Source organism: Pelodiscus sinensis, chromosome Z, assembly GCF_052426305.1.
Source record: "Pelodiscus sinensis isolate ZL-2025 chromosome Z, ASM5242630v1, whole genome shotgun sequence".
Taxonomy (NCBI): Eukaryota; Metazoa; Chordata; order Testudines; family Trionychidae; genus Pelodiscus; species Pelodiscus sinensis.
The window spans coordinates 11,639,633-11,751,955 of NC_143085.1; the positions used below are offsets into that span (position 1 = coordinate 11,639,633).

The following is a 112,323-nucleotide window of genomic DNA, read 5'->3' on the forward strand; positions in this document are numbered from 1 at the left end:
GCTGAAGTTCTCAAAAATGATGTAAAGACTCCTAGTTACAGAGACTTCCCCATCTACACTAGTTTAAACTTGCAAAAGATCCTTGCCCTAGGCTGCAAAGGAAGGTAACCCCCTCACAGGGTCTCTGCCAACTAGTCCAGGAGAAAATTCTTCCACAGGCCAAATATGTTGATAATTAGACCCTAAGCTTGTGGGCAAGACCTACCAGCCAGAGCCCTGGGAAACAATTCCCTCTAGTAACTCAGAGACCTGCCATTGGGGATATTGGCTATTACTCCTCGGACTGGTAGAAAGCCTCACTTAATTATGAGCCAACATGTGTCGATGGCCAGTTTATCTCCATTTGTTCTTGTGTCCACACTGGCATTCCCACCCACATACAGAATGCATTTTGTTCTGTGCACCGCGGTGTGTGCAGCTGTGTCCCACCCGTACAAACACACTCTGTAGGTGTTTGAGCTGTAGGTGCTCTGCTAATTAGCTGGGTGGCTTTGGAATCTCTTCTGGGCAGCCGCCCAAGTGCACAGCTTACAGGGAATGCTGGCCCCTCCGTTGGATGTCTTTATGGACAGCAATCCTATCTCCTCTCAGCCTTCGTTTGACTAGGCCACACAAGTCTAGATGGTCTAGACAGTATTTGGTCCTGCCATGAGGGCAGGGGACTGGACACGATGACCTCTCAAGGTCCCTTCCCAGTCCTAGTATTCTATGATTCTATGATTCTAAGTCAAGCTCTTTGAGCCTCATCAAAGGAGACAGGAGCCTGAGGAAGGAAGAGAGCAGGCAGCAGTATTGGGGGCCTACAGGGGAGCAGTGTTTCTGGATGTGACAATGAGGGAGGGAATTTAAAGAGTTTAAAGAGAAGCTAGATAATTTCATGGAGGTTAGGTTCATAAAAGGCTATTAGCCAGGGGACAGAAATGGTGTCCCTGGCCTCTGTTTGTCAGAGGCTGGAGAAGGATGGCAGGGGACAAATCACTTGATCATTGTCTTCGGTCCACCCTCTCTGGGGCACCTGGCGCTGGCCACTGTGGGCAGGCAGGACACTGAGCTAGATGGACCTTTGGTCTGACCCAGTATGGCCCTTCTTATGTTCTTATGGAATGCATTCGGCTATAGCTGCTGCACACTGTCTCCTTCATGCCTGGACAAGCCTCCTACTGATCTCAGTGGCAGGCCTGGGGCACAGGGAATCCTGACGGTATATTCTGGCCCATGTGCCATAAGTATCCTTGGAATCCCTCCCTCGCTACCAAAAGCACCTAGCCCTCCTGCTTTAGATGCAGCATGTCGCCATATCTCTAGCTACATGGAGCACTATGCCCAGAGCCTCCAAGGTAGTTTGGCACCTACTGCCCAATGAAATCACTGGTCGTTTGTCACGTAAGCATCTTTGAGGCTCTGTCCCTTAATTAAGAGAGAGAGCACAATCTGCCTTGGGGCGCATTGGCTATAAGTTAGTATAAAGTTGGTGGTATGGCCTGCAAATGGTGCCCCCTCTGAGTATCTGACTCCTGGCACTGCTAACCTGCTTTCTGTGGTAGATTATGCCTTGAGGAGCCCCAGCAGTGTCACAATAGCAGGATGCAAACCAAGGTGATCCAGTCGTGTTCCAGACAGCATCCTATAATATAAGAACTAGGGTTTACAGTATGAAATTGAATGGGCAGCAGGTTTAAAACAAATAAAAGGAAATTCTTCTTCATACAGCGCATAGTCAATCTGTGGAACTCCTTGCCTGAGGAGGTTGTGAAGGCTAGGACTCTAACAGGGTTTAAAAGAGAAATAGATAAATTCATGGAGGTTAAATCCATTAATGGCTATTACCCAGGATGGGTAAGGAATGGTGTCCCTAGCCTCTGTTTGTCAGAGGATGGAGATGGATGGCAGAAGAGAGATCACTTGATCATTACCTGTTCGATTCACTCCCTCTGGGACACCTGGCATTGGCCACTGTTGGCAGACAGGGTACTGGGCTGGATGGACCTTTGGTCTGACTCAGTATGGCCATTCTTATGTTCTTATGCCCTTAGAGAGGCTTCACCAGGTCTTTCTGGCCTGAGTGTGCACAGAGGCTTTGGCGCCATGTCTGCGAATGGCTCATTTCAGATCCCCAGCCTCACTAGTCCCACATGGAAACCCTTCAGAAAATCCACAGACAGTGATTACAATGTTTCCCACAACAAAGACATAAGAACAGCCATCCAGAGGCAGATCAAAGGTCCATCTGGTCCAAGATCCTGTCTTCCAACAGTGTCCAATGCCAGATGGTTCAGAGGGAATGAACAGAACAGGATAGTTACAGAGTCATCATCCCATCATCCAGTCAGAGGTGTAGGCACACCCAGTGCATACCGCTGGCCTTACCACTCCATTGCCTGTTGACACAGTGTGGTGTATTGAGAACTCTGTTAAAAGTGTGATCTATCACTTTAAATTCTCGGTGGATTTCCTGGTGCTGTTTGTAGGCAAGGGGCTCTACAGGGAAGCATACGATCTGGCTTAGCACTAGCAACAGTTAGTTTGCAGCCAGCTTGCCTAGAGTAAAAAGGTGAGTGTCGCCTGTTTTTTCTGTTGGTGGTGGGTTTTTTTGTTTTTTCTTACAACACAGAATGCTTGACTGGCTCTGTTTTGTCGTTCTTGTGCTGCATGCTAAGAAACAAAGTAGTGTTCTACTGCAGCCTTCCAATGAGAGTGCTTATGTTTTTGTCTAACTTCTATGCACAGTGAACCGAATTTACAGAATATGTCCACAAGGTGGCACTGTATCACAGCACTAATAGAAGGAAAGGACTTGAAATAGCAAGGGGCCAAGTATCCTCAATTCCATTTGTCTGCAACTTGAATCCAAGTGTGTCAAGCCTTCTAGCATAGTGTGCAGCAGGCCATCCTGAAGGACTCTGGTTACCTTGATAGGGATTCATTGAAAATGCACTAACGTGCAAGTAATGCTGATGTCAGTTTCTGAAGCGAGGGTGCAGCCTAGTGGGTAGAGATGTGAGCATAAAGATTACTTGGTTCTAAGCATAGAGTTGGTGTTGGATTGGTGAACGACTTTGGGCAAGTCACTTGACCTCTCTGTATAAGTTTTCCCAGCTGCAAAACAGAGCATTGGGCCCCATCCTACAAACACTTCTGCATGTGCTTAACTTCAAATATGTGTGTGCTTTCAGTGGGAAACATTGCTCCATAGCAGCGTCAAGCAACATAGGTTGAGATCAAGGCCCATTGTTCCAGATTATAAGAGACACTTCCTGCCCTGAAGAGCTTGCATATTGAATACCCAGGAGTAGGAGGAGAAACAGCATAGTGAAATGAATTGCGCAGGCATGCAACACAGCTGTGGCCTACCTGTGCCTTGACTCCAGGTCTTCTGAATGCTAAACTAGTTTTTGAGCCATGGCCTCCTAGTGTCTCTTGAAAGCAAAGATATGAGAATTTCAAACAAGCCTTTGGCTGCATCTAGACTGGCCAGTTTTTCCTCAAAAGCAGCTGATTTTGTGGAAAAACTTGCCAGCTGTCTACACTGGCCGCTTGAATTTCCGCAAGAGCACTGACTTCCTAATGTCTGAATCAGTGCTTCTTGTGGAAATACTATGCTGCTCCCGTTTGGGCAAAATCCTTTTGCGCAAAGCTTTTGCGCAAAAGGGCCAGTGTAGACAGCTCAGATTTGTTTTCCACAAAAACGCCCTGATGGCGAAAATGGCGATCGGAGTTTTTTTGCACAAAAGTGCATCTAGATTGGCATGGACGCTTTTCTGCAAAAAGTGCTTTTGAGGAAAAGTGTCTGTGCCAATCTAGATGCTCTTTTCCGAAAATGCTTTTAACGGAAAACTTTTCTGTTAAAAGCATTTGCGGAAAATCATGCCAGTCTAGATGTAGCCTTTACTGTTACAACATTCCACTGCTAGAAATGAAAAGGCACCAAAGTGCAGGATTCTGCCCCCCAAAAAAGTGACATGATAAACTCGCGCCATCCTCTGGTCCAGGTGAGAGTTTGCAATGTAGTTTTTAAGAAAAACTTTTTACATTTGTTCTGCTTTGTTTGGAAGGGGAATGTTTGTGGAAGGTAGAAAATAATCAGTTTTTGGACTTAAGATAAAAAATTGCTGGAGTAGATTGGGTTGACTTCTTATAATTAATGGCACACCTTGTAATAGGATTCTCCAGCCTTTGGCACTTCCTAGAAACACCTTGTTACATAAGATATTGCCCACCATGGAGCAGCAGAGTTTTGATTTATGGGGTTCCTTCATCCAGAAAAGATCTTCTGGGGTTTTCTGCCCAATAAAATGTATCAAGGGGGGAAAGAGAGGGAATAAATAAAGAAAAATCGTTCCGGGGGAGGGATGCAAACTAGGCCCTCCAATGAAATCAGCATAGTTCAAAGAGAAAAAACATAGCAGATTGCTTTTCCTGTCATTCAGCTCTGAGAGGTCTGTCCTCGACTGCCTCCTTCTGTGATCTTTCACTTCCAAGATCTGACACCCATGAAAAGTGTCAGAGCTGCTAACAGCATGAAATCTACAGCGGTCATGGCTGTTTATTATTTGTATTATACTACTGCCTCGAGGTGCCAGTGAAGATTAAGGTTTCCATTGTGCTAGGCGCTGCACAATAAACATGACAAGAATGTCATAGATTTCAAGTCCAGAAGGCCATCTAGTCTGACCTCCTAGCAAATCTGACTTTATATTCTTTCCACCAAGCCCAAAACTTCTGTTTGAGCTACACCATCTAGTTTAGAAAACACTCAGTCTTGACATAAAGACTGAGAGTGATGGAGAATCCACTTTTACATTTCTGCCTTGGAAACCTTACAACTAAAACAGTCACGAAAGACAAAGGAAATACTATGATCTCCATTTTACAGATGGAAACGGTGACAGAAAAAGGCTAAGCAGCATGCCCAGGGTCACATAGGAAGTCTGTGGCAGAAATAAATATGGATGCCAGGTATTCCAAGTCTAGTGCCTTAAATACAAGACCATTCATCCTCGCTCTATTTGCACTGATGCAGGGAGACTCTCCTAACAAGAACAGTATAAAACAATAGATTATCCTACAGAGCCTAGAGTTATTGCACTATAGTGCTCTCAGCACCTTTAATGCCTGCCATCCTTACTGAGCCCTAAATCTACATCACAGTTACATGCTGTGGTGTAGTGTGGGGGCCTTGCTGGATGCTGGGCCTGGGAAGTGGGCTGTGGGTGACCTCCACTGGCAGCTATTTGTAGCACAGCCCAGCAGGACAATGGATGAGTCACTAGGCAAGGGTCTCCCAACCTGTCGGACCAGTTGTCTCCCAGGGGGAGAAACAAAGGGAGGAAGGCAGGGTCCAACCCCTGGCTAGGGGCAGAGCTGGAGGAGAGTTTCAGTTTCTGTCTGGAATCATGGAGGCAGCCTAAGCAAGGGACTGGGATTTAGGGGCCCAGTCTCCCCCATCTCAAGGGGGGCTGAGGCATCCTAGGCTTGCCCTGTAACCAGATTACATCTGTGCTGTGCTGCATCCTTGGAGAAGCAATAAACTCCCTCAATCCTACTGGCTGATGGAGTCTGTTCGTGCCACTATGAGGGTACGTCTACACTACAGCGCTAATTCAAACTTAGTTCGAATTAGTTAATTCGAACTAAGCTAATTCGAACTAACGCATCCAGACTAAAAAACTAGTTCGAATTAGCACTTTGCTAATTCGAACTAGCATGTCCACACAGAGTGGACCCTGAACCGAGGTTAAGGATGGCCGGAAGCAGTGCCGGCAGGGCATCAGATGAGGACTTAGAGCGTGGAGATGCTGTCTCAGGCTAGCTGAGGGCTGTGCTTAAAGGGACCCGACCCCCACCCCGGACAGACAGTTCTAAGGGGTGCCCCGCTTGCAAAGCAGTCCTGGCTTGGATTGCCCAGAGTACCCACACTGGGCACATCACAGCACTCGGCCATCAGACCGGCTGCACTTGCTGCAGGCTGCCATCTGGGGAGAGGGGGCAATTGGGGGATTGCAGGAGAGCTTCCACCCCAAAAGCCCGCAGAGCCAGCACAGTCCTCCCCGTCGGGGGCTCGTACCCCATTCCTCCCTCACCTCCTTCCACTTACCCTTCCCTAGCCCCCCTTCCTGATGTACAAAATAAAGATAACATTTCTTCCAACATTGACTCTGTCTTTATTGAACAAAACTGGGGGAGACTGGGAAAAGGAGGTGGGAGAGGGCAAGAGAGAGGGTGAGAGAGGAGAGGGCAACTACAATGATGAGGGGTTTGGAACAGGTCCCATATGAAGAGAGGCTAAACAGACTGGGACTTTTCATCTTAGAAAAGAGGAGATGGATGGGGGATATGATAGAGGTCTATAAAAGCATGAGTGGGGTGGAGAGGGTGCATACAGAAAAGTTCTTCATTAGTTCCCATAATAGAAGGACTAGAAGACACCAAAGGAAAGGAATGGGTAGCAGGCTTCAAACTAGTAACAGAAAGTTGTTCTTCACAAAGCAAAGAGTCAACCTGTGGAACTCCTTGCTGCAGGAGGTTGTGAAGGCTACAACTAGAACAGAGTTTAAAGAGAAGTGAGATAAAGTGATGGAGGTTGGGTCCATGGAGTGCTATTAGCCAGGGGGTAGGAGTGGTGTCCCTGCCCAAAGTTTGTGGAAGGCTGGAGAGGGATGGCACGAGACAAATGGCTTGGTCACTGTCTTCGGTCTATCCCCTCCAGGGTCGCTAGGGTTGGCCGCTGTCAGCAGACAGGCTACTGGGCTAGATGGACCTGTGGTCTGACCCAGTACGGCCATTGTAAGCTCAGGGCTCAGGGTCGGAGGTCTCAGTGGACCACCGTGATTTTCATGCACACCTGCTCCTGGGTGGCCAGGCTGGCAGCTCTCCTGCCCTAGACGGCCACTTTCCTGTGCCTAGTGCGGAGGTCGTGGATAAGGTCCACGATGTCCGCACTAGACCAGGCGGATGCCCGCCTCTTGCGGTCCCGGGCAAGCTCCCGGGAGCCACCAGCCTGGTCCCAGGAAGAGGGGGAGGGCTGGGGGGGCATCGGGTGGCTGGCTCGAGTCGTGCCAGGTGCAGGGTCTGCTGGCTGGGCTAGCCTCCCACTAGTTCAAATTAAGTGGCTACACACCCCTTAATTCGAACTAGTAAGTTCGAACTAGGTGTTAGTCCTCGTAGAATGAGGTTTACCTAGTTCGAATTAAGCGCTCCGCTGGTTCAAATTAAGTTCGAACTAGCGGAGTGCTAGTGTAACACCTATCAAAGTTAATTCGAACTAACGTCTGTTAGTTCGAATTAATTTTGTAGTGTAGACATACCCTGAGGGTGCAGGAGTAAGGGGAACCCCAACGCGCCGTCACACATGCACGCAGCCCCACCAAAATGTAACACCTTTGAGGGTGGAACAGAAAGTGCAACAGACTTGCCAGGCACCTGGTTGAGGTGGAGGGGCAGATCCATGTTCCCAGAAGGGGAGGGGCCCTGAGACAGGAGGGGTGAGGTGGGGCAGCCACAGCACTACCCAGAGCATGCCAGGGCCTCCCATGACAGCCCTCCAAGCTGCCTGGCATGCACCACTAGTGATTTCAAGGATCTGGGGCTCTGGCCACTGGTGGCCAGGAGTCTTGGGTCCTTTTGAATCACCAGGCCCCGAGCAGCTGCCCCTTTTGTCCCTCCTCCTCCCACCAGCAGGCCTGGGGTAGAGGACATCAGAGCATGCAAACTGCTATTGTTAACTAGCCTGCATTTGGAGCACACCACCTGTGGATTCACTCTATCTCCTCATCACACACATTTAGGCTATGTCTATATTGCCCTCTCTTGTGGAAAAATATATGCAAATGAGGCAAAGCATGGAATATCACTGCGCCTCATTTGCATAATTAATGAGACTCCATTTTTGCACAAGAGGCTTTTGCATAAAAAGTAGCCTTCTACACAGCTCCTTTCTGCACAAAAAACCCCTCTCGCACAAGAGCTGTTTTTCCTGGAAAAAAGAGGAAGAATGGCTCTTGCACAAGAGGGGGGTTTTGCGCAAAAATGGAGCCTCATTAATTATGCAAATGAGGCACAGCAATATTCCATGTTTCACCTCATTTGCATATTTTTTGCACAAGAGGGAGCAGTGTAGACATAGCTTTAGAGTATCTGCAGGATCCATGCACCAAGCCACACAAGGTGAGTATGCACAACAGATGGAGATGGTGTTGTTATAGGCTGGATTTAACCACTGCCCTTCCTTTATGATAGTTGCAAGAAGCCATTAAGCTCCTTCATGGAAACAGGAAGCTGAAACAATAAACGTATCCACCCAAATGTAAGCCCATGTGAGCAGAGGGCATTGTTTTGTGCAGACTTTGTCAATAAAGAGTCAGATCTGGGGATTTCACTACAGGATGACTTGTGCAACACATCACTATGGCTGGTACCACAGTCCTTAGCAGGCAGTGAGTAACAGAGGGGCGTTACAGCAGGAGACAGAGAAGGCATCAAGGAAGTCTCAGGTATAGCCACAGAACCACTAGCAGTGTGACAGTGAGAAAAAGCTAATGGAAAGTGATTTAGGGTGGAGTGCTGGCTAAAAGAGGACTGGAACTGTGAACAAAGAAACAATCAGCTGTTTTCTGAGTTCTCTGGTGTTCAAGGAAACAGAAGTTTGTACTTTCTCTAAATAAACAGGATTGTATCAAAGAAATAAATGACTCATCATTTACTTCCTCCCCATAGGCCCTGGATTTTGGCTAACTGGTGGCTCAAAGGATAAATGTACAAAAAGTCTTTGAGCTACAAAAGTAAAGTGTGGAGTATAGACCAGGACTTTAATTGTTGTAAATAGGCCTAGTTCCACTGAACTTCAATGTCTTCAGCAGACCGACCCAAATGTACACCAACTGATGATCTGAGTGTATGGCTCTAACCAGATGGGGGAATGAAGGAAACAGTGGAGGGAGCAGAAAGATAAGGATGAAACTAGACCAGAGGTGAGAGGAACCAGCAAGCTAGAGACGAGCCAAATTAGAAAAGTGTGCTGGGGAAGGCACGATTAACATATGTAATATGATAGATATATGGGGGAATCCAGATGCTGAGAAAAACTGAAGAAGGGAAGGAGAAGTCCTGTGGCACTTTAGAGACTAACAAAAATGTATATTATCTTGAGCTTTCGTGGGCAAAACCCACTTCCTCAGATAAGTTAAAGAAGAGAAAGTGGAGGAAAGTACCAGTGCATTATAAAGCAGCCAGTGCTTCAAACAAATCCTCCCCTTGAACTCAAACACACCGAATTCTGACAATCCTCACATACTAAGTGGCCATCCCATCACCATGGAGCGGTGGGATGACCAGCAGTGGCCTTAGAACTTCCACATGCAGAAGGCCACCTTCCTAGAACTGTGCAAGAGCTCATCCCTGCCCTCTGGCCATGGGACACCCACATGCGACCCACCATCCCCCTCCAGAAGCGTGTCACCATTGCACTGTGTAAGCTCGCCACGCCGGACAACTACCATTCCTTCGGGAACCAGTTCAGCATGGGGAGATCGACTGTCAGTGCCATACTCATGCAGGTTTGACTCTCTCATGTTATTGTCCCCAGAGGGTGGTGAACTGCTGGAATGGGGATCCCTAGGGAAGGGGGGCAGGTGGAAACTCCCTTCCCAGAAGGTCATTCTGCCTTCACAAAGCCCTGATGAGGGATCGGGTAAGCTAAGGTTGGGCCTGGTGTGTGGGAAGTGGGGTTGGGCTCCATGACTTCCTAAGGGCTTTGGCAACCCTGTGATTTCCTGTTTGTCTCCTTCTACAGGGCCAGCAATGCTATCCTGCTGCATAAGCTCAACTTCCACAGACCCCAACATCACTGGCTTTGCTGCCATGGGCTTCCCCAGCTGTGAGGTGGGGGAGGTCATTGATGGCACCTACATCCCCATCTGGGCCCCCAGCCACTGTGCCTCTGATTATTTCAACTGGAAGGGATACGTTTCTATGGTCCTACCAGTGCTCATCGACCACTGAGGCCGCTTCATGAATATTAACACTGGGTGGTCGGTGAAGGTGCACGACTCCCGCATATTCCACAACTCCAGCCTCTACAACTCACAGCAGCACATTTTTCCTCAGCTGCACCGTCAGGGTCGGGGACATAGATATGGCCATGTGCATCGTGGGGGAAGCAACCTACCCTCTGCTCCTCCGGCTCATGAAGCCCTACACGGGACACTTTGACCAAAGCAAGGAACATTTCAATGGCAGGCTCAGCAAGGCCTGGATGGTTGTGAAAGGTGCCTTCAGCAGTCGCAACAGGAGGTTCCACTGTCTCCTCACCCGGCTGGACCTCAGCGAGCAAAACGTCCCCCAAGCGGTAGCAGCCTGCTGTGTCCTCCACAATATTTGTGAAAATAAGGGGAAGACATTTCTGCCACAGTGGGAGCTAGAGGTCGAGCAGCTTGCAAAGATCTTAGAGCAGATGTGCACCACTGCCATCTGGCAGGCCCATCAGGGGGCTATGCATATCCGAGATGTACCGAGGGAGAGTTTCAGCCAAGGCCACCTGTGAGATTCTCCCCCTGACCTCCCCACAAGGAGCCTCTGCAGTGCTCCGGTGTGCCTTTCCTCCCCCACCCTTCTCTTTCCCTTCTATTCCTTCTTCCCTTCTCCCCCCAGCCCCTCCCCTGCTGATAAAATAAACAAGTCTTTTTGTTTTGAAACAATAAACTCTCTGTAGTTTTTAATTGAGGTAAATGTAACAGAGGAGGGATTGGGGAAAGAAACTGGGTGGGGGAAGAAGGGAAGAGGAAAGGGGAGGAGAGGCTCAGGAATGCGGCTGGGATTGGAGCCTGCCTCAAGCAATCCCACAGCCTTGTGTGCAAGGCCATGGACAAGGTTGGGGGAGAAGCCAGAGGGGCAGGGGCAGGGCAGAGTGCAGGGGGGACTTGGGAAGGAGCGGATGTGGGGGAGCCTCCTGGGCCACTCAGTCATGGTGACCAAGTGATGGGCGGTGGCGCTGTATGCAGTGCACATGCTATGTGCCTCCTGGGACAGCTCCTGCCAGGTGGTCCAGCACAACTCTCAGTCAGCACGGTGCTCCTCCAGGTCCACATCCAGCCTCTGGTCCTGCTGCTCCAGAAACTTCTGTAGGGAACAGAGGCAGGCTAGATGTTCCCACTTGAGGTCCTTGTGGGGTTGGCAGTACTGGGAGACTGGTGTAGGAGATGGGGCTTGGGCCCCACTCACGGCTTGTCCAGCTGTGAAGAACAAAAAAGCCAGTCATCCCAGGAGACACTGTGCATGAAGCCTCATCGCTGAGCTGATACCAAACGGTCTCAGGTTAGACGAAGGTGATGTACTTCTTGCAAGGCCACCTGAGGCCTGAAGAATGGGCACTTTCCAGCAGGGGCACAGATGTCCCAGGGGGAGCTTCATGTCCCTTACGCCCCAGGGACAAGCAAGCATGGGAAGGTGCCAGCCAGGCCAGGAGCCTGCAGGAGGAAGGGGGGCGAATGGGGCAGCTTGGCTTCCCTCTGAGCCACGCACATGATGATTCTGGCAGCGGCAGCGTCTCACAGAGAGAGGACTTCTATCCCTGCCTGCTGGAGGAGGGTGTTGGGGGAGGCGTGTGTGAGTGAAAGACACCACATGCCGGGGCGGGTGCTACTGGGTTCCTCTCCACTTCCATCCCTCCCCGCGGCTCCCCTGGCAGCGGCTCAGTGTCCTTTGCCTTGTCACTCTTGCCTGGGAGTAGATGCTGCCCCGAGAGTGCCAGCATGCCCGTGTGTCGGGTGCAGCGCTGCTGTTTGTCTGTCTATGATTCCAGCCTCCTTAGTGTCACCTCCCTCTCTCCCCCAGCATGCATCTAGGAAATCTACTTCTGAAAGAAGCCTGCAATCTAGATGTAGCCTCAGTGCTTAAATTCCTGACGTGGGCCAGCTGACTCGTGGCCCACTAGTCCTCAGCTCACACTTTCACTGCTGTGTAGACATTCCCCCATCCCTCGTTCACCTTAATGGAGAGAGCACACTTTCAAAAGTGTAGCTATAAGTTTATTGACCAGTCTACGATGGCAACAGACACCAATGAGCGTTCCTGCACTGGCCCAAGCTAAGCCTGCCGTGATATTGATCTCCAAGGTAAAGCATGTTGGGATCAGTCGATGAACAGCACTATGGAAGAGCAAGGTACTAGTACACTTTTATAGCTCCTTTAAGTTAACTCCCTCTGATCTGCCCCTTGTTCCAGTTTGTTCAGCCCCCGGCCCCCATGCTTGCTTGGGTTCTGTGCTCCTCTTTCCATTGCTTTGGTGGGCTCTACCCACCATTCCTGGTCTAGCAAGTCAGCCTGGCACTTGCCACCGTACAGCCTGGACTGTCTGCTAGGAGCCCACAGATGCTGCTGAACAGTGTGGGAGGTTTGGCCCGATCCAATGATGGGCTCTGAAGAGGCAAGGCGAAAGGGTCTCACGAACCATCCAACTCCTCCTCTACAACTGACATTAAAGCCATCTACGATTTCCGTGGAAATGGGACAGCATAGCACAGTCACCTTCCTTCCCCCTGGTTAAACTATAGCTGGCACAACAGTGGTGTCTGGCAGGTGTCCTCCTGAACGTCTAGCACTTAGCGGCTGGTGCCAGGACTGCTTGTTGTTAGAAGGTATAAAAATAACTCAGCCCTCCTCCCCTCTGTGAGTTCTTATCTCCTGGATCTTTCTTTCTCCTGGATGTCACACCCGCAGCTCCTTTCACCTGTGTGCTAGGCCCCCGTATCCCCATTGTTTGCTGTGTGAAAACCTGGGCCTGCAGCAGCTGTTCTCAGCCGCCTCCTGTGTATGCAGCTTGCATACAGGGGCATGGGGAGGGCCCGTTATTGCCTGAGACAAGAGATGTCATTTCCACCCAGCCCAGCAGTGGAGTGGTGCACGGTGCTGCTGGAGGAGGCAGATTGGTGAGAGACCAACTCTCCCATTCCCAGGTGGGCAGGAGAGGAGGGGATAATTCAGCAAAGTTCTGCGGAAGGCAGATTCCTTTGAAAACCTGGCAGTCACAAGAGGCGTGTGTGGGATGCTGGCTCATCCTTCCCAGCATCCTTTGCCTTCTCCCAAAGAACTTTGTGTATCAGTTTGTTCTACCCGTCATCTCACCCATGTTTTCACTGGCATTTCTACTGGTAATTTTCATTGGCTGCCAGTAATGACCAAGGATCTGGTGCCATGCTGCATAACTAGTGAGTGGGGTGTGCCATTATCTGGTGAGCCTGTTGTCTAGATTCATGAATAATTAGCAAGGCCAGTTTTCCTCAGTACCTTTCCATTGCTCGGCGTGTCCTCCTACTCTAAGATCACGGAAGACATTCATGTGTCCATGCTTCTCCTGGTAAGTGATTTGATGAAATATACAGGGCCATATGCTCAGCTGGTGTAAACTGACATCACACCACTGGATACAGTGAGTCCTTTGATAGGGAGGCTGGCACACTCTTGGGGGAATTCAGAGGATGTTACGGTCACACATTTCAACCAGTTCTATCCAATATATTGTATAGCTTTGCTGCAACATGTAACTAGTTAATTAGCACCTGGCCTAGAGGTTAGAATGGGAGTCCTGGGTTCCATTCCTGACTTTGCCACTGACCTCTTGTGTCGTCACCCCGCTCACCCTCTCCCTGTCGTTTATTGTAGACGGTGAGTTCTTTGAGACTGGGATAGTCTCTCCCTATCTATATGTGCAGCAGCAGTACAATAAGGCTCTGATCTGAGGTGAGGGCCTCACAGTGCTACACGCTGTTTTACAATCTGTGTAGCTAGCTCATGTATATGCATATTTATCTCTTTGTTCTATGTATCGCTCACTGAGCTGCCCACTGAAATGCAGCTACCTCTGGGGTGGATTGTGGTTGCTCTGCAGGATAGGTCAGCAGAAAAGCTTCCAGATCAGTACACCCAGGGGACGGATGATCCCTTTATCTGGCAACCAGGAGCTACCCCCCACCTGCCAGTATTGCTCTGCACTGGGCAAGCTCTGCACAGCAGCATGAAAGCTTGGGGCCTGGCTCCCACCTACCGCCATGACAAGGCATGCTGCCTCAGCACCCCTGCACATGCAGCCGGGGTGGGGGAGCAGAGGGTGGAATGGGGACCAATCCTGCAGGTCATTCTTCCCAGCTGTGCTGAGCTCAGCTACTCCCTGCCTCCCAGCAGACTAGCTGTACAGGCCACTTTCCATTCCCTGCCCCAGCCTCCACAGAACTGAACGTGCAGGCACATATGTGCCACATGTGCCAAAATCTGGCTGTGGTTTTGTGACCAGGAAGCAGCTCTCTTTGCAAGAAGTTTCTGATCAGTGTCCAGTACAAACCCTGCAGGCTCAAGTACATGCATGCAGCTCGGTGGTTAAGGCCGATTGGAGTGGCTGGATCTGCAATAGAGTGCAACGAACTGCACCTCGGATTGCTGGCACAGGGAGGACTAAGGAAGTTGCTCCAAGCACCTGTGATACATCCAAGGGAGTGGTGGGACCCAAGCCAAGCTAAGACCACGTGCACACTGAAATGCAATAGGGTCCCTTCAACACAGACTCAGATCCTCCATCCCTGAGGGGTCCTGGGACCTTAGATTTGAGCCTTGTGTTAACTAACACAATTGGTATGTTGCCTCAAGGAGGGTTAGTTCCAGCCTGGGCTTGCATTGCTGTGTAGGCATGTCCCATGAGTCAGGACTCCTGGGTCCTATTCTTTCCCACTGACTTCCTGTAACCCCCACTCTGCCTCCATTTCCACCCCTTGAAAAAGGGGTAGTGAGACCTGCCCACTGTGACTTAATCAGTGGTTGAGAAGTTCATCCAAACATAACAGATGTGGAAAGCCTGGATTGAATATTATTACTATGATTAATGCTGAATTTGGAAATGAAAATGGGTCCGGACTGTGTTAAAAGAAAGGCTGATTATTCCCAACTGCCAGCAGTGGCATTGGAGCCGCTGGTCTGGGATGCAGAGACAAGGTGTGGTGAGGTAATTTATTGGACCAAAGTCTGTTGGGAAGGGAGACACGCTCACACAGAAACTGGTTCAATAAAAGATATTGCCACACACAGCTTGACTCACTAATTATCCCTAAGACACATATAAACACTGGATCTGAACTGGCCACATCCCGAGGTACTGAAAACCAGAGGCTCTTCATTCTCGTCATTTACTTTTTCATATTGGGGGCAAATTTCTGTCGTTTGAGCTGCTGAGCAGAGCTAAGCTGCATACTCTGCAGGTATGGAATTCTCACTCTGTGGCCCCCTTGTGGACTGGAATCATATAATTCCCTTGCATCAGATGCCAGGTTCTTCTCTCTGGTATCTGCTGTGTCTTCTGGATGGCTGGTTCCATACCTGGGTACAGGATTCCAAAGGGACTTAATATAGCAGAAAGGAATGGTGAAGCCCTACAAGTCTGGTTTGCCGAGATGCTGAGCTCCCATTTCTCCAGTTAAAAGCAGTGGGAACTCCGGATGCCATGCACCTTGGAAAAATCAGGCCCTGTGTGTTCATGTAGAGGGATGAGGAAGCAGTAGCAAATGGAGGACCAAAGGACACATTGGAGGATACGCAGAAGGTACCACTAAGGAAGGAAGGCACTTAGGGGCATTTGGGTACCATCATCTTTTTTCTCCAGGGGACATTTCAAAGTTTTGGTGGATTAAACCATAAAGGGTTCAGTTGAAATCTTTGAGTCCTAATCCTCTCTCAGTTTTGAAAGGCTTTTGTTTTTAAAAGGATTTTTTCTAATTATTAGCTTAGAAATATAGGCACCATTGCAAATGCCGAAAGGGGAAAGGCCAGAAAAAGCAAGAGTTGTCTTAACAATCCTAAGACTTCTTAAAAAAAATGAGCACTTTTTATTTTCCTTTTGGTGCTTGAGCCTTTAGAGGGTCACGTTTCCTAGCTTTCCCCCAGCTAGGAGGACTAGAAACATCTTTTAAAAATGAAAGCTGAGATTCTCATGTATTCACCTGCCTCCAGGAGCCTGCGATGTAAGTACAGCATCAAATATCATGAGACTCCCAATAAAATCATGAGAGTAGGCAACACTCTATCTGGAACACCCAAGCCCATTTTGGATGATCTCAGAGATGTGTATTGTCAGATCTGACACCTCATTTTAGTGGGTGGGAAAGTTAGATCTTTAACAAACAACTTCCTTTCTCCTAAGTGTGTAGGCAACTGTAAAGTACCTATGAAAATGATCATGAAGCCGGAAGGTTTTCATGGACTTTTAGCATAAATAATCATTCATCTGAGAGTCTGGCCCAAGAAGAATCCTATTCAGAATAGAGATACGATAGTGTAAATGTATAAATGGTTAACCGATGCTACCATCCTGTGTTGCTCCTCCTGCAAACCAGCTCCCACAGAGTCCCTGCCTGCCCCGCATGTAAACATTTCAGTGGTTACGTGTGTACCAAAAATAATCACATTTTAACATCCCAAATGCAGAATCCATCCTTCGCTTTATTTGGCAGCTAGACATGTTTCTGTCAGCCAGTCAAGAATCAGAAACAACTCTATTATGACTGATAATCAACCACAAATGAACTTTTTGCTCCACTGGGTGAGAATTATTCAGCAAATAAACTTCTGAGAATATCAGAAATCAGGGTCAGTCATGAATGATTCACGCTGAAAAAGATGGGTTAAAACTACAGTGATGGATCACCAAAATCTATAAATTGTCTAGCTCTAGTGAGTAGGCTAAAGTACCTTTCCAAATGACACAGCTCACAGAGAACCAGCATTGCTCAGCTGACTCACTCCTTCATTCTTACCCAAGAGCTGGTACCGTCAGGGCATGCAGCCTCATTCAGGAACATTAAAGCAGTCACTGAGAATCGAAGACTCAAGAGAAGCCTTGTATCTTTGTCTATAAACTGGTTAGAATTTCATTAGATTCCACTTACAAAAACTCAATAATACAATTTATTAGTGGCTACATTGGATTCCATGAGTCCCCTGCTCCATGAGCTGCTCTACAGTCATTTCATGCCCAGCTGGGTTTTCAGGGCCTGCAGCCCAGACATTTGGATGTTGCTTCCTCCGCACACAATGATGACAATGGAGTCCAGGTCTGGGTTCAAATGCCCTTCCCGTTGCAGCTGTTGAACACGACCTGTGTAGAGTAAAGCCAGAGGGGCTCCACAGGCAGGCTGGACCAGCATCCGCTCGTCATCTGGACAATGCCAACAGGAAGGAGCAAGAAAGTAGAGATACTTCATCCTCAAAAGCACAAACCTCCATTGCATGAGCTAAAAGAGGAATTTAGCTATGCCCAGCAGTAGGCTGTTATCACAGAGGGAAGCCACAGGAACAGGGGTGGGGAACCTCTGGCCCGGGAGGCCGGATGCAGCTCCCCACTTGCCTGGGATCCAGCCCCTGAGGCTCAGCATTGGGGAGCCTGCACTGGTGCACCAGCCCCTCTGCCACCCACCCGCAGGACCAGAGCACACAAAACCTACTTGTCTGGGCGCCCCCCTAGGCACTGGAGTGCAAGGGGAATGTGGGGAGGGTCTTTCTCCTTCTCAGTCAGGGGCTTCTCGCATTTCTCACATTGCTTCTCACATGTGTGTGGCCCCCGACTGATTTTTCTGTGGGTCAGCAGCTCCCGCCCCAGAAAAGGTTCCCCACCCTGTACTACAGGGAGGAAGGATATACACACTAACTGGAGACTAGCCCTTGTGCTTTCAGCCTAAGCTGGTATCTGAAAATCCAACACACTTGATGTTTCCACTAATGTTCAAATTTCCTACAATTAAATGACACTCCAAGCCAGCTGAGGAAGCCCTTTTCTACACCTAATTTCCTTGGGCAGGTGGCACAAGTCCTTTATTGGCTGTAGCACAATTTGGACCCATCTTCTCGGGTGAAACCAAACATATGTTATTAGCTATGTAGCACTTTAAAGACTAACAAGATGGTTTATTAGATGATGAGCTTTCGTGGGCCAGACCCACTTCCTCAGATCAAATAGTGGAAGAAAATAGTCACAACCATATATACCAGTGTCCTTTCTGGTTGAAATGGCAAGAAACTGTTTTTTCTTTGTGATCTTCTCTGATATCTGTTTTGTGGGCATTAATCCTTTGGCGAAGTGTCTGAGACGTTTGTCCAATGTACATAGAAAAAACATTTTCTTGCCATTTCAACCAGAAAGGACACAGTCTCAACGACTTAACTACCTGCATTCTGCTACAAAGACCTTTTACATCTGCACTTGAAAGGGAATCCTCTGAACTGTCATTCATGCTAAAATTCGACACTCTCCGGGGGGGATTGAACAAAGACCCCAACTACTTTGCCCATTACAAAGATAACTTCCCCAATTATCACCTCTAATACCATTAGTTCACAGACATCTACCTTCCCCACCTCTAATATCATTAACTCACAGACATTTACCTTCCTCCCCCCCCCCCCTGCATTCCCCTTCTGTTCTGAAATGTGATTTGTCCTTTTCATATGTGTTCATTTTTTTTATTGTATCCTTTGGTATATATGGTTGTGACTATTTTCTTCCACTATTTGATCTGAGGAAGTGGGTCTGGCCCACGAAAGCTCATCATCTAATAAACCATCTTGTTAGTCTTTAAAGTGCTACATAGTCCTGCATTTTGCTTCAGCTACACCAGACTAATACGGCTACATTTCTATTATTCTATATGTTATTACATTTGGGACACAGCTGGGTCTGAACTGCATCGCACGATTGTAACTGTAACATAGGCGGGTCTGTCAGTGTCTCCCATCCCTGGATCTGATTTTTTCATTCCATTGACAGAAATGCTAACTAAACCCACGTTTCCTGTTCCGCTGGGAATTGGCAGAATCAAAGGTCAACAACTTCCTTATGAAAAAGAGAGATCTACAGAGGCCGTTGGAATAGCTCAGAGCATGAAGCAACTCCAGCAGGCATTAGGTGGTGCTGTTGGCTCATCTGTCAGCCAGAGAGCAGAATCAGTACCCAGCCACTGTAGGAAAGGCTCATTCACTTACCCAGGAACTGTTCCATGGCTTGGACTGCTTCCACATCCTCCACCAGCTGGGAGATCACTTGGCATTCACGGGCACATTCCAGTGCCCGGACACACACCGTCTTGGCTCCTAAGCATTTGGCCACACTGGGAAATGGAGACAGTGAGAGCATGCCCAGAGCTGGGAGAATTCAGACCTGGATCTCTGCAACTAGGACAAGCAGTTTCTAGGCTGGCAGCCCTTTGGGGAATGACATTGACCAGACATAGCACAGGACAGCCGTGAAGCCAGGTCACAAGTCGGGAGTTTGGTCTCCATGGCCCATCTGGCCTTTTGTCCCTCTGCTGGGTGGCTAACAGTGTTGCTGGGTTTTGTGATGTGGAGCCCACAGGATTGAGGCCTGCCAATTCATCACACAAAAAGACCATTCAAGAGTCATCAGATACAGACAGGGCTTGCTGCCATTACTGACTCAGGAAGGATTTGAATCAGGTGCAGACACAGCGTATGAGCATTAACACCCGCCTATAAAAAGCATTTCAATGTGGTCATCTTCAGAGCTTGCAAAGAGTTGCACCTTAGACAGGACTGTATCAACCTGATGGCAACAAATCGGGGCATTTTCCCAGCATTTCATCCAGAGCAAAGGGATGGCCTCTGAGGTCCAAGGCTGGGATTCTCAAAGGGGGCTGCAGAGATGGGCATTTGGCTGTCGAAGGAATTTCCACTATTCCACTCACTGCAGCCCCTCATGAGTGTTAATGGATCTGCTTTCATACCAGCTCTGAGCATTTAACCTCATTGTACAGGTGGAGAACTGAGGCACAGAGCAGCTAAGAGACATGCCCATGGTCACACAATGTCTTCAGCAAAGGGGGTGGAACAAACTTCTCCTCAGCCTGGGTAAGTCTAGACTACATGCCTCTGCTGACGCGGATCGGTCGACAGGGGGAGCCTTTGTTGACCACTCCTGCAAACCTCTTTTCACGAGGCATAAGGGAGCGATTGACAAAGGCTTCCCTTGTTGACCGATCCGCGTCTTGACTCGCACGCTGTGCCGATGATCAGCTGAGCCGGCACAGTGCGGCGGCCATTTTTATTTTAATGAAGCCAGGGATATTTAAATCCCCGCTTCATTGAGTATGTCGGGTAGCCTATTTTATATGCCTCTGTTGGCAGAGGCATGTAGTCTATATACACCCCCTGAGGTGACATCAGACCACTGCCCCCCTCTTCTCCTGATTCACACTGCTCTGGAAAACACAGTCCTATGAGGGAAAGCTCTGATGGCTGGCTCAGCTGACTGGTCAGCTAGATCAGATCCTTACACATGGCACAGAAACTCTTGGAGAAGTTCAGGAGACAGTTCCCAGCAAAGCTACAGGGACATCTGTAAGCAGATATTTCCTTTGTTCATATCAGCTCAGGATACAATATTACTTCCCCATATCCCTGGGAAAACATCCTGCCTTCAAATCTTCTTAGGGGGGTTCTGTCTAGCTCAGTACACGAGAGGCAAGGCCGGGCCTAGAGAGAGTGAGTATGCCCCAGCTCTCTGAAAGCAGGACCACCCTCACATCTGAAGTTGGGCACTAGACAGAGACTGGACTCACCCTGATTTCTGGCTTGAACTGCCAGACAGGGAGAGTTTCCAGCTCTTGGCAAAGCCGGCAGGTCCCCGCTGGCTGCTGGCCTTGTGAACTCAAGGATGTTCAGGGTGGAAAGATCATTCACAGAGGGAACGTGGGGTTAGAGTGGCATGGCATGGCGGGAATCCAGGGACCCCAGGGCCGGATACTGTGGCATCCAGCCTGGGATTCAGCAAAAGTTCCCACCTACAGAGAGGGTTCCTCCAGAGCAGGGGATGGGGAAGGCCAAGCAAGAGCTTTCAATCTGGCAGCTGTTACCAGCTGGAAACTCCACACAGGAGAACGAATGAAGGACATTGATAGGGCAGCGTAAAGGCCAGGCCTCTTCTGAAGAAGAAGCTTGACTCTTGTTGGTCCCGCTTCCTCCCTTCCCCACCCTCCCACTGGCATGTCTCATGTCCCTACCACTTCCTTTCCCTTCCCTGTCATTATAACAGCACCTAGCGTAACACCTGACCAAGGCCTTGACAGGCTGCTAAAGGGCAATTCAATAATAAGCGCCTCTGATCCCTCCTCCCCTGCCCAGACCCCCTCAGACACTCTCCCCTCCCTGTCCCCTGCAGACTTCCCCTCCCCTGCCATCACCCCCTGCAGAGCCCCCTTTGGAATCAGTCTCCTCAAGTCCCCAGAGCAGTTGCACCCACCTGGTGATATCTGGCAGGGTGACCAATCTCCCCGCACTGAGCGCTGCATTGAAGCTATCAGCTCCTTTGGTTTCCACTGCAATGATGGGTACATCCTGCCAGCCCACGTCCTGCAGGCCAGCCACCACTCCAGCCAGCAGCCCTCCACCTCCCACCGCCAGGACGATGGCTCCCGGCTTGTTGCTTAACGCATCCTTCAGCTCCCTGACCATGCTGGCATGGCCTTCCCTATGGGAACAGATGGAGAGAAACACCAGACTGGCTGTGAGAAATCAGCCAGCAGGCACTTGGGTATGAAATGTCCCTGCCAGACTCTGATAATGGGCAGAGGGCTGGGCAGCTTCAGCCCTAGCCAGACCTCACGGCATTTGCACAAGGAGGCTGGTCAGGGCACATTCTGCCAGCTAGGCTGTGCAGTGGCAAGAGTCTTGGAGGTAGAAGAAACCAGAGAAGTGAGGAGGGCAGGAGACCATGAGAGGATGGCTAGATAGATGCACAGGTATAACCAAAGTGGGGGCAGGGGATGTGTGGCCCCCAAATGTCTCCTCTCCTGGGGCAGCCTTTTGACAGCAATTGGGCTTAGCCACACCCTGCCTAGCAAGTCTGACATTGCTATAGCTGTGCCCGTCTCCACTCTGCCATGCCAGCCTTGAGCACCCATGACCTACTCTCTCCCTAGAATTAGGGAGGCAGCAGAAACCCCAATCCTAGCTTCCTGTTCCTGCCCTCTTCCACTGGACTAGAGAAGAGGAGCCATTTCAGATTTTGGTAGGAGGGCCGACCTGTGCATGCTGTGATGAAGCAGGGAGAAGAGAGTGAGAAGGGGCAAACTGAAGACAGAGGCGTCAGCAGTATTACTGAGCACGCTAGGTACAAGTCAAGCACCAATTCGGGGGGAGGGGTGGAAATCAATCCCTTTCGCCCTCACACACACACACACCCACACCCACACCCACACCCACACCCACACACCTCTACCCAAGAGCTGCTACGGCAATGGAAAACTCTACATTTTTGGTAGACAACTTAGCAGTTAGCTGACAGGAGCACTGTATCTAATTCCTATAGAAAAGAAAGAAAATGAAATAAATATTACACCCATTCAGCTCTAACACTAACATATTCTGAGATCATGTGGCAAGTCACTTAAGGGAGACTGGTTAGTCTTAACATTTTAATGTATGGTCTTACTTTATTACTAACTCCGTGGGGATAGACAGACCCCATAAGGACTCCTGGGCTCTATCTCAGCTCTGAGAGAGATGTGGCATCTAGTGGGTTACAGCAGCAGGCAGATACACTTCAGTTCTATATAAGAACATCAGAACGCCCATACTGGGTCAGATCAATGGTCTATCCAGCCCACTATCCCGTCTGCCAACAGTGGCCAATGCCACTTCAGAAGAGATAATCATCATGATCCATCCCCTTCTAGCATACTGAAGTCGGGAACACTGTCCCTGCCAATTCTGGCTAGTAGCCACTGATGGACCTATCCGCCTTGAACTTATTTGGTTCTTATTGGAACCCTGTTATGGTTTGGGCCTATCCACCATCTCCCAGCAAAGAGTTCTGCAAGTTGATTGTGAAAAAATAATTGATTTTGTTTGGTTTAGTTCTGCTGCCTTTAAATTTGATTGGGCCAGTTTCTTGTGTTATGTTAATGAAGGAACGAATAACATTTTCTTATTCTATTTTTCCACACCTTTCATTAGTTTCTAGACCTTTAATATGGGCGGTTGTGAAGGCAGGGCTGGGGGAGACAAGCCCCCAGCCTGACCCCTTCCTGACCAAGCTGCCTGACCAAGCTGCCTCCCCATTCCTCCCCCCCACCACAGAGAGGCAGAGCAGCATGCCATACGCATGCACCCCCACCACCACAAGGAGGGGAGGAGGGTGGATGGGCATGCACGGGAGGGGTGGGCAGCATGTGTCCACAGCCTCCCTGACCCCAGGGCACCAGGGAGGGAAGGAAGCATGTAGCTCTAGCCATTCACAGCCCTACAGGATCAGGCCAGAGTCCAAGGGTGAGGGGCTCCTGGGCTAGTGACTTGGGGCCAGGGGTGCAGGTAGCCTGCTCATTTGAGGAGGTAAAAGTTCCCCCCAAAATCACTCCAGAGGCCTTGTCAGCAAAGGCTGTGAGAGGCAGGGGTAGGAGATATGAACAATCTCCCAGAGAGGAAAGCCCTTGGGCCCCTTTCCTCTCCTCCCCACCAGCCCCTCAACACATGCTGAAGCATCTTCCTCAGTCGGGCCCTACTAGGCCATGTTCCCACTGCCTGAGTGCAAAGAGACACTGGGACGAGTGGCACCAGCCACTGGACGCCCAGGCAGGACTGACACAGCAAATTCCCCTTGGAATCAGCCAGCTGGTGGCATTCATTCAGACACAACCCCCTTGTTCCGGCAGGTGCCCTGCCAGGTCCAGAGAGCGGAGATCTGGTCTGACGAGCAGCTCCTTGCTCTGAGCTGGGCTGCAGCTGTGCACTTGCCAGCTTAGGGTACACTGAGGACAAAAGGGCTGGCTGGACACCACTCACTGCACACAGAGTCCACAGGGAGCAGTGGGGACATGAAGAACCCAGCAGCCTCTTGCTGTTCTCTCCCTCCCTTGTGCATCCTGCCTTGCTCCTCTCACCACATGGATCCTTCCCAGGGGCCTGAGGCCACAGTCAGACTCAGCAATATGCCCCCGGGGGCTGATGGAGAAACCATGCAGCAAATGGAGACCCAATCCCCAAAATGGCATGGGGACAAGCCCTCTGCAGCCTGATTATACTAACAGCAGCTCTGGGCATGCGCAGGATATAAGAAAGAGGGAGACACAGAACTGTGGAGGGAAGAGGCATGGTGTGCAATCAAAGCCTCAGAGGGACTTTGAGGGCTCAGATGCGGGCCCCAGGGCTAGAGAGACAAAAAACAATGTAAGGACCAAAGCCCCAACTTCTCACCAGATGAGAGGATGGTCGAAGGGGTGGACACTGTTCCAGCCTTCGGTCTCCGCTAACGCCAGCGCTTTTACGTAGGCATCATCCCAGACCTGCCGGCACAATGATGCAGGGAAGGATCCATGATCTGCCTGCCACTGCCAGCTTCACCCAGCCCTCACTAACAAGGCTGGCTGGGAATGGCCTGCCTGCCATTTAGACTTTCCTTATATAAATGTGCAGCACCTAGCACGAAGGGGACTTGATGGACAGGGGAGGCTAAGCTTCACATCATGGTTACCCGCTTCTGGCAGAATAAGACAGAAGCCTATCCAGGGTAATGGAGTTATACTGGTGGAATACTGAGGGAAGAAAAGAGTTTGGCCCAGTGATTTTTAGGGCATGCATCAGTGTGTGTGTATGTGTGCACGCGTATATGTGCGCGCGTTTCTCTGTGTGTGTGTGTGAGATGAGAATCAGGCTTACAGATCAGTGCAGCTTTGTCTACAGGGTTTTTGCGCAAGAAGCTTTTTGTGGGAGAGTTCTTCCACAAAAACTTCTTGCACAAAAGCGCATCCACACCTCAAAAGTGCATCACAAAAGTGATGTGCTTTCGTGCAAGAGAGAGTCTACAGTGCATGGATGCTATTGCGCAAAAAAACTCTGATGGCCATTCACAGAATGGCCATCAGAGCACCTGTGTTTTTTCTGATAGGCTTTTTTTGTGCAAGAAACCCCTGTGGAACATCCACACATGCCTTTTTGTGCAAGAACTGCTGTACATAAAGGAGTTATTCCTCGTGGGGAGAGGAATAACTCTACTGGCAAAAGCCCTCTGTCCTGTCAATTTACTGGAGGGGGGGGGTTGTGCAAAAATGCACTTGAAGTGTGGACGCTCCATCATTTTTTGCGCAAAAACCTCGTAGTGTAGACATAGCCTGAGTGTATTCGTATGTATGGAAAGTTGCCGGGCCCAGAAATGACGCAGCAAGCAAAATCTTGTGGTCAGTCCTGTTCTCCTGTGATTTGCATTGGGTTGCCTGCCTGTGGGTGAATAAGGCTGGAATTTGGCCCCTTTTGTCACCTCAGTACACACGTAATGTACATTTATCTGAATTTCAATTCTTTTAACAGCTTTGTGTCCTCTCCCAAACCTAGCACTATATGAACTGATACCTGCTGAGTAACGAGCTGGAAGACTGAAGACCTGTAGATTGGGAAGGGAGGAAGGGAGCAAGGAGGGGAACAGCCACAGGAGACAGCAGGAGATGGGCGTGCACATCTGTCGACACAAATGCCCAGTTATCCCAGAGTGTAGGACTTCCCTTGGGCCATGCCAATAAATGGAACTTACCTGGATATATTTTTAGTAGCTACCCAGTAGCAATTTACAGCAAGTAAAATGCTAGGCAGAGTATAAACAAGGAGATGGGCCATCCCAGAACCCCAGTGGTGCACATCACTGGCCTCTAGCAATTTTACTACCCACTGCAATTCTGCAGTTGTTCACCCCAGGCTGGTTTCCCCCCATTTCTCCCAGCACGGCCGTAAGGAACGGGGGGAGGGGGGATTTTCTGTACTATTTTCATGAATTATCCATATGACTCCACCTGTCACTTTGGGATCGCTAGCCCATGGCGAGCAGACCAGAAGACACCCAGTGCTAGTGTTACATAGCTCTCTGGGGTGACACGAATAGGTTGCTAGAACAAACTGGAATCCCGATGACTGGCTTATTGACACTGAGTGTCAGCAAGATCAGGCAGGGAGAATACACCCGGGAGCATGGCCTCCCAAAAGGACCCAATAGAGGCCTCTCTCTGGAGTCTGGCTCAGCTGCACTGACAGCAGGGGCCACAGAGAGAGATAAGATTGCTGGGGCCCAAGGCCAAGTGTTGATGTCATGGACTTCTGGGACCTGTCCCTGTGGAACTGTGGCCCTTGGTGTCTGGCCACTGAAGGGTTCACTCCCAAGGGACTGGTTACGAACGGGGACAAAGCCCAACCTCTGTGGATCCATGACAACAGGTACCTTCCCAAAGACCTCCACCTCCGCCCCCTGCTCCTCCAGCTTCTGCACTGTATCTTGAGAGGTGTTTGTTGGCACTATGATGGTGGCAGGGATCCCCAGCTTCTTGGCAGCGTACGCCGCGGCAAGCCCAGCATTCCCCCCTGTAGAGACATGGAGCCAGGGGTCAGTGAACAGCTGGAGAGGCTTGGGGACACCCCAGTGTGGCAATGGAACAATGTTCCGGAGGAATCTGGTCCCGCCTGCTTCCCAAGTCACCACCACCTTCCCAAGCGCTACCTTCCAGGAGTGCTAGCTCCATCCCTCGGCACCCTTATCCTTCTCACCCTCTAATGGTGCCAGCTCCATTCCTCGGGAAGCTGCTGGTGGCTGCCCCCAGGATGGGTGGGACCGCCAACCCTCAACCACTATCCTAAACCTACTCAATGAACTTCTGGCCTGTATTGGAAAGGGCAGATGCCCTCACCTGGGCCTCGACAGTGTGAGAGCAAATCCCACTTCCTCAATGCTTTAAAGAAATCTCCATTGGTACCCATGGAACCCCAGGGATCAGGTGATGGAGAAGAACAGCCCCATCTTGCTGAATATCCCAAGAGAGAAGAATAGTTTGAAGTAAATTTACCGGTGGAACAAACAAAATGTTTGCAGCCGTTCTTGGCAGCCTGAAACCAAAGAGAAAGTAGAGCTTGGAATTCATTTAACTCACATCTCAGGGCTGACAGTGTACATCCGCCATATCCCAAACACAGATTGGCCATGAAATTAGCAATACAATGACCACTCTAACACTGTAAAGTCAGTAACATAATTCAGACTACACACCCACACTCAAGTGCATCCTGTGCCATAAACTGCACATCTGCATCGCCACACACACACACTGCATCCATCCTGCACAATGTTTCTGCATCATTTTACAAGCACACACAACTGCATTTTGCAACACATACCCACACTAATGCATTTTGTACTAAGGATGTTAAGGACTAATCGACCAGTCAACGATCCATAAGCAAATGCTTATGGGAAAGTCAGTCGACTAGTCGATTCCACCCCCTTGCTGCTTCTATCAGATAAAGGCAGCAAAGGGGGGGGAAAAGGGGTACTTCAAAGCAGCAGTGCCGCACAGCTGAGCCCGGGATCAACTGTGTGGCTCTGCCCCTTTGAAACACCACCTCGGCAGGGGCTCTTGTACATTTCAAAGGAGGAATGCGGAAGTGCCTATCAACTAGTTGAGTAGTACATCCACTACTCAACTAAGAAATTAACCAATATTTAACATCCTTATTTTGTACCACCAAAAACACACACCGAAAAACACACACATCCTTCTTCTGTGCACATTCACGGCACACTGTGTCAACCATCAAGCACCTCAAAAAAGCAAAGTTAACATCCCAATGCTGTTCTCACCTCCTGACAGAAGTAGCCAATGCCCCTAATCTTGAAGGAGCCTGTAGGTTGGACATTCTCCAGTTTCATGTAGACCCTGGTGCCTGCAGCCTTCGACAGGGCCATACTTTCCAGCACAGGAGTAACCAAATAGAACCCTCTCCCATGTCTGTCCAATGTAGCTGCCATTTGTATCAAAGGAAACCCCTGAAAGTACAGGTAAAGCAATGAGACAAGGCAGGAGATACCAGAGTCTCCTCTCAGTTAAACCTGGAGCATTTCCACCGACTAGCACTGGTGTAAGTGAAGAAATCCAGCCTATAGCCTTTCAGGCCACACATGGACAAGAGTGCTGGGAAAATATAAGAGGCCAGAATCTGCTTTCTTTGCCCAGGCAACCAAGTAGTAGGTGGAAAATGAATACAGGTTGAACCTCTGGTCTGGGATTCTCTGGTCCGGCAACATCCAGGACCACAGATGTCGTTGGACTAGAGAGCACTAGTACAGAAGTTGCTGGCAGCTGGAAGCAGAACCGGCTGGTGGGGCCAATGGGGCAGCAGAGCCCATGGTGCATCAGAACCCACAGTCAGCAGGGCCAGGAAGTGCTGGCAGGGCCACCACAGATGCAAGGGCCAGTGGGATCTTCAGAGTTCACAGGGTTGACAGGGCTGATGGAGTTCACAGGGCTGGCAGTACCACTGCCAGGGGACTGGGTGCAGCAGTGCCAGGTGGCTGAGGAGAGGAGACCAGAAGAGAGGCTGGCAACCTCTCCCTCCAAAAGCTTTGTTGGTCCAGGAAACTCCCTTCTCCAGAACTGGTCAGGTCCCAAGGGTGCTGGATCAGGGAGGTCCAACTGTGCCAAAACACAACTGATTTGTCCTTGCATAGAGGTATAGTTCCGTTCTTCAGAGGATCTCTTTACACGGGTAAGACTTGCAGGATCTGGCCATGGAAAAGGTTATGTCTTGCTACTATTTGCAAGGACATCTGAATTGCTGAAAATCTGAACACTTTTGCAGTTCATTGCCAAGTTGAAATAGTCGCACACACATACACATACAGCTTTCTCCCCCCTCCCCCAAATTCCAAAACTGAGCTATTTTGTGTAAAAAGGGGACTCTGTATTTGAACTAAATTGCTATCATTGTAACAACATGTGTGCCCTTGTAGCTAAGAAGGTTAATGACCTATTAGGGTGCATTAGGAGGATCATTGCCAGCAGTTCTAAGGAAGTGATTATTCCCCTTTATTTGGCTCTGGTGAGGTCACATCTGGAGTATTGTGTCCAGTTCTGGGTCCCCCACTATAGAAAGGGAGAGGGTCCAGCAGAGGGCAACAAAAATAATAAGGAGGATGTAGCACATGATATAGGAGGAGAGGCTGAGGGATTTGGGCTTATTTAGTCTACAGAAGAGAAGAGTGAAGGGGCTGCTTTTAACTACCTGAAGGGAGGTTCCAAAGAGGATGGAGAGAGGCTGTTCTCAGTGGCGACAGATGACAGAACCAGGAGCAATGGTCTCAAGTTGCAGTGGAGGAGGTCTAGGTTGGATATTAGTGTAACTCCCTTTTTCCTCCCCGGGTTACTGGGGAGCAGGTCACACTCACAGGTGTGCCTGGGCGCCTGGTGTTTTAACCCAAAAGAGATCCTGAGCACCCCAGTGGTGATGGTGTTTAGTTGGGGAAAGCTTTATCCACCCCCTTGCTGCAGTCCCTTGCTGGCAATGAATGTAAAATGGTGGTGCCTCCACCTGGCTGGCCTTGTACACACACTGGTGCCTTGAGAGCCTCCAGGAATATACTCATTCCAACATAAATCTGGATCTAATTCCAGAACAACTACAAATCATATACATCTAATAGAATCCTTTAAAATAAACCATCTTTACTTAACTAATCAGGGATTAACAGATTAGCAAGGAATAGCCTTAACAAAACACATAACAATAACTGAAGCTTATATAGCTAGACAACAGAGACCCCACCCCAGAGTGTGCACACCCCTAGACTCAGTCCCAGACACTTGCTTGCGTGGGCGCTGATGTTGCAGCTGTAGTGAGGATTTGGTCCAGGCTAAACAGCAGCTCTGTCCCAGGCAGCACTTTTCCAACAAGGCCCAAACTTACTGCCTCATGCTATGCCTATAGGAAGCAGCCTGCTAGATCCCAGTTCCAACAGACATGTAGTAGCTGCATCCAACAGCCCCTGCACTGGGTCAATGTCCTTGGCAGCAGCCTGGCTCCCCCTTTGGTTCCAAATTCCAAGGCAGAGTCCCAGACTGCTAGGCCTCTTTCTTCAAGCACATGGAGAGAGCAGCCCTCTCCCACACAAGAGTCCTTTCTTCCTGTTTTTTTCCAAAGGCTCATGGGAATTGTAGTCTGGAGTGTAGCACACAAGGTCTTTTCAGAATAAAACAGAGGCCCCTTTAGTAAGGGGACTGCATTAGGAAAAACTATTTCCCTAGGAGAGTGGGGAAGCACTGTAATGGGTTACCTAGGGAGGTGGTGGAATCTCCTAGAGGTTTTTAAGTTCTGGCTTGGCAAAACCCTGGGTGGGGAGATTGAGTTGGGGTTGGTCCTGCTTTGGGCAGGGGTTGGACTCGATGACCTCCTGAGGATTCTTTGATTCTAACATGACCCTGTGTGATTTCACATGCTTTTCAACTAAATTGCTGCTTTCAGAAAAATGAAACTGGGCACACAAACTGATGAAATCAATACACTGGTGGAAAATGTCATGAACAAACTGCTTGAATAATTGACCACAATTTGTCTCACCTCTATAATTAACAGAAATCAGAAATTCTTGCTCCAGAATCAGAATTCCCTCTCACCTGAGCTAAAATTCAAAGAGACTCTCCTTTAGCTAAAGCAATATAGAACATATAGGACACAGTTAAGCAGTCCTGATAGCATGCAGTAAAGGACAGTCATAGCACCTTACCACAAGCCTGCTTATTACTATGTAAAATTTAAAAACTTCTCTTTTGGTGGAAAAAATTATTTATTGCAATTACTCTGGATAACTGTGCTGACATCAATAGTTAATAAGTTTTTTCTTGGTTGTCTTTACTCACAAGGGACCAGGCATTTGGCTAATATAAATCAGTAGAACTCCTTTGACTTCCATTGCACTATGTTGATTTATACCAGCAGAGGATCAGACCTCTGTTCTTTCCTTGTATTCTTCTTTAGTTTCCCTTTTTATTCTGTGTAATTGTATGCCCAGATGACCAATGGTTCTGTATTTGCCTTTCCCTAGGCAAACTGGCCATGATACGTACTTTTTGGAGTTCCTGGGGGTGGGATGGGGAATGAACTGTAAATGAAGCAGTGGTTGCATTTATGAGAAGGGCTGGCTGAAAATTTTCCGTCCAAACTGCCTTTCAACATAAAATTCAGTTTTCAACAAAAAGAAAAATCTCAGATTAATAAATTCATCCATGCTAAATCCAGAAAGCACAACTATGCTTATGTAATCCAGCCTCTGCACCGCACAGGCCAGAGAACCTCATGCAATAATTTTTGTATCAAGTCCATAACTTCTGTTGGAGCTGTAGCATCTCTTTCAGAACAATAGCCACGCTGATGCTAAAGTTTCAAGGGACAGAGAATCCATCACCTCCTAAAGCAAGTGCTTCCAATGAATTATTAACTGCACCCTTATTTCCAACAGGAAGGGGCTCACCATTGGCCATGAGTTTGATGGGAAGTAAAAAAAAAAAAAAAAAAGAACCCCAGGCAATGACGGAGAAGGAGGGAATAAAGCCTAAGGATGACTAAGCACAACGAGCTCCCACTGCCAAAGGAAGGACTCAACCTGTGTGCTAAGGGCAGATAGTAGGAAACACACATAGTGACATCCACAGGCTGGATGATGGACCAAAGTACCAAGCCTTGGAGACCAGTGATAAAGGCACCCTGTTAGCTTTGAGCATTGCTACAGTCACTGCAATTTAAGCACTTTCCATATCACCTCCTTTCAGCTAGTTCCCAGCTAGCCAGCTTGCTGTGTTGGACCCTGTCAGCTCAAGCTCACTCAGTCTGTGCCTAAACTGGGGGCAGAAACAAGGTTAGGAAAAGAGATTTTAAGCAAGCGATGCACTCTATGTTTGGGGGGTTCTGCAGGACCCTATCCAGCCCCTGGGGTAAATTAGAGCAGCCTCAGAGTTGTTCTGATGTAGGATTTGCCCCCTCGGAAAGCAGAGAATAGGTTAGAGCACAACAGCCAGGCCCTCTTTCTGTCCCTACCATTACTCCTATGGCAGGAGCTGAAAGCAGAGACACTGTGGAACTCATGTGCCATTTTCACAGCAGCCACAGAGAGCCCTTGCACCAGGAGAAAGCCCATTTCTGGTGCCTTTATGCTGCCAGGAGGGCATTATTATAACTGAGACTCGGACCTTGGGCAAGCCCTCTGAGGCAGCCTAGGAATCAGAAGTCTGTCTGCCTATCTAGCCCGCCACCAGCATATCAAACACACTACTCAGGACAACAACAGATGCAGAACAGGGCACCCCCTGCCCACTCTTCTGTACTCCTTGAGAGGGTTTGGGCCTGACTGAATCCAAGCAGGACCCTTTCTCCTGATCCATCCAGGAGCTGCTCTCTACCCTCTCCAGACTGCTTCTTTCTGACAGCACACTCCTGGGAAAGCGAAAAGATGGCCACTGAGGGCAGCACATGTGTCAGCCAGCGTCGCCCAGTGATTGCAGAAAGGCTGCGGTCAGCACAGCCTTCAGAAACCAGGAAATCTCGGGATCGGAATCTTTGAGCAGCTGTCGAGGGCTGAAGAAAGAGGATGGCGTTCACTTGCTCATTTATTATTTACTGATGCTGAGCGTGATGCCAGCCCGCATGCATGACCCACATGCACTTAGGGAAGCGGGTTAGATTTACGGAAGGGTTAACAGGTTTAGCAGATTATCTCTCAACCCATGGAGGGGTGAAAATATTATCTCCCTAAAAGAACCAGGACGTGTCCTAAATTAGCAAATCCCTTTGGAGTTAGACACACCCCCGGCATGCAAAGGCAGGATTGGCTCCCTGAGCTCAGCTCTCCCCAGCGATCTCTTAGCTGTGTCCTTAGTAGCTTTGCCTGTCAGTCGGGTTGCGCCATGACGTGCCTAACATCTGCTTTGCATTTGGAAGATTTACCTTGATTCTGGCTGGGTTCTCTTGACCCCTTGCCCCAGGCTGGAAAGGAGATGCCTTTCCCCAGGCATACAGATGTAGAGGAGTCAGTGATTCCAAACTGTAAACCTCAGTGCAAAGTTTAAGAAATGGAGGCGGGGAAATGGAGCTAATCAGAGTTATGTTAAAGAGGCATGTGACAAGTCCACTTCCGCTCAGAAAATGTTTCACTGGCTCTTGTTGTAAATAATGCCAAAAAAGGCTGAACTGGATGAGGACAGAGCAGAACAATGGACTACACTAATTTCTCCCTATAATGTTTAACTGCTTTACTGATTATACGGGATTTTACATCGTGTGTGTGTGTGTGTGTGTGTGTGTGTGTGTGTGTGTGTGTGTGTGTGTGTGTGTGTGTGTGTGTTAGAGAGAGAGAGAGAGAGAGAGAGAGATGAACACTGAAATCTTAGAAACAGGGCAGTGCATTCATCTCAGTTACTTATCATCCATGCTTCAGACCAGAGCAGCTCTGCTGTGTGCCTCCCTTTCCCTGACCTACTCTGCAGAGATGGGGTACAAGGGCACGGGGACACCCTGATTTCAGCACTTGCCTCTCCTCTCCTGGGAGCAGTTCGGCTACAGGGGGAACAAGGTGGGGGGAGGGGTAGCTGAACACACATTGTGCATGCTCTGTTAAACAGCTGGACAGACTAGAGAGAAATGCTTAGCAGGCCAGATCCAGCCCATGGGCCTGATTTTTGCCCACCCTTGCACTAGGCACTGATCTAGATCCTTTGGTGCCGAAATACCTTTCACAATCTGGCCCTCAGGACTTTCAGTGAGACTTAAGATCCTGTAACAGCAAATAATACATCATAAGCATAAGTGTCCAGGTCACTTTTGAAAATGGGGTTTCACCTCCTAAGACACTTAGGTGCATTGGTTGCTCCTCCTGTTTGTGTAGGTCTTTGGTGCAGGAGCAGTGGTGAAAGTAAGCAGAAAAGCATGGTTATAAGCACACAGCTGGCACAGAGGAAGCAGGCAGATGTAACACCAGAAACTATTTTGAACTCACTTTGTGAAAGTGACCAAATTTCAGACTGATAAACCCTTGGAAGCCATGTGTGGTCTATGTAGTTGTCCCCTTGCAGTGTAAGGGCCACTCCTGATTTCCACAGCCTAGCCTAATTCCTGCATGGCAAGCTTTGCCAGAAAGTTAATAAATCTCTGGGTTTAGTTTGGAGCTTGTGACCCTGAGCCGTGATTCATCCTCACAATTGATGTAAAATTGCCAGATGGGAAAGCAAACACGGCATCATGCTGCCGCCCTGACGGAGCATTGTAACAGTATTATTTTCCTGCACTGATTGGTGGCATTCCCAGTCAGGACATCTCAGTATTTCCCACTCCTGCCACTGTGAGCCTGGCTGCTTTTCCAGGCATGCACCAAACACCCATGCAACACCAAAGAATTTCCTGTACAATTCTAGGAATGTTAACCCCTTCCGTGCTGGGTCCCCATCATTCCTGCTGTCCAGCTGTTGTTCTATTAACATACCATGGGACTATTTAGGTAGTGGGAGGCACTTCCCAATATGTTCAGGAATTCAGCAGGTGCTTCCGATCAGATATCTCTAGAATGTTTAGCTGCACATAAATAAACCAAAATCCATAATTGGTGTGCGGTGCATGTACATTCACAACGGCAAAGAGAGAGAGCCATATATGCAAACCCTGCAAGCATTCATGTGCCAGAGAACTGTAGGTGCAAAATCTGTAGTTGTGTTTACATGCAAAATGCAGGGAGGTACTTGTATGCATGTATATATATGTAACCACGCATGCAAACGCCACACATATCCATGCCAGTTAATGTGGAGTTGCTCGGCAACATGTATATAGGTCACCTCTTCATATAAAAACAGGCATCATTTGCTCGCGCTGCTGAGTTTTGGAAATTTAGCTCTGAATGCTGCCAACCTGCAGGTCCCTAACACCACTTTCAGGGTCTCCAATGTGGGCATTCTCAACAAGGGGCAAACAGAGCAGCTCAGCAGCCAGAGACACAAGCTCTGCTCTGCTTTGAGAAGCATGAGCAAAATAACAGCACCATACAACACTGCAGCTGGTTGTGACTGACAGTTCAGGAAGGGAGGGAGGAGCAGTGTACAGAATTGCTAGATGCGGGTTATTAATTTGGGCAATACTACTACAGTCTGTGCCACATATACAAGTGCACTTGGATAAAACAAAATCTGTGTTTAATAGTCAAACTCAGTTCATCAGTCTGGACAAAGCCACACTTCCTGAGCTACAAAAGACAAGACTGGGAATTGTCTTTGCAGCCAGAACAGTCAGGGGTTTGGTCTGAGCTTGTTGTAGACCTCAACAAGAATGTTAAAGTTCTGCAAATAATCAGACATGCACATGAGCAGTGCATTTTCTTATCTAGTAAAAGATGCTTGTGCATTTGTGTGCATACATGTGAGAGCAGTTGCATGTGTACATGTATATGTTATTTCTACTCACACATTAGCAGGGAGGGATATGGGAATGTGTATACAAGGCAGTGCATGCGTGGGCATACACGTTAGAGTACAAGCGGGGGATTGAACGCACGTGTATGCATTAATGTGTATTTTGTTCATGTGTACACATACATGTATACTGTCATCTGTGTTTGTACAGGAATGTAAGTGTAAATCTGTGAGCATACATATTTACTGGACTGTATATGTGTTTATATTTGTGAGCACATAAGGGCACAGATGCAGCTGTGTGGGTACATGTGTGATCATTTGTGCATTGGTGAGTGTGTGTTAAATTTAGTTTATTCAACTCATCGACAGATTTTCTATCGACTAGTTGATTAGGCAGTAAGCATGAGAGCTGCAGTGGGGTTAGCTCCCGGCCCTGGGAGCTAACCTTCTCTCCCCAGGCCAATACCCTATCCCCTCGGTCACCCCAGAACCCACCCCATCTCCCTACCTTGAGAGGGTCTCTTATCCTGTGTTGGCTGTCTGGCCACTTCCAAGGGGGAGGCACCACTAGAGCCCCCGTTTTCAATTTCGTTTAATGACATTTTCCATGCCACAAGCTGATTTTTTTTGAAAGCTTCAGCTAAAACTGAGCAGTCATTTCTGTGAATGAGGCTAGGGAAAAATACGTTGTTTTGCCCATATTAAAAATTCTCACCGTTTCCCTGATAAAACCCTAATAATCAACGTTAATGTTCACAGCTGCCTCCCACTGTCTAGTTTATTTCTTTGTGAGGCACAGACTCCCTTAACTCCTCATTCCCGCCCCTGGAGCTTGGCCAGATCCTTAGGTACAAAAAGGTCAAAAGTATGAGTATGCTCAGAGTACTAATGAGCCAAGAGTCCCAGACTGCTTCTGCTGAAGTCCGAGTTAAAACCTTTGTACCAGCCCAGGGCCAGAAGCAAATATTTACTTAAACTGCTTAGTGCAGGATCCCTTAGGAAATTACATCGTTTGTCTCCTTCACTGGCCTGTTCCTGCTTTTCCCAGTAGAAGGAGGGGGGCACCATATTCTCTGCCCCTGGCTCAGGACACATTTCCTGCCGAGCTTTTATTCTCTTAGCCCAGTTGCCAAGGGACAGCGAGGCTGGCACAAACAAATCCCGCAGCCCTGGCTTCCCCCCCACCCCGCTCCAGCTGTAAGGCACAATGGCCAGGGGGCCACACCTGGCATTCAACAACTCTGCCATGCTAGCTGGGGGGAGGGGGAGGGAAATCTGTCCTGCAGGGAGAGGAGTGAGAAGGAAATGTGAGGTGTGGAACTAGGGGAATAGAGTAGATGGAGGTTGTTAAATGGAAAGCTGGGGAGAGCTGCAATAAAGGGGGAGAGAACGTGAGTCCCTACAGGGCCCCCAGTCAGCACTTAACAGCTTGCACTCTGCCCATGGTACATGAGCAGGAACTATCATGCTCCATCAGCTGGTGAGAGCCCCTGACTTCCCCATGGCAGTCCAAAGGCAGAGAGGGAGGGCATGACAGACTCATTAAAACTGAAACATCCTCATTTGTCTGTCCATTGTCTCCTCTGCCCTTCCTTTGCCTCCTAACTCCTCAGTCCCCTCCACTCAATCCAGCCCCTGCAGACCTCAATAATCTCTTTCTCCCATCTGAACAGATCAGCAGGAAGGATATGGCTGCTGAGTGCCAACTGGCCACGGGAACAAACTCACCCTGGCAGGTGCCCAGGTGGCCTATGGTAGATGAACGTGCCAGGTTTCACTCTTCTCTTGCATTTCATCAATTTGTAGGGTCCCCCCGCCCCCTATAGTGTAAAGCTACAGCATAATTAAGGCACAAAGACTGGAACAGTCTCTCGAGGTGCCTGCTCTCTAGCCATCTGTCGACTGAGAATTGAGGGTCCCACTGCATGAGTACTTCAGACCAGGAGAGCCACAGTCTTGTCTTCCTCTGGGATGTCTAGAGCTGAAGCAACAAGAGATGCTGCAGAGTCTGGGCTTGAAGTGTATCAACCGCTGGGGACCCAGGACAGAAGTAGCAGGGGGGGCTGAGGTGTTATAGATGGGAATGTTGCAGCACAGTCATGCTGTGGTTAAAGCACAGAGCTGGGCACCAAGAAGTCCAGGTTCTTTGCCTCCAATGGCCACAGATATTTTATGCCCCTGGCAAGTCACCTCACCTCTTGTCTCACTCGCTGCACCCTGGATAATACCGCTTTTCTACTGGAGATTGCTTCACAGCAGCTTCGGGGGAAAGCAAAGCACCACAGCGATCTTTGAGAGCTCAGTTACTCAGCCCCAGTCTCCACACCAGCTACAGCAGAGTGAACCCAGAGCAAATCAGCAGCCATAGACAGGGCAGGGCCCAGCATTGACATAACCAACAGATGGAGCAGTGGTCTCCTGTCATGATGTTCAGCAAGCCGAGGCCTATAGGGCAGAGGTGTAAGGCAGCTCTGAAGTGGAACCACAGCCCACGCACTTGCACAATGGGGGACTTCCATCCTAATCCTGGAGTTTGTGTTCAGAGGGGGTTGGGTCTGTGCCAGGGGGCAGTTAAATTAATGGAGATTGCCTATCTCATAGAGCTTGAAGGGTCATCAAGTCCAGTCCCCTGCCTTCACAGCAGGACCAAGTACCATCCCTGACAAATTTTTACCCCAAATCCCTAATGGCCTCTGCAAGGATTGAACTCACAACCCTGGGTTTAGCAGGTCAATGCTCAAAGCACTGAGCTATCCCTTCCCAACAGCATGATGGGACCCTTGAAGGTGTATAGAATTCAGGGTGGAGAAGGTTGATCCAATCAAGTTATGTTTGCCTTTGATTCTGCCAAACACTGGTTATTTCTGACCTGCTCCAAAAAGCTGTAATGGTGAATGGAAGAGGCCACAATGACACTTGCAACCCAACTGGGCAGCCCAGGACTTGCCACCCAAGTGGGTAGCTGGTCCTCCACCTGCACAGCCCTCAGGTGTGGGGCTCCAAGCCTACCCGCATAGCCTGTCACCACTTGCATGAGGCCATGGCAAGAGCTGGGGGGATGCTTGGGGCTGCAGCACAAGCAGAGGACAGTATACTGCACTCTCGGCTATCCAATTGCCACCTGCCCTCTCCTGCAGCCTGACAATCTCTTTGGCTTTGCCCAGCCTGTTAGATGCTCAAAGAGCTCCTGAAACACCCCTCTAGCTGCCACTGAGCAGTAGATTGCACCCCAGGTCCTAGTCACAGGACTGCCCACAGTGAGTTGTGCACTTGTGACTGCACTTCATGGGGCCAGGTTCTCCTCATACACCAGAGTCAGCCAGGAGAGAATCTTCATGGAAGCCAAGGGCATTACACCCTTGGTGTAAGGAAAAGGAGACTCTGGCCCTCTGTGTCAACTCACCCTGAAAAAAGCACCACGTGGACAAAATGCAGCAGCCCTTCCCCCATTCCCTGCTAGGTCACTGTGTGCCTATCACCCTGCAGCTGCTCTATGTGCCAGCTCACTGAACAGTGAGTCCAGGGCAAGACTTACTCAGTGCCCCGTGACTGGCCCAGGCTATCTGACAGATACTTCCATCCCAGCCACACAACAGCTAAGTCCCCGCAGAACAATAAAACTGCAAATTTCTATGGGGAGGCTTGTAGACACAGGAGACAGAACTCAGGTGAACTGGACATAGACTTTAGAGCCCCCTGCCACAAGAGATCCCAAGCTCACTATTTTGAGAACTAAACTCAAAATTCCAACTTAGCTTTCCCTCAATGTGTTCTTCATATGCAACATACACACTCTCTGTGGCTTACCTTCCTTCCCCGGCAGAACCCCAAGCCAGTCCAGCTTCTGCTTCTACACTCTGGGAATGATTGTTATAACATTTTTGTTATTTCCAGTTTGAAATAGTTGGGAAGTGCTGAGAAATGGATGGAGGAGATGCAGCAAAACTAATTGACTTGTCCCTGATCACACCAAGTCGAAGAGAACCCCAGAGTCCTGCCTCTCACCCCCCCCCCCTTCCCATATTTAATTATTTCATGGCAATGCCTCTTATAACATAAGTATCGATATAGAAGCAAATGTGCCAAAGTCTTGTGTGGACAGGAGAGAAGATAATACAAATAAGCCAGATTTGGAGAAACAGGAATCCCAAGATTATAGGCTCCCTTGCCCATTCCAATCCCTTGCTTGTGTTTTTCTGAGAAAACACAGGGACTAGCTATTCCAGTGAAAGAAAAAGCCCCCCCCCCCCCCCCCCCCCCCCCCCGCCCACAGCCTTTCTCCCTAATCATAATTCCAGACCTAGCTCTCCAGCCTGGTTTGAGCCGGCTCAGAAACATCTGACTCAATGAACTTTTGTCTGAGCAATGTCCCCACCCCAATGTGTGCGTCACTCTCCTTTTGGCACAGGAGTGCCTGAAATAGGCTCTTTTCCTTTTGCAAAGAGCCTGAAAAATTCCCCCTCCCTGACCTCGTCCCTTTTGGTATTGTTACTGCTGGTTTCCCTTTAGCTGGAATCTGGCTGCTGAGCACGGAGGGGAATGAATGACATCAGAGGCGAGGGAGGTGTGGGGGGTGCCCCATTCCCTAATTGGCTACCAAGCAAAAACCATAGCCCTATAAAACTTGCCAAGGGACTGGCATCCTCCAATGAGGCAGTGGCTCCACACATTACCCTCACTGCGGAGAAGGGACCACAGACCTGCCACCTTGCTCACTCCTGCACAGAACAGCAGCAGCAAGCATACAAACCATCAGGACATACATTAGCTAAAGACCCTGCAGCAACCTGGTAAGTACATTCTTCCTTTCCCAGCACATCATGAGATGATTATTTAAATAAATAGCAAGGTTTGGACAAAGCCAAGGGCTGGCAGTGTTCTAATTCCAGCTCTGACACTGACTCCTTCAAGGGCCATGGGCAAATGACTTTAAACACTCCCTGCCTCGGTTTCCCCATTGACACCTTGATGATATCAACATTAACCTGGCTCGAAGGGAGATGAACTGAAGCGCTCCTGCTTTTCAATTCTGCTCTCATCGCCTTAGCAGCTGACGACTTTTTAAAATGATTGCCCTTCATCTTCAGACCTGGCCCCTGGTTTTTGATTGTGTTGGTTTCTCTGGGGCCTGGCCTAAGATGAGTAAGAATAAAACCTCAAGGGTTTTATCCAGTGTAAGATCAGGTTCCTGTGACATGCTAGGAGCTGCTCAAACCTATGTGGAGTCAGGCATCTCCATGATGCATCTCCATGGTTTTAGCAGTAATAAATAGGGTTAAGGAGGCTGTTTTGCTGTCTCTCCTCCTCTCACACATGCTGCCCCATGCTCTCTTTCCCCGCTAGATCTCTGAAGACCCTGCCATCTAATCCTACCCATCCCTTCCATCTTTAACCCCTGCATCTCTGCCATTGCCTGGCTAACCAAGCAGGATTCACTTTAGGGCCAACAGTTAGCTAGAAGGCCAGAATGGATGCTGTGGGGCTAAGGTGTAGCCTTCTCCTCTCCTCCCTCCCCACCCAAAAGAGGATGAGCCCTCTGTCACCAGCCACAGGGATGATCTGTTTGTGTATTTCCCATGGCAACTGACCCTCCAGGGGACCAGCTGTAAATGGGCTCTGAGTGAGGGCCTAGCGCTAGAAAGAAAGGTTTACAGAGCTGCTGCAGAAAGGATCTCTTTCAGCTCAGAGACGGTGTCCCTCCAGCAAAGATGTCACTGCGTTTGCAGCAGGATTTTTATCTTGTACATGTCATGGGCTCAGCATGAAATTCCCCAGTTGGACTCAAGTCACAAGAGAGGTGCAGTGCAGGCAGTTGCAGGATTAGCTTCCCACACATGCCCCAATGATGTGTCTCTGCCCGCACCTCTGAGATGAGCCAGGACTTCAGAACCAGGGTACTAGAGGCTAATGGCAAGGGCCAGTTGGGTGGTGGACTGTGGCGATGGAACCAGACTGAATCCCCCAAGTCATTCCACACAGAACTGGGTGGGAATGATATACACTAGATCCTGGTGGGAATTTTTCACCAAGACGTCTTTCCATCAGAAAACACTGGTTTGCCACAACTGAAATTTTTCACAGGAAAAGGTTGCTCTTGAAAATGTTTTGGACTGAAAAAACAAAGTTTCAAAATTGCCAAACTGTTTCATTTTGACCTGTACTAAATAAAAAAAGTCTAGTTTGCCAGCTCAAAATAACTTTGTTTAAAGTTTTAAGATAATTATAGTTTTTAAAAAGTAAAAAAAAAGAGTTACAATTTAATCAAAATAAATAAATTGACCTGAACCAAAATCTGTTTCAGGATTTTTAATTTTTCAAGTTTGATTATTTTTTTTTTTATTATTTTTATTTTTGGTCCTTCTTGGGGATAGGAACATTTTTTGATAGCTCAGAAGTTTTCATGGACTAGGAAAACCTTATTGCTGGCCAGATCTACTATATACTAATAATTATTGATTAATGGAGCTGATAACAACAAGGACAACAAAAATACAACTTTCCCTTCCTCCCAACAAACAATGGCCTTTTGATCAAATAATTTTTTTTATTTGACTGAAAACCTCTTTTTTTGAGGAATAAGAATTCTTGCACAAAAGGGGTTTTTTTTTGCACAAAACGGACCCATCTACACTGCTTTTTTTTTGCTCAAAACCCTCTTCTGCAAAAAGCAGCGGAAGAGAATATGCAAATGAAGTAAGAGAAGTTGCTAATGAGTGCTTCATTTGCATTGCCTCTTCCACAAAAAAGAGGCAGTGAATACGTAGCCTGTGTGTGCTAAGTTAACTATGCTGGCCAAGTGTCTTAGGGTCTGTCTACAATGCATTCCCCTTCCACATCACTCACTTTCACCAGGCTGGGATAGGGATTTGGGGTGCAGGCTCTGGTCTTGAGCCAAGGAATTTGGAGTGTGCGAGGGGCTCTGGGCTTAGCCCAGGGTGAGGAATTGGGGTCCAGGAGAGGTTTAGGGTGCAAGTTCTGGGAAGGAGTTTGAGCACAGGGACACTCACTTCAGGGGCAGAAGGTTGGGTGTAGGAGGAGGTTCAGGGCAGGGACAGTCAAAAAACAAAAATAACCCACTTTGCAAGTAGTAAAAGAAGTAACAACAACCCCCCACGTATGGGTTGGGTTGGGAGATGAGAGTGCAGGACAGTGCATGTTTGTGAGAATGACAGACACACACACAGTGTATAGTGACAGATTTGCACTGCCAAGCTCCCTCCATCCCCTTCTCTCTGTGTGGAGATAGGGTACAGAAGTGGGGGGAGGAGGGACACCTTGACATCAGCATCCCCTTGTCCCTCCCACACCCTGCACAGTAAGCAGGAGGCTCCCAGGAGCGCGCCTCCGAGGCAGAGGGCAGGAGCCAGCTCTTGATAGCTCCCGGGCCAAACCAGTCAAGATCACCTGTCAGAAGCTACAAGATCTATCAGTAGATCCCGATCGACTGGTTGGTGACCACTGCTCTATATGGACCAGCCCCTCAGAGTGCTGCTAGCTACTCTACCTCACATGGCAGCAGCAGGCCTGAAGTTGTAATCCTCATGCTGGCCTGTAGTGGGGTTGTTACACAGGCACCGGGCTAGTGCCATGGTCTGTTTGGGGGTGTCATTCACTACCCCACTTTGAGGGGAAAAGTTGGATTTATCAGCCTGGTTGTGTTTTCAGGAGAGAAGTGAAGGGTGGGTGAGGATGGGGACAGGCAGACTGTGCCTACGCCAGGTGGAAGAAAGACACGGAAGGATGATGGGAATTGAGATACAATCTACTGACTGACATGAGTCACATGGATTTGGCCTTTCAAGCTGAAAGGGTCCGAGTACAGTTCACCCTGGGTGACATCTTTCACACCGGGTCACAAAGCACTTAGCCCAGAGAGCCATACGCTAGAGGCAAAGGAAGATTTTCATGTGAAATCTACAGAGAGAATGAGACTCTGATGACACTTTGGGCTGGGACCCATTTACCTGGGGGTAGATTTGGCTCCAGTTGCTGTGGCACTTGGCGAATCAGCCTGGTCATTATATGGCTACTTCATTGCATTTAGAATATGGACGGGGCTCAATTAATTAAACAGGGAAATGGATGAATGGGCCACTCAGTGCAGCAAGCTTCCTCCTCCCATGTGTCTTGGATTAAATCAGTTTGTTTGATGCTGGTTCCACACTTTCATTGTGACACAGATTTTTTTTTTATTATGTGCATGGGAGAGGAGAGAAGCTGGAGCAGCTGAGTAGGGGGAGTTGGGGTTCTTAACATCTGGGGAGAGGTTAATTTGAAAGTGGGGGATAAACATATTAGCTGAAATAATCAGCAGTGAAACAGTTAACTGTCCTGACACTCGAGCCATCATTAGGCTTCAGAGTCAATGGCCAATTGAAATGAATAGGCTGCTGACACCACTATAAAATGGGAGCTGAGACCGCGGAGCATAAAGCCATAGCAAGAGAAACCCTCACAATATTCACAGTCCTGATGGTGGGTCTTATTTTCCTTTTTCCCTCAGAGCCCAGCATGACTTCTGCCAGGAGCCTGCATGTGAACACGCCCCTGCGGGACAGTGTCCCACTCTCCAAGGTGGCTGGCACCAGTGTCTACCTGAAGCTGGACAATGCTCAGCCCACAGGTTCCTTTAAGATCCGGGGCATTGGTCACCTCTGTAAAACGGTATGGACGCGGGGCGGTCGGAGGCAGTGGGAAGGGCACAATGATCAACCTTTTGCAGAAAAAAGACTGCAGAGCAAAACTGGAATGTACAATTGCTAGGGCATGGGAGAGCACCGTAGTAAGATGGAATCCTTTTGCCGCGGGAGCAGCAAACCAGTTTGGCTGTTCCCTGCAGCAATCTTGTACACTGTAAGGAGGGAGCATTGGCACCCCTCTAACTCGGGATGACTAAGGTTAATCAGGCCTGGATTCCTGCTTCTACCTGGAATAGATTCTGGATGCAACTCCGGCTGAGGAGGAGAAGAACTTAGCCTGGATTTCTGTGTCTTCTTGGTGTAGACACTAGCTGATGTCTCTGCATCATCTGCATCTGACTGTATCAGCTCTGGGACCTACTATGGCAACCTCACAGAAGATACCTGATCTTGAGAGTCCACCTACCTCAGATGGGAGGAGGAGGGTGAAAATTGCCAGGACGCTCCTTTTTGGAGCAGCTGGACTGGGAGGGTGGCTGCTGCTGGACTTTACTTCATTCTGGTGGCTTTGGCAGTGATGCAGGGACTCTGTGGATGGGGTCAATGAGAGGCATTAAAGGAGCCCCGTGGGGAAACTGACCTGAAATATTAAATGGGTGGAAGGGTCAAGGCTGCTAAGAGAACAGCAGCTCCCATGAGGTCAGGCTGTGGCCACGTTCGCTTCACTCACCCTTCCCTCTTGATTTGCCTCCACAGTGGGCAGAGAGAGGCTGTGAGCGCTTCGTTTGCTCCTCAGGTGAGATATACCAACCTGGGGCCCTGGCTCCCAGAGGGGGCTGGCTGCTGTGTCACCCCCAAGCCAATACTCCCCAAAAACTCAGGGGTTCCAGCTCCTCCTCTTGCTCCTGGATGTAAATAATGACCACAAGGGTGCACAGGAACCCTAATCCAGGCTGCTTCCTGCTGGCTGGTGCTGTATTTGTGGGACAGCTGGAAAAGGAAGAGAAGCACTAGTGATGGCGTTGGTGTGGATTGTGTAGGGGCGATGGGGCTTCTGACATCTTTGGTCATATAGCAAATGTGATGTGGAGTTCCTGTGATGTTACAACCTCCCCGCCTCAGTCTGTGCCACAAGATTCCACATCTCCTGAAACTCCTGAGAAGCCTCAAGCCTGGAGAAGGCTGAAGGAGAAGAGGGTGGATAGACACAATGCTTTGGGAGGCCCTGAAGGCAGCACTGTGACATCTCTTGCGGGGTGGAATACAGGAAACCAAAGGCCCAATGTGGTTGATTTCAGGTGGCAATGCTGGCCTGGCAGCTGCCTACTCTGCCAGGAAACTGGGTATCCCAGCCACAATCCTCGTGCCCACGTCCACGCCAGCTTTCACCATTGAGCGGCTGAAGGACGAGGGGGCCACCGTCTGCATTGTGGGAGAGGTAGGTATGTGGGTAGATCAGTCTGCCTGTCTGGTGTGAGAACCAGAATATCTTCCCCCACCATGACCCAGAGCCAGGACAGGAGAGCCCTGCAGAGCAGGCTGCCCCACTGGGTCTAAGGTTCATGGTTCTGACCACAAATGGCTCCCCTTGGGGGGGGGTGTCCAATAAAATGTCTCTTCTCTGCAGATGCTGGACGAGGCCATAGAACAAGCCAAGGAGCTGGTGAAGAACAACCCCGGCTGGGTCTATGTGCCCCCTTTCGATGACCCTCTCATCTGGTATGTGGCCTGAGTGAAGGCTGACACCAGAGGCTGGAAGGTTTCATTTTAGCCACTGCTGCCTATTAACATCCCTACTAGTCCCAGCCACCAGCTGCACGTAGCCCCAACAAGGTCATTGCATGCTGCACACAAGGTGGTCCACTCTATGCAGACTGCATTAGCATGGCCACCATCTCTCAGTGCCCAAGCATGGGAGTGCTTACCAGCAGGGGCGGATGGGAGTGCCACGGGTCCCCAGGCAGCGAAATTTCACAGGGCCCCCCCTTTCACACGGCGCATGCGCGGGGCCCGGGGCAGCTGCCCCACTCACCCTGCCCTAAATCCGCCGCTGCTTGCCAGAGAGAGAGCCCCCATGACTATTTATTACCCACTGCTCTGGCCCATGCTCTGCATGGTGCATCTCTAAAGTCAGTGCACCCACAGAAGCTGGTGCCACTAGCCTAGCAGGGGCACTCTGCATTGTACCCGGGCTGGGATCTCCATGGCTGTTCAGATAGGAGCTTCACAATTGCCACTGCACTGATGCCCCGCCTGCCCTAAAAACACAGCTGTGACTTGGGTGCTTTAGAAAGTTCTATAGTTGGGCAGGGTCCCCCCATCTTGAAAGTTATCTGGACTTTGGTCTGTTTGTCCACACAGTCCCTCACCTTCTAGTGCTTGCACCCAGGCCTGTTCTGAAGCGTCACCTGTCCCAAAGGCATGAGCCTGTAGCCTGAGCACTACAGAGCACAAAGACTGAAATTGTCTCAAGCTGCTAAACCAAAATATCCCAGGTTGTGGGGAACCCTGCTTCTTTGACACTGGTGTGAGCTCCCTGAACTCAATGGGATGACACTGGCAGCACTGAGCAGAATCAGGACCTGTATTTTCCAGGCTCTTTTATAGAGTATGGTCAGGACTCAGGTCACCTCTAGCCATTACCTCCCCTCCCCTGCTCCCTCTTGCTATCTCTCTGCAGGGAAGGCCACACATCCATAGTGAAGGAACTGAAGCAAAACTTGGACTCCAAGCCGGGGGCGCTGGCTCTGTCCGTGGGTGGTGGTGGGATGCTGTGTGGAGTGGTCCAAGGCCTCCGTGAGGTGGGCTGGGAGGATGTGCCTATCATTGCCATGGAGACCAAAGGGGCGCACAGCCTGAATGCTGCCATGGCTGCTGGGCAGCTGGTGACCCTGCCAGAGATCACCAGGTGAGTGACAGGAGCTGGGTGAATCAGGGCTCCTGGCCTGTGACTTGATAATCAAAGGAGCCAAGACTTGGGGTCGGCTAGGAAGAACGAAAGCTCAGGGGCTGATAGAAGAGAGACTTGTCCAGCAGCCTCATGATTCCCCCCAGGTCCGCTACTCTGCCACCTACATGCCTTGGATGTTATTGGCTTATTCCCCCTCCCACGGGGCACCTCCACCTAGCCCCTTCCTGTGCATAATCTAAAATAGCACAGTGATGCTCCTCCATGTGGACAGCAGGGAGCACAGGTCTTTGGGCACTACAGATGCCCCCTTCTCCCAGATCCACAGAGTCAAACCTCTTTGTGATCTAGGAAGGAGTAGAAACCAGGTAACTCAAGAGCTTGCCCCGTGCTACCCCATGTAGCTGCACTGAATCTGGGGCGCACCGACCCATACAGATGCAGGGATCTGCTCTGGCAAGGAGAATGTGAGGGGCAGTGGGGATTCCACCCTGCTATCCCTGGCAGCTCCTTGCCTGGCTCAAACCCTGGCAGCTTACACACTTGCAGGGATAGGTTGCACTGACCTGCAAAAGTGTGCTAGGGGACTCCATTATCCCCACCTGCCACACGTCTCTTCTTCTCTCCTGGCTGCAGCGTGGCAAAGACCCTCGGGGCGAAGACAGTGGGAGTTGAGACACTGAAGCTGGCCCAAGAGCACCCAGTCTTCTCAGAGGTTGTCACAGACCAGGAGGCAGTGTTGGCCATTGAAAAGTTTGTGGGTATGTAATAGCCCCCTCCCTGCACACTCAGACAATGACTTGCCAAGGGACGATCATTCTTCCAGAGCATTGCTGTCCCCCCCGAAGGTGAATAGAAATGTTTAAAATAGCCTGAGGGTCCTCCCAGTCACACAGAATGGCAGGATCTGTCTGTGCCCCATTCATCTGCCAACTCATCTGTACACTGCGGCTAATCCTCTCCTCACAAATTGCAGGCTCCCCTCCTCCAATCTGCTTGCAACCCCCATGCCAGATTGTGCCTGTAACAGATCGAGGCCTCCTGCTGTCCCCTAGGGGCAGGTACACGTCCCTGCGGGTCCTACAGGTCTATAGAGCCCACTAGACCAGGAGTGGGCAACAATTTTTTATCAGGGGCCAGTCCAAGATTTTGGTAAGTGGTCAAGGACCATGCTTTTCTATGGAGAGGATGCGGGGTCTGGGATGGAGGTTAGGTGCGGAAGGGAGCTTGGGTAGGGGATTGGGGTGCAGGAGAGGATTTTTGCAGGGGAGGGTTGTAAGAAGAACTGCAGAGTCTGGGAGGGAGTTGAGGTGTGGGAAGGGGTGGGATGCCAGAAGCAGGCTCTGGCCAGGAGGCACTTACCTAAGCCGCTCTTGACCAGCAGCACTCCTGCCAGCAACCTCAGAACACTCAGAGCAGCTGACTGTTCCATGTGGCTCTGAGTGCTTGGGCAGGGAATGCTTTACACACTGCCCTGCTGCCTGCAAAATCTCTAAGCTACGATGGTACGCCTACATTGCACAGCTATTTCAAAATAAACTATTTGGCTACATCTAGACTGGCATGATTTTCCGGAAATGCTTTTAACGGAAAAGTTTTCCGTTAAAAGCATTTTCGGAACAGAGCGTCTAGATTGGCACGGATGGTTTTCCGCAAAAGTGTCCATGGCCAATCTAGACGCGCTTTTCTGCAAAATCGCCATTTTTGCGATCGGGGCTTTATTGCAGAAAACAAATCTCAGCTGTCTACACTGGCCCTTTTGCGCAAAAGTTTTTGCCCGAACGGGAGCAGCATAGTATTTCCACAAAAAACACTGATTTCTTACACTAGGAAGTCAGTGCTTTTGCGGAAATTCAAGCAGCCAGTGTAGACAGCTGGCAAGTTTTTCTGGAAAAGTGGCTGATTTTCTGGAAAAACTGGCCAGTCTAGACACAGCCTTCCGGAATAGTTATTCTGAAATAGCTTATTTCGAAATAGCATGTCTACGCTGCAGGGAAGCCTCAAAATTAGTCTGAGGCAGGCTTCCCTAAGGTAGATGTGCTATGTCAATTAAGAGTCCCAGGAGGCACTGGGGAGGAATAACTTAGAATGGCCCTGGTGAGGGGCTATATCGAAATAGCATCAGTGGAGCATCTACACATGCCTTATTTTGAAATAGCTATTTTGGAACAGGTGTTATTCCTTGTAGAATGAGGTTTACAGATATTGGAATAAGCTGCCTGTTATTTTGAAATTATTTTGAAATAACGGAATGGCTGTGTAGCCATTATTATTTCAAAATAATGCTAGTTATCTCGAAATAATGGTGCAGTGTAGACGCACCCCTATAGACTGGAAATGGGTAAATGGGAGCTGAGAAATTGTGCAGCACAGGCCCTGCCCTCAGCAAAAGCTCTTGGCTCTCATTGGCTGGTTTCCAGCCAATAGGGGATGAGACATTTTGTGGGGGGGGGGGAAGGTGAAGGGGAGGCAGCATGCAAGGCCTCCCCATCACACTCTGCAGCTTCTTTGAGAGTTGCTGCTCAGTGCACAGAGGCAGGCTATGAACTAATGGGCTGTATCTTACCCACCTGTGCATTAAAGAGACAATCATGGAGGACGGAGGAAAGGGAAGAAGGCATGAGGGGAGTGTTAGAGGGTTACAAATGGTTATAAGAAGCCATAAATCCAGCATCTCTGTCCAGCCCATGACTTTTAGGCTACGTCTACATTGGCAAATTTTTGCACAAATACTCTTTAACGCAAGAGTTTTTGCATTAGAGTATTTGTGCAAGAGAGTGTCTACACTGGCATGTGCCTTTGCGCAAGAGCATCTGTGCCAGTGTAGACGCTCTCTTGTGCAAGAAAGCTCCAATGGCCATTTTAGCCCTAGGGCTTTCTTGTGCAAGAAATTCATGTTGCCTGTCTACACTGGCCTCTTGCGCAAGAACAGTTGCGCAAGAGGGCTTATTCCTGAATGGGAGCATCATAGTTCTTGCGCAAGAAGCCCTGATTTCATACAGTAGAACATCAGTGTTCTTGTGCAAGAACTCCCCGCCCATGTAGACAAGCAGCGTATGTTTTTGCGCAAAAGTGGCCACTTTGGCGCAAGATAGTGTCAACGTAGACACACCATGGTGTTTAGCAAAATCATGAATTTAAGCTCCCTGGCTTATCTATTAAAAGAGTTGTGCAGATTTCCTTGGAAGATGAGGGCTGAGAGGTCAGCTATGGAGTGACTGCTTTGTGATGTCCTATCCCCTAGGCCGTGCCGGAACCCACCCCACTGCCTTACTCTCTGGGTGCCCTTCATCCCATCTCTCGCTGGGGAGGAGGGGAGAGGCGACCTGGAACTCAAACCTGCCACTCTGCCCTCTGCAGGTGAAGGGTGTTTTAGAACTCACTGAAACAACCTGGCCAGGGCCATGTATTCGGTTACAGGAGCCTTGCCTCCAGCCCAAACCATACTCTTCACAACAATTGCAGTCTCACAAGGCTGCTTCTCCAGGACCTTCCTGAACTTTGGGCTGCTCCTCTTCCCAATGCGGGAGTGCCAGATTCTCCCCTTCAGTTACCCTGGGGAATGAAGCTCTTAAAGAGGCCTCCCCATGCCATGGTTAATCATTAACCCCCAGCATCTCCACCTGGGTTTCCCAACCTCCAAGATTTCTTCCACCTGCTGCCACCTGGGCCTTTGCTTCTGGCACATCTGCCTCAAACCCAGCAGAGAACTTCTTCCACTCTGCATCCTCTATAGAAAATACCCTGGTCTCACCCAGCTGGGGCAGATGCCACCAACTGAACTAGCACCAGGTGGGCTAGCCTGGACTCACTGAGAAGCAGCATAGGGACAATGCATCATGTCTGCAACTGTGAATGCCTCTCCTGCAACCCACAGTATTCCCTAGAGCCACAGCTGTCTCCACATAACCCCCGTCAGGGACTCAAGGCTTCTTCCATGTGTGTGACCCTAGCCCCTCTCTGCTTCCTCTCTTGGAAACATCCTGAGTCAGAAATTATCCCGTGTCACTTGTGGTGAGGAGTAGGGGAATCCTACAGAGCAAGAGCACTCTTTCTGGTCTCTTTACTCAGGTGATGGTCAGTTAATCCACAAGACTGTGTGTTCCTGAGTGCAGGGGAGATCAGTGGCTGCTTTGACCATGGCCAGCTAGGATGTTCTCTCCAAGATTTGCCCTGGATGTAGGGGAGAGCCCACCAAACAATTTTCCAGCTGCCTGTTTGTGGCTTGTTCTCTCCATTGGCCCTTTTCTAGAGACCTGCCATGAAACAAGGGCAACTTTTCATCCTACTTGGCTCCTTGAAGCAGATGTTGAATGCATGAACCAGGGACCACTCCCTGTCCACAGCTCAACATCCAGAACTGTGCCACCTACCATCCTGCTAGCTGAGACCTCCTGCCCAGGCAGATGTGGGATGGGTGAATGACCACATAGGCGCACAGAGCTCCAGCTAACCTCCCCCATTTCTCCTCCATCCCGCCATACAGACGACGAGAAGATCCTAGTGGAGCCAGCCTGCGGGGCGGCACTGGCAGCTGTCTACAGCGGTGTGATGCAGAGGCTGCAGGCGGAGGGGAAACTGAGCCAGGCCCTGGGCTCACTGGTGGTCATTGTGTGCGGGGGCAACAACATCACGCTGGCCCAGCTGCGTCGCCTCAAGGAGCAGCTAGGGATCCAGAACATCATGGCAGCCTAAGCTGGCTGGGCACCACCTGGGCTGGGGGAGAGGAGCTCTGGAGTTTTATCCAGGGCTTTGTTTTCAAGTGTAGGATGCTGGTTTTAACAGTCAGCATGTTGGCAAGGATGCATGTTTTTAACTTGTGGTCATGTTGCCCCTTCCTTTCGAGCTGGATCACACAGGCTGAGGCTAAACCCAGGACTCCCAACCTGCCTCCTCTCAGGCCTGGGCTCATCCCCAGCCAGTGGGCAGGAAGGAACCGCTCCCAAGGCCGAGATGGCCACACAATTCAGTGCATTATCAACATCTGATCCAGTAGTCCCTTCAGGTACTACATAGATAACCAGTGAGAGATAGACACTGCTGCCAATCTAGCCAGAGAAGTTAGGAAAGAGAGAGGAAGTAATTGTAGCCAAGGTCACACAGCAGTCAGGAATAAACCAGGTCTCCTAGATCCTAATCCACTGCCCTAAGCACCAGGCCATGCTGTGCAACAGCAGAGCATGTCTAGTCTGGAGAAAAGACTTAGGTGGACCCTGAACACAGCCCTAAGCTCTGCTAAGGGGTGTTATAAAGAGGACAGAGATCAACTGATCTCCTTATTCGTGGGCAGCAGGACAAAAACCATGAGAATCTGCAGCAAGGGAAATTCAGGTTAGACAGAAAGTCTCCTAATAGCTGTAATGGCAGTTAAACTCTGGAATAAGTTTTTAATGGAAGCTTTTCAGAATACAGTAGTTTGGACAAACACCTCTTGGGGTGGTCTAGGGTTACAGGGAGCTGGGCGTGTGGATCCATCCCACCACAGATTTCTGTGATTCCAAAAGGAGAGTTCCTAGGGCTGGACAAGCTGTAGTTCTGTTCTGGCATGGCAGGGAGCCAGAACTAGATCAGCTGCTGGGTTGGTTTACTCCAGCCTGCTGTAGTGGGCTATTCTTACCTCAAAAGCTTTCATAGAATCTTAGGGCTGGCAGAAACCACAGGACTCATCAAGTCCAGCCCTCTGCCCAAAGCAGGACCAATCCCAACTCAATCATCCCAGCCAGGGCTTTGTCAAGCCAGAACTTAAAAACCTCTAGATATGGAGATTCCACCCCCTTGCTAGGGAACCCATCCCAGTGCTTCCCCACCCTCCTAGGGAAATAGTTTTTCCTAATATCCAATCTAGACCATCCCCACTGCAACTTGAGACCATTGCGCCCCATTCTGTCAGAACGAGGAAGAATGGCTTTACTAGTGTAAAATACCATTTGAATTCCTTGCCTAGTAGTTGTACAACAAGCCATGCCTTCCGGGGAGGCCTCTGGAGTTATGTGGTTTAGCATCACTATCTTACCAGCCAGTCCACTTAGCACCAGGACTAAGAGCAGGCTTGCCAATCTCTCATTCACTTCACTGTGTAGGCTGTGGGATGTAATTGTTGGGGAAGGTTTATGTAACATGAGATTAGTCTGAGAAATGAGTGTTGTATCTTATAGCCAGAACACAGTATGCTCTAACATGCTGGCTTTTCTAACAGCACCCACTATTTAACTACAGGCAGTCCCCGAGTTACGCGGATCCGACTTACATCAGATCCGCAGTTACGAACGGGGCCTTTCTCGCCCCGGAGGGCAGGAGCAGCGGGACGCCCAGATGCGCCGCGGTCCCGCCACCCACGCCCTCCGGGGCGAGAAAAGCTGCTCCGCGTCTCCCTGGAGCAGACTAGGGAGACGCGGAGCAAAGCCGCGGAGCACGTGGGCAGCGGGACAGCCCAGACGCACCGCGGCTGGCCTGTTGCCAGCGTCCTCTGAGGCTTTGCTTCCCGTCTCCCTGGGCTGCTGGGGGGGGGGAGCTCCCCCCAGCAGACCAGGGAGACAGAGAGCAAAGCCGCAGAGGATGCGGGCGGGACCGCGGTGTGTCTCGGCGGTCCCACCACCCGCGTCTCCCTGGTCTGCTGGGGGGGGGGGGGAGGGACGCAGCTAGTGCGTACCTCTCCCCCCCCAGCAGACCAGCTTTTCTCGCCGATGACGCCTGGGGTAGAGTAGCTGGGGCGCTGCGGGTTGGTCCCGCAGCACCGCTCCTCGGCGCTACTGGACCAACCCGGCAGCACTCCAGCTGCTCTGCCCCAGGCGCCCCTAAGTCAGCCGCTGCTGAAACTGACCAGCGGCTGACTACAGCAAGCCCGAGGCAGAGTTGCTCTGCCCCGGGCTTCCTGGAATCAGCCGCTGATCAGTTTCAGCAGCGGCTGACTTGGGGACACCTGGGGTAGAGCAGCTGGGGTGCTGCCGGGTTGGTCCCCGCAGCGCTGAGGTACGGCGCTGCGGGGACCTACCCGGCAGCACCCCAGCTGCTCTGTCCCAGGCGTCCAAATTCAGCCGCTGTTGAAACTGATCAGCGGCTGATTCCAGGAAGCCCAGGGCAGAGCAACTCTGCCTCGGGCTTCCTGTAGTCAGCCACTGTTCAGTTTCAGCAGCGGCTGAATCTGGACGCCAGTTCCGTCTTACATACAAATTCAACTTAAGAACAAACCTACAGTCCCTATCTTGTATGTAACCCGGGGACTGCCTGTATTTGCACTTAAAAAAAAAATCCGTATTTCTATAAAGCTGTGTGTCTCATTTGATTTCAGACAGAACTGCATGGCCATTTTCAGTGAGGCTGCCCCACTATCACCACCTCATTATTTTAACTGGCCTCTTTTATTGGAGAATCTGAGTGCCTCACAACACCCCTGTGAAGCAGGGCCAGGCTGTTAACCCCGGTACACAAGGAGCTCTGTGGCACAGAGATAAAAGATTTGCCTGAGGTCATACTGAAAGTCTGTGGCAGAGGAAGAAATGGAGCCAGGTCACTCATATCTTAACCCCTGGATCATCCTTCCTCTCTGCTGTGGAAATTTAACAACTTTTATCTGTAGGGGGTTTGAGTAAGAAAGATTCTGGATTCAAGCACAGGGCCCTGCCACTTGATGAAGGGAAAAGCTCTGTTAGCAATCAGCAGTAATAGGATTTTATCCTGTAAGGCCTTGTCTACACTGGCAAGTTAAAACCGCCACGTCCATGCTGGCAAGGCACTTAGTTGACACAAACACCAGTTTGCAAGGCTCTCAGAAAACCACCTCCACAAGAGGCATAGAACTGTCTGTGCAGTGGTTAGAGCACCAGGGTGCCAGTATAAACACGTCAACTGTTTTCTGTGTAACCGGACTTCGGAAATCTCCCACAACCCCCCAAGTGGCCACTCAGCTATTGGAGGCACGTGCATAGGCCCTTTCGAAGCTGCATTTCTGACAGCTACAGGCTCTGCTGATCTGCTCTGGGACACAGCAAGCCCTGCTGGGCAGAGGGCTCCTGCTGTTGAGCACAGAGGCAGGCACCAGTGTGTGGGAGTGAGATGCACCCACAGCTGTGCAGAGGAGGGAGGTAGGGGGCTGATATCAGGGTTGCCCCTTCTCCCAGGACAGGCTGTTTCCTGCCACTGTCTAACTGTATAAGACAGCATGTGCTCCGCCATCCCAAGGAGTAGTATGGACCCAGGAGTGGAGGGGCACCCTCTTACCCTATCCCTGCTCCACTCCCTTCCCACTTCTTTTCTGCCTTCTTCTGCCCCATTGATCCCCTCTCCAAAACCCCCCCTCTCCAGCAACATGAGGCAGACGATTACCTCGTCCGAGGGGCTGCAATCACCCTCACTGAAATAGGAGCCAGAGTGACCCAGTGGCCTGCTCCATTCCACCGCCACCTCCTGGGAAGGGTTGGTTTGCGCTGCTTCACTGAGGTGGTGGAAAGCAGAGCACCTCCCTTGAGCCACATAAGGGCTCAGGGGGAATGGAGCAGGCCAGGGCATTCTGCTTCCCACCAGGGTTACGTGGAGTGACCCAACTGGGAGATGGTTGTGGAGCAGACCAAGCTGCCACATCACTCTGCTTCTTGCAGTGAGTGCAGGGGGGCCTGAACCCTGTGGCCATCCCACCCCAGGCAATCCCCTAAGACACCCTGATCTTGAACCCCTAAGATCTATATGAGGGACTGTCCTGTACACAGCAGCTGCCCCAACTATTCTGAACCCTCTGCAAAGCAGTTTCCCTGCAGCACTCTGAGCCACCCTGTAAATCTGCCAGTGTAGACATACCCTTAGTCTGCCTGAAGGTCAAGGGGCCATAGTCTATAATTGGGCAGTAGTTAATCTGCACCGTGTGCTGCACAAGTGATGCAAAGGGAAGTTTGATTTTTATCTTCACCCTGCCCTCCTCCCGCATGTAAAACAGTCCTCAGGGGCTCTTGTACCTCCCTTGTTGCAAGACCTAAGATGTTTGTGCAAGGGGCTGCTCTCTGGCTGCCCCAGCTGGCATGAGAGCCCAAGGACGCCGCAGCCAGTTGGCAAGAGGCAGAGCCAATTTGAGTAGCCTCAAGGTTGCACTGGGGCAAACAATCAGGGCACAGGAACCAATTGGTTCTCAGCTTCTCCTCCTTGCTCACCTCTCTTGCATTAGCCTGGGTGAGAGGGGGAGGTACCTGAGCAAGGAGCAGCTCCCATCACCCAGCAGCAGAAAGAATCACTCACCCTCTTCCCCTGCAATGCATCAGGCTTCCAGCCCTGCAATGCTGAGCAAGTGCAACACAAGCAACTGTAGTGTGAGCTGGGAGTAATGGGGAAGCAGTGGGAGAAGGTGCAGCTGGGTAGCACCTGCACCTGTCTTATTCAAACAGGGCTTATTCAAACATTGCAGCTTTGAAGAAAAAAACACCCCACATGGTTAACACTGACTATTGCTCAGCAAACCAACTCACAAAGGTCACAGGCTGGCCACTATGGCTGCATGTCCAGGGTGGGGAAACATACAATCTGGGGACCATATCCAGCCCCCAGTTTGCCTGGATCTGGGCCCTCAATGCTCAGGAATCCCCATCCCCCCAGCATGCGGCAGTGAGGCTAGCATTCTAGCCCTGCAGCCCTCTTCCTGCCTAGACCCCAAACACCCCACTCCACTCCTGCACCTTGGGTTACCAGGAGTCCAGCTTTGACCCAGACAGTCCAGTATTTGAGCTTCCTGTTGCAGAAACAACTTGAGAAAATATAAATGAGACTATATATAGGTCTGGTATTTTCTAAGTAAGATGTCATGTAGACTGTGATCTTAGTGTCAAGTGTCCGGTATTTTTGTTGAAACCATCTGGCAACCCTACCTGCACCCTCCCTCTCAGACCCAACACCCAAAGCCTGCTGCATAGCAGTTCCCTCCCACATGAAACCCCTCATTTTTGGCCCCCCAGAGCATTGGGGGGCATAAGATCTACTATCCTGGGGCCCCTAGACTTTGGTGTGCAAGGAGAATGTAGGGAGTGTCTTCCTCCTCAGGTGGGAGCCACATCCATGAGGATTTGTTTTTGGTGAGATGTTTGCCCCTCCCTTCTCACATTTGCTGCCCCTGATTGATTTTTCTGGGGATCAGCAGCTCCCTGGCCCTAAAAAGATTCCACGACCCTGACAATGTCTGAACAGTACTCTCGCAGCAGCGTGTCCTTCCCTTGCTGACTAAGCCAGAAGGGATGACTGAAGGGAGACCACTGAAAGCTGGGAAATAAAGAAAGGCAGAAAATGCAAGTTATTTTGACAAAATGGGAAAAAAAACCCTCCACTTTTTAACTGGCCAATGAAAATTTTTCAGTTTTGAAAGCCCCCTGGAAATATTTCCATTTCCTGTACAAACTTTTGAGTTTCAGAAAAACTGATTTGACAAGACCAAAAAAACCCCACCTAGAATCACCCTTAAGTCTCCCCAATCAAATCCACATGCTGTTCCCCCCCCCCCCTCAAAGTGCTGCAAAAATTCTACCAAAATGCAAATATTTCACTAACGTGTTTATTCGGTCACAAAAACAGGTTTTGTTTAAAACAAGAAGCTGCCGTGGAAAACAAGTGGCCCCGCTTTTCTACAAGAGTAGCATTGCGGGCTGCCAGCATTGGAAACCACTGCATTGGTAAATCAGCTAAGGCCTTGGTAGGGTTTGAGGTAGGAGGCCAGGACTTTAGAAAGGCACAAGGCTCTGGGCTGGATCTGGGAGTGGGGAGTGGGGTGGGAGAGAAGTTTGGAAAGTGGGGATTCCTTTGGGCTTCGCCACCAGTCATCTGCAGAGGCCTGGAATCGCCTGCCACAAAAATACCAGTGCTGGGAATAGGCTAGGCCTGATGTTCAGTCCTAACAGGAATGTACAAGTTTAACTGGTTACCTGGTAAGTATTAGTCTTAACAGCATGCTTACCAGATAACCGGTTAACTAGTCGGCCTGGCCAACTGGAGCAGCACCTCTTGCTCATAGTGCATTAGGCCTATCTAGTCTAGCCTATCCCAGCAGAATGATGTTACACTGACTGTTGTAGCCATATTGGACCCAGGATGAGCTACAAGTTGGTGAAGCCACATCTTGTATTGGACCAGCTTCCAGTGGTGAAAGAGACAAGCTTTTGAGACCCACGTAGCTGTTCTTTGGGAATGCATCCTATGCGCTGCATAAGCTCTAAAACTGGTCTCTTTCACCAACAGGAACTAGTCAAATGTATTAATGTCACTGCTCTTCTTACATTCCTATGCCTAGAAAGATGATGGCAAAGACCTCACAGGCCTTGCCTAAGAAGAGATTTGGAGGATGTGGTTTCTGTAGCATGGACTGACTTTATAGAGAGACTCTGCCTGAGCTCTGGGGGATTCTGACAGGTATAAAAAAAAATGTTGCCACTCCAACTTTTTGCTTTTACTCCAATGCAGAGGGGAAAGCTAATCAGACAGAGGGAAAGATCAGTGTAAGGCACCCCCAAAAAATTCTCTGCCCTCTGTGGGGCCAGAGGGCACCTTCTTGACACTTCAAACTTTAGCTAATTATTCCCAATGAATAAACTGAACTGTTATGTCCCTGCCAGAGGAGGGCATGAGACTCTGCAAATATTTTATGACCACTAGAGATATCACTAGCGGACTCCGCTACTATCTCTCTAGCTCTGGCACTTAGTCTCACTGAACACTTGAGCAGTCCAGGGTGGATTGAAGATAAGTAACTCTGAAGGGGTGGTTCTGAAGGGGTAGTACAGATGGAGAAACAGGCACAGAGCAGCTGCCTCGCTTGCCCAAGGCCACATAGGAAGTGTGTGCTGGAATAGGGAACTGAATGCAGGTCTGTAGGTTGCAGACTAATGCACTAGCCCTAGGGCACTCCTTGTTGTTCTTCAAAGCAGTACCAGGAGATGCACAGCACAAATAAGGGTCTTTGCTACAGGTCTGGATTAAGGCCTAGTCACAGTGGCCTCCACACATCTCATGGCTGTACCAAGCTCTGGCCCTGGTTCTACAACCACACTCAGGTGGCAATCAGCTAAAAGAGTTCATCTGCTGCCAGCATGGAACCGAGCCTACACGAGGGGTTACCTAGGCCACGCACCTCCCAGATCTCTGTATGGGTATCCCCAAACGCCCAGACAGGCTCACTCATCTCATGCACTAGCAGCTGAGAAAGGGATTCCCTCAGCTTTCCACCCCCTCTCCCATTCTGCTTGCAGACCGACAGACCAAAGTTGGGCAGAAATGCTGCTTTTATGGCTGCAGCCAACTATGAGCACCAGAGCTTTGGGCAGAGACTGAGTGATCCAAGTTTGGGTGCACACCAGGAAGGGCTAGGGGGGCATGAAGGAGGAAGTAGCAGACAGCACCAAGGAGCCCGTGCTGCTAGCTGGAAAAGTGACCCAACCAGGGATCTGCTGCACCCCATACACAAGCTCATCCAGAAGTTATGGGCTTTGAGCCAGGCAACATGCTCGGGTCTGTGTAACACAGAAGTCAGAATTTTCACACACAAGCTGAAACCCCAACCAGCCTTCTCTCACCCCCAGAGCCAAGCAAGAACAACAGAGCAAGTTTTGTTACTCAAGCTAAACCAATTAGCTATTTTAATGCCACTTGCCCAAGCCCAGAATGCCTTGGTTTGCAGCAGAGCACAGAACAAGCCCCATCCTGCAGCCCCCATCGGGCCCAGCAGGCAGCTAAGCCATGGGGGGATAATGCCTCCTGCTGAGAGAGTACCTGATCCAGGCTCCAAGGGAGTCTGGGTCCTGTTAAAGAGAAGTAGGTTCTGCCCAGGTCAATCTGTGGAACTCCTTGCCTGAGGAGGCTGTGAAGGCTAGGACTAGAACAGGGTTTAAAAGAGAACTAGATAAATTCATGGAGGTTAAGTCCATGAATGGCGATTAGCCAGGATGGGTAAGGAATGGTGTCCCTAGTCTGTTTGTCAGAGGGTGGAGATGGATGGCAGGAGGGAGATCGCTTGATCATAACCTATTGTGTCCATTCCCTCTGGGGCACCTGGCATTGCCTACTGTGGACAGACAGGGTGCTGGGCTGGATGGACCTTCAGTCTGACCCAGCATGGCCATTCTTATGTTCACCTTGCACAAGCCACACAGCTGTGGGGCCATGTAGGGCCAGGCTGAGGGAGGCAGTGGGCACAACAGGAACAAGGGCAGAAAGATTTCAGACTAAGACTGCTTTTGCTTTGGACGGGAAGCAACGGCTGAGGCCATCACCTGAGCCATAGAGGCATCACATTGCAGTGCATGATTCAAAGGCAGCACTGGCAAATAGCCACGATCATCCATGAGCACTGGCGTACAGAGAGGTGTGGCAAAGTAATAGCGGCAGAGGGTTGGGGCAGTCTTCCCACCCCTCGGAGGATGCTCTGCCTGGGATCTTCCGGGGCTGGCAGATGCCAGCTGGGACAGCACACCAAGCCCCAGCTGGGAAGATTAGGGGATGAGGCAAACCTGCCTTTCTGCACTACACTCCGCGAGAGCGGCTCTCAAGCACAAGAGTGACCCCTCCCATGCGCCACTCCCAGAGTTCACATAGGGGACTGACCCACTTCTCAGGGCCAGCACACGAGTTGGCAGCCCACAGGGGACCCAGCTTCGCCATCCTGGCAGGGCAGCTCCTCCGAGTGGGATGTGTGGCAGCTCTGGTCTTTGGAGGTGAGTTCCCAAGTGGGGAGCCCTCAAGGAGCCAGGGACTGAACCACCAATGGGTCAGGAAAGGAGGGGGGCATCCCCTGGCTTCTGGAGAGTGTCAGTTTGTGCAGAGAGCAAGAAGCCAGTTTTGCAAGCTCAATGTGATAAGCTACATCCCCTGGGCCAAATCAAGGCTTGGCAGAAGCAGGTGCAATGGCCATCAGCTTTGCTGAACTTTCACCAGGGCTGAATTTGATGCAGTAGCTCCATGGTACCCAAAGTCACTGTGCTGTCTCCTCTGCCTCCCACCCCTGCACACAGACACAGACGCATTCTTTCCTTATCTCAGGAAAAAGGCAGCTGGGATGAAGCAGTCCCACCCACCCTCCTGAAGCAGACAAGGAGACACCATCAGCACCTGTCTGCCAGCCAACTTGGCCTCACACCCTAGGGGATCCAGTCTCTATTTCAGTCCCACAAGATCTTGATGGGAGGAAACTTCCAGAGGTCAGGGTGCCCCATGTGCACTAGGTTGCTGTAGGGAGAGGTGCTCCACTGGAAAGGGGGGACTTCATCCCAGGTAGGCCCACTGGCAGCAATCAGGCTGTAGCCCTTGGCCATCGCGTAGGATGTGATCTAGGGAGAGAAAACTCCGCAAAGTCAGCAGGAACATCCCCGGTCACACACTCTGCTGGACAGCCTCTGGCTGCCGGAGGGCACAGGACCAGTGGAAACAGGTGGAAAGGCAACATGCAAGTGCACATGTGTACACATTATTTGTAATGCCATGCCCAGAGTAGACACTTAGGGGACACCAGCAGGGGATGGGGGAAGAGGGCAAAGCCAGGCGGGAGGTGGGGGGGGGAAGAAGGCTGTCACGTGACAGATGGCCCTTCAACCAGTCACCTCTGTCCCTGCCCCTCAGTAAAACATTGTCAGCAGCAGGCATCAAACCTAGAACTTCTGGATCCAGAGCCAGAAAAGCTGCTCTGTGGGCCGAAGCTGCAGTAGCACCTCTTCCTGCTGGGGAAGAAGCCTAACACAGCGCAAGCAAAATACAGTCTACAGGCTGGATAAGCTGCCGAATCTGGCCCACAGCCCATTGGGAGCTGCAGCCAAGCTCCCTGCCTGCCCCACCTCAGCAGGCCATGTGTGCTTCTGTGAACCAGTGTTTCTCAACTTTTTTTTTTTTTAATAAAGTACCCCTTTTAAAACTAAAATTATAAGTACCCTCAGTACCTACAGTTTTCAGACAAAATTTTCTTCTACCATTGCAGCACATTTGTTTAAACAACTTAATCGTAGCCGGGCGGGCAATGAAATTTTTAGGTGTAAAAAGTACAAAAAAAAAATAAAACCTAAAATACTGTAGAACTTAGAACAAAAATTCAGTTATAGCCAAGTTTCAGTTGTGTTGACGTACCCCTCAGACTTCTCGAGTACCCCTAAGGATCCTTGTTCCACACTACAATGGCCCTTCCCATCAAAAGGAACTGCCCGCCCCTTTGCTAACCCATCAGATTCCCCTCCATTCCTAACTCCCTCTCTATTACTACCACCACCTCAGACCCCTCACCTTCATGTCGGTGCCCCCGTGTGATCGCTGGCGCAGTGCAGCAAACGGGTAGGTCCCGTTGGCGGGGTTCAGGTCCGACCTGGCGGCAATGGCGTTCTCCGCGTTCTGGGGCGGGTCGCAGCCCTGGCACCGGGACAGTGGGTCCTTCAGGAAGTTGTTGAACCTGAGAGGCAGCACAAATATGTTCAATGGAGGCAGCCCAGGGGAGGAGAGGTGGGTCCTGGCAGGTACAGGCATGGAGCTCATGCCAACAACCAGTTGGGGGGGGGGGCGCACCCTAGGCTGGGTTTGACTTGGGGAAGGAGAGGAGCTATTCTGGTCTGTCCAGGTTTTTCCACTGCACTCATCGATCAAGCAGCTGCCACAGAGCCAGAGCCATGAAGGCCAATACTGCCTTTGCGGAGTCTGGCTTTCTTCTGTGCACATCAGATCAGAGTCCTGGAGCCCCAACAGGCCAGAGCTCCAAAGGTGGGATCTACACTGATGTGAGACTCAGCAGGATGGGCGCACAGAGAAACGGATCACCCTGCCGGGGCTGACAAAGTGCTGAATGATTGGCATGGCAGTTAGAGACAAACCTCAAGAAACCCCAAACACCTGAACAATTAGAGGGCTCTTGATTTGGCTCTCTGGGCCCATCTCCCAGTGCAACTGCATCTGCCCCAGCTCCTGTGCTCTCTTTTTCTCTTGGAGAACAGCTCCTGTGCTCCTGGTATCATGACGAGCACTGCTGTGACAAGAGGCAAGGACGGTACATCAGCTCCTAGGAGGCTCCCTTGTTCCACGTAGCCGTGCTGTCTTGTCAACATCAGGCTAAGTGGCATCCCGCCAAAGAGCCCCAAAACTCTGCCTCCACACTCATCTCGACACCCTGTCTGTGCCCTTCTCCCCATGACAAGGGCACGGAGCTCTTGTATCTCGACGTCTGCCTGTTCCACAAGCCATATGCCCTCCTAGGATAAGACACTGCTGAGCTCCACTCCCTCCAGAGAATCCCTCACCTCATGAGCTGGATCATGGAGTCCATGTCCCGGACGAGTGTCTGATTGCGCCTGAAGATCTGGGCCCGGGGGTTCTTGTCATAAGTGAACCAGTCTCCGTATTTCTTCACCAGCTCCAGCTGGCCACTGACATTGAAGATCTCCTCAAAGTATCTAGGGAGCAGGGGACAGAGTACCACACAAGTCAAACAGGGACACCTCCTGTTTTTAATACGCTGCCACAGAGAATCTCACCCCTGCCAGGCCAGATTCCAGTGGGATGGGGGATGGTAAGGGATGGCCAATTGGTTAGAGCACTAGCCTATGGCTTGGAGATTCAATTCCCTGCTCTATCCCTGACTTAGTGTCATCTAGGGCCAAGCTCTTGCCTGTGCACCCCAGTTTCCCCATCAACAGAAGGGGGATAACAGCTCTCCCCCACCTCAAGAGGGTCATGAGGAGAAGTCACAGGCTCTGAAGCTCTTTGAGGCCCTCTCCACAAGGCGTCACTAGAAGAGCCTGCCAGAGCAAGGCTTGTTCTAAAGGGGCATTTCCACCCGGTTGTGGCCCAGCTGCCAACCCTACTGCATACCAACCCCCAGACTAGGGATGTTAGACAGCGGGTCATAGAACAGTCAACTAACGGCATGATTCTTATCGGTTACTCAACTATTCTCCAGTCCCTGGCGGTGGGACCAGCAGCCAGCGCACGCCAGCCCGCTCCTGGGGAGCCCCCTGCCATTCCACAGGCAGAACTAAAAGGTGCCAGGCAGGAGCTAGTCAGCAAAAGGAGCCATCTTAAAAACCAGCTCCCTTCACAGACTGGCTGCCTGCCACCCTACTCTGCTGCTTCGGATACAGAGGCAGCAGTGCGCGATGGCAGCAGTCTCTGTCTGCAGGGGAAGGTCAGAATTCCCTGCAGGCAGGGGCTGCTGCCGCAGACCAGCCTCGGTCTTCGGTGGGCCCAGGCTTGCCACGGACGGAGGCTGCTTTGTGTAGTTGGGGGCAGAACTAGCTTTTAAGCCAGCTCCAGCTTCATTCCCCCACTTTGCTGCCTCCATTAGAGAGGCAGCAATGGGGGGGGAAGGGAGGATGCGAATAGTCGACTAGATTAAACAATAAGCCTAGGCTTATTGGTTAATCATCTAGTTGACTACTCCTTCACCTCCCTCCCCCAGACAGCAATTAAAGGTGGAGTCCCTCTTATTAGCAGAGTGCTGCCCTTCTGAGACCAGGTTGCACAGCTCCCTGAGAGTACAGCATTCCCAGCCTCAGCTGGCTGGGAGCAGAGAATACTGCTCATAAGCCCAAGAGAGGTTAGATGCCTGCTCCTTACACCCAGCTGACATCCTCCCTGGAGCAAGGTGCCCTAAACTGGGGATTGGGATGGAGAGAGAAGCAGCGCTCCTTACGGCACATTGTAACTGGCCCAGTATCCCTTCTGGTACAACTCTTCTGTTTTGTCAGCCACGACCACCAGCCCCCTGAGAGAGAGAGAGAGAGAGAGAGAACAAGTCATGTCATGATAGATCAGAACACAAGCCAGGAAGCAGAGTGCATGCTGGGAATGCAGCCTCTACCTTGGATAACCAAGAGTCAGGGTGGCAGAGTACTGGCCAGCCAGCTCCTCAGGGAGCATACAGACCCAGCTTTGATGGGCAGCTGCCCCAGACTCAACAGGCTCCCCCAAGACCCTCTGACTTAGCAGGGCTTCTGCAGTTGATCAGTGCCTAGAACGGTGACCTAGAACAAAAACCCAGCAGGAGCAGCTGGCTAGCCTAGGGGGAAGCAGGCAGACTGCCATTATCAGAAACCCCAGGGCTGAAGCCTCAGCATCAGACAAAGGACGGTGACCTCCTCTCCGAGTTACAGGGGCAGTCTGAGTCAGTCAACATGATGGTGTAAGCCAGGAGTCATCCTACCACTCTCCGAGGAGGGTTGGGAGAAGGAACAAGCTTGCAGCTTGGTAATATCACAGCCCAATATTCCCTTCTAAGACACTTACGGGATCTGCTCCAGCACCGTGAGCACCCCATGATGGAGGCCAACTTTGCCTGGCAGGAAGGTGTTATAATCCACAATCATCCACTGGTTGTTGTACCTGGGCAAGAGATGGGGAGGACGGGGGGGGGGGGGAGCGGGGAGAGGAGAAGAGGGAGGAGGAAGAAGGTTGAATGCCTTAGGCCATGGTGGTAAATCTCAAGTAATAGTTGGGATTGGTCCTGCTTTAGACAGGGGGTTGGACTCAGTAATCTCCAGAGATCTCTTCCAGCCCTAGGATTCTATGAATAGTGCTGGTGTACTAATGCTGCCACCATGTGGCTATTCAAAATAACTACTGCACACTCTTTGGTGATTACTGTTAATAAGCATACAGACAACCTGCAGAACACATTGCTAGGATGTGTGGGGAGTCTCAAAGTATAACTGGGTTTAAACCACACACACAGGCTGTTAGACAAGGGCACATCCCATTGCTCCAGGTTCCCTAAACTCAGTCTGCCAGTAGCTGGCACTGAATGACAGGGGATGGATCACGCCCTCTGCACAGTCTGGCACGGATACCGGCAGGGCTGTCCCATGGCCCCCGCCTTCTGGTGCGCCCCTTCCCACTGCTGCGGCGAAGTAGAGCGTCCTAGCTGAGAAAAGTGTGGCAGAACAGAGCAGGCTGTTGAGTTGCTTGGCTTCCCTTGGCTCCAGGCCTGACCCCCTGCTGCTGGCCCCAGGCAATCCCCTAATATCAGTATGGGGAACTATCCTAAGATACTGAGTTGTATGGACCATGGGTCTGACCCAGGATGGGCATTCGGATGCTTCTGTCTAAAGGATCCCCATTTGGCTGCAGTGAAAGCAACTCTCACGTGACTGCAGTGGACACCATAATGAGGAACAAACTGAACACAGTCAGTGGCATTTTGTCTGTCCCCACTTCTCCCCCCACCCTTGCCATGCCAGGTCAGTACATCATTTGGGGCTGGTTTCAGAGAAGAGCTGCGGAGAAATCAAAAGGAGCTGTTCTGTAGGCAATGCCTGCAGCATTGCAGGTGTCTCTGCAAGCCAAGCAAGCTGCCTAGTGACAAATGCAACAGACTCCATTTTTGTTACAAATCCATGATGCCCTAGGATATCCTGATTCACATCCCTAGTCCAGAATAAGGACAAAGACTAGCCAGGTGACCTGGTAAGCATCACCCTTAACGGGTAAATGGTTAACAGTTCCAGTACCTGGGAACAGTTCACTGGCCCCCCCCATGCAGTGCTCCCCCTCCAAGATTCCCTGTCTGGAGCAACAGGGCTTTTCTCCAGCCCCACTGAAGATCTTTACTAAGTTAAACAGAGCATTTAACACTACATTTAACTTGTTAACCAATAAAACACGATTTTATATCCCCATTCTAGACTACCTCACAGAGGCAGAGTTTCAAAGCAGCAACCAACAAAGACAGAACTCAAAACCAGTAACCCCTTCAATCTACATAAAAGGAGAGACTCCCTTAGCAGTACAAGTCCTATGACACACAACTGAACAGTCTGTGCTCTGTGCCTCTCCTCTACCCTTGATCTATCCTGGCTCTTTACTTGTACGTTCTTCACAGCAAGGGCTGTCTGTTGCATACATGCAGCACATGATCTAGGTTGGCGTGTAGGCATTAGAGTAATAGAAACAATGACAGTGACGATCAGTAATAATTCCGCCCAGCAGTGGAGCACATACATACCAGCCATAAAGCTTCTAAAATGTGCTTCTTGGTCTCAGCACCATATTATCATGCAATGCAGCAGAACTTAGCATACTCACACCATGCGACACCACATAGCCAAGGCATGTCAAGATTCCCACAATATCATGCCATCACCACGAAGCACCTTGTGCAATAATCCAACATCAGGAGAGGTTAGATCTTCCTGCGTGATTAAACTTCTAGGCAATAACCTGGAAGTTTCACCTCATTCCAGTCCATGGCTGCCAGGGAGGGAGAGGACATGACAGAATGACTGCAACTCAACTTACGTGCCACTGTTGAACTGCTGGAAAATGGCAGCCCACTCGGCCCCACTCCTGGCTAGCCGGTTTGCCACTATATTTCTTAACCATTCTAGGACACTTTCTTCTGGATGGATGTATTTCCATAAGGCAGCATTGCTGTTCCCAATGGTGGTTTCCAAAGTCACCTACAAGAAGCAGAATGGAGGTAACAGTGAATGTGACCTAAGAGCCTGGACCTGGGCAAATGGGGCAGGTGCATGACACAGGCAGAGCCAGAGGGGAAACCAGCCCCACGGCCCATGTGAAGGATGCAGTACTAGGCCAGTTCATACAGAGGGAGATCTGGCTTTCAGCCTGAAGCTTACAGGACGCCTGGTGTAGACAGTAACCAAGGGCCTGGATGTGTACAACCCCTTCGAGTCCCAGAGCAGCAGGACTCCTGGTGTAGACAGTAACCAAGGGCCTGGATGTGTACAACCCCTTCGAGTCCCAGAGCAGCAGTGGGGCAGGAGGCTCTATCCCTATCGAGCAAAACCCAGGGACAGCTGGAGCATGGGGGAGGGAGGCAGGGGAGGAGGATCCAGGCAGCAGCTGCTCACCAAGCCACTGCTCAAGATGTAGAAGTCATCTCCCGAGAAGATGGTGCCGGGGTAGGACGAGAATGTCTGGACGTGCCCAGAGATGACAGCATCACCTGAAGGAGCAGACCACAGGAGCTATCAGGGATGCAGATGCCATGCCACGTCACCTCCAGAGATGGGTCCTACCAGCTTCCCAGAGCAAAAAGCAGCCCTACAATTGTGGCAAGATCTGTGGCAAAGGGAGTGGGACCCAGGGCTGGCCCGAGCCATTCATGCGCCTCAGTAGCCCAGTTGGCCTGTAGCTTGGGCTGGCTCTGGTGGGACCCTTCTCTTTGCATAAGGAGCGGGGAAACTTACACTGCATCTATGTGGTCTCTAGAAGCACCATTCTGTTAGCTACCCCTCTCATCCTTCCCATGGACAGCCAACAATCCTGCTTCCTGGTAGGCAGATACAGTGCTTTCTGCTGCTGTCTTTTCATGCCTTCGTCCTGCCTTCACTTCTTCCCTTCCTCTGGCCCCTACTCAGGAGCACCAATCTCCCAGGCCCCCTGCCTGCCTTACGTACTCTGGGCTGAGGTCCGGAAGGGCAGCGTGTACTTCTTGATGATGCGCAGCATGGACTGGTAAGTGTTCCAGGTGTCGTGGGAGACCAAGAGCTCCTGGTTCCCCGGCAGCAGCTTGAGGAGAGCGGAACAAGACCCTGAGCCCAGGGAGCGCTCTCTTCCACTTTTGTTCAAGGCAGACTCCAGATCCTCCAGGTCACCACCCAGCTGGAACAAGCTTGGGGGGAGAAGAGAAAGACACATGGGACTGCGGCAGCATAGCCAGAAGCCCCTGGATTTGCCAGAGCAGAGACAACCCTTGAGCCACTGGCCCTCTCCGTGGCTGAAGGCTTGCTGCAGGATACTCCAAGTTACGCCCACACTCTGGGGCGGAGGAAGCAGAGAACTCTGCCCTCCTGGTCCTGGCACACAGGACTCCCATATCAGACTATGGGGAAGGTGCAAGCCCGAGCAATGGCCATAGAACTGCAGTCTGCAGCAAATACAGGCACAGGGTATTGCTTCTGCTCCAGAGAGTCAGGCCTCACCTCAACCCCAGGGCAAAATAAAGCAAGGAGACTGGCGTAGCCAGCACCAGACCCAGCAGCGCAGCACAGGGGCAGGGTAGTCACAGCTCACTAGTAGAGCCCAAGGCTAGGAGAGTATTCACGTAAATTTGGGATCTGTCAGTCTACTCTGCTGTGTGGGTATAAATAGACTATTTCTGCCTGGACTCGTCCTACCCACAGTCCAAGAAGCTGCAGTACTACAATTAAAATGTGAGGTCCTGTCCTTTGGGCCAACAGCCCAATGTGAAGTCATCAAGGCATCATGCAAACATTAACAAGCAGTTCTCAGGACCTTGGGAGGAAACTACTCCACTCCCTGGTTTATAGATGGGAAAACTGAGGAATGGGAAAACTGAGGAATGGAGCAACTGCCTGACTGGGAAAGAGCAATAAGAACCCATACTGCCCGCTGGGAGGTAGAAGCAAATCTAGCCTGTTCTCCTCAATGACCTTAGCTCTGCAGAGCCAACGAGAGCCATGCATATTGGCTGGCAGCAAGCTAAGCAGATGAAGTTGGGGGCGGGGGTGCGTAGAGCAGGAAGACAGGGCCTTTCCTGAAGAGACAGGGATACAGCAACAAGTCATGCCCAAACAGGACCAGTAACAAGAGCATGTGATGGTGTGCCATCACAGCAGAGTCAGAGCTCCTGGTTCTACTCCCACCGCTGACTCAAGTTACAGCACATCTCTGTGCCTCAGTTTCCCCTCTAGCATGAGGAGAATAATGACTCCATAAAGCCAACATCTTCCCCTCACTGCCTACATATGGAATGCAGGCCCAGCTCCTCCCTACAGCTGCCAGTGAACTGTAACTGCCAAGCACATATCATGCTAACACCCACCTCCTCTCTCCAGCCCCTTTGATCCTGACATCAGCTAAAAGGGTTCTGGCCAATCATCCACCCTCATGCCCAAAGAGACTTACAGGAACCCAAAGGGGGCCACTGAGAATCGTCCAGTGGGGAAAGCCACTCGTCCGTTATAACTGTCCTCAAGGCCCTTCAGCTGCAGCAGAGCCAGGCGCACCTGTCAAGGGAGGGACAAGCATACTGCAAAACCCACGTTCACACAGACTAGCGAGCCATCTGGGGTCTGAGAGTCACGTGGGGAGGGCAGAAGGAAGAGCTGCAACAAGAACTGGAAAAGGGAGTCTAAAGAGAGGGACAGTTCTAAAGGGTTTTGGAAGGGCATCCCGCTCCATGTTTGACTGCTTGACACATGCTCAGCCTGCAAGCTGGACCCCCTGAACCTCAAGTCCTGGAATTCTGCAAACTCCTAGGGTCACGCTGAGTGCTGTCCTGCATCACTATGAAGGTTCTGCTCAGCCATGTGAGCTCTCTGTGACAATTCAGGCTCTCTATGGCTCACCCCTGAAGCCCATTCTGGTGCATGTACAGAACTACTCAGTCCACATTGCCTACACAGAGTCCTGCAGGAAGAACTTTGCCAGCTAACGCTGCAGAGAGGGGAGAGTTATGAAGGCCGGATCTAGCCACCCCAGCTGGAATGTGGGCAAGACAACCAGGATTAACGTCAATCCTGCGCTTGGTTAAAGATCCAGGGGAACGTTAATGGACACAGGTGGGCAGCAAGCCAATTTTAAAGCTGATGGCACCAAGTAACTTCCAGTTCCTGGCTCCCCTTTCTACTTAAAGTCATGGAACACCCAGATTTTCACCGGTAGGTACCTGGTCTAGAGCTCCTGGAGGAGCATAATGGGAACTGGCCTCCCAGACTCCAGCCCCGGGCCCAAGGAAACTGCCCTTTTCCCCCCCACAGTGACCAACACACCCATACAAATGCACAGTACGGCCCACCCCTTAGCAGCACAAACCAACCTGGTACCAGTACTCAGGAGCATCTCCTTTCTCTATCTGCGTCTCCATCCAGGCCAGATTGGTCTCTATGTAGCTCTTCAGCTTCTCGCAGTAGTCAGTCTGGTATTTGAAGGGGCCACAATAGCCCACCATAGTGTTCATCCAGTGCATGTAGATGAGCTGGGGGAAGAATAGGAGAACACTGGAACAGGCAGACCTGCTCACCCCCTTTTCATCCACTTAATATCCTTGAGGGGCTCATTTTCCATCACCGCTGCATGAAGCCACATTCTTGTCACCAAAGCATCTCCTGTGGGCTGGCTAGAGAGCTAGGAACCAGCCACATGGGGCAGAAGGCAACTGAGGAGTGCAAAGAGGCAATCCAGCCACATCGGGTTTTCCAGACTTCAGTCTAAGCCACGCTTAGCTCACCGTGAAAACAAGCGTGAGAACCTCAGCCTCACCCCCACTGGGCACAAGTGGCCCACAAGCTTTTGGCACCACTGGCCATCTGATAGGAGAAGGCCAGGAATGGACTGAACCAGACCTCTGTGCAGACTAAAGGGCAGAGGCATAGCAAGGCTGGGGAACCTGGGACTGGAACAGGAGAGAGCCTTGCAGACCAACCCGAGCAGAGCTTCCAACTCTATGGGTCTAACCAACCCCTGCCATGTGCCACCATTTACCTGCTCGGATACAGCCGCTTCAGCCAGTCCCGCAGCGTAGGCCTGCAGACTGTCATTGTACTTCTCACTGGTAGCCAGTTCCAGAAAGGCCCACCTGACCAAACAAAGAGGCCACTGAATGAACAAGAAATAGATGCCATTGGAACCCACACAACGCCAACTCCCTGTGCAGCCCCCTAGCCATGCCCTCCTGGGCACAGCGTCTGTGTATTTTATTTTATTTTATTTTATTTTAAGCGGCCTTCAGATAAAGTCTCCAGCTCTGGGACAAAACAAACCACTCTCTAGGCTCCTCTATGTTTTGCTTCTGGTGTGCCTTGTCTGGAGCTGCTGCCAAGACTCCTCCAGCACTCTGCCGCCAGGGCTAAGCCATAGGGAAGGGGTCTTCCTCCATAAGGAAGGAATCGGGAGCAAAAGGAAGATGATGGGGGGAGGTGAGGAGGGGAAGGACCAGACAAGCTTTTGCTCCCCCTTAAAGGGCCTGCATAATTATCATCCCTTACATAGGAATTGGCATTTCCATGGTATCCAGACGGGCTGCGATGCCAAGTCAGATACCCCCGATCCTGCACCCCGTCTGCAGCAAGAACAGACTCCACCAGCCAGCAGAATAGAGAGTTTATTGCTTCTCCAGGATACAGCCCAGTGTAGACATGATGTGGTTACAGGAGCCAGGACTCAGAGGCCTCAGACCCCTTGGGTTAGGGATCCATCACCCTAGCCCTTCAGCTCAGGCTGTTCCCTTTATGTTTGCCAACCAGCAACTGTCCCTTCTCCCGACCACTCACGTTCTTAGTTCTCTTGCTTCCCTTAACCCATCTGACCAGTTGGGTCTTTGTCTACCTGACTTAGGCAGCCCACCTGCTGGGCAGTGCTCATGGCAGAGGCCAGTAGGGGTCATCCACAGCCCAAGTACCGCAACCAGCAAGGTACTGACACTACATCCCCACATGCGGATGAGTCAGTGGGAATCACACCTCTCAGCACAGGGGGACCCTAGGTTACAGAGCGGACAGCACCCCCACTACACCACATCTCTCCCCCCGCCGAGAGCAAACTGAGCAGGGTCACTCCGCTTGTGACCTGGGGAAGTTTGGGCCCCCTGCGCGGTAAAGCTGCAGTGGTGACATTGGCGCTCCCCTTGGTTTGGGCCGGCCACGGTGCTGCCCTGCAGGAGCTGGCTCCCCCGTCTGGTTGTTGCACAGCTTTGGGGGGGCCCAGCACGGGTCCCATCTCTGTGGCTGTACCAGCCCTTCCACTGCCCTTGAGCTCTGGCCAGGGTCTCTCTGGACAGGCCCATTATACACAGTGCACTTGCCCACACCTTTGCTAATTCAACCCCCAGTCCCAAAGCCCAGAAGGAGGGGGGGGGAGAATGTGGAGAAGAGAAGTGGACAGAGAGCATGTAATTTGGAAGGGGAGGGAGAGATACAAAGAGGACAAGGCCATTGGCAGCTGGCTAAGTGGCATCCCTTTGTAGCCCTGTTCTCCATCCCACAGTCAGGTCTTGGGCGGATTGTACACCATCAGCAAACAAAACCCACCAGCCAGCAGCATTTGGATCTTTCCATAGAATCACTGAACACCAGAGTTTTTTTTTCTTTTTAAAAAACCTAACACATTCACCCAGGAGAAAACAGCCATTCCCAGCTGCCTCCTGCTGAGCCCTGCTTACAGGACAGCCCAGGAGCCCACACCTCTACTCAGCCTTGCTGAAATCAGTAAGCAAAACTCAAGGTCAGCACAGGAGGGCACCAGCAAGCAGCCAGATAGTCGCACCAAGATAACAGCCCTGCCCCCTTGCAGCTGGCTAATCATCCCACTCACGGGCAAGGAGAGTTATTGATTTATAAGAGAAACAACACTGGTGCCAGCTTGATTGCCCTGGAGACTGAAAGCCCCTGGAAAGATATGGCCAAGGCTTTGGCAGTGAGAGCTTTCCCCCACTGGTTCCAGGGTCACCTCTCTATAGGACCCACCTGATAATGGAGCAAGATCCCATTAGGGGTAACTCAAAGGCATCCCCGGAAGGGTATTGTGGTAAGTATTTCAGAGTGCTAAATACAGCTTAACTCCTCCAGTGCTGGTACTCCGAAGCGGCTTGACTGAGCTCACAAAGCAAGTCAGGCCTGCAGGCCATACCTCCAACCAGAACCAGCAGCCAAACCACCCCCTTCCAACAGACCTAGGTATGTCACCATCACGTCTACACACAGCAAAGCATCTGTTGCCAGGAGGCAGCTGCCACTGAGCACAGTAGACTGCTCCAGAGGGAGCAACACATCGCAGTGAGGTCAGCTCACATGATGCTGGGCGCTTTTTATTAAGTCCAAGTTCCCACACCAATGTGGTCCCATGAGAATCCGCTTTTAATTTTATTTTAAAAAGGTGGATTCCAGCTCTCAGTTGCAGAGAAAAGGTTGAAAGTGCAACAGCCTCAAGACAAACTGTAGAGTTATTGGTTAAAAAAAAAATTGTGATTTTTAGAGGGCTGGACAGAATTTCTGAGTGCTTGGGGGTAGCACCAGACTGTTCTCTCTCCTAAAGAGACGGTTTTCCTTAAATCTGAAATAAGCCTCCTCTGCTAAGTTACGGAAGGGTTGTTCTTCACATGTGAATGAGGAAGCGTAACTATTTCTGCTGCACAGAGTTTAGGGAAATGCCTCCTATGGCAGCCGTGTGATGAGCCAGTAAAACGCAGTTATTTGTTACTGTCTAGGCCAGCTTTGAACCTGGGAAAGGTAGCTAACCAACACGTTAAGTCTGATCCAAAGCAACCTCTCACCCCAGTCACATAGCCTAAGTGAGCAGAGTCACAGTGTGCATCTGGTAAAGCAGCAGTCTGGACAATAAAAGTCCCTTCTGCCCCTTCATTGTTATTGGCAATGTCTACACTCGTGGCTTCTTGCACGAGAAATACGCAAATGAGGCTAAGCATTGAATATGGGGGCAGGAAAAAAAAAAAAAAAAAGAAGTAGGACCGCTAATTACTAAGGATGGAGTGGAGGTTAAGGATAATCTAGGAATGGCCCAATATTTGAACAAATACTTTGCTTCAGTCTTTAGTGAGGCTAATGAAGAGCTTAGGGATAATGGTAAGTTAACAAATGGGACTAAGGATAAGGAGGTAGATATTACCATATACGAGGTAAAAGCCAAACTTGAACAGCTTAATGGGAGTAAATCAGGGGGCCCAGATAATCTTCATCCAAGAATATTAAAGGAACTGGCACATGAACTTGCAAGTCCATTAGCAAATTTTTTTAATAAATCTCTAAACTCAGGGGTTGCACCATTTGACTGGAGAATTGCTAATATAGTTCCGATTTTTAAGAAAAGGAAAAAAAGCGACCTGGTTAACTATAGGCCTGTTAGTTTGACATCTGTAGTATGTAAGATCCTGGAAAAAATTTTGAAGGAGAAAGTAGTTAGAGCCATTGAGGCTAATGGCAATTGGGACAAATTACAATATGGTTTTACAAAAGGTAGATCGTGCCAAACCAACCTGATCTCCTTTTTTGAGAAAGTAACAGGTTTTTTAGATAAAGGAAATGCAGTGGATCTAATCTACCTCGACTTTAGTAAGGCATTTGATACAGTAACACATGGGGAATTATTGGTTAAATTGGAAAAGATCGGGATTAATATGAAAGTTGAGAGGTGGATAAGCAACTGGTTAAAGGGGAGACTACAGTGGGTCATACTGAAAGGTGAACTGTCAGGTTGGAGGAAGGTTACTAGCGGAGTTCCTCAGGGATCAGTTTTGGGGCCAATTTTATTTAATCTTTTTATTGCTGATCTTGGCACCAAAAGTGGAAGTGTCCTAATAAAATTCATGGATGACAAAATTGGGAGCTATTGCCAATTCAGAAAAGGATCGGGATATCATACAGGAAGATCTGGATGATCTTGTAAATTGGAGTGATAGCAATAGGATGAAATTTAATAGTGAGAAGTGTAAGGTTATGCATTTAGGGATTAACAACAAGAATTTTAGTTATAAGATGGGGACACATCAGTTGGAAGTAACGGAGGAGGAGAAGGACCTCAGAGTCCTGGTTGATTATAGAATGACTATGAGCCGCCATTGTGACATGGCCGTGAAAATGAGGTCTTGGGATGTATTAAGTGAGGTATTTCCAGTAGGGATAAGGAGGTATTAGTGCCATTATACAAGGCATTGGTGAGACCCCATTTGGAATACTGTGTGCAGTTCTGGTCTCCCATGTTTAAGAAGGATGAATTCAAACTGGGATGATCAGAGGAATGGAAAACCTGTCTTATGAAAGGAGACTCGAGGAGCTTGACTTGTTTACTTTAACCAAAAGAAGGCTGAGGGGGGACATGATTGCACTTTTTAAATATATTAGAGGGATAAATACCAGGGAGGGAGAGGAATTATTTAAGTTTAATACCAATGTGGACACAAGAACAAATGGATATAAACTGGCTAGTAAGAAGTTTAGACTTGAGATTAGACGAAGGTTTCTAACCATTAGAGGAGTGAAGTTCTGGAACGGCCTTCCAAGGGAAGTAGTGGGGGCAAAAGATTTATCTGGTTTCAAGATTAAACTAGATGGGTTTATGAAGGGGATGGTTTGATGAGATAACAGGATCTTGGTAACTAATTGACCATTCATTATCAGTGGGAAATAGGTCAATGGAGGGATGATAGGAGTTACTATAGAGAACTTTCTGGGTGTCTGGCTGGTGAGTCTTGCCCACATGCTCAGGGTTTAGCTGATCGCCATATTTGGGGTCGGGAAGGAATTTTCCTCCAGGGTAGATTGGCAGAGGCCCTGGAGGTTTTTCACCTTCCTCTGTAGCATGGGGTACAGATCACAGCTAGAGGATTCTCTGCATCTTGGGGTCTTCAAAGTATTTGAAGGCTTCAATATCTGAGATATAGGTGAGAAGATTATTCTAGGAGGGGTGGGCGAGATTTTGTGGCCTGCATTGTGCAGGGGGTCAGACTAGATGATCATAATGGTCCCTTCTGACCTTAAAGTCTATGAGACTATGACTATCGCTGAGCCTTATTTGCATACCTAATGAGCCGCCATTTTCTCAGAAGAGGCTCTTGAGCCAGAAGGAGCTATCTACACCGCTCCTTCTCACGCTAGAGAAAACCCTCTTGCACAATGCCAATTATTTTCAAGAATAACGGCATTGCGCAAGAAGGTTTTTCTTGCTCGGCGATATTCCACGCTTAGCCTCATTTGCTTATTTCTCGTGCGAAAAGCCGCGAGTGTAGACATAGCCTTAGGCTACAGCTACACTGTAGCCTTCTTCCGGAAAAACTTATACAAATGAAGTGCAGCGTGGAATATTGCCGTGCTTCATTTGCATAATTAATTAGCTGCCTCTTTTGCGCAAAACCCCTCTCGAGCAAGAGCTGTTCTTCTACATTTTTTTTCAGGAAGAATGGCTCTTGTGCAAGAGGGGGTTTTTGCACAAAAAGGAGCTTTGTAGATGGCTTCTTTTTCCGTAAAAGCCTCTTGCACAAAAACAGAGCCTCATTAATTATGCAAATGAGGCACGGCGCTCTTTCACCCTTCACCTCATTTGCATATTTTTTGTGCAAAATGGGGGCAATGTAGACACAGCCTTAGTGTCCTATGAGGAATGCTCACCCAAAACATGGAGCAGCCAGGCTCACTCACTGGAAGGCAAGTCAGGTCAAGACAGTCCTACGATCTGTTACTTGTTGACAGCAGGCTAGGATGTTACTAGATCATTTTGCCTGCCAGATGATCGGGCACAGAAATGAAAGAGGCTTCCTGATTAAGAGGCATGACACAGCAACAAGGGTCTAACGCTGGCCTAAACAGAACCAGAGTTTGAGAACAACAATTGTTCCAAGGAGGTGGCTGGTTCCTTCCTGTGATCTGTTATTTCAAGTTGAAGACAAAAGTGAAAGTAGCTTCAATTTTAAAATCAACATAATCAGGAGTGCATTTTGATATTTTACCCCATTCCTTTCAGACTATTAATTTAGTCCAGTGGCTCTCAACCTTTCCAGACAACTGTGCCCCTAATTTGTCTTCAAGTTTCACTTCATCTAAAAGCTACTTGCTTTAAAAAAAAAAAAACCAGAAAAGTCCCAGCGCACTATTCTTGAAAAAAATGCTCTCATTTTTATCATATCCATAGGAACTAGATCAATTGGTATAGAAATATTGTACTTACATTTCAGTGTATCGTATATAGAGCGGAACAAACAAGTAATTGGCTGTATGAAATTTTAGTTTATACTGACTTCACTTGTGCTGTTTATTTAGTTTGTTGTAAAACTAGGGCAATATCGAGAGGTGTTTATGTACCCCCTGTGCGCACACACCCAACTGAGAACCACTATTCTAGACTATAACCTTTTCAGGACACGACTGTCTTAACATGTGATTGTACAGACCTGGCAGTGTGGGGCTTCAGGCCCAAATGGTAGGTGCTCAGATACCACAATGATGGGCAGCAAATATAAAGCTTTACTGTAAGTGTAGTATGAGCTTTACTATATGTGCACCCCTTTTGCTAGTGTAAACATGAGGCAGAGCCACTTGAGAGCATCCCTTCCATGAGCAATGCAGAGAGATGCGCACACCCAAGCCTGGCTGCAAAGTGCTTGCACGGAAGATATACCCACCTTGCAGTGTACAAGTAGACAGCCATGGGCCAGCTGTGCGCCAGCTACAGCACTGCAGATAGCAGCGTAGATGCAATGGCGTAGGCAGCATCTTGGACCAGCGTCAGTACATAGTTCAAGGATCAACCAGGAACAAGGGACTGTACATGCAGCCAGGGCTGGATTAACCATTAGGCTAATAATAAGACTATAGACTTAGGCTCTCCAGGCCCTCTTGCTCAGGCAGGACCCAGCCAGGTGAAGGAGAGGAAATGAGGTGGTTCACATAGCTCTGCTGGAACGAGGAGTCCTCCTGACAGCAAGACAGACAAGGCAAAGCAGCTCCCTGTGGTTTAGAAGCACCTCCCTCTAGCTCCCTGACAGATGGAAATGGAACAGCAAGCAACAGGTAGCGTCTGTAGAAATGGGGGAGAAGGGAGTCTTCTGCCCCTCCTACGTGGTCCTGGGGGAAAGGTAGCTCAGGCAGTCCTGGACTGGAGTGGGGTGCACCCCCAGCCAACCCTTCTCACCTGTGGGCTGCTTAGCACAGCAGCTTGCAGGGAAGCTCCAGGCACCCAGCTCCCTGCCCCCACTCCTGCAGCGGAATGCCCCAGCTGGCTCTTAGTGCAACCCAGTGCACTGGTGCAGTGTCTCACTTTCATCTCAGGTTTATTTAGCTTTCAGGTTTTGGAACGAAACCAGAAGTTAAATCTTGTTTCTACCCCAACTTCAACTTCTTTCCCAAGTGGAAAATGCCAGGTAAGCATGGAATGACTGATTTGAGATGGGAATGAGAATAAAGGCTGAGTCCTGGGGACTGTTACGTTTTTGAAGCCTTATTGACTTCAGGCCACGATCTGGAAGAACAGATCTTTGCTCAATAATAGATTCAGGTCCCGTTTGCTTTTTCACACCTGGATAAGCAGAATCTCACTCACTCTTCCCCTCCCCACTTGAATACTCTTAAGGGCAGAAGAAGCAAGGTCTGTCTGCTTGATCCTTCATTCTGCACCAGCCTAGTAAACAAACCCTATCCAAATCTGAGGGTTCTTTTGCGATGTTGATTTCAATGAAGCCTTTTTGTTGACGGGGGCGGAGAACACAACAGCAGATGGCTATGTTTTGTCTCTCTCATTCAAAAGCTGAAAGAGTAAGAGGCTGGACTAGATAACCTCTAGAGATCCATTCCAGTCCTATGATTCTAATTGTGGAAGAGCTAATGAATACAGAGGAAATGTATTTAGCTACTGGCTATAGACAGGAGACTGTCATACAGAGCTTCTCCACTTTGGAAGCCCCGAGGGCCACAAAGATACTCACAGCACACACCCAGGGCCGCAACTTGCAACTTGATTGTCTTTGAATAATATATGCAAATATCTTCTTTCAGGGTATGAATATAAAGATTAAGGAAAGACTGCACTAAACCCAGGCCCCATTTAAGTCAGTTCTGCTGATATTAATAAAATGCAATATTTACCTGATTTCCACCCATACGACAGCATTTTTAATGAGAAACGACTGTCCAGGAATTTAACTACTAAAATGTACATCAACAGAAGACCATTTTTGACTAGTTTTTTTGTTTTGGCTCCTGTGGGCTGTGTGTTGAGCCCCTGCGTAAACCCAAACTGCACATGGGCCACAAACAAATGTGCCATGGGTGGTGTGCTGAGTAGCCCTGGTGTAGCAGATCCCCCCCCCCACACACACACACACCCTTCCCAGCTCTCTGGCTACCACCAAGTGGCTTTGGTTAATGTGGTAGCTAGAGTCCCCTCCCCCCTCCAACCCCAGCAAAGGGCCCAGAGTTTTATCAAGTCTGTGTGTCAGAAGTACCTATATCATCTCCCAGTTAGATTTTACTAAAAAATGTCTGCAATTTGTTGGATTCATATCACTCTCAGATATAGAGAGAAAAGAGGACAAAAGCTTACCTATTTAGCCATACTGAGTTATCACTGTGTATCCAATGTGACAGAATGTTTCCCAAAAGTTGAAACTACATTATAGCTGTCTTTGTCACTAATAATAATCCTTTTCTCTTCTAGAAAGGGTCAAAATGTCCTCTACCACCAGTCAAGAGCATCTCAGTGCTTTGCCCTTCTTGAGCACTTAGAATGAAACTGTCAGTCTTGAGATCTTTCAAGACTGTGCCACAGTTAAGTGGGAATACAATTGTTTTGTGTAGAAGAAAGGTGTTAGTTTTATGCAGATATGTATATAGATAAGTGTCTGATTGCAAAAAAAAAATTATGAAGTCATATGTAATTAATACTAAGGCCCTTCCCTCCCATTAGTCATAGGCCCCTCATAACCTTAATCCCACCCTCCTTGCAGCTAGCCCAAGCCACCACCTTCCTCACTACAGCCACACTGCTATTGTTAGCGTCCTGGCTGCAGAGCAGCTAATGCGCATCTACCCTGCCTACCTTGGAAAGCATCATCCCGGGAGCAAGGTGGAGATACCCTCATTGAGCTCAGAGGTGGAGTGGCACAGATGCTAGACTCCTCCTTCCCTGGCAAGAGGGGATTTCTCCTCGCACCAGCAATGTGCAAGAGGCCTGGCAACAAGTGGGTGCACTGACCGCAGGAGAAAGTGAAATCACAGGCACGTGGGGCCGCTGGGTCTAGGACAAAAGGCCCTGGCTGCGGTCTGGGAGCAGGCGCCAACAGCCCGCTGCGACAGCAGTGGGATGAACCCTCGCCTGCAGGCAGGGCCATGTTACCGAAAAAGCAGAAGCGAAAGGGGGACGGGAGGACGGCCCGAACTTGCTGGCTGATGTCGCGAGCTCGGACTGGAAAAGGGCCGGAGGAACCAGCTACCCCAGCCCCGCAGCACGGAGTCACCCGACCCTGGCCCCCAGCCCCGGCTTGCTCCCAGCTGCCAAGTCTGAGCTCGCCCCGGCATCACACTGCGCAGGGGAAGGAGGAGCAGACTCGGGCCCAGGATGGGGACCTAGCACCCCCAGCCCCACGCGCGACCGCACCTACCCGGTGTCTTGGATCCGGTCGGTGAGATTGGCCCAGGCGACGGCTGCAGGGTGCCAGCCCTGGACGATCTGCAGCTGGCCGGAGGCGGGGTCCAGCAGCACCGAGCTGCTGCGCGTCTCGGGCCCGGAGAGGGGCAAGGCGGGCTGCAAGAGACTCAGCAGCAGGAGCAGGGCCATGGTGGGCGCGGCGGCCGGGCAGCCCCAGCAGTTCATTGCGCGGCCAGCCCCAGCTCCGGCTGGCTGCACTCTGCCGCGCCGCACAGGCTCTGACGCTGCCAGGCGGGGCTGGCCCAGGGCAGCCCCTTTTAAAGCGACCCGGCTCCTCAACAGCTGTGCATGCGTGGGGCGCGGCGGAGGGGTTGGGGAGGGCCTCCTGCCTGCGGCGCCTCCCCCCCGCAAGCCTCCTCTTCCGTGCGTGGGCCCCAGCGGGCGTGCCATCCAACAGGAGCGCCCCATGCTAGAGGAATCCTCCCCAGCCGCCTCCTCCACCCTTCCAACAACCCCTGAAGCCTGTGACAAGCAAGCGACCCGCAGACCCGAGCCGGACCCTGCCAGAACGGGAGATGCAAAAGCTGCAGACATAGCTCTGCTGGGACAGTGATCAGCTCCCCTGGTAACACCTGCCCTGGGGCCTACTCCTGGTCTATACTGGCAAGTTACTGGGCAGCAAATCAGCCCCCAGCTCTGTAACTTTCATGGGGTCCATAGTGGCAGGGCACCCCGGGTAAACTACCGCCATGAGAAGTGTAGCGCTTGCTGCGCTCTGGATACACTGCTGGGGCGTCAGCGTGGCCACCATGGTGTAGCACTGCCTCCTGACTGGCCTCCAGCATCCCTCCCACAATGCCTCTCTGCTCATTTGTTTGAACTTTACTGCCCTGCTCCAGGGCCGGACGGAGGCATGGGTGAGCCGGGCAGCTGCCCAGGGTGCCAACCAATGGGGGGCACCTGATGGCAGCTGTAAGGGGCGCAGTGTCCCTTACAGCTGCCATCAGGCGCCGCACGCCTGGCTCCCCCAGCGCCAACCCACCCGCATCCCCACGGCGCCAGCCAGCAATGCCCTTTCCCCCATGGCTGCGGGGCCCTACACGACCCGGCGCCCGCGCCAACAGCAACAGCCAGACCGGACTGGGCCACGCATGCGCCATGCGCCCCAGGGGTAGGCCACAAGCCCGTGCCCAGGGTACCAGAATGCCTCGGGCCGGCCATGCCCTACTCAGGTGACCAGCCAAGTCACCAAGACACACCCTTGCCTTCTTTTTTAAATTTTAAAGTCCCTTTCCTGTTGGCTCAGTGATGCATGGGGTTCTCAGCACCTCTCTCAGACTGGCCATACCTGCTCTATTGCAACAGGCGATACCAAGCTTGGAGCCATGCTGAGGTGCTAGACCTCATCAGCATTTGGGGAGAGGAGGCAGTCCAGTCCCACCTGCACTCCAGCTGTACACAGATACACAGGGCCGGTCCTAACCAATTGGTGGCCCTGGGTGACTGCCCAGCTCATCCGCCCCTAATATCAGCTCTGCAGATACATCTCTAGGTGCAAGGATCATAATGGGCATTTCCACTTCCCCAATGGTGATCTTCTTATCTGGGAAGAAAGGTCCCTTCTTGCAGCTTCCTGAGCAGGCCAGTGTTCTGAAAAATGAATGCATCATGCAGCCTTTTCAGACCAGCCTGCATGAATGTCAGTGAAATGCCTACAGTGATCCACAAATGCCTGCAGAACCATGGAGTAATATGATACTTGTGGTTAATGTACTCAGAGTTCTGAGTGATCTGATGCCAGAAGTGGAATGTGCATGCCATCTATTTCCCACCGCAGTTTGGGAAGCCCTTCTGTGCAGAACCATCCACAATTTCATGCATGTTTCCCACAGTCATGCTCTTTCAGATCAGGATGTGATTGATGGCCCTGCAGACTTCTATCAGCACGACTCCAACAGTTGATTTTCCCCCTCCAAAATGATTGGCAAAAGCTGTCTGAAGTAGCCAGCTTCCACAGCGCGATCGCCATGAGCTTTTCCACCAGCAGGGCAGCTTTCCTCCTGTGTCCTTGCACCGCAGGGTGGGAACAAGCTCAGCACAGAGTCCTGTGGAACTGGCTTTGCTCATCTGAATGTTCTGCAGCCACTGCTCCTCATCTCAGACTGGCATGACAATGTGATCCCTCCTTTCAGTGTTTATTTCCCAAGCCCAAAGGTGGCACTCTACCGTGGTCAGCACCTCTGTGAATGCCACAAGAAATATTGTCTCCTATGTACACTGAACAGACTCCTATTCATCAGTTTGTAGCTTCAGGAATAACTCAGCTGGCATGCATGACATACTAGTGATACCTATCAACATTTTCATCAATAGCTGGGGATCCATTCCCGTACATTAGGGACACAGAGTGTGCAGCAGAGAAGCTGCTGCCAAAAGCAAACAGAAGCGCAGAGGTGGCTGGGATGCAAAGTGATGCACCACAGGACCTTGGGACAGGACCCAGAATGTTCCACACCGCCCCACAAACCTCTGCAGCAGAAGAGGAAGAGGTACTCTGAAGGAGAGCTGCCCAGGTGCACCACTCCCGAAGGAGCTGCAAGTGACACATGCATGATCCCGCTGATGCGCTGATAGGCTAACAGTGAGGACACTCAATAGTGTTTTCACTGCTGCACTCCGCGAGCAGTGCTGCAACGCTTGACATCTGCCAGTGTAGATGTGGCTTCAGTCTGCATCCTTGAAGCCTGCTCAGTACCTTCCAAAGATGAGCCTGGAAGCTTAAACCCATAACCTTGCTAGACACTAATAATCAAGGTCAAATAGACACACAGGTTTATTACAACAATCTGTAACCCATAATTCTAGGGATGTAAAAACTTTTTTAAAAAACCCAGTAACCATGTAACCGATTGAATTTCAGTCGGTTACATAGTTAAATATTCTGCGGGCTGCCAGACCCACATGCTCCTGGAGGCTGCTGGACCTGCAGGCCCATTGCTGGACCTGCCAACTCCTGCTACTGCCAGACCATGCATGCTAGATCCACGAGCTCTTGCCAACTGCCAGACCACTGCACTCCCTGCACTTAGGAAATTTTTCAGAGCATTCCCACATATGACTGTGATGGGCCTCCTGTAATATGTGTGTCATGGCCTACTACTGTATTGAATCAGAATTTCCTAGCTATTGTCATAGATCTCAAACTGCTTACAGTGATCCTCCTTTATCTTCAGCAGGGGAGGTGTAATAATTGAGAGCAGAAGAATGTAAGTTCTGTAGTTGATGCCATGAATCTCTGGATGCTTGTGGTATGCGTCCAGCTAGTGTCACCTGTATTAAATAAAGAGCAGCTATGTTGATTGAAAAACAGATCCCACTACACTTTTCCTAAGCAGGAGCTTGCTAATTACAGCTAGTTACACTATTATTCATGGAAAGAGATTTGTGAGTGAAAAAGAATAACCCAAAACAATCTCAATGACAGAAATTCCAATGCACTTGAGTCCCAGTTGCACTCTGTGCAGCATCTTCCATGCACAGAGGATGCTAAAATACTTTGCAGAGTTAGAGAAATGCATTCATTAATAAGTAGCAGAGGGTGAGAAAAAGTCATGGGCCTGACATGGAAAAGGGCCTTGTTTGGGGATTTGAAAAAAGGGGAACATTAATTAAATGCAGAAGGATGGCAGCTGTGAAGGAAAAGATTCGTGCACCAGCAGTAGGGTGATTAGTAGCATCGGAGCTACAAGTGGAAACCTTGCCATTAAAATTATTCATAAGGTACAAATAAATGTTCTATACCGGGGTGGAGGACTGGGAGGTGTGGGGAAGTTCAGGGCAGGGGGTGTGGTACCTGCAGCCTGTGGCAGCAGGAGGGCCATGCTACCTGTATGCTGACTTGGCTCTGGGGCGGGAGTGCAGCCTGCCCATCGGCTTCTCCCTGGGGCTGACCTGGGTTGGTGGGGGCATGTGGCCCAGCCAGTGGCTTCAACCCAGGGGGCGGGAGGCTCAGGGTAGCAGAGACTGCACTGGCCAACCAGCAACTGCTCTGCGGGTGGCAGAGGCCGGATGGCCAGTCAGTGACTGCTCCTTGGGGCTGAGGCACTTCCTGCCTCTTGTGGTTATTCATCAGTATAACTGTCCCTGCTATCACTCCCCTCCCTTCCATTTGATGAGAAATGATCACATTCCACACATAGCTGAGGCTAAGTCTATACTGTACCTCTCTTGCGCAAAAGCCTATGCAAATGAAATGTGGATTAGCATATTGTTGTGCTTCATTTGCATAATTAATTAGGGGCCATTTCTGCACAAAAAGGAGCTGTGTAGATGGCTCCTTTTTGCACAAATAAAAATAACAGCAAGTCTACGGTTTGTACATAATTGTGTGATATTAAAGCTAATCTTGTGATTTTTGGTGAGCCAGACTTATGAACATTTTAAACATTTGGGTTTGCAACTAAAGCAGGCTGAGCAGGGAGAAGCCAGTGGCAAAGTCAAATTACCAGAGACAGAAGGGCAAGGCTGTCTCACAGCTGGGTTGTTCCTTGTCATCAGTGTCCGTTCTTGGCTTCTTTGCAGATCAGGAGATTCTGTGACGTTTAAAGACAGTCCAGTGTCCCACCCCGAACAAGACAGAACTCTGCAATCAGGGGAACATTTCAATAGGTAAGATGGGCATGGGGTTAGGATGAATGCTTTGGGGTGCGACAGGTCAGAGCCAGTTCAGCCACAAGAAGGCCCACAGGTAATGGGAGCTCATCCAGTGGGGGAAGGGTGGCTTTATTACCTGTGCTACAGCTGATTCCTGCTGAGTGATAAGGAAATACCACGGAAGCTCCAAAGTGTCTCCTACCTGGTAGTATGTGATATGTACCAAGCACCCCATGCAGTCCTGGCACCGCAATTTGGCAGTGAAGGGCACACAGTGGATGAAATTCTGGCTCTGTTTTTTTTTTTTTTTTAAAAAGCAGGAGGAGTTTTTCCCTTGACTTTAATAGGTTTGTGTTTTACCCACACTTAATCTTGGTTCCTGCTTCCAGGCCAAGTGATGAGAGGGTGGGGGAAGGCAGCAACTGCCCTGGAACCTGGCAATTCAAAATAGCCCTTGATTCTCAGCCTTTTAAATCACTGCAAGGGTCCCATGCAATAAGCTTCGGACCGGGCTAAGGGCTGGCAGGGGGGAGGAGTGCAGTGTTGAGGACTGGCTGCCCACCTCTTGCACCTGAGGCTCCAGCTCTTCTGGGAGCATTGGATCTGGCTCCCTGCACTTTGGCTCCCCCTACCCGAGGTCACAATGCAACTGGGTGGTTTGAAGAGAATCTGAGATTTGCTTGAACCAGTCCTGACAGCTGTAACAAAAGCATCTTGCAGACCAGGGCCTGTATCCACTCAGAGGAGCCGTTTCCTGCTTCAGGACAGCAGATGACTTGTGACTTTGCTCTCTGACTCAGGTGCATCTCAGATAAGTGGTTTACAGGGCCCTCTGCTGGATACAATCTGCACACCATCCGTTCCAGCTGTGTTCTGTGCTCTACCTGGTTCCCCTATGCTTCCAAGCAGAGTTAGGTGGTGATTTTGAAGATAGGGCCATTCTTACCCATACACAGAATATACAGTTGTATCCGGCACCGAGATATCTGGGGCACCCCTAGGTCTTAAAGCCACCCACCTCTTCCTATCCCTGTTCTGTGGCTTTGCTTTCTCTGGAGAAAATCTAGTTATCTTAAAAGTGAAAAAGTCTGACAGACCTGTTAACAGAATCTGTCAAAGAGCCAACCAAGTGGTAATGAAGCCATTTAACAGGCATTTGCTAACCCCAGGCATAATCTGTCATTTTCTGAATTTGCTGTTAGTCTACAGAACCTTAGTTTAATTTTTGCTTTAAAATATTTCATTAGTGTGTTGCTGAAGATTATCAAATCAGAGCCGATGAACCAAACTGAAACCATATATTGGAAACCACTTCACACCAGGGGTACTACAATACCGCCCCCCTTCCTTGTTACTCCTAGTTCTAGCACCTCTGCCCCCTCTCCAGCTGATGTTGGGCATAGGCACACCAGTTTAATAATATTGCGTAAGCCCTCATAAATGCTAAGGATGGCCCTGTTTAAAGCCATCGGTTGTTTGGGGGTCTGGTGGTCTGAAAGCTGCATCTCCCTCCTCACCCCTAACCCCTTCCAGCTGAAATCAGTACAGACATTTGAGGAAGAAAATAAAAAAGAGTCTGGTTTTTGTTACAGAAGCCAAAGATGGCACATGGGTGCTCAGCCCCTTTTCTGGGCCTCAGGCCCCTTAGAAGTACATTGGCCCTTTAAGAATGGGCTCTCGGCCTTTCCCCAGACTCCTTGTTCCTCCTTCTGGAGTCTGATTTCCCTTGAATACCCCCAAATTACACCTCTCTGAAAAGCTACCTGCTCACAAAATCGAGATATAAAAACACAAAAAGGGCTGACTCTCATTTTTACCACATAATTATAAAATAAATCAAGAGGCATATAAATATTGTTCTTACATGTCAGTGTATAGCATATAAAGTGGTATAAACAAGTTATTGTTCATATGAAATTTCAGTTTGTACTGACTTTGCTAAGTGCATTTTATGTTGCCTGTTGTAAAACTAGGTAAATATCTAGATGAGTTGATGTGTCCCTTGGAAGACTTCTACGTACCTCTGCTTGAGAAACACTGTTCTAGTTCAACTCCAGTTATATTCAGCCCTCTAGGCTGTATCCTGTCCCTTCAGGCCTGCTGGCAGGAACCTAAGGCTATGTCTACACAGCAACATTATTTTGAAATAACATAGTCTGCGTCTATACAGCTAGCAGTTATTTTGACATGTTGTAATACTGTCAAGCTGGAGGACTTCTTACTCCAACCCCTGTAACCCTCATTGTATAAAAAGTACGGGAAGTCATAGGATGAGTGTGCTGTTTCAAAATAAGTGCTGTGTAGACACTCCAAATTTCAAAATGAGTTGTGCAATTGACGTAGCTCAATTTGTGTAGCTTATTTCAAGTTAAAGCCTGCTCTGTTGACACATCCTAAGGGATTCAGGTTCTCCTCTCTCTCATGGAGCATAGAAAAGATATGTGCTAAGGGTCTTCCCTCCCTCCCTTGTCATCCACCTTCTCTGCCTGGGTATTAACCTTTTATCCTGACTTCTTCTGGTCAACCAGTTAGACACAGCTGGGTTGGTAGCAACTATGTGTCCCTAACCTTATCCTATGACACAAAGCCTGTTTTGAATAACCCGTATTTGTATGTGTTATTTCTGTTCTAGAAGCTTCGAAAATGCTCATTTAAAATAGAGACCCCTCTGTGCTAGGCAAGCGCACAGTAAGGAACCATCCCTGCCCTGGAGAACTTACAATCTGAGACAAATCAGAAAGAAGGTGAAAGGGGAAACAGGCACAGAGGGGGCTGAAGGCAGCAGGGACATGCTGGTAGCCACACAGACAAAGTGGCTGGAAGTTGTTCTGGCTCTGCGGTGCTGCCAGTGCGGGCAGCAGGTGGGCCAGGGGACACAAGGGTAAGGAGGGGGCAGTGTGTGGAGTGGCAATTCAGACTGGGAAGCACATGGATGAGTGCAGAGGTTGGCAAGTGGGGTTGGGGGATGCACATGGGGAGGCAGGCAGTATTGCACAGAAATCCCCACCCCCAGGATCCATTGCCAGAGGGGGGTGGCCCCAGTCAGCATGGAACCCCATCCCCTTTCCCCTCACACACCTCACTTCTTCCCAGAGACTACACCCTCTCCCTCCAGCCCCTCTTCTGCCTCCAAAATCCTGCACCAAATTCCTTCCCAGAGCCTGCACCCCTCACCCTTTCTTGTACCTCTGCTCCCAACCCCAGGCCAGAGCCTGCACCCATCCACTCAGCCTCCATCCCAAAGCCTGCACCTCTCACTCCCTCCTGCATCCAAATTCCCTCCCAGAGCCTGCACCCCCTGAATCCAAATTCCCTACCCAACAGCTGGCACTCAGACTCCATCTCAGAGCCTGCACCCCTCACCTCCTCCTGCACTCAAATTCTTCCCAGAGCTGGCACCCCCTCCTACACCCCAGTCCCTTGCCCCAGCCCAGAGTCAGCAACCCGCATTGCACCCAGATTCCCTTCCCAAGCTCACATCCCTCCCTCACCCAAACTCTCTTCCAGAGCCTTAGGAGGGAGTGGGGGAGGGGTGTGGGTTCTGAGCATTCTGGGCCTCACCTGCAAACCTGTGCTCCCTGCAACTGCTTGTTGTCTGTCTGCTGGCTATCTGCATTGTCCTGCAAGTATAAAAATGACTTTAATTAGGGATACCTATAGTTTGCTAAGGATTTGTTGGGAGCCTGGTGTCATGCCTTACTGGTGTTTTTGTTGTTTTCCTCTGTGTCCTCTTTGCCCCCTTAACTGTGTTTACTTCCCCTAAATAAATAACACTTTGTTTGCACCTTCCACTTGGGTTAAATTTTATTTACCTGGAGTGTAGGGTGGAATGTGAGGGATTTATTTTACCAGGTAATAGATATTGGATGCTGGGGTTGAATCGCTAATTCAGCTTTAACTGTGATCATAACATCAACAGCACAACATCAGTGGTTGGAGAGCCTTCTCTGTGCTCTCTCAACAGGCACCAGGGTGCACTTTTTGTGGCTCTGAGCTTTCAAGGAAAAGCATTTGTAATTTTCCTGAACACAACAAACCCAGTGCCCCAGGGTGGCTGGGTTCATTCTTTGCTCAGTTAAAAGCATATTTTTTCTCTTAAAGGCATGTGATTTTAGTGGGCAATTTAACAAGGTAGAAAATTGACCCTTTAATCTCTTAAGGCTCTTATGGCCAGGCTTCTGGTTCCCATTATCAGCACCCCTGGCTGGGCGGAGAGGTCTGCTGCTGTCTGATCCCTGTTGTCCAGGAGCACTCTGAGGGAGAGGAAGCAGGCAGTACAAAATCAAAGCCAGGCACAGTGACTTGGCCTCAGGCTGTCACTGCAAGGAGAATTCTTTCTGGTGCAGGATATTCTTCCAGACTGGGGAGGTGGGAGCAGAGCAGGCTGGAACTGCAAAGTGTTCCAGATTTGGTTCCCCAGGTAGGGCCAGACATGGCTGGGCATTTTCTGCTTGAAGATTCATGAACTGGTCTGGTGCCTTTGGCTGAAGCCCTTCTGCCTTTTTATGGTGAGGAAAAAGAAAACGGTGCCATTTGGCACGAACATACCACCTCCTCCCCTCCTCTGCCCCCTAACAGAGTGCACTTGGCTGGGTCCAAATACCTGTTACGAACCATTCTAAAGGAAAGGTCTTTCCAGGTATTATCACATGCCTCTAGTTTGTGCTGTATGGCCTGCACAGACACACAGGCAATAGCCAGATACCATGCACTCCAGGGCTTCAGATGTCATGGGGAGCTTAGTATGGGAGCCAAAGTAGAATAGTAACTGGGGCTGCGGAATGACTCAAAGAAGCAACCTTTCATGAGAAACCATCCCAGAATCTAGAATGACCCTTGGAGCAGCCTGCTGTGTGGATGCTGCTGCCATGAAGGTCTTGCCATACACCTCACTATCAGGGCTCAGTGGGTTGATATAAGGAGCTCCCAGAACCCTGTGACTCTCTTTTTGTCCATCTGTCTGTACAGCACCCAGCACAGTGTAGCTGGGGCTCATAGACATGATATCGATAACAGTAATTCATAGTTACTATGTACTGTCCTGAAGGAAGAAACATGTTGGGTTGAGGGGAGCCCTAGTGTGAGTTTAACCAATCGATAGAGGCCCCCATCCAGTGGCTGCACCAGATGTGTGTCTCCTGCATATGACTGTCATGGAGGCTCAGTTCAGCACCCCTGAGGTTTGCAAACCCAGCACTACTGGGGAAGTCAAAAGAGCAGAACATGGGCTGAAGTTGGGTGGCAGGAAAATGCTGCTGTACTGGTTTCAGGAGGGAGTGGCCTTTGGAGGGCTAGCTGTGTGACAGCCAAAGAGCTGTGACACTCGGAGACTGGCTCACACAATTAGCCAGGGAGCGCCCCATTTACAGAGCCACACTGATAGAAACCTCACACGCAGACAGGCATAATCTCTCTCTAAGCTGTGATTTGCACTGCTGAACTTGGCACCCCTGTCCTGTTTCCCCCCCTCCCCAACCTGAGCTGTTAGGATGTTGCTACAGTTTAGCAATGGTGACATTGTCTGTCAGGAGTCAGACAGCCCATCCACACACAGTCAGATTTTCAAACACACAGCGTGGCAGTTTGCCAGGCCCCAGGCCTTGTGGCCAGAGGTATTTTGGTCAGGCTCTCCCTTTGCACTGGTCTCTTCAGGGATCCCCAGGTGCCCTGACTCTCTCTCCTGTGCTGTAATTACTAGAACATGCTTCCTCCTGGTCTGGGTATGTCCATCTGCCTTGATTCATAAGAGCATAGACTTTTTCAGAGCTATCTCTCAGGTCAGTAGCCCAAAATAATCCAAAATAAGCCTGAGTGTTCCACATGCAAAATCCAGCGTAGCAGCACTGTAGGTCACATACCGATCGCCAGCGCTCCTGGCCCTTCCTCCATCCCTGTGCACTCTTTCAGCAGGATCACTACAATCTTCTGAAAACCTCTCCTGGTTGGCTTGAACGCTGGGGAGCCCTGCCCGTATCCTGCAGTACAGGGCTCCTCATCTCAAACTGTGACAATATTCCATCCCACTGCTAACTCCGGGGACCACCACCCTCTCTTGCTGTTGTGACTGTTTTCTGAGTCTGCGCTCACATAATGGCACAGCCGAATGGGACATGGGGGATAGGCCCAGACTTCGGGTGGATGCGTAACTTTGGGTAGCATGTCTCTCCTCACCCTCTGGCCAGCTCTGGGGGAAGAGGAGGGATAGCTCCTGTAGCTCTGACCAGTAGTCCCCATAAAAATTTACTCCCCGTGCCCCCCACCAGCTCTGTCCCCTGCTGGGAGTGCAGGGCTTACCCATCTCTGCCCACTGGGCCCTCCTGCTGAGGAGGGGAGTTTAGGGCTTATCATGCTGCGGAGTGGGGTCCGGGCTTTCTTTTGCTCCTCCCATCTTATCTCCAGCAGGGGAGTGAGGTCAGGGTCCAGGGACTTGCCCAGTTCCACCCACCCTGTGCTACAGGCAGTGAGGGCACTTGCCCCGCTCCCCTGGCCCCTCTGGTGCCCCAGACAAGCCCCCAACTCCACTCCTTGCCAGGTGAGTGTGGCAGTGCAACCTCCAGACTCCATTCTGCAGGCCCTGCTGGAGTAGAGCCTGGATGGAGGGCAGGTGGGCCTGGCTGCTAATTGTGTGAGCTACACCCCACCCAGGGCTATCCTGTAGCTCATAGCATCTTTCCTAGAGCAGGGTTTTTCTGTCCTCCTGAGTCTTAATGGACATGCGGTCACAGAAGGCATGGGATGGCAGATGCAGAATGTGTCTGCAGAGATGGGCCTTAGCTGCACATGCAGTTATCAAGACTGAGCACAAGATGGGGCTACCTATGTGCTGCTAGTGGGAGACTGGATTTGATGACCTAGAGAAGCCTCTTCCAGTCCTGTATTCCTATGTAGCTTGCAAATTGGTGTATAATTGATCAGTGCTGTGAAATGATTTGATTTACATGCCTGTTCGTAGTAATTATGCCTGCTGATTAAGCTTGTGCAGTATATATTGCCCACTGCTTGCATGCACTGGTGTATACCTAATGCATTTGGAATCCCTGCTCTGGGCAACTGTTTAGGTTAGGGATCACAGCAGAGTCTGGGGCTGGGGGTTTATAATTTAGCATTTTACTGCCATTGGGATGGGATGCCCAATCCAGACTTGGAGTCAGGAAGAAGTGAGGAGCTGCAGCCCCAGGAGATTTTACTGTATTTTATCTGGAGTAATTCCAGACTTTTTCATTGGCCCCCAGACCTGTGAAAACTAGGGAATTGTGTTACAGGAGGGGAGAGGCATAACCAGAGGCATAAATTAGTGAGGTGGCGACAGCAGTGACTAATCACAGCCCCTTCCCCCCTCTGTTGTCCAGACAGGCTATCCTGGTGAGAAAGAATCCCATGGTAGCACATTCACAGCCCCACCCTCAGAGAGGCAGCAGAAGCAGAGAGACCTTAAACAGAGCAAATCCTGCCAAGTGGAAATTCTGCATGCCGAAGCACTGCGGAGATCAGGAGGCTGGGCTCAAAGGAGAACAGTGTCTGTAGCTCCACGGCACAATAGGGAGGTCAGCAACAGGGGAGCCAGGGCTGACTCTGAGAAGGGCTCTGTAATTTTCAGTGAGTAACTTTATTGGCACGACAAAGGTGTGACTTACGGAAGTGCTGCCAGCTGGCATCACCTAAGCCATCCTGCCTGCCTGCCCTATGCAGGATGAGTTTTTGGGCAGTCTTTCTAGCGCCTCTTGACCCATCAACTCTTCCGTCCTATTTCATCCTGGGCTCTTGGGAACTGTAGCGTAGACTGTGACACACAGGATGAGGCTTTATGGTGGGGGTCCAGTACAACTGTCCGTCCCTGCAACAAGAATGCAGTTAAAAGCCATAGTGTGGAGTGGGCCTACCTGGACCTCCGTGAGTGGGCTAATAAAGTTTGGGATACTCCACGGCTTGAATGTAGCTCAATCTTGGTTACGCAGCTTTCAGTCATCTTGCAAACAAGCTCTCCTGCCTCATTTGTAGGGGTAGGCTGAATGGGACTTCCTTGCTTGACTTCCGTCAGAGCAGAGCTGAAGTTTTTGCCCCCTGTAGTGCAATGAAGCAACCCTGGGTTTTTAGTCTCACTTCCTTACAAAGAGTTTCAATATGAGTCCCTTCTGAGCAGGTTCTGACTACTGTAAGGTTTCATTACAAAACGGTCTGGTATGGTGGGCTAGGCCCCAAACCTGCAAGTGCCTTAATGGCTCAAAGGAGCAGTCCTATTGGACATTTGCTAGCTCAGGGCTGGAGCTGGTAGGGAATCTTTCAAGTGACTATTTTGTCATGGGCAAAGCCAGTTTGCAGAAACCAATACTTGCCACAGGCTGTGGTCAGATCTGACAAATGTCCCATGTTGAAGAATGTCTGAAGAATAAAAAGCTTCAACTTCATTGGAATGCCTCATTTCAACATTGTCTACAGTTGAAAGTGTTCAGTTTTCCACTTCAAAACAACTTCAATTCAAAATGTAAACTACACACAGCATTACAAAAAACAAAACAACAACAACGATAACCCAAACCAAACAAACACACACAAACATGGTTGAAATACAAAGAAAACTTTTGGACTGACCTAAATAAAATTGGGGGGATTTTCAGTCCAGGAACATTTTTGTATGGGATTTTTTTTTCCAATCTCACAATTATAACTGGATGGGAAAACCGATTGGCTATCGCTCTCAGATCGGCTGTCACCCCCAGCTATGTCACAGTCCTCCTCTCCTGTGCCTTAGTTTTCCCATGAAAAGGAGGATGTTGATGTTCACCCACCTTAGTGAAGCAGGCTGAGATTGTTTTTTGAAGGGGAATAGGAGGAGGTGTAAAGATCCCCACATGGGGATTCATTACTTCCCCCCAAAGATTTCTGGTTAAAGTCTTTGATTTGATATTTGTTTTAATGGCAGGGGGAAACGAAGGTGGAAGGGGACAGGAGCTCACACGAGAGGAAAATCTCAGGCTGTTTAAGAAAAATAAGAGGAGCTTGTCTCTTTAAGAGAGGCTGGCCCTTGTCGGTGTCTGAAGAGGAAAGCGGCTGAGACCGGCGGAGGGGTTGGTCGCCTGCTCGCTCTATGGGAATTAGCTGCCTGGATACACGTGAGCAGAGCCCGGCCGCCGCAGGCCAAGCATCAGCCCCGCGCAGGCGAGCCCTGGAAGAACACACTGGAGCTGGCTGCTACGAGTGCTTGGAGCCGCCGCGGCCGGGGGAAGCGAAGTTCCCTACAGAAAGGGACGCTTTAGGGTGGGTCCCCACTGCTCGCTCGTATTTGTAAAGTTTATGGCCTGGATTAAACGTGCCCGAGCTTTCCTGGGGGCCCCCCCTCGGCCGCTGCTCAGGGTCCAGAGAGGTGGCCAGGTTCAGCTTTTGCAATGTCCAAGTTTTATCCTGGAGTCCGGGCGACCTGGGTCATGGTTGACATAAGCCTCGGGCGGGCCAGCCTTGTTTACTTCGCTGCGTGCTGATGCAGGCGTTTTGCAAGCCCTGGACAGGAAGACAATTCCACAGGCTTTGATGACACCTTTCAAGCTGGAAGGACCAGATATTTTCCTTTTAACCCCTCGCTTTCCGGAGGCGTTTCGCAGCCTGTATATAAACAGGCATCCAGATCACAACGACTGTGCTGCCCAGTGCGAATGACAAGGAACCCCGCCGGGAAGCCAGGTGTTCTATCCCATTGCTGCTACTCCAGCAGAATGGGGCGCGGGCTGCTTTAAAGGTTCCTGTGTGCTTCATCCAGGAGCCAGCCACATTTCTCGATACGCTGTAGAAAGGACATTGTGTGGTATTTGAGGATGAAGAAATTCTGCCTTCTCTGCTAGTTCTGTTTGACTTTCGCTGTAACCTTTTTTTTAACCCTTCCCTGTCTTTGTTAATCTTTCGCTCTTCCGTGGATGCTCCAAAGGGAGGTTAAGGAGTTCTGCCTGCTACAGTTTATTTGCCTTTTTATCCCTGTCAAGAAATCTGTGTGTAAAAGAATCCTAGGTCCTGTGGCAGCACAGTCCTGTGCAAACATTAATTGGCCTGCACATTACTTCTCTATTTCCATCAACGGCTGAAACGTCCCAGCTTGCAAAATTTACCAAACAGACCTCCTGCCCAAGGAACTCACTGTTGGAGATACTGATCCAGGAGAAGCCGAGGTGCCATAATAGTTCAAAGGACTGGTTTTAGAGTTAGAAGGAGGTGCATTGAACTCTGACACAGCCTCAGGATGGCAGTGAGGTCTGAGGGCCTGAAGGCTTTCTGGATTCTGGGTGTGCTCTGGATGCTGAGCTGCAGTGCTGCTGTTTCAAGAGCTGTTGCTAGATCACAAGGTGTTGGGAGCCAAATGCCTGCCCATCTGGAAATCGGGAGAGAGGCTGATGGCATCCGGAATGCCCACTACCAGGGCAAGACTATTGATGTAAGTATCTTAGCTCTTTGGGTACAGCCGGGATAGTTCAGACTGACAGAGCACTAGAAGAGGGGCTTCCACTGTCTTTGGGGTCAGATTTTTAGCTGGTGTAAATCAGCAGTGCTACACTGGCATCAGCTGAGAATTAACTTCTTGTGCAGTCTGCCCCATGGTACCTACCATGTCCCTTCCTGGGGCAGGAATTCCTCCAGCAGAGGATAGGAGTGGGTTTGTTACAGGTCTCCCCCCCCTTTCCCTCCTCGTCTTTCAAACCTGAGCAGGCTCACCTTCTCTGGAAAGTGCTGAGATGGAAAGCACCAACCCAGTATTATTATCCTGATGCATTAACATGCTGTGCTTGGACTGTAGAGACCATGAGAGGTTAGGTGAAAGAGAGGGCAGCATTTACGGTTCCTAGACAGCCAGAGGGATAGCTTTTGTGCCTGCACTTACCCAGAAGTTGCCCTGGAGGAGCTGGCAGGACACTGACTAGGCCCTGCATGTATTACATCTGTATTAGTAACAGAAGTGAGTAGTAAACTGAGTGATAGGAGGAATGGGAAGGGTAAACTGCAGAGACATCTGGAGGAAGGAGTAGCTGCTTCTGATCAAAGCCTCATTAACATATATACGGGTCCTGCTTGGTTTGTTCACAATGATATGGGGTATTACCTGCTGATTCACCCTGTTGATGTCAGACCTAGGGAACAGCCAAGTGGTAAGTTCCATTTACCAATTTGTTAGATTTTTACCATTAAGTAGAGCTTTAAGGTGAGGAAATGATTGAGGCCAGAGGCTGAGGAGCAATGCAATTGCTTCCCAGCAGCACATTAACGCTCTGGTGTAACCTATCATCGACCTGCTCATAGGACTACCTCTCCACAAGAATTGTGAATTCCCCAGATTGGCTGGTGGGGGGGCAGATAGGAGCTTTATATTCAGCCGCTCCCTTAGCTGGATGTTTGTCTCCCGTACTGTCCAAGATTAGCATTTTCAGTCATTTACTGAGCCTAAATTCTTTGTGCTGGTTTGGCAGGCTAAGACTTTTGCCACAGTCTTTCCCATGTGATTTTCGTCAGTAGGTCAATGCAGTCCCTGTAACTGCAGGTAAGCAAAAGTGACCGCTGTTCTTTCAGAACTGTGGGTAGTTAAAGCTAAAACTGGCTTTCTGTTTAGCATGTGATTTTTCCAAATGTGCCAAAATCATGGGAGTATTTGGATTGACTTGAAATGGGATCCAGCATAACATTAAGGGTCCAAACTGGGGTTGAGTTGCACAAGATACAGCCAGCCCACTTTAAATAAATGAGACTCCCATAACGTCAGCATTTTATGATTCTTATAACAGTTTTTACAGTTAAGATATTGTGTGGGAAGTGCTATTACCCAGTTAGTGAGTTAGTGTGTAGATGTGCGATATGGGGCATGTATGTGGCACTTGTGGATGTCATATGAGCACGAGTTAAGTACCCATTGCAGTAATCTCAAGGGAGTTAAGTGGAAGGAAGATAGTAATCAGAACAAAGGGAACAATGTTTTTTATCTCAAGCCAGGCCTAGGCCGGAGACACGTGCTTTATGCCACTGGAAAGCACAGCTCCAGGTCTAACGCTCTGGCTTTGCAAGATTACTGCATCTTTGAAAGCTGTGCTGTTGAGTGACAGCAAACTGCAACTTTGTGGTCTCTCTTGCTGGCTAAGCACATGGCTGGAAACTCATCAGTGGCTTTACTGATAACGCCTCTTGATGGGTTTTGAAGATCCCCAGAGAAACTGTCCTAGCTCAGCAGAGAGCAAGCAGTGTATTCAACCTAACCTCTCTGAAAAGGAAAGATTTGGAAAGGAAGCCAGTAGCATCCACAGACTTTCTGGAATTTCAGAAATTCATAGAAGCTCGATCTCTTCTGACCTTATGCTGCTCAGTTTGATTCAATTCCTTAGCATCTAGCATTAGCTCAAGACTGATGCACTGTAGCAGCCTTCCCTCCTCAGGACCGACAACAAATCAATGCAGTTCTTCCCTTTGAAATGACAGGGATGAGTCTAGGTGTACTTTTTTAGACTTCCCTACTTCCCCTGCAATTCAATTTTCATACCAAAGACACTAAGATTCATGCTGCTCTGGAAAGCCAAAGAGGGTGGTTTGAAATGATAAAACTGGGGATCACAGCCCTGCAGACTTAACCTCACTGTGCTGCAGCCTACTGGGTAAGGGGCTTTGACATGGGAGACCTGGGTTCTATTCCTGGCTCTGACTTGCTGAGTGACCTTGGAAAAATCATTTCTTCCCAGGGCTTGTGTTCATTTGCAACACAGCAGCTGGCAGACTTCAGTATAGACACTGCCTGTGCAGAAGGGAGGGGGCCAGCCAGTTGATATGATTAATCCACCTTCCTGAGGGGATAGCAAGCTCTGTGGAAGAATTCTCCTGCTGACTTAATGCTGCTTACCTGAGGGTTAACTACATCACTCAGTGTGTGAAACAACACCCTCTCCCCCAGCAATGTAACTGGGTCAATCTAATTTTCTAGTGCAAACCAGCTGTCAGTTTCTCCATCAGTTAAGTGGAGATAAAGCTGTGGAATCTACTGATGGAGATTGTAGGAGTGAAGTGTTCCCTTTAACTGCTGGTGCAGGCCCTGTTAGCAACTCAGTTTTAGGCCTGCTGGGCCATGTGGCTTCATTCCAGCCCTCACTTGTCAGGACTGCAGCATGCTTATAAGACGGGTGGCTCTGATTGATCAGGCTGCTCCTGCTTGTGGTAATGCAATCAGACCCTCCACCTAGCTCAGCTGGAGGTTTCTGAGATGCTGGCTTAGTATTTAAATGGTGAATAACAGGCTGCGAGGTTAATATCCCCAGTCAGCTTTATCTTTGGAATGGAGTTTCTGGCTCCATGCAGGCCCTAAACGCAACTCTGCCTGGATTATCCTGTCTACACTGAGGATTTATTAACCCAGCAGCTCTAAGTTCTGGTCACAAAGTTCTAGCTCCTTCTCAGTCACTCCTCATGTCCCAAAGAGGCGCTGCATGCTCCAAGATAGGCAAAAACACTCCAGCAGGCCCTGTGCACTGACTCTCCCTTGCTGTGCAGAGGGGGAAGCATGCCCTGTCCCGTACTGGCGCAGTCCAAAGTCTGCACCAGAGACACTGGCTGTGTCACACTCACCTGTGGGTCCTTTGGATAGAGTAAGAGAGTGTGAGGGTGTGAAATGATCCCAAGTGTTAGCAGCACAGGCAATGAACTGAGGCTCACACTGCTAGAATTTAAGACATTCAACAACCGAGACAAAGGCTTAGATTCAAGTGTGAAAAATTCTCTACCTTAGCTATACAATGTCAGGGAACCTGACTGTAGCTCCTTAGGCAAGGGTGCAACCAACAGATCTGGTTCCTTTCTGTGACATAATGTATGACCCACTCAGGGGTACATCTAGCGATTGACACATCTCCTACAGGGACTGTCTTTCTGTTTGTACAACACCTAGCGCAAATGAGTCATGGTCCAGGATTAGAACAGCTCCTAGGCCAGGGGTCGGTGACCTTTTCAAACCAAAGAGCCAAACGACATCAAAATTCAGAACAAGTGGTCAACAAAGAGCTGTATAAGAATGCCTGTTTGTCCGATTGAAAATATACAACTTAACATGATTGATAATAGCATAAGTGAAAGATTGTACTTGCACACTTATTTAATGGACTTCTGCTTCTGCTGCATCTTTTCACGCATTTCTTTGACGTTTACATCATAACTGGTCACATTCAGGTTCATGCACGCATTGAAGCTACTTGTGGGGATTTTTTTAAACATTTTGAATTAATTTTTAATTTAAGAAGTTGCATGCATTTTAGGCATGGCAAGAGAGCCATATTTGGTTCCATACTGAACCGTAAGTTGCAGTCCTCTGCCCTAAGCACTACAGCAATACAAAGAGAGACTTGTGGTGTAAGACTCAGAGGTCCCAGCTTTGATCCTCACGGCTGCTGAGCCAACCTGGCATTAGGCATTACGTGTGCTTTGCCTTCACTGCGTTCTGTCGCTGGGCTGGACCAAAGTGGACAAAAAGGGGATCTGTAAATCTCCCTTTGATTCTTCTAGGTGCAGCCCCACAGGTAGCAACAACAAAGATGGGAGAAGTGGGCAGGACAACATTCGAGAAATGTTGGAGCCTTGTCACCACACAACAGACATGCTGGCCACTGGGAGGGTTGTGTGGAGACAAGCAGCATGGCTGTAGAATTGCAGGTCTCCTGTTGAGCAATGTAGCTGAGGCCCCCACCAGGTATGACAGTGATGGCACCTGGGTCTCACTGTCCGCTCTATCACTGAGTGAGCTGCCGGGGGAACCTTGGGGAAGTTACTGCCCTACTCCTTGCCCCAGTTTCCATTTTTTCTTGTGGAGTGGGATTGTGTGCTCTTCAGCTCATGGCATGCTTCTCACAATGAGTCTGTGCAGCTCCTGACACAGCCAGGCCTCCCGCTGCTTGGAATCTGGAGTTAGTACTGTAATACAGGTGGTAAGATCTAGCGCCTTGATCGCACTTTTCAGGCCTAGAAATTAAAGCACTTGAGGTGAAGCTGCTATCATCATCCCCACCTTACAGGGGAGGAAACTCAGGCACAGAGTAGTGACTTGCCTAAAGTCAGTCAGCAAGTTAGTGTCAGAGCCAGGAGATCCCACATTTGAGGTGCAAGCCAGTGCCTACCCACTAGACTATACATCATAGAGAGCACATGGATAGAGATGCCAACCTGCAGCCACTTGTTGACCAGCTCAGAGTGAGCAAAGACCAGTGAACCTGCTTTTCAGGGCAAACTTCTGCTATGCCCTGGCTTTCCAGTTGCACAGAAGCTTGGTTTGACTCCTTCTTTGTTGTTTAGTGCTGGGAAGTGTGGAACAAGAAGAGCTCCGACTGGTGCAGCTTCATCCAGACCAACCAGGACTGCCAAATGGACAGCGGCTTCCTCAATTACCTCAACGGGGTCTTCTGTGCCTTCCCCTCCGCACTGTTGCCGCTGGTGGTGACCTTATACGTAAGGATTGCCGCAGGAGAGCGGCTGTAGGAGATAAAGGGGAAAAGCCCCACAAGGAGGGAATGTGAAGGAGAAAACAACTCACCTGCTTGGCAAGGTGGCGGCGAGTGTTAGACACAGGGAAGCACAGCCCTTGGTGGGACCTGCCTCTTGGCCCTGTGAAGAGCCCAGAGGGGAGCAGAGAAAGGCCAGGGCTGGGCACAGCTAAGCACAAAACATCAGCAGCTTCTATCTCTGCCCCCTTTTACTCCCACTGCTATTTTTTGGGGGGAAGAGGGTTACCCAGATGTCCATGTGTTTTATCTTTACCCCTCCCTCTGTGTTCTGCTCTTTGCTAATTCACTGTTGGCTTACTGCAGGTTCTCTGGCTGCTGTATCTGTTCCTCATCCTCGGCGTGACTGCTGAGAAGTTGTGAGTAGTCACTCTGGACAGTTCCTTCCCCTGGGGGGAGAAGGGTGGTGTGGTCAAAATGGGCCAGGCCTCTCGCATTCAGAACAGTTTCATTGCCCTGTGTCTAGCTCAGGTACAAGCAGGGCTAGAGATGGCCAGCAGGGTGATTCTGCTCCCTGCCACCCCTGCCCTAAAGACAAGAAGTGGCTCCAAACCCTCATAACCCCAAGCAGGGCCCCATGTGGGGTGCACCTCTGTCTACTTGGGAGAGGGATTTCAGATCTGGACTCTGCTGGAAGCCCCTGCCTCCTGTTTTCTCAGCAGTCACTTATGGAGACAGGGGCTGTCAGGACCCTTGTGGCTGCTGGTGTGCAATCTAAATGCAGCGTGCAGAGCAGCACTACCGAGCGGCTGCAAGTCAGGGCTAAGGTGCATCGACAGAGCTGAGTGTGGAGGGAGGCTGGGACTGGAGCAGCAGGGGAAAGACTATGCAGGGAGGTGCAGGACCTTCCCTACACCTCACTGGTTCCAGCCAGGGTGACCAGCCCCTGCCTGCTTTGAGCCTTGGTATTCATTAGCTGATAAACAGACTGGATTGTTCTCTCAGTAGCGCCAGCGATTGAGACTCATTCTATGTTCTTGCGTCTTCTCTCCTTCTAGCTTTTGCCCCAATTTGTCTGCGATCTCCATCAATCTGAGACTGGCTCACAACGTAGCAGTATCCTTCTGATCGCCATTCACCCTGGGCCATGGTTGCTGGGAGAACAGATAGGAGAAAAAAACAGGGAGGAGGGGAAGCAAGTGAGGGCCAATTTCAAATGCAGAGCAACAGCAAGAAAATAGGGGAAACTCCTGAGGATGTGAAAGTGCAGGATGTGTATGGAGAGTGGTGGACAGGGGAGAGCAACCATGGCTCTGGTGTGTCAGGAGAGAAGGGAGACATTCATGTCAGGGCTGTGTTGGCAGGGGGCAGCTGGCCAAAGCCAAGGACTGGCTAGAAATGAATGTTAGAAACCCTATTAGAACACTGGCCTTCATTACCTGAACCAGCCAGCTACTAGCCCCTGGGAGAATCTACCTGCCAACAGCTGGTCTGTAAGAATGAAGATGGGGGAATGAGGATGCAAGGAGAGGGTGGTCTATCTCCAGTGAGTCCAGGTGCAGTGAAGTCCCTGCTAGCAGTCACCATCCAGAGAGCTCAAAGATCTCTGGCTGAGATAAGGGCCAGGCAGGGGATTTGCACATGGCCTCAGTGCCGGTCTGACTCTAACTCTGCTCCCTTTGAAGCCAGGAGGGGGTTTTGTCCAGAGATCAATGGGAACAAAGATAGGTTGGTGCTTTCCAGATTCTCATGCACTATTGCAAAGCCAGGTCAGGAGTCATGAAGCTCTAAGCACAGTGGCAGTGTCCTGCTTTAGTCCCCTGAATTACTGTCGCACCTTCTGTCCAGAGCCATGTTGTCCAAAACAGCCCACAGCTGTTTTACAGAAGGAGTAACTGAGGCAAAGAGGTCACCCAGCAAGCCAGTGACAGCATGGGGAGTGCAAACGAGATCTGCCACAGGATGGGCCAGACTGTCTCAGCTGTGTTCCCTGGTGGGAATTCCTGGGGCCTGGATGGCAGGAGCCATCTTTTCTGCACTTTGAGTAGCAGCACCTGTAGGAAAGAGGGAGGGGACTAGATTGGAAAAGGTTCAGCATCCACACTTCCTTGACATTCTCCTCTTCATGGCGTCACCTTCCTGGCCTTTGGGAATGGTGCTCCAGATGTCTTCAGTGCTGTGGTGGCCTTCTCTGACCCCCGGACTGCTGGACTGGCTATTGGCGCTCTCTTTGGTATGGAGAAGCACCCTTGCCCGTTGTGTTCACACTTCCCTTCAAGGACCACAATGTGCTCGGCTGAGGCTAGCCAGTCCTTCTCCGTGCACGTCCCCCTCCTCTGCCTCGGCTTTAGCTTCCTTCCTGTTTTACTTTTCTTGTGTCTGCTCCAGAGATGACCACTTCAGAGCTCCCTCTGTGCACGGGGCTTTCCTAACCAACGTCCCATCACCCCCACATCTCTGCAGAGCTTTGGGCATGTGTCCTAACTTTCAGTCCCTTGCCCCAGTAGGCAGGGTGGCCTCCTGTGGGACTGCGGTGGGTGCTGATGCATCACCTGGCCAGCATGAGATGCTGTTGGTTCATACTGCCAGTCAGCTCCTCACTCCGATTTGTCTGGCCCCCGAGGAAGTGGGGAACGTGACTATGACTTTGCCCTTGCCCTGGGCCATGGCCAGGGCTTGCTGTGAGGTGTGTTCCATAAATTATTTTAAAATAAATTATAAATAAAATACATTAATGGAGATTGCCTATCTCCTAGAGCTGGAAGGGACTTCAAAGCTCATTGAGTCCAGTCCCCTGTCTTCACAGCAGGACCAAGTACCATCCCTTACAAAGTTTTGCCCCAAATCCCTAAATGGCCTCTGCGAGGATTGAACTTACAACCCTGGGTTTAACAGGCCAATGCTCAAACTCCCTCCTCCGCGCACGCGCGCGCACACACACGCACACACACACACACACACACACGCACACTTGCCCTTGCAGCTGTTGAGTGCCAAGGAACCAGAGGGACTCTCCTGGCAGCAGCGCTGACTTGGCCACGTTTGTGTTCACAGGTGCGGGTGTGTTTGTGACCACGGTGGTGGCTGGCGGGATTGCCCTGCTCAGACCCTTCATGGTGGCCTCCAGGCCGTTCCTCAGGGATGCCATTTTCTACATGGTGGCCGTGTTCCTGACCTTCGCCATGCTGTACTTCAGGAGGATCACGCTGGCAGGGGCTCTGAGTAAGTGACCAGCCTGCTGCAAACCGCTCTGGTGGGGCAGAGAGCCAGTGGCAGTAAACACCACCAGTAGGAGCACTTTTGATGAGTGTAAGAGAGTGGCAGGTAGAAGGTGAGATTGTGTGGCTGCAGGGGGCCGTGTGGATGCAGGAGTCTGAGTGTTGAGCCATTTCCTCTTCTCTTGACCAGGCTATCTTGGGCTGTACGTCTTCTACGTCCTCACAGTTGTGATCTGCACCTGGATCCATAGGAGGCAGCGTGGTGATGGGGTGTCCCCTGCTGGCTCCGGACAGCCAGGTAAGGGAGTTGCCATGCTCTGGGCCCGCTACGCCTGTTGGGTCCCCATGAACAACTTGCACTCTGGAGATCCTTCAACGCACCCCTTCTCTTGTCTCCTCCAGATCATCTGTCCAACCCAGAAGATGAGGATTCCCCCCCACCAAGTGTTCACAGCGGGGAGTATGGTAGGTCTTTTCCTGGTTAGCTGGTACCATGTTTTCCATCTCCATCACCATGAGTAGGCAGAGTGGGCCATGAACACACGTGACATGAGTGGCTCTCCGGTTGGCCATGCTTGTGATTGGAGAGCCTGGGGCTTAGTGAATAGGGAGAATAGATTTTCCTTGAATGTCAGGACAATAGTGGTTCTAAGCTGGAGCTGGGCTGAGGAAGGGGCACCTACCTACATGTGCATCCCCAAAGAGGCAGAGTGTGCACAGCTCTCTGACAAACCTTGGGAAAAAGAGGAGCCGGGTCAGAGACCCGGGTACAACACAGGGAGCAGCTCCAGCACAGTTTGGAGGGCCTGGGTGTCCCATGCGGTGTCTGTAACTGTGAAGTGAAACTCAGCCTTTGTGCCTCTCTTACAGAGGAGGAATACCGGCCCCTGCTCCCCTCCGAGGAGGGGACTTTACAGATCCTGACCAAGTCCCTGAACCCCCTGGATCACAGGAAGTGGAGGAGGAAATCCTGCTACTGGAGACTCTTCAAGATTTTCAAGGTGCCTTGGTCACAGTCCCTCTTTAGCCCTGTAGTGTGTGGGGTGGGAGGCTGGGTTCGGGGTGCGGACTGATGTGGGACACCCAGCCAAGCAGAACCTCATTGCTGAGGATATGGACAATTCACCCCACCTTCTTCCAGTCTCAGCCCCCGGGGGAGGAGGCAGCATCTTGAAGGATGGAAGCTTGAGCATGCTGGCCGAGCTGTCAGGACTCTGCTATGATACAGCCCCTGAGCAGCATGTTCTGTGTCTGCTGGATACAAGCAGAGGGTTGCTGGTCCAGGAGACAAGTGTCTGGGAGCTGGCCTGGAAAGGAACTGGGGATAGAAGTGAAAGGCCCCAGGCTCCCATCACTCCACCAGTTTCTCTCTGGAGGCAGAGGCCTTACCCCACATCCATTCCAAAGGAGTCTGGCTGGGTCCCGCAGGACTGCACTGAGCCCTCTGACCTCTTTCCAGCTGAGCGCTTTCCAGACAGGGACAGCCAAGTGCAGAGGTAGCCAACCCAGACAGCGAGGCCCGGGTGCCTAAAGGGAAGCAGCCCAAATCCACGGTTGGGCATCTCCATAAATGGCCTGTTTTCAGAAAGGGAGCCTCCGCCCCCAAGGACGAGTCAGTAAGGCCGGGATCTTCCTTTGAAAGTATTGGCCACTGAATCATCCGTGCGGTGCTGGAGCCACATGAGGGGGCATCCCATGAACCTCGGCTTTGGAGAGCGGATGTTCTGTGACTGTCCGGCTAAGCAAGGCTGGGGTCTGCGTGCAGAAGGCTGCGGTCGGCTGCTCTGTTGGGCCCATCTGCAAGTCCAGCCTCATGTCAGCTGCCTCCTTGTGGGCGGTCTCTTCCCAGATGCCAGTGGAGTTTGTGATGTTGCTCACAGTGCCTGTGGTGGATCCCGATCAGGAGGACCAGAACTGGAAGAGACCTCTTAACTGCCTGCACCTGATCACCAGCCCCTTGGTTTGCATCCTCACGCTGAAATCTGGAGCCTGTAAGAACCCTGGCTTACTCCCAGTAGTACCCCTGTAAGCAGTGCGGCTCACTTGGCTTTGCAGCTGGAATTGAAGGGAGCAAGTGCAGCTGCACGAAAGTTGAGGGCTGAGGTGCTTGAGTACAATCGTGCTGGAAATCTAGGCATTGTGCAACCGATTCTCAGGCTGCTCGGCTCACTTCCTTGTTGTGGGGACAGGGTGGGCAGGAAGGAGATGGGAAGGTCAGCTACAATACTTCTGAGTCCCAGCTTCTGACAGTCCTGCACAACCCCCCTCAGCTCTGAGCTACAGGAACTGAGAATTGTGTAGGGGGTGGCCAGGAAAGCAGAGGCTCCGTTTGTTCTGCAAGGGCAAAAAAGATCAAGTTGAGGAGTCTGTCCTGCCCCAGGCAGTCCCCACTGCAGTACAGTGGTGCTTTGTTTCTAATCAGCACTGTTCCCCTATCCAGAGGTGGCTGAATTTCAGTGTGTGGGGAAATCCTCAGCTGCTGCAAAGCTGGTATATTTGACTTTGGTGCAGTTGCTCTGATCACAGCACTGGGGAGGGGAGGAGGTTTTGGGAAGGGAGTGGGGCGAGTGCAGAGTGCACTGTGCTCTGGCAGTCCTCACCAGCAGCGTTGCCCCTAGGGGGCCAGAGTCAAGCTTATAGGCTAATGTAACTTACACGAAGGATCCTGACCATATAGATTTGGGGGCCTTGAGCGCCACTGAGGACTGAGACTCTGCTTTCTTCCCGGGGCTCTCAGGAGAGACCATTGCGGGGCCTGAGGGACGGTTGGTGCCCACCTGGTCCAGCGGGGCCAGGCTGCGCCAATTCCCACCAGGGTTTCTTTCCCTCCCGTGCAGATGGGCTGTATAAAATCCAGGACGTCTTCCCAGTCTGGGGCCTGACACTCCTGATTGGCACTTTCCTGGCCACAACAGTCTTCTGCACTACAAAGAATGAAGAGCCACCCAAGTACCACTGTGTAAGCACCCCAGGCATACAGCTCTGCGGCTGGAGGACCCTCTCCATCCTCTCTTCAGCTCTATGGCCACAGGGACCCTGCTTCTCAGCTTTGTAGCTGAAGGGACCCTTCCCCGACTGCTCTCCACTCAGCCCATGTCTGGGAAGAGCCACAAGTCATCGAGTGCCTGGGCCTGGCTCCTCTTCTGGCTGCCTGTGGGGGAAAATCTGGGATCCAGGGCCTGGCTAGCTGTGAATTGCCCATCAATAGAGGGAGGGGCCCATTTCTTGCCTAGTGCTGGCGTGAAGAGGGCATGGCAGAGCTGCTCTGGAGGTGCTCTCTCACAGTACTGCCCTGTCTCTCCTGGCAGCTGTTTGCCTTCCTGGGTTTCATAGCCAGCGCCCTGTGGATCAACGCAGTTGCCACGGAGGTGGTCAATGTCCTGCGGACCTTAGGAGTGGTTTTCCAGCTGAGCAACACTGTGCTGGGCCTGACACTGCTGGCCTGGGGGAACAGCATCGGAGGTGAGTGGCTCCACATGCAGCGCAGAGGGGGATTTCCCAGTGCAGACTGGCAGCTTGGCCCTGAAGCCAGGGGCAGGAATTTTAGTCTGGATCTAGTCAGCTGCGGTCATAGCAAAAGCAGTGACGTTGGCAGCTGCTGCAGATGAAGACCATACCTCCCTCTGTTCTCCAGCAGGATGAGGTGCTTGATGGAGCCTGGCTTTCATGCCTGCCAGTGGCAGTGATTGGTGGCTTCCATTACCACTCTTAACGCCATGAGTAGTTGACAGCTGATTTGAACACGTGGCACCCTTCATTAAGCAGGTCTTCTTCAGCTACAGCTCCCCACCCTACACCCGCCTGGCTTCAGGGTGGAGAGGAGAGGGGTCATTTGCATTTAAAGTAGGAACTTCCCATCTCCACAGCTGCAGCATGTAGCCGATTCCCCAGGGTACAGATCATGCTGCAGAGAGCGGAGGCTGCTGTATATCGGGAGATCCAGGACTTTGCCACTGTGTTGATCTCTTTGTTCCAGCCAGCTGTAGCTAGGTGGTGGCATTTCCAGCAAAGTTACGAGTGGGAAGCAGTCCCAGTGTTACAGATCACTTAGGGGCTGGTAGCCCGTGTCCTTTGCTTGTCTCCACAGAGGTGCTAGGGCTCCACTGCCAGCAGAGTGCGTCTACCCTGCCTGAGTCAGAGTTTGCTGGTGCAACCTGCATCTAAGCCCAGAGGCTTTGCTAACGTATGCTATGCAGTGTTGCTGGGACCGCATGTCTGAGGAGGGGTCCATTCCTTGACAATGAAAATATCCATATCCCACCTGGGGACACCTCAGAAGAAGCCTCCCTTGAGACTGAGCCTTCCTCATGTCACGTCTCACGAGCTTGGAGACTGCCGTCTGCAACAATGGTGCACGTGGACAATGTTCCTTGTTCTTCATTTGCAGACACTTTCTCAGACCTCACCATGGCGCGGCACGGATACCCTCGCATGGCCTTCTCTGCTTGCTTTGGGGGCATCATCTTCAGTATCCTTTCAAGCGAGATCTTCTTTGGGCAACTGCTAAATCAGGCAACATGGGCTAGTGGGTAAAGCTTTGAACTGGACCTCAGGAATTCAGGATTCTGTTCACAGCTCTGCCATTGACCTGCTGGGTAACTTTGGGCAAGATTCTATTTTCCCACCTGTAAAACAGGGCTAACAATACAGACCTCCTTTGAAAAGTACTCTGACAACTGGTTTTATTAAACTTGTGCTAAGGGGTTTTCCTCTACGTAATAGTCTATAATTCTTTTCTTTTCCAACTAGCTATCCAGCTGCAGGCTCCGTGTTAGTCCCCTAGGGGAGTTGTAGCTTTGCATGGGGACACAAAGAAATCTCATCTAGCTGCAGTGAGCCCACACAAGAGGTTTGGTTGTGGGTAGGGTGGCTGGATGCACTAAGCCAGTTTCCAGAGTGAAGACTAGCTTTAGGAAGGAGCTTGCGGGGATTGAGGCATTTGGCAGTGCCCAGGAAACTTACACCAACTCTCCCAGGGTTTGCATGAGCTTAACTTTGATTTTTAGGGCAACCACCCACCTGCCATCCCTGCCAACATAGCTGCAAATAGCCAGTAAATCAGAGCCTAAGTTGGACTTTGAACTTCTGGTGTTCTGCCTCAGACCATTAGCCTTTGCACCGCTCATGCCAGGAAGGCAGCAGTAACTACACTGCTCTGAAGGGAAAACAGGACTACAGAGACTGACTTGGCTCAATCCATGTGGCAAGTTAGGGCTGAGGCAGGATTAGACCTCAGGAGTCCCTGGCACTAACCTGCATACACTTTCCGAAGCTATGCTGAAAGATGCACATTCAGCACCTGCTTTTGGTTGCAGCCTTCCATGAGGCAAGCCCCACTCTGTGATCAGGGGAACTTAGGCTCAGAACCCATTTGCCCAGAAGACTCCAGGAGGAGTTAGCCTGACTCAGCACTAAAGGTGCCATTTTTACTCCTGCTCAGTTCATCTGAAATAAGTGTAGGGTCTCCACCATGGTAGCAGTTCAGAGCAGAGGTGCAGCTGGCTTGTAGCCAGGTCTCAGAGTTATTCAGAGGTATTGGACTGTAGGCTGCTGGTGAAAATAAGCCTTTTCTCTAGTGAATGTGTGGGGACAGGCCACAGCTGTCTGTTCCTTCCTTCTGTGGCAGGTTACAGAGGTCCAACCCATTTCTCACCCCATGGTCCAGCTGGTGTTGGGACTCCTTTTGCCCCCAGGGCCAGTTCCATTTCCTGTAGGGCTTTTCTTTCCTGAGCCGGACCACAGATATGCTGGTAGGAGTGGGACTGGGCTGTTTGCTGCAGATGACAACCAGTCAGCTGGTGGTAAAGGTAGGGCTCTCTTGCTGACCTCATGCTCCTCCTGTGCTCTGGGAGAGGGCTTGTCTTGCTTTCACTTACCTGCTCTGGACAAGTGAGATACATTGGTTGAACCACCAATGCCTGTTCATGTTACAGCTTCACCAATGCCTGTATATGTTACAGCTTGTGATGGTGAGTGGGGACATATCAGAGCAGCTATATATCTGTATGCTAGAGGTAAACACTCATCGCTGAATGGCAGAAGACAGCTGAAAGAGGAGGGTGAGACCATTCCCACATTTAGGGTCAGGTAGAGTGGTTGGCCCCACATTGAGGACAAGGATTATTCTGGACTTTTTAGAATTGATCTTGGAGGCTGTCATAAGGGCACCTGTTTCTGGCAGATGCCTCCAAGTGATACAAGGTTAAGCAGTGGTATATAAAACTAGGGATGTAAAATTCTGTGTAATTGGTTAACTGGTTAAACCTCTGATGCACCTGGGCCTACCAACCAGTAAGCATCACCCTTAACAGTGATGCTTCCTGGTTAACCTTTCACTCACATCCTTAATATAAACCTCCAGCACTAATGCACTCTATTGATGGACTGGCACCTGAAGAAACCATGTGGCACCAATAATTAACTCCTGCCTTTTCTTTCGCAGCTGGAGCTGGATGGCCTTCTGGTCTGGATTCTGGCTGGAGCATTGGGGCTGAGCCTAGTGTTTTCCTTCATATCAGTGCCAGCTCAGTGCTTCCAGGTGGGCAGAGGGTATGGTATCTGCCTTCTCCTCTACTACTTGGCCTTCCTCACAGTAGCTTTGCTGACAGAGTTCAAGGTGATCCGGCTCACAACCCTCTGATGACATCTAGCCTCGAAGGACCTGCCATGTATGTTGTGAGAATGGTGGTTGCAGGCTGAAGAGCCCACAAGACTTGGACTAAGCTTCTGATTGTGAAGGGGAAAGAGCTGGTGGTGGGATGGGCAGATGCAGGCAAGCAGCTGGCATGAGTCTCTGCACCTGTGCTGGCTGGACCAGTTCCAGTGAATCACTGAAAGAGGTACCACCAGTATGTGGGGGACTGTGCTGCCTTCCTTGCAAGCACAGCTCTGGAAGTGTGTCTATTTCTCTCAGCTGAAGGTATGACACCTGGAATTTCCCACATCCTGGGGCATGCTTTGGAGCCTGTACATTAAGGTTCTAGTGACATTTCCACCGCAGGAAAGGAAGCCAGTGCTGCAGGAGTTGAGGCTACATTGGTGCTCAGACTATACCCAGAGCTCAATCCAGGGCTACTGCGACACCATCCCTGGGATTCTACTAGCAGCATTTACCGTTCCACTTGATTTTAAAATAAAGGAATTATTTAGATTTAGAATAGGTTTTTTTTTAATTAAATAAAGATTTGTTTTAAAAGGAAGCCTTTGCACTGCATTTTAACTGAGGGTAAATGGAAACACCTGTTGCCTTAAGTGGAATTTTGCAGCGGCACAGAAAGGGTACATATACACAGAAGGGCTTAACTTGAAATAAGCTATGAAAATTGAGCTACATCAGTGGCATAGCTTATTTTGAAAATGGGAGCACCTACATTGCACTTTTTTCAAAATAGAGCACTCTTCCCCTAACTTCCCTTACTCCTTGTACAATGAGGGTTACATGAGTTGGAGTAAGAAGTCCTCCTCCAGCTTGTCAGTATTTCAACATTATTTTGAAAAAACTGCCGACTGTGTAGCCAGGGACGGTTATTTTGAAATAACACGAGTTATTTCAAAATAGTGTTGTGTAGATGGGCTATGGGCAGGTTTTTTTTTAAGCTTATTCATTTAATTTCCTACTTCCCTCCCTGTAGGACATCTGCTCATTGATTGTAGCACAATAAAGTGACTCTCAAATAACTGTTTCAGTGCAACTTTGAAAGAATTCTCACTGCTCTAGTGGCTTCAGTACATACTTTTAGCCGCTGAAAACCTCAGTTCAGCTGGGCTAGGTCTACACTCGCGGCTTCTTGCGCAAGTACAGTCGTTCTTGCGCAAGACTCTGCAGAGCAGCCACACTGCCCACCCGCTCTTGCGCTAGGAAATTTACAGTACGGCGTAAGAGAGGGCTCCTTGCGCAAGAGTTACATGTGATAAAAAAGAGCATAAGCTCTCTTGCGCAAGAAGGCAGTGTGGATGCTTGGCAGGGATTTCTTGTGCAAGAGGCCATTTTAGCCATAGGGGTTTCTTGTGCGAAAGTGTGTCCACACTGCCATGGGAACTCTTGCGCAAAAGCACAGCTCGCACATGGCAGTGTGGATGTTTTCTTGTGCAAGACTTCTTGCACAAGAACCCTTGTGCAAGAAGCCGCTAGTGTAGACATAGCCCTGCTGTATGAAGGGTTATAAAATAAAGCATGGGGCTCTGCCTAGTGATTCTGTGGTCCATGACTGGGCCTTAGCACCTATTCCAGTATATCTGTCCATCCAT

The 112,323-nt window shown here is 50.2% G+C and overlaps 4 protein-coding genes across 5 annotated transcripts; 2 read left to right on the plus strand and 2 right to left on the minus strand.

Moving 5' to 3' along the window:
- Window positions 1-16,438: 16,438 nt before the first annotated feature.
- Window positions 16,439-32,935, minus strand: SDSL (serine dehydratase like). Its single transcript, XM_075898200.2, has 8 exons — window positions 32,782-32,935; window positions 27,650-27,835; window positions 26,859-26,898; window positions 26,240-26,379; window positions 24,232-24,320; window positions 21,281-21,508; window positions 19,009-19,133; window positions 16,439-17,188 (listed from the first exon to the last, which is right to left on the minus strand). Exons 2-8 carry the CDS (start codon window positions 27,815-27,817, stop codon window positions 16,995-16,997), a joined length of 984 nt encoding a protein of 327 aa, XP_075754315.1. The 5' UTR covers window positions 27,818-27,835; window positions 32,782-32,935; the 3' UTR covers window positions 16,439-16,994.
- Window positions 32,936-39,795: 6,860 nt separating this feature from the next.
- Window positions 39,796-53,298, plus strand: LOC102454795 (L-serine dehydratase/L-threonine deaminase). Of its 2 annotated transcripts, XM_075898204.2 has the most exons (8): window positions 39,796-40,024; window positions 43,738-43,898; window positions 44,630-44,669; window positions 45,172-45,311; window positions 45,501-45,592; window positions 46,554-46,781; window positions 47,418-47,542; window positions 51,268-53,297. In XM_075898204.2, exons 2-8 carry the CDS (start codon window positions 43,746-43,748, stop codon window positions 51,474-51,476), a joined length of 987 nt encoding a protein of 328 aa, XP_075754319.1. In that variant the 5' UTR covers window positions 39,796-40,024; window positions 43,738-43,745; the 3' UTR covers window positions 51,477-53,297. The 2 variants fall into 2 exon arrangements, with proteins under 2 accessions (XP_075754319.1, XP_089631347.1); XM_089775221.1 differs by lacking the exon at window positions 39,796-40,024 and having other exon boundaries at window positions 43,707-43,898; window positions 51,268-53,298.
- Window positions 53,299-57,779: 4,481 nt separating this feature from the next.
- On the minus strand, window positions 57,780-81,112 carry PLBD2 (phospholipase B domain containing 2). The gene is made up of 12 exons (XM_075898205.2): window positions 80,785-81,112; window positions 71,169-71,262; window positions 70,504-70,662; window positions 69,591-69,691; window positions 68,120-68,334; window positions 67,571-67,665; window positions 66,996-67,156; window positions 64,989-65,084; window positions 64,396-64,467; window positions 63,005-63,157; window positions 62,004-62,166; window positions 57,780-61,063 (listed from the first exon to the last, which is right to left on the minus strand). The coding sequence occupies exons 1-12, from the start codon at window positions 80,994-80,996 to the stop codon at window positions 60,896-60,898; spliced, it is 1,689 nt and encodes a 562-aa protein (XP_075754320.2). The 5' UTR covers window positions 80,997-81,112; the 3' UTR covers window positions 57,780-60,895.
- Window positions 81,113-94,430: 13,318 nt separating this feature from the next.
- On the plus strand, window positions 94,431-111,275 carry SLC8B1 (solute carrier family 8 member B1). The gene is made up of 15 exons (XM_075898214.2): window positions 94,431-95,841; window positions 100,713-100,865; window positions 101,225-101,277; window positions 101,917-101,973; window positions 102,985-103,091; window positions 103,913-104,080; window positions 104,267-104,374; window positions 104,479-104,541; window positions 104,947-105,077; window positions 105,926-106,067; window positions 106,914-107,035; window positions 107,385-107,538; window positions 108,464-108,544; window positions 109,819-109,883; window positions 110,519-111,275. The coding sequence occupies exons 1-15, from the start codon at window positions 95,650-95,652 to the stop codon at window positions 110,714-110,716; spliced, it is 1,794 nt and encodes a 597-aa protein (XP_075754329.2). The 5' UTR covers window positions 94,431-95,649; the 3' UTR covers window positions 110,717-111,275.
- Window positions 111,276-112,323: the final 1,048 nt, after the last annotated feature.

What these genes read in the sequence shown, in the direction of transcription:
- SDSL (XM_075898200.2), bottom strand. Translation starts at nt 27,817, where the DNA reads ATGGCAGCTACATTGGACAGACATGGGAGAGGGTTCTATTTGGTTACT. An exon ending in ACATTTTGTTTGTTCCACCG is followed by an intron (nt 26,380 to 26,858) that starts GTAAATTTACTT and finishes ATGTCTCTACAG; the next exon opens with GGGGGAATGCTGGGCTTGCC. An exon ending in AGGTGGAGGTCTTTGGGAAG is followed by an intron (nt 24,321 to 26,239) that starts GTACCTGTTGTC and finishes TTGTGCCGGCAG; the next exon opens with GTCTGGGATGATGCCTACGT.
- LOC102454795 (XM_089775221.1), top strand. Translation starts at nt 43,707, where the DNA reads ATGGTGGGTCTTATTTTCCTTTTTCCCTCAGAGCCCAGCATGACTTCT. An exon ending in TTCGATGACCCTCTCATCTG is followed by an intron (nt 45,593 to 46,553) that starts GTATGTGGCCTG and finishes ATCTCTCTGCAG; the next exon opens with GGAAGGCCACACATCCATAG. An exon ending in GGCCATTGAAAAGTTTGTGG is followed by an intron (nt 47,543 to 51,267) that starts GTATGTAATAGC and finishes CCCGCCATACAG; the next exon opens with ACGACGAGAAGATCCTAGTG.
- SLC8B1 (XM_075898214.2), top strand. Translation starts at nt 95,650, where the DNA reads ATGGCAGTGAGGTCTGAGGGCCTGAAGGCTTTCTGGATTCTGGGTGTG. An exon ending in ACCAGGGCAAGACTATTGAT is followed by an intron (nt 95,842 to 100,712) that starts GTAAGTATCTTA and finishes TTTGTTGTTTAG; the next exon opens with TGCTGGGAAGTGTGGAACAA. An exon ending in CACGCTGGCAGGGGCTCTGA is followed by an intron (nt 104,081 to 104,266) that starts GTAAGTGACCAG and finishes TCTCTTGACCAG; the next exon opens with GCTATCTTGGGCTGTACGTC.
- PLBD2 (XM_075898205.2), bottom strand. Translation starts at nt 80,996, where the DNA reads ATGAACTGCTGGGGCTGCCCGGCCGCCGCGCCCACCATGGCCCTGCTC. An exon ending in CTCCTGAGTACTGGTACCAG is followed by an intron (nt 69,692 to 70,503) that starts GTTGGTTTGTGC and finishes CTCCCTTGACAG; the next exon opens with GTGCGCCTGGCTCTGCTGCA. An exon ending in TCCATGATCCAGCTCATGAG is followed by an intron (nt 62,167 to 63,004) that starts GTGAGGGATTCT and finishes GCTGCCTCTCAG; the next exon opens with GTTCAACAACTTCCTGAAGG.